This window comes from Nyctereutes procyonoides, unplaced genomic scaffold, assembly GCF_905146905.1.
Source record: "Nyctereutes procyonoides isolate TBG_1078 unplaced genomic scaffold, NYPRO_anot_genome, whole genome shotgun sequence".
NCBI lineage: Eukaryota > Metazoa > Chordata > Mammalia > Carnivora > Canidae > Nyctereutes > Nyctereutes procyonoides.
Genome location: NW_026575035.1, coordinates 18,291,409 through 18,435,587, shown reverse-complemented (window position 1 = coordinate 18,435,587; position 144,179 = coordinate 18,291,409). Strand labels below are relative to the sequence as shown.

Here is a 144,179-nt window from a genome sequence, read left to right as displayed (position 1 = left end):
GATGTCTCTGCCTCTCTCTGTGTGTCTCACATGAGTAAATAAATAAAATCTAAATAATAATAATAATCCATAAGTTGCAAGATAGGGACATATCAAATGTAGACAAGAGCAAGACTGAATTGGAAGAGGCATGGAATTTGCCCTGAAATCATGTGCTCTGATCATGAATAATATCTCCATAAAAACTCTTTTGGATGCAGTTGGCAGAACATGACTTTAGGGTATCCCGTGTAAGAAAGGAGCGTGTACAGTAGAGAAATGATATATACATGATTCAAGCAGATCATCTTAGGTAGGGGATCTTTAAATGTTATGGAAAAAAAAAGGTGTCTATGAATACCAGGGAGAGGATCTTATAGTTTGCCCAGCACAAAGCCACTTACCCAGCTCTGGGGAGGCCCCATCTGCACTAACCCCATTGCCATCAGGAGGCCAGAGCAGCAGGGCTCCTGGAAGCCATCCTGGTACAAGATGGCCATGCCCGCAAACCATACTTGATGGGACCAAGAGTGTGCACACCTGTTCCAACTAAGCCAAGGAAATTGGAAATGCACTCAAAAGATCCCCACTTCGATGTGGGTCCCTCCTGAATTAAGGGGGAAAGCCCAGGACTTGACTATGGCCATGCTTTCCAATGTGAAGAATGAGAAACCGTGGAAACTGATTTACAGGGAGAGCGGTGCTCAAGCCTGAAAGACCAGCAGAGGCCAGCACAGAGAGACATGCGATGGACTTCCAAGCCTTGGATCCAGTTCGAGGCACAGGTTACATCCCTGTTCTTGGATTTCAGGAGACATTCCCCTCCCTTCAAAACAAAGCCCCCCTTTGGGCTGAAGCTAGCTCAAATCAGTTTCTGTAATTTACAACCAGTGGAGTCCTGAGTAATAAAGAGATTCCTCCTAAGATCTGAGACATTCCCTTTTTTTTTGTATAGAAAAGCTTGGTTTCGAGACTTCTCTGTGTACAGGAATGATCTAGTGGACATAAACAGACTACGTGAAGAGATTGAATAAATCATTAATCAGATCATCCCATTCCAACCATCTTTATCCCAGTCTACTTCCATCCTGCAATTATAATTTCCTCACATAGTCGTTCACTGCAAAAGCAGGTCTCTATTTGCCCCCAAACCATCTACTAACAGAAGAGAGGGTGAGGGGGCACCTGGGTGGCTCAGTGGTTGAGCATCTGCCTTCGGCTCAGGTCCTGATCCCAGGGTTCTGGGATCAAGACCAGCATCAGGCTCCCTTCAGGGAGCGTGCTTCTCCTTCTGCCTGTGTCTCTGCCTCTCTGTGTGTCTCTCATGGATAAATAAATAAAATCTTAAAAAAAAAAAAGGGAGAGGGTGGGACTTGAGTGGCCAAGAGTAGACAGCTTCATTTGGAAGGAAATACATTCATGAGTGTAAGGTATGATTCTCCCCTCCCACACACACCCATCCTTAATGTTCAGAGACCAATTCAAACCAGAAAAAATGTGCAGAATTTTCGTGCCCTGTCATGACGTCTGTTTATTGCTCTGAAAATCTGCTTTATCTTCAAGTGATGGGATGAACATTTGCCTGGAATCCATTTGTTTCTTTTTAAAATCATCTCTATTTAGTCATTGTGTATCTAAGAAATTAGTGAAATTTAATTGCTGGAGAGAATTTTTTTCAATCACTCTGATTTGAGTATCATGAATTTGAGGAATTGATGGCGTATGAATTTCGACGTGGGAAGTAATGACCTTCCCTTGGTCCAAAGTAGGAATGAGTTAAACAAATATGAGTCAAAATTAATCTAGGGAATTAAAATGAGATATTTTTAAACGTTGTCTACAAATATTACAATGCGGAAATTTAAATACAAATGTGCACAGACCTTCAAAATTATTTCCATCTATTTCCTTGATAAGTACTGACTCAAGAAATTGCTGTGCTGAATTCAATCAATTATCTTTAGGTCATCTAGTGACAGTTTAATTATCCTTGTGTGGCTTCGGCTTTTAAGTGCAAACATTATAGTCCTTTTTCTATACCCGGTATACTACTACTAGCATATGGTATAGTGCATGATTTACTAGAAAGCTGCTTGCAAAGGAGGTCTGTAGAATGAAAATTTCTTCTGCTCCTGCTGCTGAAACATATTTTGTAGATTTAAAATATATTCATGGAACCGAGTCTTCTGAGTTTTCATCTTCTATGACTGGATTTTGCCATGTGCCAAGGATTTTTTTTATATTGCTCATTTTAGTAAACCTTTTTATGTCTCCTAAGTTCTCAATGGAATGACACCCTGCCCATCTGTTCTTCTGTCTAGCTCCTCTGTAAGTCCCCTGCTACGTTGCCAAGGCAACACTACCTGCTATGACATCAATCATAACAAATGGTTATCCCTTCACTAGACTTCAGATGTTAAATGCAACACTTGACTTTCAAAACCATGGCTTCTTGTCCTTAAGGTTAAGGTTTCTTCTTTAGGAGATATCTGCCTGCCGGGACAGCAGGCATCCCCAAAAGTCATCTTCCCAGTTTCCTTAGCCAGGAGCTTCTTTCCACAGTCGGGAAGCCCATAGCTCTAAGCCAGTATTATTCCATCCTTCACCCTGGCTGGCTCAGTCTCTCACAAAAGCATCTAGAATTGCTGGGGGTAGGAAACCACTGGCAGAAGGACTCATGTCGGTGGTTTTCAAATTTCACCATAACTCAGAATACCCCAGGCTAAATGTGAACAGCACCAGGTCTGGACTCCACCCTTCCTTGATCCTCACTCAATAACTATGGAGTAGAATCTAGGCTTCTTTGCCACAAGCTCCTGGGTAGATGTACAACAGAGTTTGGGAAACAATGGCCTACGTTTTCTCATTTGGGCACCGCAGGATCTGACAGTTAGTGTTTTTGTACACAGAGGATTTTACATCAGCATTGCTGGGATATTTGAAAATTCAGATTCCTGGGCCCCCCTCCCAAAAAAGAATCTGAACATGGGACCCAGACATCTGTATGCCAAGCATGCCAAGGCGATTGTAATGACACTAGAGAGGCCAGCCAGACCTGGATCCAAATCCCAGCTCCACCACCCGAGTAACCATGAAAATGAGGGTCTTAATTATCTACCTCATGGAAAATGCTCCGCATCACTTGCCATCAGGGAAATACAAATCCAAACCACAATGAGATACCACCTCACACCAGTGAGAATGGGGAAAATTAACAAGACAGGAAACCACAAATGTTGGAGAGGATGTGGAGAAAAGGGAACCCTCTTACACTGTTGGTGGGAATGTGAACTGGTGCAGCCACTCTGGAAAACTGTGTGGAGATTCCTCAAAGAGTTAAAAATAGACCTGCCCTACGACCCAGCAATTGCACTGTTAGGGATTTATCCCAAAGACACAGATGCAATGAAACGCCGGGACACCTGCACCCTGATGTTTCTAGCAGCAATGTCCACAATAGCCAAACTGTGGAGGGAGCCTCGGTGTCCATCGAAAGATGAGTGGATAAAGAAGATGTGGTCTATGGATACAATGGAATATTCCTCAGCCATTAGAAATGACAAATACCCACCATTTGCTTCGACGTGGTTGGAACTGGAGGGTATTATGCTGAGTGAAGTAAGTCAATCGGAGAAGGACAAACATTATATGGTCTCATTCATTTGGGGAATATAAAAAATAGTGAAAGAGAATAAAGAGGAAAGGAGAAAAAATGAGTGGGAAATATCAGAAAGGGAGACAGAACATGAGAGACTCCTAACTCTGGGAAACGAACTAGGGGAGGTGGAAGGGGAGGTGGGCAGGGGGTGGGGGTTACTGGTGACGGGCACTGAGGGGGGCACTTGATGGGATGAGCACTGGATGTTATTCTATATGTTGACAAATTGAACACCAATAAAAAATAAATGTATATTAAAAAAATATATCTACCTCATGAAGGGACAACCAGGAGTTTCTTCTTCTAACTAAAAGTCATGCAAAAGTGCAATACACCACCACAGTTCCAGAGGCAGAGACAACACGGAGAGCCACAGAAGTGAAACTTTAATTTCAACTGTTTCAAGAATCTATTGGCCCACAAAGTCTTCCTGTAGTTCATAAAAATCTGAGTGCAAGAGGATGTGTTGCACCTATATAATTCCAGAAGGGAAAAAGAGAACTTCTGCTTTAGAGAATGGTGCTTAAACAGAATTTCTTCCTCTCTTGGTCACCACCAGCAGAGTATTTCTTGGACTTGAGAGGAAGAACACTTCTCTCTACCAGACTCTTGTTTCCTAAGCTTAGTCAAGTTAGAATCTTTTTCCAAGCTGTCCCAGATCTTCCAGGATTCCAAGACACTTTCAAACTGCTATTGTAATGATGCTTCCTTAATCAAGAATGACACTCCCTGGAGATTTTGCATCGGCCCATGTCAAAGATTTGGGGTTCAAGAGTCAAGGCTATGGCCCAGTTTATATGGAGTTAGGATAGAAGCAAAGGATAACATTCTGATCCCTCTGTTTCCAATTTCGGCCTGGCAGTGTCCTGTTCAGTTGCAGGCTGCTGTTCATTTCCAAATGACCCTCTGAAAATAAACAACTCACAGAAAAAAAAAGACTCCTCCAAAGTGGCAGGGGTGGGTGACCTTACACACCCACAACCCTCCACACTGATCAACCTCCTCAACTTGAGGCATATGGAGAACAGAGAGCCTGATGTTGAAAGTAACACTAGGAAGACAATTAAATAATTGGAAAATAAAACCTTTGGGGAAGGGCTAAAGGAAATAAGATATTTAGCCTGGAGAAGAGAAGGCTGAGGAATGACCTAATTATAGGCTTCAAGTACATGAAGAATTAATCTACAGCAGATGGTGACCAGCTGTTTTCAATTCCCACTGAATACAGTACAACAGAAAATTGGCTTAGAGGGTAATATAAAGGATTTAGGAGAGATAAAAGAAGGAATTTACTGGTTTTTGAGGGTCACAGAGGTTAAGAGGAGATAGGCTCTATTACTTAGGGAGATGACAGCCACTCCTTCTCTGAGGTTTCCTGGTTTGGATGGGTTTGTTCAAGTGCACTGAGGGGGAAGGAGAGCTTTCTGCTATGGTGGTGACGGCCAGCCCTGTTCAATGGCTCTTCCTCACACCTGTGCGCTCTATTCATATAGCTTCCTGTGGCTGTATTGACGTTTTCCCTAAGTCATTATGATGCACCAAGTGACACTCATCAAGTGCCAAGTGCTTGCCAGGCATGGTGGAAAAAACTACATGGTTCCACTTTGTCCCCTTCAAACCTTTATTTGCCATTTGACAAGCTCAAATATTTATTACCATCTGGGTGCCAGGCACTGTCTCAGGCATCAGGGAATAGCCAGATGAGTACAATAGGGTTGTGCTCAGTGACAGTGGAGCCTGCTTGTGTGCGTGCGACAGAGTATATGGATGTGTTGGGGAAATAGCAAGGGTGGGGTGTCATAATCAGTTGAGGAACTTAAAACACACACCTAGCCCCTCCCTCCAGAGACTCTGATATGTCTTCAGTGGCAAATCATCCTGCCATAGTCCGCCAAATTATGACCATCACCTGCAAGTTAACAACCCCTATTTGTCTGCCTCAAAATGGAACAAGAAATACATTTTATTTTTATTTAAAATTTTTTTGAATTTTAAATCCAATAGAGTCATCATACACTGTTATATTAGTATCAGATGTACAATATACTGATTCAACAATTCTATACATATCTCAGTGCTCATCATGAGAAGTGTACTCTTAATCCCCTTCACCTATGTCACCCATACCCCCCACCTCCCCTTTGGTAACCACCAGTTTGTTCTCTATAGTTAAGAGTCTGTCTTTTGACTTGTCTCCTTTTTTTTTTTATTCATCCTGGTTCTTAAATTTCACAAATTTAATTTCACATGAAATTATATGATATTTTTCTTTCTCTAACTTATTTTGCTTAGCATTGTGGTCTCTGGATCCATCCATGTTGTTGCAAATGGCAAAATTTTGTTCTTTTCTATGGCTGAGTAAGATTCCTTTGTGTATATGTATATATGCCACATCTTCCTTATCCATCCATCTATTGATGGTCACTTGGGCTGCTTCCTTAGTTTGACTACTGTAGATAATAGACAATAAAAAACAGGGGTGCCTGTGCCCCTTCGAATTAGTGTTTTCATGAGGAAATACATTTGAAACTGTGATCCAGTATACACTTACATGCACACATACACACGCACTCACACACATGTATTCATACACAAGCATATCACTGACAAAGGATTTCATAGAACAATAATTTACGTCTATTCTATTCTATCCTATCCTATTCATTTTTTAATATATTGGTCAACTCCAACAAATTGAACTTATAACTTTCTAACTGATCACGACCCAAAGTTTGAAAAACACTGTAATGGGGAAAGAGGGCAGCCCTGCTCCAGGCCTAAGGGACAAAAACTCTTTTTTTATGCTTCAGTCAGAGGACAAAAAATGGGGTGTAGGTCTAGGCTGAGAGAAATAGGTCAAAAGTCTCTCAAATCTCTCTAAACCTTAAACTGAAAGAGTTCATATGTGCTTCTATCACCAAGATAGAGTGTGGTGATTAGAGTCCCAGGGGGTAGTCAAGCACCCTGGGATAAGGTTTGCTAGGATTGGCCTCTATGCTCCATGTATCCTTTGGGGAGTTTGGCTAATGAAGGTTATGAAGATTCAATGTCCTACAAATAAGGCTATTCGAAGCCAAGAAGATACCTAGCATAGAGGAACCCTAGTGATATAGAGAAGGGGCTATTTGGTTCCAGTCCCAGCTAGATCACTAATCAGTTGATCCAAGCAGGTCACTTAATGTCTTGTGAGGTAAACCAGCAGAGTCAGTGGTAGTGACTGCAGGCACTGCCAGGCCTGAAAACTGGTACTACTCAAGGGACATTCTCCCTCACCATGGAGGGAGGGGCCAGTGCAGGTCCCGTGGTCACCTGACCTGCAGCAATGACACTGTCCTACTACCTGGGGAGCTTTTGCTTTAAAATCATGACCTAAGTCTGAACACAGGGCTTTTGGAGATGTTACTAATTGGTTGCAATGAGTTACAGGTGAAGAATATGAGCTTCAATTTCCTCATCTGTACAATGGAGATGATCCTACCTGCAGTAACAGGAGCAGATCCTGGCTCAGGGTGGGGCCAGGCAGACACACAAGGGTCAGAATGTGTGATGTCAAAAGTCCCAGCTTTGTCTCACTACACTTGCCTGAGTGACACCAGGTGGGCCAACGGTGGGTCTGAAAAGAATATGGCTGTGGAGACTGGGCAGTCCAGTAGGGAAAAGATATAAATATAAAGCACACACATATACATGTGCATACATATTCATGTATTCAAATGGGCACATACATTCGGACGAATCATACTTCCGACCCTTAGAGAGCTCACAGACTAGCAGAGAGAGACCAAGGGTGGAATGACTAGCTGAAACACAGCATCTTACAGGCCATAATGGAAATATGAGCATCTAACTCTTTCTATATTTCCTCCTCACTTCCTCTAATGCTGGTTTTCAGCTAGGGGCCATGCTGCACCTTCCCTCTAAGTAGACATTTAGAAATGTGTTGCATAATTTTGGTTGTCAGATGTCTTAGCCTGTTAGGGCTGCTATAACAGAACACCACAGACTGGGTAATAGAAAATGGTAACAATGGAAATTCTTCTCTCACAGTTCTAGAAATGGGAAGTCCAGGATCAGGGTACCAGCATGGTCAGGACCTCTTCTGGTCGCAGACTTCTCCTGCATCCCCAAATGATGAAAGGGCCTGGGGAGCCCTGTAGCATTATGTTCTGGTGGAGGAGGTAGAAAACAGACCAGTAAACAAATAAGTAAACAATATAACATCAGATGGTGGGAAGTTCCATAAGAAAAATAACAAAAGGAGACGGGAGACTATTTTAGATGGGATAGTCAGAGGAAGTCTCTCTGCAAACATTTGAATAAGGATTTGTATTAAGTAAGAGAGTGAACTACATACAACTCCATGCAAGGACCATTTCAGGAAAAAGGAATAGAAGGTGCAAAGTCTGAGTCCAGATTGGGCTTGGCAACTTGTGGGAACAAGGAGAAGGCATGTGCATCCTTGAACAGGATGTGCAAGGAGAAGAGGGATAGGCAGTGAACACAGAATGTTAGCCAGTAGTTGATGATGTAGGACCTTGTAGGTCACAATAAAGACCTCGAATTTTATATTAAATATGATTGAAAGTCATTAGAAGACTTTGAGCTGAGAATGACATCACCTGACATATATTTTTAAATGATTAGTTCATGGAAAAGAAATTGAGGTGCAAGAGTGGAATGAGAAACCAAATTTGTAATGCCAAAGAGCATCCAGTTCACATCATGTGCCTGCACCGCAGCTTCCAGGGAGGGAGAGAGCTAGAACCTGGCCTCCAAAGTGGCGGGCACAGTCTTGACTCTACCAAGTGTCACAGGATGATGCAGATTCCCCCACAAATGAGATTGGGGGTCAGATGCTGGAATGACAAGTGTCCACAACACAGTAGACTCAAAGGACTTGGGGAGGAGATGGGGTAGAAGTAAGGAAGAGTAGGGGGGACAGCCAGGGTTCTGGCATTGACTGCTAGTTAGATGGTAGCATTATTTATTCATCAATGTAAGAAGCACAGAAGGGAGAAGAGTTTTGAGGAGAAAGGTCTGAAGTTCTATTTCAGTCATGTGAAGTATGTCCAGAAGGGAGTAGATGATCTCTACCTAGAGCTCAGGAGTATGGCCTACTTGAGAGATGCAGACGTGGAATCACTGGTACACAGGTGGTTATTACAGCTGTAACGGTGAAGGAGACCTATTCCAAAAGGGTAGAGAAGGAAGAGAGAAGAACTAGGAACTCAGATGCAAGAAAACTCCAAGGCTTAAGGTGTGGGCAAAGAGAAAGGAGCAGGCAAAAGCAATGAAAAGAAATAGAAAAATAGGAGAAGATCCAGGAGAAAAAAAGAACCAGAGCCTAGTCAATGGTATCAAATGCTACAGAGAGAGAGAGGCCCAGGAAGTTGCTATAGCTCCCTGTACTTCCCATAATGGAACACTTAACATGCATATCCAACAGGGAACTTGAGCTGTCCTCTTCCCATTGAGGCATGGACAAGATTCCCTGCCAACGTACACGTGTGACAGTATGCCCAGCGTGCTGCCAACCAGGGAAGCTCACTCAAGCCATTGCAGTTCAGTTTTATTGGGGCTCCATCACATACTGCCCATGTGGTTGACCTTTGGTCCAGTACCTCTTAGAGGTCAAGCTATTACCATTGCATCCGGTCTCCTCCAGAGACAAAACTGATATGCCACGGCCCAATGCCCCAACAGAAATCCTATTGTTAGACTCTATGGCGGCTTAAGGCCCCAGGAAAACAAAGACACTCCTATTGAGTATTCTTCCAGTAACTGAGGGTAAAGGGCAAACCTCTCTTTGGGTAAAGTTAATTCTTCACAGTTCACAAGATAATATGCTGATAAAGTGTGGAATAAAAATGGCAATAACTTAAAAAGAGTAAAGTTTTGAATAGTTGGCGCTATTCAATAAAAACAGAGTCAAAGGCAAAGATCACCATGTAATAATAGAACAGTGGCCAGCAGAAATTATTTTGCTCCGGCAGGAAGGAGTACTGGGGGGATGGTGTTCAGACGAGGTATTTCTCAGAACACAGCCAACAGGGGGCGCCCGGGTGGCTCAGTTGATTAAGTGTCTGCCTGTGGCACAGGTCATGATCCCCAGGGTTATGGAATCAGTCCCCCCCCTGCTGAGCAGAGAGGCTGCTTCTCCCTCTCCCCTCTGCTTGCACTCTCTCCCCTGCTTGTACTCTCTCTATCAAATGAATAAATAAATAATCTTTAAAAAAAATACAGCCAACAAGTTGTGTATTGCATTTCCATGAACTATGACATAAGTGACATCCCGTGGATACAGAGCAGTGCTATTGCCCCTAGGTGGCTCATATAACAGGAAACCACCTGTTCCACAAGTGCACCTATTTCATAAGAAACATGATTTACAGTTTGCCTACTATAAATGTTGGGTGTAGCCAATTTAGGTGACTCCTCTAAATTGTACTAACAGAGAATGAGTCACATTAACAAAAGTGTCTTGAGACCCTACCAGGAGTAGTACATGGGCTAGACTCTGCTTACAACAATGAAAATTACAGGATACCTACCCTCAAATAGTTCACAGTCCGGCTAGAAAGATGGTACATAATCAAGTTGGGGTTTATAAAGAAAGCACCAGGTCTAACTACAAAAAGAGGAAAAACTCACTGTAAATGAGGCATGTACATGCTAAGTCAGGAAGACATTCCCAACACTATTTTATTCACTACCATATACCCAGTTCTTAGCAATAACTGGCACATACCAGGCGTGAAATACACCATTTGTCAAGTGACTAAATGAACAAGTGAAATCTTATTAAACAATTAACTTAAATGTATATGCCTATCGAAAATACAAGTGACAAAGAGGTCTAATTTCTTAACCAGGAGGGGTTACCCAAGAGTCTGTTCTGATTTGGGGCTAGATCTTCCTTCTTCCCAGCCTGATTTTTCACCTTTAATTTATAACTCATTCCACACAAGTCTATTTCTGCTGTTATCATTGCACAAGTTTGTACCAGGCAACAGATGCTGAACACGACTTCACTTGAATAAGAGCTTCCTGAATAAAGCCCCTCTATCTACAAATCTCGTTTGCAAACATTTTATGTAGCTGATATGAGAGATTCTATAAGATATCCTACTTTTCAAGGAAACGAAGTAAAGGATTTTTTCGGATTGTATAGCCCAAAGCCCGTTCTGAACATGCAGAAATCCTTTCTTCTATGGGTACAGCATATTTTCACATTGAGGTATAGAGGATTTGCAATCAGATTTGGAGCAAGTCTTTTTTTTTTTAAGATTTTGGGGGCGGGGCAAGATGGAAGAGTAGGGTCCCCAAGTCACCTGTCCCCACCAACTTACCTAGATAACTTTCAAATCATCCTGAAAACCTACAAATTTGGCCTGAGATTTAAAGAGAGAACAGCTGGAATGCTACAGAGAGAAGAATTTGCGCTTCTAACAAGATAGAAAGATGGGGAAAAAAAAAAGAATCCAGTGAGGGAGGGGCCCCGTGAGGAGCCGGGCTAAGGGGGGAGGCCAGAGCCCCCAGGACAGGAAAGCCCAGCCCTGGAAAAGCAGGAACTTAATCAATCTTCCCCGAGGGAGAGGCGCTCACGGGGAGCTCGGGCAGGACCCCAGGAGGGGCAGTGGAGCCTTCAGGTCGCCTGGGGCACTAACAGAGGAGGGGCGCCCCGGGGAGAGCGCCCACACCCCGCCGGCGGAGCTCCCTAAAGGGCTGGAGCGCACCCAGCGGCCCTGGTAGCAGCTCTGGCAGTAGCTCCGGGCAGAGGGGGCTGCGCGGCCCAGGAGCCCGATTCCAGCAGCGCAGGCCCTGGAGCCCAGGGCACCGGGGAACACAGCCCAGGATCCTGCGACAGGCTGAGGCGGGGAAGGCACAGGACAGCAAGGATGCTCCTGCCACCGGGTACCCCCAAGCTGTGCAGATCGGCGCCCCCCCCCCCCGACCCCGGAGCATCCAGGCCCCTGCGGACTGGGAGCTGCGGTGGTTACTGCGGGAGCTGACTCCAGGGCTGGAGAGCTGGCTGCCACTGTTGTTTCTCCCGGTGTCACCCTGTGCCTGGGACAGAGCAGGGCCACCAGGGAACACAGGCCTCATGGGGTAAACAGCTCCCACTGAGCCGTGCACCAGGCAGGGGGCTGAGCAGCACCCCCAAGTGCTCACACCTAGGAATCAGCACAGCAGGCCTCTCCCCCAGAAGACCAGCTGGAAGGACAGGGGAAAAGCAAGTTCTGGACCAAGCAGTGCTGGAAAGCTCCAGAGGAAGTCGAGGGATTTACAGTATATAGAACCAGAGGATACCCCTCCTTGTTTTTGTTTTTTGTTCTTGTTTTTTGTTTGTTTGTTTGTTTCTTTGTTTTTTCCTCTTTTTTTTTCTTTCTTTTTTTTTTTTCTTCCTTTTTCCAGTACAACTTGTTTTGGCCACTCTGCACTGAGCAAAATGACTAGAAGGAAGAACTCACCACAAAAGAAAGAATCAGAAACAGTACTCTCTCCCACAGAGTTACAGAATTTGGATTACAATTCGATGTCAGAAAGCCAATTCAGAAGCACAATTATACAGCTACTGGTGGCTCTGGAAAAAAGCATAAAGGATTCAAGAGACTTCATGATTGCAGAATTTAGATCTAATCAAGCCAAAATTAAAAATCAATTAAGTGAGATGCAATCCAAACTGGAGGTCCTGACGATGAGGGTTAATGAGGTAGAAGAAAGAGTGAGTGACATAGAAGACAAGTTGATAGCAAGGAAGGAAGCTGAAGAAAAAGAAGAAAAACAATTAAAAGATCATGAGGAAAGGTTAAGGGAAATACATGACAGCCTCAGAAGGAAAAATCTACATTGAATTGGGGTTCCAGAGGATCCCGAAAGGGACAGAGGACCAGAAAGTGTATTTGAACAAATCATAGCTGAGAACTTCCCTAACTTGGGGAGGAAAATAGGCATTCAGACATAGGAGATAGACAGACCCCCACAAAAAAAAAATCAATAAAGACCGTTCAACACCTTGACATTTAATAGTGAAACTTGCAAAATCCAAAGATAAAGAGAAAATCCTTAAAGCAGCAAGAGACAAGAGATCCCTAACTTATATGGGGAGAAGTATTAGATTAAAAGCGATCTCTGCCAGAGACCTGGCAGGCCAGAAAGGGCTGGCAGAATGTATTCAAGGTCCTAAATGAGAATAACATGCAGCCAAGAATACTCTATCCAGCAAGACTCTCATTCAGAATAGGAGAGATAAAGAGCTTCCAAGATAGGCAGAAACTGAAAGAATATGTGACCACCAAACCAGCTCTGCAAGAAATATTAAGGGGGACTCTGTAAAAGAAAGAGGATGCCCAAAGAAATAGTTCACAAAAACGGACTGAATAGGTATTATGAGGACACTAAATTAATATCTTTCAATAGTAACTCTGAACGTCAATGGGCTTAATGATCCCATCAAAAGACACAGGGTTTCAGACTGGATAAAAAAGCAAGACCCATCTATTCACTGTCTACAAGAGGCTCATTTTAGACCTAAGGACACCTACAGCCTGAAAATAAAAGGTTGGAGAGCCATTTACCATTCAAATGATCCTCAAAAGAAAGCAGAGGTAGCCATCTTCATATCAGATAAATTAAAGTTTATCCCAAAGACTGTAGTAAGAGATGAAGAGGGACACTACATCATACTTAAAGGATCTATCCAACAAGAGGACCTAACAATCATGAATATTTATGCCCCTAATGTGGGAGCTGCCAAGTATATCAATCAATTAATAATCAAAGTAAAGACATACTTAGATACTAATACAGTTATACTGGGAAGACTTCAACATGGCGCTTTCTGTAAATGACAGATCTTCTAAGCACAACATCTCCAAAGAAATGAGAGCTTTAAATGATACTCTGGACCAGACAGACTTCACAGATATTTACAGAACTTTACATCCAAATGCAACTGAATCCACATTCTTCTCAAGTGCACATGGAACGTTCTCCAGAATAGACCACATACTGGGTCACAAATCAGTTCTTAACTGATACCAAAAGACTGGGATTGTCCCCTGCATATTTTCAGACCATATGCTTTGAAACTAGAACTAAATCACAGAAGAAATTTGGAATAAATTCAAACACATGGAGGTTAAAGACCATCCTGCTAAAAGATGAAATGGTCAACCAGAAAATTAGAGAAGAATTAAAAAGATTCATAGAAGCTAATGAGAATGAAGATAAAACCATTCAAAATCTTTGGGATACAGCAAAAGCAGTCCTGAGAGGAAAATACATTGCAATACAAGCATCCCTCAAAAAACTGGAAAGAACTCAAATACAAACACTAACTTCGCATCTAAAGGAACTGGATAAAGAACAGCAAATAAAACCTACACCCAGAAGAAGAGAGTTAATAAAGATCCAAGCAGAACTCAATGAAATAGAGACCAGAAGAACTGTGGAACAGATCAACAAAACCAGGAGTTGGTTCTTTGAAAGAATTAATAAGATAGATAAACCATTAGCCAGCCTTATTAAAAACAAAAGAGAAAAGACTCAAATTAATAAAACTATGAATGAAAAAGGAGAGATCACCACCAATACCAAGGAAATACAAATGATTTTAAAAATATATTGTGAGCAGCTATACACCAATAAATTAGGCAATCTAGAAGAAATGGACACATTTCTGGAAAACCACAAACTACCAAAACTGGAATAGGAAGAAATAGAAAACCTGAACAGGCCAATAACCCGGGAGGAAATTGAAGCAGTCTTCAAAAACCTCCTAAGCCCCAAAGTCCAGGGTCAGTTGGCTTCCCAGGGGAATTCTATCAAACGTTTAAAGAAGAAACAATACCTATTCTACTAAAGCTGTTCCAAAAGATAGGAAGAGATGGAGTACTTCCAAACTCATTCTATGAGGCCATTACCTTAATTCCAAAACCAGACAAAGACCCCACCAAAAAGGAAAATTATAAACCAATATCCCTGATGGACACAGATAAAAAATTCTCAACAAGATACTAGCCAATAGGATCCAGCAATACATTAAGAAGATTATTCATCATGACCAAGTGGGATTTATCCCCGGGATGCAAGGCTGGTTCAACACTCTTAAAGCAATCAATGTGATAGATCATATCAACAAGAGAAAAAACAAGAACCATATGATCCTCTCAATAGATGCAGAGAAAGCATTTGACAAAATACAGCATCCATTCCTGATCAAAACTCTTCAGAGTGTAGGGATAGAGGGAACATTCCTCAACATCTTAAAAGCCATATACGAAAAGCCCACAGCAAATATCATTCTCAATGGGGAAACACTGGAAACCTTTCCCCGAAGAAAAGGAACAAGACAGGGATGTCCACTCTCACCACTACTATTCAACATAGTACTAGAAGTCCTAGCCTGAGCAAGCAGGCAACAAAAAGAAATAAAAGGCATTCAAATTGACAAAGAAGTAGTCAAACTCTCCCTCTTTTCAGATGACATGATACTGTACATAGAAAACCCAAAAGACTGCACCCCAAGATTGCTAGAACTCATACAGCAATTTGGCAGTGTGGCAGGGTACAAAATCAATGCCCAGAAATCAGTGGCATTTCTATACACTAACAATGAGACTGAAAAGAGAAATTATGGAGTCAATCCCATTACAATTGCACCCAAAAGCATAAGATACCTAGGAATAAACCTAACCAAAGAGGTAAAGGATCTATACCCTAAAACTACAGAACACTTCTGAAAGAAATTGAGGAAGACACAAAGAGATGGGAAAATATTCCATGCTCATGGATTGGAAGAATTAATATTGTGAAAATGTCAATGCTACTCAGGGCAATTTACACATTTAATGCAATTCCTATCAAAATACCAGGGACTTTCTTCAGAAAAGTCCAACTTCTTCAGAAAGTTGGAACAAATCGTCTTAAGATTTGTGTGGAATCAGAAAAGACCCCGAATAGCCAGGGGAATATTAAAAAAGAAAACGAGAGCCAGGGGCATCACAATGCCAGATTTCAGGTTGTACTACAAAGCTGTGGTCATCAAGATAGTGTGGTACTGGCACAAAAACAGACACATAGATCAATGGAACAGAAGAGAGAACCCAGAAATGGGCCCTCAACTCTGTGGTCAATTAATATTTGACAAAGCAGGAAAGATTATCCACTGGAAAAAGGAGAGTCTCTTAAATAAATGGTGCTGAGAAAATTGGACAGCCACATGCAGAAGAATGAAACTAGACCATTCTCTTACACCATACACAAAGATAAATTCAAATGGACTCCTAACTCTGGGATATAAACAAGGGGTAGTGGAAGGGGAGGTTGGGGGGTGGATGGGGTGACTGGGTGACGGGCACTGAGGGGGGCACTTGACGGGATGAGCACGGGGTGATATGCTATATGTTGGCAAATTGAATTCCAATAAATAAATAAATAAATAAATAAATAAATAAATAAATAAAACCAGTGGGTTCATACAAAAAGAAAGAAAGAAAGAAAGAAAGAAAGAAAGAAAGAAAGAAAGAAAGAAAGAAAGAAAGAAAAGATTTTATTTATTCATGAGAGATACAGAGAACGAGAGGCAGAGACGTAGGCAGAGGGAGAAGCAGGCTCTATGCAGGAAGCCCAATGTGGGACTCGATCCCATGACCCGGGGATCACTCCCTGAGCCAAAGACAGATGCTCAACCGCTGAGCCACACAGACATCCTGAAATGTGGTGCAAGTCTTAAACCTGCCACTAAAATAAGAATGACTTTGGAGATGTTGTTAGTTGTTTGTTTTTTTTTTTTTTTTTTTTTTAGTGAAATAATAATAAAGTGTTTATCTTAGGCTTGCATTTTCCACCAGTTAGGACTAGAAAAAAAGTGGGGAAAGGCCACCACTCCCACTAAAATAAGGTAGAGGTATTGTTTTAAAAGCAAAACCTGATGTGTTTTTTTTTTTTCACCAAAACTACTGTAGAGCTGTGCATGCAACAAAGTATAAAGTAACTCCTTTCTAGGGCAGGGTGACCATTTCTAGGTGAGCAGACATGGGGCTGCTTTTATCCTTGCGTGTGTTTGTCTGGTCCACACATGGATGAAACTGGGAGGGGCAGTGGAGGAGTGCTGCTGGGATGGGGAGACCCTAGCTAAACTTTGATGATCACAAGCGATGCTGTGATTAGAATCTGAAAGAACTGCCAGCTCAGATAGTCTTCTTTACTTTTCATCAATGTGAAACGACAGCCCCCAGCATGGGAGAAAATATTTGCAAATTATATATCTCATCAGAGACTGTACCAGGTTTGTATAAAGAACACTTACATCTCAATAATAAAGGACAAATAATCTGACTAAAATATGGGCACATGATCTGAACAGACATTTCTCCAGAGAAGATATATAAAGGCTAATAAACATACTAAAAGATGTTCAACATCATCAGTTATTAGGGAAATGTAAATCAAAACCACAATGAGATACTACTTAACTCCCATTAGGATGTCTATTAATCAAAATGACAGATAATTAGGTAATTACAAGTGTTGCAAAGCATGTGGAGAAATTCCTGGTGAGAATTTAAAATGGTGTAGCTAGTTTGGCAGTTCCTCAAAAAGTTAAACATAAAATTAACATATGACCCAGCATTTCCAGTCATAGATATATACCCACGAGAACTGAAAATGTATGTTCACACAAAAAATAATACGACTGTTCATAGCACTATTATTTATTGCAGCTCCAAAGCAGAAACAACCCAAATCTCCATCAACTGATGAGTCAATGAACAAAATGTGGTATATCCATACAATACCAAACAATACCAAACTTTGCAATACCAAAATTTAAAACATCTTATCAAAAGACACCATTAAGAAAATAGTCACGGGGATCCCTGGGTGGCTCAGCGGTTTAGCACCTGCCTTTGGCCCAGGGCGCGTTCCTGGAGTCCTGGGATCGAGTCCCGCGTCGGGCTCTTGGCATGGAGCCTGCTTCTCCTGCCTGTGTCTCTCTCTCTCTCTCTCTCTCTCTCTCTCTCTCTCTCTCTCTCATAAATAAATAAATAAATAAATAAATAAATAAATAAATAAATCTTTAAAAAAGAAAGAAAGAAAAGAAAGTCATGCGATGCCTGGGTGGCTCAGTGGTTAAGCGTCTGCCTTTGGCTCAGGGCGTGATCCCGGAGTTCCGGGATCGAGTCCCACACCCGGCTCCCTGTGAGGATGTGAGGAGCCTGCTTCTCTCTCTGCCTACATCTCTGCCTCTCTCTGTGTCATTCATGAATAAGTAAATAAAATCTTAAAAGAAAAAGAAATGAAGTCATAAGCCACATTGGGAAAAACTATTTTGTATATACACATATATATGGGCCCATATCCAGAAGATATGATGTATAAAAAACTCCCACAAATTCATAAAAAGAAATCAGACAGCCAATAAGATCATGTACAAAAGTCTACTCTAGATCTACTCTAGACATCAAAAGAAGAGACGTAAGTGACCAATGGACATGGAGAACGGTGCTCAACATTAGTCAATACGGAAATGCAAATGAAAGCTCCATGAGAGGGACCCCTGGGTGACTCAGTGGTTGAACATCTGCCTTTGGCTCAGGCGGTGATCCCAGGGTCCTGGGATTGAGTCCCATATCGGGATCCCTGCATGGAGCCTGCTGCTCCTTCTGCCTGTGTCTCTGCCTCTCTCTGTGTGTCTCTCATGAATAAATAAATTAAATCTTAAAAAAAAAAAAAAAGCTCCGTGAGATACTGTTATACACTTACCAGAACGACTAAAATTAAAAAGACTGATAATGCCAAGCTGTCAGCTGAGATGGGGAGGAACGGAAACTCTCACACATTGTTGATGGGAGTGTAAAATAATGTGACCACTTCAGAAAACTGAAAGTTTCTAATAAATGTAAAAAGCATATATCCTATCTCAGAGGCAAAGCTAAATTAAGTGATGATATGAACATTTGGTTCACAGGACATTTTCTTTCCTTTTTTTTTTAAGATTTTATTTATTTATTCATGAGAGACACAGAGAGAGAAAGAGAGAGAGGCAGAGACACAGGCAGAGGGAGAAGCAGGCTCCATGCAGGGAGCCGGACGTGGGACTCGATTCCGGGTCCCCAGGATCAGGCCCTGGGCTGAAGGCGGTGCTAAACCGCTGAGCCACCCAGGCTGCCCTCACAGGACATTTTCAATAAACATTTACAGTGATAGTCATACTATCTTGCACTTGTAATCTCCTCCAATTACAACAGAAACTTAACTGACTGCCTACAGCGTTGCCATTTAACTACTTCTTGACCCCTGGATAAAAGTTATACCCGCCCAGTGGGAAATTTGAGGTATTAAGTCAGGTATTAATTTGAGGTAGATGGTGATGGAAACTGGAATATGTGAATAAATAGAACCCATATTGTGCCTAAAGCCAATGAGTCAATTCAATGTATAAAGAAGAACACATAGTTTTCTGTTAATTTTGAGGGGGTTGTTTGGTAAATATCAAGCATTTAACTTTTAGAGTGTATTTATTTGCCAAGAATTTTGCGTAGCAGATATCTTCTCCCTGGAGGATGCTGCAAGGCTCAGGAGTGGAATGAGAGTGTGAAAGTCAGTGATATTTTGCTTGTTAAAAAAAAAAAAAGTCATATTCACATTTTGATGCATGCAAATGTTCCCCCCATCTCAAAACTTCTGCATTAAAATGTCATATTGTCATTCTGCTCACCTACTCTGTGAGGTGCTGATAAACTCTTATGGATTCTAAAAAGATAAGCAAGCTTAGTCTCTGCCACCAAGAGGCTTGAGTAAGGATGTATAGGCAGATACATAATTAACTATTCTCCCCAAGAATGAACTCAGAGGACCAATTACCACATATGATCCCAGAGAGCCCCATCAATTCAATAAATCTCAGGTTCACCTTGCACACATGCAAGTGTCCTGGGGCCACTATAAACAGGTATATCACTGTCCTGGCTTCTCTCAGGACTTGGTGTCACCAAAAAAGCTAATAGATCAATTTCTAAAGATTCTTTCAAAAATCCCAGATGTTGCAAAGAATCTGTAAGTTCCTGAAACTGTATGGAAAAAATTTTTTATATCTTTATGTACATTTTGGGGGGAAAGAAATCTAGAACTTTCATTAGACTGTCATATGGTTCTGGGACTTAAAAAAAATTTTCCTCTAACTTTGTTCGAATTATAATTTCAGTGTATCTATGACCTCCTGTTACTCACTTAATTGAGAGTTGGCTGTAACATTAAAGGCAAAACATTTGATAAATCACAAAGATGAACAAACTGCGTTAGCCATCTGACACAGTTCCATTGGTTGCAGACAATGGCTTCAGTATTCCTTGAAGTCTCTGAATGCCTCTGCATAGTCTTGATGGATCAGTTTGAAATGGAGCTGGAAATGCAAAGTTTAATTGGCTTTACTCCTAATTAAGCATCGTAAGAGTCATAATTAGATTTTACCTTACTTAGTGAATGGCCTAAACTATTAACTATGTGCTTTGAGCGATTAAACTCTGTGCCTCAATTTCCTCATTTATAAAATAGGAATAGCAATAAAACCCACCACAGAGTTGTTAAGATAATTGAATGAATTAATATTTGTACAACACTTAGACTCGTGCCTGGCACAAAGGAGATGACACAGAAGTCATGAATAAATAGGTAATTGGGCTTTATTTTCAAAGCCTGTGGATTTACTGTAGTCTGCATTGTTAAATATGTTTAATTGAAGTTCTGGACAAACTCTCAGCAGCTCACTCCATATTCATGTAGAAGTGTAAGATTTCGTGTCCCAGGAAGCTTGTCTAAAGAGGAAGCGGTCCACCCATTTCTTAGTCTAAATTATGTCTCTGAGCCAGATTCGGCTTCCACTGAGATTTATACTTTGTCACGCCACCTTGGCATCAATAGAATTGCATTTACTGAATTCCACTTGTCCTATGTTCCTACCTTGCCTCAAGAGACCCTTTAAGAACCAGTTATTCAGATTCTCCCTATGTGTTTATCAGGGATACCAGTGGGCTGTTGTTTGCTCTTGGAGAGGGCATTGGCACCCCACCCAGAGCCCTTCGCCAAGCAGGTGCATCCACCATCCCCAGCGCTGTGCTCATCAAAGCCCTTCTCCAGAAAACTAGCAGGAGCCCTCTCACCTGGAGCTGTCTGGGAGCTGTCTGTCCATTCCAGTGGCAGAGAACAGCCTCAGCTGACCTCCCAACCACAGGGGAGCTCTGGAAACAAAGTGGCCCTGCAGAGCAGTCTCAGAGAGGGGTGAGAGAGCCTGCCTTCACACCCTGCCATCCATCAGTCACTAGATACATACCACACTAGGATGGAGCAAGATCCTGGGCAAGGCAACTCTCCTCAGCTGAGGGGCTCCCCAAAGGGGCTGACAGCAGAGGGCTGGCTGCAGACAGCCCACCCAGCAGCCAGGACACAAATCCCCTTTTCCTGAAAGGAGACCTGGGGGGGGTGGGCAGCACAGGGACACACAAGCAGTAGGGGGCGACAAAGCTTTGTCCCAGGCCCCACAAATTTAATAATGACTTTATAAATGTTAGCACCTAATCAGCAAGAATGAGTAGTTAAAACTGCAAGGTCGACCTGAAGAAAGTTCTATCCTCTTGGCTCTGAGTGTCAAAACTGCTAGCTATGGCTCTGCTTGGGGGCAATTTTTGAGGTTGTGTCCTGTGGGAATTCTGAGTCAGTCATGGATGGCAGGAGTCTGGAATGTGGCTACCAATTTCAAGGTGAGTCAAGAGTATCTGCAACCTAGAGGTATTTAGCTATGATTCCCCACACTGAGGAGTAATAGCTGGCCCTTACGGTTTATGTGTCCAGTCAGGTCTTTTTAGCTGAATGGTCTCTACTTCAACCGATGCAGTGTTTAGACAGGGAATGAGCTTAATCTTTTTTCTGTAACCCACAGATCTTATGACTCCAACAGAAAACAATCAGATGTCCTCACAGTATGGGGGTGAAGGTGGGAGGGATGATACCATAACTCAATGTTGGAACAACCACACCAAGGTAAAAAGAAGAATGTCTTTCCTTCACCTTCTAGACTTGTCATTGCCTATGAATCACAACAGTTAGCAGTGAAGGATTATTAATCACAAGAAAAATTTTTAATAGAAGCATCTGGTAGGAGACAGGACTCAGAAGCAGTGAACTCATATGAGTAGGGAATGAACAACATTATCACTGGAAATATAACATATTTGAAGCGGTGAATGGTCGGAACTGTAGATGGGGAAAATATTCGGCTGATGAGCAGGTAAAGACCCACAGTGAATAACTATTAAGATTTTTGGAGTTTGTGCATTAATCTTTAACTGATGAGGTATTTGGGAATGCATTGATTACACATTAGAGGAGAAAAATTATTCACTGCTGACTTAAAAATCTGTAAACCCGTGGCTTTGCCAATATTCAGAATGCATTATGTTTAGGATGAAGTTTTTGACATAAGAGGTTTTTTGGTTGATTGGCTAGTCTGGCTTTTCTTTCTCTTACCAGAAAAATCCTAGAATCGATATATTTTCAAGGTGTCATAAGTTCTATTCTGATTTTTTTTTTATTCATACAGAGAGAGAGAGAGGCAGAGACACAGGCAGAGGGAGAAGCAGGCTCTCTGTGGGGAGCCCTATGCAGGCCTCCATCCCAGGACCGGGGGATCCCGCCCTGAGCCAAAGGCAGGCACTCAACCAGGCGCCCCATAAGTTCTCTTCTAATTGTACTTGACTATGCATTTAATTCTACTCCATCAATTCAAAGGTTTGAATTCAAGGAATAGGAAATCATTAATATCAATTTTTGAGTATTTGCTATAGAATCAAAGGAGTTTAGGAAAAGTAGGGAAGACTGTAGTTCAGAGGAATTTGGAGTCAGACAGACCTGTATTCATTTCTTAGCTCTGCCACTTATGAGCTGTGTGGCTTTAGGCAAGTTCCTTAATCTATCTGAGTTTACTTAGTCATCTGTAAAGTGGGCATAATGAGAGTACCTATCACACAGGGTTATCACGGATATTAAATGAGGCAACATGGGCCAAATGGCTAGCACAGAGCCTGGCGGAAAACAGTATCTGCCCACCAAACAGTAGCTGCTGCTGCCATTCTGCCGTTATCGTTGTTGTTATGTTGGTATTGTCCTGGAAACATGTCAGCTTAACATGGGGGACTGCTGGAAGAAAGGGAACGTTCTGACCCATGCTTCAAGAAGAATATGTTTTTTAACCTTTCGGAGAAATTGTGCCATCAAGAAAAAGGAATTAAAATGAGATTAGTTAGGAATCCTACTTTTTCTGGGGTGCCTGGGTGGTGCAGTTGGTTAAGTGTCCATCTCTCCGTTTCAGCTCAGGTCTTGATCTCAGGATCTTGAGAACCAGCCCTGCGTGGGGCTCCACGCTCAGCATGCAGTCTGCTTGAGATTGTCCCTCTGTCTCCCTCTGCTCTTATCGCTTGTGTTTGCATTTGATCTCTCTCTTTCTCAAATAAATACATCTCTAAAAAAAAAATAGAATCCTACTTTTTCTTTCATTGGCTTTTTTACAGTGGTTGAGTGAAAGCCAGCTTGAGCACAGGATTCTTCCTGAAAGTCCCAGATAGATTCAGAAAATACAACTGCCACCCAGAGTTTCTGATTAAACATCAGTAATGGGGCAGCCTGGTTATCGTGTAGCATGGGTGGGAGGCAAGGGGATTCCCTTCTCAGTCCTATATCAGTTGCCAAATTGTGTGGTATGGAGGTGCATGGTAGTTTCCCCACTAGCTGGACATCACTCCCTGACTCCGGTTTCCCCAGGGTTTCTCCTTTCATGCTGTCCAGACCCAGGAGGAAGTAGATCTGTGTTACTTTTGCAGCATGAGATACTCTTCGCTTCAATTTTTTTAGGCCTTCAAACCTTTTGACATCAGCACAGTGTAGATTTTTGGTACTAATAATGAGTATTAGTACTGGAATGAGTATTGGTAGCATATAATTCTTTTTTTTAATATTATTTATTTATTTGTTTATTCAGAGAGAGAGAGAGAGAGGCAGAGACACAGGCAGAGGAAGAAGTAGGCTCCATGCAGGGAGCCTGACGTGGGACTCGATCCCAGACCTCCAGGATCACACCCCAGGCTGCAGGCAGCACTAAACCGCTGTGCCACCGGGGCTGCCCAGGCAGCAAATAATTCTTAGGGGAGCTCATGACATTCACAGTATGATCTGCATGCCACCCTGTCATCATTTACTGTTTTTACCATTTCTTTTCCAGCAAATCCCAAAGCTGCCTGTACTGCGAGATGGTTAGGGACTTGTCCAAGGCAAGTTAACTTGTCCAAGTGTTTGAGCCAGTAGACTCATGTAACTAAACTCCAAGAACAGTGTTCTTTTTGTCCCTCCAGCTTTATTGAGGCATAATTGACAAATAAAACTGTAAGATATTTAAAGTGTACATCGTGATGATTTGACGTAGTATCCACTGTGAACAGATTCTGGCCATCTAGTAAATTAAGACATTCATCATCATATATATGAATGTGTATACTATATATTTGTGTGAGAACATTTAAGTTCTTTCTTAGCAAATTTCAATTGTACAATTCAGTGCTATCAACTGTAGCCACCATGTTGTACAGTAGATCCTCAAACTCTATTTAGAGCAATGTTTTTTCTACCATAATTAATGCATTTATTTCTTTAACAGGCACAAACATACATCTATACTATATTCTGGGTTCTAGGCTGAGTACCCAGAATAAAAAGTGAAAAATTAATTCCCAATATAGTAGGAAATTATTTGCCATTTATTTACATGCTGTTTATATAAATAAATCCAATATTTCAAGTGCTATGATCAAAGTAAAACTGGGAAAAATTTATTTTACCTGGGAATATCACAAAGGAAAATTACAAAGGGTTATCACAACTATATTTGAAATGTTGGAAAAGAAACTTGAGGATTACAGAAATGTTCTATATCTTGGTTTTGTGGGACTTAAATGAGTGTACGTTGTTTTCAAACTGATCAAACTAAGCACTTAAAAAAAAGGTAAAGTCTACTGCATATAAATTATACTTCAATAAATCTGACCTAAAAAATCAAAGTTGTAGAAAAATATTTAATGATATGGATTACTAGTCATGTAGTGTTAATTACCAAAGAAAGCAGATTATAAAATAAGCCATATAAACTTTTTTAAGTCAGGCATTTTATGCATAGAGAGACAATACATAATACATTGAGCAGAAGAACATATGAAACCAACATTTCAACCACAGTTGGTTTTGAGGCATTGATTAATGGGTGAATTTTAATTTTATATTTTTGGACATACGTATTTTCTAAATTTTCTTCAGTAAGTACGTGTCTCATGTAATTTCTTTAAAAGTAGATTTTTGTTGCTGGTGATGGGTCAAAGGTTTTTTAAAAACATATCAGGAGGGGGGATCGAGACACAGGTTCTAGCCTATTTTGACAGACTTTGCTATTTAGGGAGGAAGTTATCAGAAAGGAACTCAGTTCGAGGACAGGATTTTTTTGTTTGGTTTTCCTTTTTTCTTTTAAGATGAGTCTTCTCCTATCAGGGAAGAGTGAAAACAAGGCACCTGTTCAATCAAACACGGACATGACACTCCCTGAGAGACACAATAATGGAAACATGTTGGGAGCAAGTCCCAATTATGCTCAAAAGCTTCCATGACTCACCTCTCTCTGAGTGAAGCCACCCTAATTTTTCATCCAACCTTTTTCCACAGTACCCATCTGCACATACTCTGTGCCCTAGCAAAGGGCTTACTCACCATTCCCAACCACAGCCTGAACTTTCCTGATCCGTGCCTCTGCTCTGTTCCTTCTGTCTGGAATGCTTATCCCTTTATTCCCTCCAGTGGAAAGCGATAGTTAATTCCCTGCATGCTACAACAAGCCCGTTCCTCATTGACACTCTCACCTAGATACACTGTCTTGTCAGTTGTCTGGAACTCCTCTCTCCTTCATTGATCTTAACTCTTTAGGCTTTATATCCTCCACAGCACAGAACACGGTGCCTTACAGATGTTTGCTAAGTGTTGAAGATGACATCAGACTGAGGGTGCCAAATGTTGGTATATCCACAAATTGGAATACTTGCATAGTAGGCTGATTACTAAGATCAGTCCCAGGTTCGGACCAGTTATAGGGAAGAAACCACATCGATGACCCATATCCATACATAAGTCCTTACACCTTGGATCTCATAAGTGATACGTCACAGAAATGGTCTTCTAACACAAAACTCAAGTATGAATACAACAAAGTTAACAAAAATTGTTATATAAATAAAACAAAATTAGGATTTCTTGAAACAATGTATGTAGTCCATTTCTTTTTCTCTTTTTAAGTGAACAGATCTTTTAGATCTTTATCTGTTTTTAAGTATGTTTTCAGGGACAACTACCAGCTTTTTTTTTTAATGATTGAATGCCATGTCCACATGGTCTGTGAGAAAGGGTCCAACTGGAATTGTTTTTATAGGAATGTGTGCTGTGGATCATGAATTGATGAGTTGGGTTGTTCATTTCTTAACTATGAAAGTGTAATTATGAAAAAATGCAGTTAATAGAAACATGCAAACCATATCTATACTTCTTATGACTGAGTGACCTGGACGTTACTGAGTGCATATTCATCAGTGAAATATTTTAAAGGTTCTTGTAAATCATTCTTGTTCAAACAGCTAGTTAGTTTTCCCATATCTTTTGGACATTTGGGGAGTCTACTACCTGGGTCATCCTGGAAATGTAGAGGTTGCCATGAATGTGTTACTGTTGGCTAGAAGCAGGAGACTCTCAGGAAAACAAAACAAGGAAGACCCAGCCAGCTTTATGATAAAACTTGTGGCTCTGCCTGTGAGTGGGTAGGAGCCCTACTAAGGGCACAAAGCCCGTTCAGACCAGGATACTATAACAGTTTCTTAGCTATACGAGTCAGAACATTTGAGTAGCCTTCTTCAGAGATTTGGGGGATCATAAGCCTGAAGGTGGTGATGATCATATGAGGGGCTATGATTGTCAAGGTAAATGAGGAGAGAGAGAGAAAGGGCTACAGGATGTTCAAGTGAAAAAAACGAAAAAGGATGTTCAAGTGAGAGTAGGGGAAAGAAGATAGCACTGGAAGAGGCTAGAGAAAACTAGTCAAAGATCAAAGAAAACCCAGGGGACATGCCATATCATTTGTAGTGAACTGTCCCAAATGTAGAAAAGAAGATGAGGCAGATTGAAGATGGCCACAAAGTTATTTATGATGCTGGGGGCACCTGGGTGGCTCAGTGGTTAAGCATCTGCCTTTGGCTCAGGTCATGATCCCAAGGTCCTAGGATCGAGTCTTTCATCAGGCTCCCCTTAGGGAGTCTGCTTCTCCCTCTGTTTAGGTCTCTGCCTCCCTCTCTGTGTGTCTTTCATAAATAAATCAATAAAACCTTTTAAGAAATTATTTATGATGCTCCTTCTACCAAGGAATGATGTTCTATGTCCTCTCTACTCCAGTCTGGGTGGGTTTTGTGACTGTTTTCCCAACAGAATACAGTGTTGGTGGTGCTGTGCCCATTTTCTGCCCTTGATTTTAAGAGACCAACAGTTTCCAATTCCTGTCTCTTACGGTGCTCCATCAGGGGGAAGCCAGATAATGAAGAATAGTTGGAAGAAAGGCGGACAGATAAAAAGGGGACCCACCCTTAGAGGAAACCCACTTAAAAGGATTTTACACTACCCTGGAAGGAGCCCTCCACTCTTTCCCATATGGTAGGTAGATGACAAAAACCTGATTGGGTGACAGGTGCATGGAGGGTTAACAGAATAAAACAGCCCACCAACAAAACTCCAGTGGCTACCCTCTTGGGTCCCCTCCCTCTTTGGGAGCTTTGTACTATTGCTCAGTAAACTTTGCTTTACTGCTCACCACCCTTCTTCTGGTCTATCTCTTCATTCTTCAAAGCAGCAGACCAAGACCAGTGGACATGGAAGGAAAAGAAATCCTGCAATATAACCAGCATGCAGAAGTCTGACTTTCCCGAGATCACCACACTGTGAAAAAGACCAAGTCAGCCAAAGAGAGAAATGCCCAGCCAGCCCAGCCCAGGGACATCTGCCCAGGCCACAGCTGCCTTCTCCCCACACCTGTGTGGGAGACCTCGGGTGAGGACTGATCAGTTGAGCTCAGTCAACCTGCAGAACTGTGAAAGATTGTGATTTTTAAATTATTTTCAATAACAAGGTATTTGGATGGTTAATTATGTGGTATTTCATTTCAACTCCATCTGGGTATACTGCAATTCAGTTCCAACATGATCCATCCAGAGGAGACACAGATCCCACAGGTTGAGGGCAAAGCTCTCCACAAATTGGCCCTCACTTCAGATGCTAGCTGCAGGTCTCAAGAACTCCCCAGGCCACGCTCACTTCTGACTAACTGAATACAAATCCAGAGGTTCTCACGACCCCCTCAGGTTCAATAATTCACTAGAATGACTCATAGCACTCAGGAAAGTGCTTTACTTAACACTTACAGTTTTATTATAATGGATACATGTAGGACAAGGTCTGAGAGGGTCCCAGATGCATAGCTTCTATGCCCTGGGCCCATTGGATGAGGGCAATCGCTCTCCTGGCACATCAATATGTCCACCAACCAATAAACTTATCCAAACCTCTGTGTCCAGAGATTTTATTGGGGTTTCATTACATAGGCACAATTGATTAAATCATTGGCCACATGCCTGAACTCAATCTCCAGTCACCCTCCCTAGGGGCAGGCTGAATGTCCTACATCTCCAGTCCTGTGGTTGCTCTTTCTGGTGGCAAGCACCCATCCAGAAGCTCTCTAGGGCACTCAACCTACCTCATTTCATTAGCAGAACAAAGACACTCCTATCACATGGGAAATTCCAAGGATTTGTGAAGCCCTATGCCTGGAAGCTGAGACAAAACCCACATTTGTTATTACACTACACACAGCCATGGATCACTAGAATTGAAGTCAAGTAAATTAAGAACCGAAACATATCCACTGGATTTTGCAATGTCTACCTATATTAAATAGAATTATAGGCTAAAGGGATGGAGCCAAAAGAGAGTCAAGACCTGTATTTTTGTTACCTGCAGCCAAAATCATCCTAACACAATGCAATGATGAAAAAACTGTATGTATAACCAAATCATACACATGCATGTACATGTAAATCAAGAATACTTTAGAAGCTACATAATGGGAAAACACAGGGATACAACAAAAAGTTGTTAGGAGAGTAAAAATATATTTAATATTTTATCTTGAAGGATCAGTAGGATTTCATCAGATAGAGAAGTCAAGGAAGCATGATGCAGATAATCTGGGAATTGCAAAACTACTGAGTAGTTGCAGAAGATGGGATATTCTAGAATCAGTGAAAAGTTCAGTATTGCTGAAGCATTGTCCAGAAGTGAGGGAGTCTGAGATGGGAGGCTAAGAGTGGGGGAGGACAGTGATCAATAGTAGAAGCTTGTAAATTCAGTTTAAGACCTAATTCTGATAGGTTCCATAGATCCTGTAGATTCTCACACAGGCAATATGTAGCAGGCATAGACTTTCTTTATTGTGATAAAATGTACACATCAGGTTTCCTATTTGAATCGGTGCCAGATTTTAAACATAGGAGTCACATACTCCAATCTGATAAGCTATTAAATGGATCTCACAATAATAATATTATTAAAACAAATAAGAATATAGTGTAATTTTTAAATGAAAATACTAAAGGAAAATTAAAATCAATAGCTCAGAGGTATGTGGTAGACATGGGGAGGTATATGGCCAAGAGCCCTTCACGGAAGGATGTGCTGCCCAGCTGTGGGTTGTACAGTCATCAGACGGCCTCTAGCTGTCAGCCACTTTGGGGCTGGTCTCAGCTACAGAGAGCCACCCTGCCCAAGGATAGGCACTCCCTGCGTATATTCTTCTCCAGAGAAGCACAACCAATAGGAGATACACACACACACACACACACACGCACACACACACGCACATATGTATATGTATAAAGAGGGAGATATATATATATATATCCCTCTTTTTTTATTCTGATGGGATGATGCCTACTCACACTGAGCAGAACAGTCCACTTCACTCACTCTACCAATTCAAATACTAATCTCAGGCAGAAATGTTCCCACAGATACATCCAGAAATACTGTTTAGCCAAATACCTGGGCACCCCATGTCTCAGTCAAGCTGACATGAATAATCCATCATACCAGGGCTGCCTGCTTCCTGTGCCTGAGTGACACAGAGGAGTAAGGCTCAACTCTCTGACTGAAGGGGACCCTTCATGGACATTTGTTCTAGGGCTTCTGTGGGATCCCTGAAGCCTGCATTCCAGCACAGCCTCTCCATCTGCCTAATACTGCTTCTCACTTTCCTTTCATGAGTGTTGAACCCTAGTAAATACCTTGTACCCCAAAGATATTGGAGTACTGGGTCTCTGTGTCTTCCCCTGAAGACATATCTTCTCCACGTCTGCCTGACCTGTGACAGTGGGACACTAGTGAAAGGATGTGAATTTTGATGACTGATCCACCTGATTCAAAGTACAGCTCTTCTACTTATTAGCTGTGTGATCTTGGAAAACCTCAGTGCACTTATCTGGAAAATGTGAATGAAACTTACCCATTTTGCAGGATTGTCATAAAATTAGAAATAATATACGTGACATCCATGGTACATGGAAAGAACTCAGTAAAGGGAACTCATGTTGCTTAGCAGAAGACGTCACTGGGTATCTGTCCAAGACATATAGACATTTCTCTGGAAGCCATTCCTCCATTCATAAGGAAAGCCTGGCAGGATCTGATGTCTAGGAACAAGGCTGGTGCCCACAAACAATGAGATGTTAGCATGGATGGTGCATCCGAATCCAAGGATCGCATGTTATGTTCTCCAAATAGTTTTTTAAATCCCTGTAACTAGACTTGAGGTGAGAGAGAAGCACCCCTCCATCCCCTCAGCCATGACAGGAGCACAAGAAGACCTGCAACTCTCTCCTGAATAGTGTGGAAGTGGTGTATAATCAGCTAGCAATGGTCAGGTCATCTTTGGACCAAACCAATCTCATTTGTAAGTCCTGCATGGCGACACCTATGGTTAAATTCCCAGTCACTTGAGCTTTGTCAAAACCTTTCAAGTGGGACAGCCTGTGTGGCTTAGTGGTTTAGTGACACTTTCAGCCCAGGGAGTGATCATGGAGACCCGGGATCGAGTCCCATGTCAGGCTCCCTGCATGGAGCCTGCTTCTCCCTCTGCCTGTGTCTCTGCCTCATTCTCTCTCTCTCTGTCTCTCTCTTTCATAAATAAATAAAATCTTTAAAAAAAAAAGATTTTATAAAAAAACTTTTCAAGTGTAAAAAATTAAATTAAAAGAGATTTGTGATACTTAAAGTTTATTTAAGGGTCTGCTTCACAACAGTTAGCAAAAAACAAAAAGATCACTGTTTTCCTGGGTCTTAGAGTTTGTTGAGAAAGAAAAGAATAACATGTATAAATATCTAATTATAAACAATATTGAGTCCTATGAAGGAAAGGTTCACTGGATGGGATTGACTTGGGTGGCCCCCAAGGAATCATGCCTCCTGGTATTTTTCCTGTGTGCAACATTCCCTTCCATTTTGACATTTGTTTGGCCATGTGACTAACTTTGACTAATGTGATATTACAAACATGGTGCAGAGGTTTGATGTGCACATGCACAATGGGACTAGACCTCTTGGAATGCACTTTCTTAGAAGCCAGTTGCCATTCAGTTGCCGTTTTGTGAAGAAGCTCACTAGCTAGCTGCATGGTCCACATGGGGGATACCCAAAGGCCCTGAACTCCCAGTTGGTGGCCAGCATGATATGCCAGCCTTGTTCAGCTATCTCAGCATCTCAGTCAAGACCATGTGAAGCAGAAGAACTACTTGATCCAAAGAATCATGGGAAATAATGCCGTTAAAGTTGAAACCATTGAATTTCGGGGTGGTTAGTAACCCAGCAATCAATAATAAAAATACAAGGCTAGGAAAACAAAAACAAAAGGTCCTATCTAGTCTGCAAAATTGGGAAGGCTTCCAGAAAATTCAATGATTTACATGGACTCTGAAAGAGAAGTGTTATCTTCCAGACAGAGAGAACAGAATGCACAAAGGCCTGTGTTTGAAAGGCAAGAAGATACACTAGAATGAAGGGCATTATGTATCTTTACCTAATTGTGAAACATATAGAAAGGCAAACATATGTGTACATACATATTTTATTTATTTTATATGGCAATAGTATATTTAAGAAGAAATAAAAGCCCAAAGCTAAAACTGATATGTCTATTCCTGCTTATTAATACAGATTTGCTACTGCGAACCATCTGGGGCATGAACACATTGTGCAGGGACCATCTGTAATGTTCCTGATCTAATGGTTTCAACGATGGCTCGTGCTCTCATTAGCAGATATTAGCGCCTCAAAAAACATTTGTTGGAACCAGCAAAGTGCTGATCGTTTCAGATACTATCAAGTGGCTATGTTGTAAACTAATGCATGAAAGCACAGGAAGAAAGGAAACATGCATTGAGTCCCTTCTGTGGCCCAGGATATTTAAGACTCTTTGCACCCATTCTCTCATTAACCCACTCGGTAATCTATGAGGTAGCTGTTACTCTAGTTTTTCTTATTAAAGATATAAGGCTTTTAAAGATTGATTAACTTGCCCAAGATCACACAGCTGCAAAGAGGTAGTCAGGATTTGAACACTAGGCCCCCTGCTTCTGAGATCTGTGGTACTTACAGTAGCTGTTGTTAGTTGCCTCCCTTGCACCTGCTTAGCCCCTTTCCAAATTCTTGTTCAGATACTCATATCCTTCTTCGGTGTTTTCAACCCCACCAAGCAGTTCTGCAATTCTCAGCAGATACCAACAGGGTGTCCTACAAATCTAACTCAATTCTGACGCTATCGAGTTGGAGATACCATCATATCTCACAGTTTGAGGGCTCAGACCCGCCAGACCGCCCCCACTTTAGACACCAATTGCAAGACCCAGGGGCCACCTGAATTGCTGACAATTTGCTAGAATGTCTCACAAAGCTAGGGGAAACATTCATTTGCATTTACTTCTTTACTGAGAAAGACCCAGGTGAGAGAGATTCATTCTCAGGATGCACCAAGCTCCCAGCACCTCCACATGTTCACCAACCCAGCAGCCCATCAGATTTCTCCTTGTTCAAGATTTTCATAGGGCTTACTCTGCAGCACCTCCTCCCTTCCTGGAGGTTGGTAGGTGGACCTTGATATCCCCAGCCCCCAGTCACTTGGTTTTTCTGGTGACCAGCCCCATCCTGAGGCCATGTAGGGAACCCACCTTAAGTGACCTCATTAGTGATGTGGAGAACAAAGGCAAAAGAAATAGAGAAAAAATTACATTTCCTTACAGCTTACAGCCCAGTGACAAGTCCCTGGGACAGGCAGGGTGACCTTCCTCCAGGAACTCAACTGCCTCCATGTTTTAATACTTTGCTAGAGGCAAAAGGCAGCCTTAGCTTGATATTAGCCTGAACTTCAGGATCTCGTAAGTCTTCCTTAACATATAAAAATCACTGTGGAGACTTCCTTTACCTCTACCCTATCCCCACTCACCCCCAAGATATATGTTAGCAATCTTCCTCCAAACTTACAGCCCACTGATATACATCTGAAAAGTCACCTAAGGTTTTACTAGACAGTAGCAAATGACCCTTAGAAACCTTGCTTCCAAATTCCTCAGAGACTTACACTATCCTAACCCTCTCTCAACTTGAAAGTATATAATCAGTCGCTCTTCACAACCCCAGTGGAGCTCTTTCTGCCCACATGCCCCATGCTTTAATAAAACCATCTTTTTTCACGCCAAAGACATCTCAAGAACTCTTTCTTTGTCATTAGCTCTTGGATCCCAACATTTTGCATCAATTAGCATTATCGAGTGTGATATAAGGTGCTCCTTATTAAAAAACAAACAAACAAAATGAAAAACAAGACGCTCCTATTGCTCAGGAAATTCTTAAGGTTTTAGGAGCTCCATGCCAGAATGAAGGGACAAAGATCAAATATATGTTTTATCTTACTGCACTTCCTTATGAAGCTAGTGAAATTCAAGGGTGGGCTCCTTTGTCTACAGCCCTAGCCACAACTGGCATTTAAGCCAGCCAGTTCTTTACTCTGCAGGACTGTGCCACACATCTTAGCATGTTTTACATCTTGGCTTCCACTGGGAATCCTTCTAACAACTGCAAGTATCCAACACACACCTGTGTGTCAGCGCTCTGCTTGACAATGGCTGTGTCACAGGGAGTACCTTCTGCTGTGACAGAAGTGCCTTCTGCTGGTGATGATTCAGGAACTTACCCAGTGGTGGGTAAGCCAAGCCCAGAACGGAATTTCTCTGCCACAGGCCATGGTCCAAAAACGGTAATGCATTTTAGGCCAGTGGGATGTAGGGAGAGCTTTGCTAGCGAGTTCTCAGAAAAGAGCCCACCTGGAGGAAACAGCTTGCTTGCCCCAGAACCTTTCCTGTATGGTGGTGCACCCTGCAACTCTTCGGCCATGGGGCTGCCAGCCTGAAGATGAAGCCGAATCCTGCAGGCAAGCAGAGCTGCAAAGCTCTTAGAGAGGCAGCTATGCTAAAACTGACTTTCTCAATTGAGTGAGCCAAGAAATCACCTTTATTCCTTAAACTGATGAAACTAAATAATAAATCCCAAATGCTGGGCTTTCTGTTGTTTCCAGAGGTCAACAATATGCCACCTGATATATAAATTTTAGGCTTTTAGGTCTTACTGCCTCTACCAAAAGTAGAGAAGATGCATTGGCATCCACCCTCAGGGGAAGCAGTGTGCCAGTTTCCATCCAGGGTGGGTTCCTTTGCTTACCCTCTTGTCCTCATGCCTCCTGCCTCCTCAGACGTCTCTCTCTCTCATGTATTTTCCCCTCTCTCTTGACTGTCCGACTTTCCGACTTCTCCCTTTCTCCAGCTCTTTGTGCCAGGCACACACTATATGTCCAGACCTCTTTCCTAGTAACCTAGCCCTCCCTGAGACTAATGCACTTTTTATCTATGGCATTTCCTCTTAAGTCCTTCACAGCCAAGTGCCTTAAAAGTGATGTCTCCATTTATCTCTCCCCTGCCTCATATTTGCACTCCCCTCCCTGACTCATCCTTAAACTACTGTTACCTGGTTTATGCCCCAGGCTGCTCTAATGAAGCTACACTGTTGGCTGATGATCCTGACTACATGATAAACCCAATAAGCATTTTCATCTTTATAATTTCTACTCTTCCCACTAAGTGCATTAATCAGGTTCTCCTTAAAACATTCTTTCTTCTTTTAGTGTCTGTATTTCCACCCTTTTGATACATCATTTCTTAACATGGGGTCTGTGAACCACATGGAAATGGATAAATTGCATCTTTATTTTTATTAATTCTAGCTGACATTTAACCTTCTTCAATTATGATTGTGATCAAGAAACCATAGTGGTATTAGTAGCACTTAACGGCTTTTTCACCAATAGAAACATAGATATTTTCATTATACAATATAATTGGTACAACTATCTTGTCATATTATTTACATTCATCCCAACTGCTAAATTATGGTCATTGTTAGACCTCTGGTTAGATTTTTTAATTAATATATTAATAAAGAAGCTCATATATTACTCTAACACAAATTTGGGGGAATATTTGGGTAATAACTCCAATATAATTTAATTTTTTGTAATCCCTGTATTGTATTTTGTACCTTTATTTTTTCTAAAGATTTACTTATTTTTGAGGGGAGGGAAAAAGAGAGAGAGCATGACCACAAGGAAGGGCAGAGAGGGGGAGATAAAGAGAAAAGCAGACTCCCCACTGAACGCAGAACCCAACACAGAGCCCAATCTCACAACCCTGAGATCATGACCTGAGCTGAAATCAAGAGTTGGATGCTCAACCTACTGAGCCACCCAGGCATTCCTATTTTGTACATTTAAAATCATTATTTTGAGAAGGCATCCATGAACTATACCAAACTGCTAAAATCCCACAATTACAAAAAAAAAAAAAGAAAGAAAGAAAGAAGAAGGAAAGAAAGAAAGAGAGATGAGAAGAATAAAAGAGAAAAAAATCACATAACGTTTCCTGCCTAATTTTTAAAAATTTCTCTAACTACTTCTCTATTCAATTTTGTGGCTCATATTACAAAGCCACTGTCCCATTTTTTTTAGCCTCAAAACCATCTATGACTGCCATCATAGTCACTGGATTTTACAGCAGAGGTTCACCTAAGAACCTGAAAATACATTTGTATCTTGAGAGTTACTGTAGAAATTCAGCATATAATGATGATAATATCAGAAGCTATACTGAAAGCTTCCCACATCCTGGGCACTGCACAGTGACCCTCTGACTTCCCCACTTTGCAGATTAAGAAACTGAAATGTAGATGGAATCAAATACTTGGCTATGTCACATGGTCAGTAATTAATGAGGCTGAGGGCTTACTATACTGCAAAATAAAATTATGGGAGTGCCCTAAAGATCCATATTGGTCCCAGGGCCATAGCTTGAAGGTAATTTGATTGAATTTGTTGAAGTGTCTGAAGTGACTATATACCAGAAGGACGTTGGTCAGCCTTCAAGGCTTGAAAAAGGAAGATCTTTAGATATAAAAACTGGCATTCTCTATTGAAATACTACTTGGGGGAGTTTTTCATTCATCAAAGTGTTTGGTACTTGGTTAAGACCATTGGGCCAGGGTTATAAATGCCATCAGAGGCCAAACGGATACGTCATGCAGGTCAGAGAGAGACCATCAGATTATGAAGTGAGAGAGTGGATGAACTGATAAGCCAGATGTTTTTCCCTGAAAAGATTATCTCAAAAGTGAGATGGATGTCTCACGACCGCTTAGCTTAAAGTCATTAAATATTTCCATACACTTTATTTGTTGTCCAGGATAAGAAAAAACTAGTTGCGTGGATTTCATATATTCCTGTTTCTGGAACAGTGATTTCTTATCGCAATTTGACTTTCTGCATTTAAAAACCAGACTCATAAACTAGGTTAATAGGAGTCCATTCCTGAAAGATGGATTCACTCTTGACGTGCAGAGAAATCAGGCTTCTAATCCTGATTTACTATATATACCATCCTGTGAGTTCTCTGGGGAGACCCAATATATCCCTTTTTCATGAGCAGAAAGCGTCCATCACATTCCTGTGGAGGACAAATACGTTTTTCTTAGGTGTTACGTGCTGATGACTTCTAAATTTGTGTGTGGAGGTCAGAACTCTCATTAGACCCATATATCCAGCTTCTCGCACTGCCACTTACTAGCTGTCATGACATGAGAAATTATTTAATCTCTTTAAGCCTCCATCTCTTTCTCTATGAAATAAAGATCTAAAAAACTGTATCAAATTTGTTGTGCAGATGAGGTGATTTGGTTTGACTTGTCATATTTTCAATGGTATCAAGCTGATAGGAATTTTTAACAATAATTGTCAGAGAATTAATAGATAAATAAGTAGTAGATGGGCAGCCCGGTAGCTCAGTGGTTTAGGGCCACCTCCGGCCCGGGGTTTGATACTGGAGGCCCCGGGATCGAGTCCCATGTCGGGCTCCCTGCATGGAGCCTGCTTCTCCCTCTGCCTGTGTCTCTGCCTCTCTCTCTCCCTGTGTCTCTCATGAATAAATAAATAAAATCTTTAAAAAAAATAAGTAGTAGATGATATAAATATATAATCTGCAATGGAAGACCGGGATCCCTGGGTGGCACAGCGGTTTGGCGCCTGCCTTTGGCCCAGGGTGCGATCCAGGAGACCCGGGATCGAATCCCACGTCGGGCTCCTGGTGCATGGAGCCTGCTTCTGCCTCTGCCTATGTCTCTGCCTCTCTCTCTCTCTCTCTCTCTCTCTCTCTCTCTGTGTGTGTGTGTGTGACTATCATAAATTTAAAAAAAAAGAAGACCTCTAAATGTCTATCAAGTACTTGACAAAAACATTTGCCCCTGACAATAGTACCAGCTATTTGGTATTTCTGTCTCTGGCTCAGGCCACTCCCCAGAAGCTCCAGACTCAAATGTCCAGTTGCTCATTGGACATCTCCACTTGGATATCTCTTGACATTTCAATTCTATATGCCCAAAACAGAAGTCTGACTCTCCCTTCTGACTCTCCCTTCTTGCCCACATGCCTGGCCTTCTACCTCAATTAATTGCATTACCTTGTTCATCAGGCAAGCTACCTAGAAACTGGGCTTAATTTTTCTCCTTCCCATATATACTTCCATATATACTGTGTTCGTGAGCAGGGGTTGACTAGACTTGAACTCTTGAGTGGTGCCTGGACCTACCTGAAAGCCAGACAGGAGTGACCTGGTTAAGTTCCTCAGGGGGCCCATCCCCTTCTGGAAGTTCACCTCTCAAAGCTACCCCAACTGCGAAGATAGGGGGAAAAGAGCAAATGGTTAGGGACACTGATCTTTCTAGACACCCACCTGGGTGACTTGGGGTGACCAACTGGAAGCAGCTCCTCATTCCCTGGCTTCCATGGGCCAGAATGCAGCTTTCCTCCTAACCCAAACACTCTTTCCTGCTCTTTGTCACTCTCCTTGGCTTCGGGAACCACCTCCTTACACATCCTCTCCTCATAGTATCTGTTTCTCTGCCGGTTACCAAACTTTCCTATGGGGTAAAAAAAAAACCTTCACAATCTCTGTGCTTCAGTATTTGCTTTTTCGTTTTGGTTTGTTTTTTAAAAAATATTTATTTATTTATGAGACAGAGAGTATGCACATCCCCTTGCATGAGCAGGGGGAGGGGCAGTGGGAGAGGGAGGAGCAGACTCCCAGCTGAGCAGGGAGCCAGGGTCCTGGGCTCAACCCCAGGACCCTGGGATCATGACCTGGGCCCAAGGCAAACGTGGAACAGACTGAGCCACTCAGACACCCCTGTGCTTCAGTGTTTGTAATGTGCAAGGTACTCTCAAGCAGAGGGATCAGGGCAGGGTCTCTTTCCTCTGAGTCCAAGACAGGAACTGAGCCTACTTATTACCTCTTTTCAAAATTTACTTCTTCCTTGTAATGAACAACTTGTGTGTTCTGTATAACCCTTTGTTACGATTCAATTCTCCATGACAGGATACTTTTTATTAATTTTATTACTTTTATTGCAGTCTGTTAATTTTTTATGAATGCTTTGTTTTTTTAATAAGTAAAAGCCTCTAGGTTTCTAATAAATAAATTAGGAGTCTGTAATTTTATATTAGTTTTAATCAAAACATCGCAGTTAAAATGGTATATTAGAGTTATGTCAATTTTTGGCATAAGTTTTCACTTTATTTATGCTGGAATTTTTCTTCCAAGTCTTTGAAGATATATATTCTGAGTTGAAAACCTTTGGGGCACCTGGACTCTTTTTTTTTTTTATATAAGCCAGAACATTCTCTTTCTTTTTAAAGATTTTATTTATTTATTCAAGACACACACACACACACACACACACAGAGGCAGAGACACAGGCAGAGGGAGAAGCAGGTTCCATGCAGGGAGCCTGACGTGGGACTCGATCCCGGGACTCCAGGATCACACCCTAGGCTGAAGGCGGCACTAAAACGCTGAGCCACCAGGGCTGCCCGCACCTGGCCTCTTAATCTCGGCTCAGGTCTTGATCTCTGGGGTGTGAATTCAAGCCCTGCATTTGGCTCCATGCTGGGTGTGGAGCCAACGTTAAATAATAAATTAATTAACTTTTAAAACAGCTTTATAAGAGGTACACCTTCTACTAACCCTCCTATGTCCAGTGCTGGGCATAGTAAGTATGATAAGCAGAAATCGAAGATGGCCCTCAAGCCTCACTCTCTCCTATACACATTCTTCCAGTTGTTCAATCAAATACTAACTTAAGTGCTACAGTGAAGGGATTTTGCAGATGTAACTAATGTCCCAAGTCAGTTGACTTCAAGGTAGTACAATTATGCTGGTGGGCCAGACCTAATCAGTTGAGTATTTTAAAGGAACAGGCTCTTCCGACAAAAATAGATGCAAAACATGAGGGATTAAAAATGAAAGGCATGGACGCCTGGGTGGTTCAGTTGGTTAAGTATCTGCCTTCAGCTCGGGTCATGATGCCAGGAGCAGGGAGCCCCACTGCTCAGCAGGGAGTCTGCTTCTCCCTCTCCCTCTGCTCCTCCCCTCTGCTCGAGTTCTCTCTCTCTCTAATAAATAAATAACCTTTAAAAAGAAAAAAATGAAAAGCAGATTCTCTATTGGTGGCTTTGAAGATGGAGTCAGCCCTGTGGCAAGGGATGCAGGCAGCGCTAGCTGTTAAGAGCAGTGCCTAGATAAGAGCCAGCAAGGAAATAGGGATGTCAGTCCTACAACAGCAAAAACTTAATTCTGCCATAATACGTAAGCTTGGAAAAGAACCCCAAATGAGAATGCAACTAAGCTAACATCTTGATTTTAGCCTCATGAGACCTTGAGCTCGAGAATGCCTCTGCACCATGGCCAGATCCTTGCCCTGTGGAATTGTAACATAGTTAATCCGTATTAATTTTTGCCACTAAGATTTATTTGTTTTCTTATTACTCAGTAATATAAAAATGATCTATAGTTTATATTGAGCTACAACCTCTACACTACATAATGTGATGTGAATCAGCACAATAGGGACTGCAGTATTTCTGGAAGCCATTTCTACAATGGACAACCTGCAATAATTCGACTATACACACATGTGATTATATAAGTGTGTCCTCTGAGGCCAAATGTGTCCCAATTCAACTTTCCCTTAATCAGTACCAAAATAATAATAATAATAATAATAATTGTAGATAATCTAGTACCTCCCAACACAAAGGCAAATGTGACAAATAGAAAGTCTGAGTGAAGAGTGATAACCGAATTTACTGATTGTTTAAATACCTTACTTTTGCTAATTTTAACCCCCTCCCAAAAGAAACTTACCCATGTGAACATATTCGCCTTGGAAGGGTTTCACACAAGTGAAGGACACTGAACTTAAGCTTTATTAGCTTCATGGTAAATCTCTCTTTCTGTATCCTTAGTACGTGGTATACAAATGGCAAGTCTCAATGAATTATTTTTCATGCAGCTATATTAATCATTAAATAGTTGTTTACTTCAGTGGCTTCAAAATTTTAAGTGAATAAATGTTAATTGAGGAATGCCTGTCTACTGAGTGTACTTTCTATTTCCTGTATCCTGGGTCACTCATAATAAAACATATCTATTTACTTCCTCATCTCTGCTTGTTTTCAAGAAAGAAAAGGTAAGTAATTCATTTTGGGAGTTTTAATTAGTAGTTAGTAATCAGTCTGTCCTATAAATAAGCAAAATGGCTTATGTCTGGGTTCAGATGAGACAATATCATATTTCGTGTTTGGATTTAATGTCTTTTGGAGTGATTTGGAAGGATAACTTTCCAGAAATGCATTCAGTTGATTCAAAGAGAGGAACCCTCTATTCCCAAAGAGGGTTCTGCCTATAATCAATTTTTCAAAAGGAAAAATTTACAAAAAATATATCAATGCCAAATAATCTGTTCTTGCTAACAGTTTTGTGTAATCTATATCAAATGTGGTTTCAAGAAAATGTAAATACCTATTTATTAAGAGTAAAAAATGTTCTCGATTAAGTCTAGTAATGGAAACTTCAAACACCATTCCAAAATTAATATGAGTCTGCAGTTCTTCTTTTTTTTAACCATCATCAATATTTATGGAGCACTTACAGTGTACTAGGCACAATAGAACATACAGAAAACATTGCCCCTGCTCTTGAGGAGCTTACATTCTAAAAGAAAAAAAAATACACCTCTTTTAAAATGGTATTTTTGTTTGGTATTTTCTGCAAGGTACTGAGGAAATAGTCTGTAGGGTGAGCTTTGGGTATAACTTAGTCCCATCATTATTTAAAGAGAGAAAGAGGAAGGATTTTATTTTATTTTTTTAAACACTATTGTTTTTTTTTTTTTTTAATTTTTTTAAATTTATTTACGATAGTCATACAGAGAGAGAGAGAGGCAGAGACATAGGCAGAGGGAGAAGCAGGCTCCATGCACCGGGAGCCCGATGTGGGATTCGATCCCAGGTCTCCAGGATCGCGCCCTGGGCCAAAGGCAGGCGCCAAACCGCTGCGCCACCCAGGGATCCCGAGGAAGGATTTTAAAGGCAGACAATGACAGACCATTCAGGATGGGTAGGGTTTACAAGGAGATAAACACAATCTCATCAACTAAGGAGAGATTTGCTTCAGTAAATAGGATGAGGGAAATAGTTTGTGGGATGCAAGCAAAGGAAGCAAGGTATCCTTAGACATTGAGTGGAGCCAGAAAGATCATGTGGCCTTTTTTCCAAGTACATGGCCACCAAGTAGGAATGGTTGGTGACAAGACAGAAGGCTATAAAGGTAATCTTGTGCACCTGACAAATAGAAAGAATAAAGGATCAAAATTGAAGGCAGGCTATAACAATATCAAGAAATTCTTAAAAACAAAAGTGATTTGGAAGCACAAAACTTAGTTAATGCTACCCAATGTCATGATGGGCCAAGAACATTGTGTCTTCCTAAGTTAGAAAATACCATGTGCCAAAATTTTAAATGGAACACATTACTTTTTTCCAATCAATCCCCTGTCTCTGAAAAAAAAGCTTTTTTTTTTTTTTTTTTTTTTTTTTTAGAGTAGGGGAGGAATACGGGACATGGTTGGGAACAGTAGTAGTTATATTAGTAGTATTTTGTTATGATAAACTTTGTATTTAAACTTGGTAAAAGCCCATTAGCTGCCAAGAGGGAATAAGGAATAAATTTCCCAAAATGTACAATTTCCTTTAGAAAGATTTCAGAACCAAGAATCTAATTTACATGAAAACCTGTGGAGAAAGTAGTTGAAAAGTCCATTCATAAAACTTTTATTCCACTTACAACTACTCAATACATGTGTTCTTAACAATTATGCTTAGATTGTTCATGAAAATTTCATAAGAGGGATACCTGGGTGGCGCAGTGGTTTCGCTCCTGCCTTTGGCCCAGGGCACGATCCTGGGGACCCGGGATTGAGTCCCACGTCCGGCTCCTGGTGCATGGAGCCTGCTTCTCCCTCTGCCTGTGTCTCTGCCTCTCTCTCTCTCTCTCTCTGTGTGTGTGTGTGTGAGACTATCATAAATAAACAAAAAAATAAATAAATAAAAATTAAAAAAAAGAAAATTTCATAAGACATTAAACAAAGCTAGCCATCATCTCAAGTTATTTCCCTGTTAACTATTTTTACAGAACATGCATGTTAGGCAAGTATCAAAAAAAAATCACAAAAGCAAAGAATCAAAACAAAACAGAAAAAAAAAACCTAAAAAAAAAAGGTTAAATACATGGGATTTTGTTTTGCTGCTATACTTGATATACATAAAGTAATGGATATCAAGCAATTCATTTTTACTGCATCTTTACTTGTACATTTGTTCTTAGGTTGCCTGAAACATTTAAATACAAATAAAAGGAGTGTAGCAAAAATAATGAAAGCAAACAGCAGGTAACTTTCCAAATAATGGGATGTGAACCATTTCTGCCCTTAACCAGAGTAAATTGGGTCACAACTAAAGGAACACTTCTGCAACTGGAGTCAAAGGTGTGCACATCGAGAATGAGTATTCCACAGATACTTGTGGTTCACATGTAATATCTACAGGATACCCTTTCTACTACAGCCTTGTAAGTGCTCCAAACCTTAAAGTACCCACAATAACTACACCTGTATCTGGAACCAATTATCCCTTTTATTCCCCACTAGGACAAACCAAGATGTGGGCAGTTTTCTTTGCTTAGACGTGGAAGCAGTTTTAACACTGGCCCTTGTGAAGCCACAATGTACCAAAAGTACTATGCCAAACACTTATAACTAGTATATAAAAATTCCACATCCCCATATTGGCCACCTCAAGATGAAAACAGATAACTCCCTAAATATTAACTGGCTCTACTCCCTTAATATTCAACATAAAAACCACATGGGAAATATAGAAATTAAAACAGAAGTAACATAAACCTGTCATAAATCGTAAATGAAAAACTATTTGTGGGACAGCATGAATGACAAATGGTCTACTGTGTAGACTTTAGAATGAGGCAGACAAAAGCAGGAAGGCCGGTTAATCCCCCCCCCCCCCCATCTCCTGCTTCAGCTTGGTCTCCTTGGGTGTCCAATGTCCACGATGTCAAGTTGTCTCTCAGTAATTGCATTATTAGCGTGCTGTCTTTGTGTGACTCTTCACTTAATGTATCACGTTCAGCAATGGCTTCATCAAAAGCTGTCTTTGCAAGAGAGCAGGCTTTCTCCGGGGAGTTCAGAATTTCATAATAGAACACAGAGAAGTTAAGGGCCAGACCCAATCTGATAGGATGTGTTGGTTGCATTTCCTTTTCGCTGATTTCAAAAGCTTCTTGGTATGCTTGTTGTGACTGATCCACAGTCCCTTTCTTGTCATCACCAGCAGCAACTTCGGCCAAGTAAGGGTAGTCGCCTCCTTTCATTTTCAAATAGAAGACTTTGCTCTCTGCTTGTGGAGCACTGGGGATCAAACACTTTTCCAGAAGAGACAGTACATCATTGCAGATATCTCTTAGCTCGGTCTCAATTTTCTCTCTGTATTCTCGAGCCATCTGCTGTTTATTCTCAGCACCTTCCGTCTTTTGCTCAATACTTGAGACGACCCTCCAAGATGACCTACGGGATCCTACAACATTTTTATAAGCAACTGAGAGAAGAGTCCTCTCCTCGTTGGATAATTCAGCTCCTTGCTCAGTTAAGGACTTCGTGCAGGCTGCCAAGTCATCATATGGCTCAGCCTGCTCGGCCAGTTTGGCCTTCTGCACCAGCTCATTTTTATCCATGACTGGATGTCCTGTGTCCGCAGCGGGGGGGGGCCGGCAGACGGACCGGGGCTCAGCAGTCTCTGGGCCACAGTGGTGAGGCTGAGACCGAGCCTGAAGTTCTTCTAATGAAGATTACTAACCTAACATACCAGAAAAGACTACCCATAGGGAATAAGATGACGAGTCGAACTTCTACATGTTTGTATTTTATTTATTTATTCACGAGACACAGAGAGAGAGAGAGGCAGAGACCTAGGCAGAGGGGGAAGCAGGCTCTCCACAAGGAGCCTGATGCAGGACTCGATCCCAGGACCCCGGGATCATGACCTGAACCAGAGGCAGACTCTCAACCACTGAGCCACTCAGGCATCCCTACATGTTTGTATTTTAAAACTGCTTAACTAAAGGCTTCCCCTACCTCTGCTTAATCTATATTTTTTTTAACTTGAAATTTAAAATGAATAATCAACCACTGTAATATTTGGATACGAGAATTTTCATAGGTAGAAAAATATTGAGTTCCCATAAAATTATTCAAAGAAGCCAATGAGAAGTTGGAAATATCTTGTTTATTCTGTTGAAACACATGAATTCTTAAGGACTTGGAAAGGAAGCAAACAGCAACTTAAAAAAAAAATCCTATTTGGGAGCTACTTTATCATTATGTTCTGTCCTCAAAATGATTGCCTTGAAATACAACTTTTTGGGGCACGTAGGTGGCTCAGTGAGTCAAGGATCTGACTTCAGTTCAGGTCATGATCCCAGGAGCTGCGTCAGGCTCCCTGCTCAGTGGGGAGTCTGCTTGTCCCTCTGCTCTTCCCTCTGTTGGTGCTCTCTCTCTCTCAAATATATAAAATCTTTAAAAAATCTGAAAAAATGTTTTCTCCACCTTTTCTGACTGTAAAATTACTTATCAGACTTTTTATCTAAATTATTTTTAGAAGTGTCAAAACCACAATAAACTTTATTGATGCATCCATTCATAGTAAGCTTTTAGTAGACAGGTTAAATGGACCTGATTTGACCCCAAATGTATCTGATTTCAGATGGTGAGATATTTATTAGATCCTTGTTTTCACTCCTTGATCTCTTCAGGTTATGCTGCTTCGAGGGTGGCTTCTAAGGTAACTGTAAGTGATCCTGGCCTCTGGAGTTAATGTCCTGTGTAGTCTCTTCCTACATTTTTATCATAGTGTGTCCACGGGACCAAAAGGATACAGAAGTGATGGTGTTGTGATTTCTGAAGCTAAATGATAAGAGAGATTGAGGTTCTGGCTTTGTGATCAGCTGCCTGTCATGAGGATACTCAAGCAGTCCTATGGAGAGGTCCATGTCATAAAGAAATAAGGCCTCTGCCAACAGCCAAAAGGGAGGGAGCCAGTTGGAAGTAGATCCTCAAGCCCTGGTCAATCATTCATGGGACTACACACCTGGCTGAAGGATTAACTGCAACCCCATGAGAGAGCCCAAGCCAGAACCCCCCAGCTAAGCTGCTCCTAGACTTCTAATGCACAAAAACAGTATGAGAATTAATGTTTATTGCAATTTTAAGGTTGTATTGTACTTTTTCATAATGTTTACTTGAAGAGGTTCTTTTTTAAAAAAATATTTTATTTATTTATTTTGACAGAGAGAGTGTGTGTGTGAGCACAAACACACCAACAGGGCGAGTGACAAAGGTAGAGGGAGAGATAGAATCTCAAGCAGACTCCATGCTGAGCATGAAGCCTGTTGCAGGACTTGATCCCTCAATCCTGAGATGGTGACCTGAGCTAAAATCAAGAGTCAGACACTTAACCACCTGAGCCACCCAGGTGTCCCACCTGCAGAGGCTCTTGAGGATTGATTGCTACATTCCTCACACTGAGAATTTTTTTAAATTTTTTATTCTATGTTTTTTTTAAGACTTCTTTTATTTATTTGACAGAGAGAGACAGAAAACACAAGCAGGGGTAGAGGGAGAAGCAGACTCCCTGCTAAGCAGGGAAGTTGATGTGGGGCTTGATCCCAGGGTTCTGGGATCATACCCAAGCAGAAGGCAGACGCTTAACCAACTAAGCCACCCAGATGCGCCTCAAATTGAGAATTTAAATGAGCCTAAGTGCGGCAGTGAATCTTGGCACAAGCCTAAATTAGCTTTGCAGATTTTTAAATGTGAGAGCCTTTACATATAGTCTCACTTTTGAAAAACATATTTATTCTTTTAATAATTTTTATTGTCAAAAATCAGAAAATTTGGGAAAATATACTTTTGTTTTCTCCAGATTACAAGTCAAACATGATTCTGTGGTGGCCATTTTCCTCTCTTTCACTCCATATATTAAAAATTCTGATAGTGAGATCATTAGAAGCAGAGATAAAGAGTACATAGGAGGGAGGGGATAGCAGAGGGTTGAAATGTGATCTCACAATTCCCTGTACCAGTTATTTTCTAAGATCCCTTCTCACTCAAAGGAAATCCGTGACAGAAGGTTTTCTATGTTTACATCTCCCCCTGGGAGCCAGTTTATCATTTCCTCAAAAACGGAGAGAAAACTGATTTCTCTTTATCAAAATTTGAAGACGTTCAGTAATAAAGATTAAAAGAAACTGAAGCACTCACGGGACAGGAAGTGGTTCTGTCTTCAGCCAATGCGAGATACACGCCTCATGCATCCCCATTCTCATTCCAACCCCAACTTTTCCAAAACAAAGAACACCTACCAGCTAACTCAAGACCTACAACACCTTAGAGACAAGTGGAGAGTAGTAGGGTCTGAAGAAATCGCATACTCTAGTTTCTGCTGACAAAAAGACTAACGTTGCAGATAATAAAATACTGCTGATGTTTTACTGTTCTGTAGGAGTTGGTCTTTTATTACATACATTTGCAAAAAATCATTCACCAACAATTTGGTATATATGCTTGCTCCTGGTATTGACATGCTTTTCAGAGTGTTCTCATATCTACTTCTCAGCAGTTTTATTACGTAACCAGCTAGAATTATCTCTATTGAACAGGTGACAAAAAGTTTGAAGAGGATTTTCTTGAAATCAGCTAGTTAGTAGCAGAGAAGAATATAATTCAGGCCTCCAGGAATTCAACACTGGGCCTTTCTCTAGACCACTTTCTCTGCTGAAAGCACTAGACAAATGTAAAGGACTTAGAAAAATAATTAATTAAGAATACTACCCTGGGTTTTAACTCACTTCAAAGTTCTTTTAAATTAATTCAAAATATTTTATGTAGTTAGACTTTTTACTGTTTTATAACATGAGCTTATTATTCTAATATTAACTGTTTCTTACATCTGTGCACTTCTGTAGGTCTCTTCTATTTATTACAAATAATCAGCATTGGTAAAATGAATAGCCTACATATAAGAGAAGGTTTCTTCAAACACTTACACTCAAACATTGACTAAGGTATGAATTTGTGATCATTAAACTTATACTATCCAAGTCAGCTTTTGAAGGATAAGCAGAATTAAGTAGAAGAGAGATAACAGCCATTTCTGGCTTGGACAAGTGGTCAGAAATAGGCCACAAATAGCAAATAAAACAGGGAACGTTAAGTGTGTTACCCAACCATAATATAAATGGCAGATGAGGTGGGTAAGGTGACCAGAGTACAAAAGGGAGGGGGGAGGGGCTGTTGGAGTGTCTGAAAAGAATCAATTAAAGCAGTAACTATAAAAGATGATGCCCTTTAAGGCCCAACTTAAATGGCTCTCCCTCTGCAAAAAAATCGACTCCCATTTCCCAGAACAAAATTCTGTCCTCTGAATGACACATTGTCTCCCTGTAGACCTCATCAGGCCAAAGCTACCCATGACTTAGCACAAGGAAACTCTTATCTACTTTAAGTCAGGGTCTTTCTTTGGGCTCATTAAACTCCTAACTATTCTTAGTGACAGGTTGGAGGTGGAGAATAAGGAAAGGATGAAAGGAAGGGGAAAATAATTTTAATATTTATTTAATGTCTACTATGAGCTTGAGACTGTGCTAGATACTCTATGTCATCTCATGAGACAACTAAGGCTTAGAGTGTTTAGTAATTAACCCATCAGTTTATCAACTGATAAGCGGTAAAGTCAAGAATTGAACCTAGTTCTTTCTTTCTTCAACACTGGTACTGAGCTGATTAAGTATTTGCTGGAAAAGTAGTTCCATCATGTCATTTACAAATGGCTGAAAGAAAACCTTTCACAGCCCTTTTTTTTTTTTTAAGATTTTATTTATTTATCCATGAGAGACACAGAGAGACAGGCAGAGACATAGACAGAGGGAGAAGCGGGATGCAGGACTGGATCCCAGGACCCCAGGATCATGACCTGAGCCAAAAGCAGACACTCAACCACTGAGCCACCCAGGTGCCCCTCACAGTGGTTCTTAATGATTTCTGGGTCATGGGCCTATGGAAGAATCTCTCCCATAAAATTACATGAATGCAAACACATAGAACATTTTGCATACTAGTTCTGGAGGATCACAGAGACCCCAGGGTGCACTCAAGGACTGGCCAAGGAACCATGGAAACTAAAGAACCTGTGGAGGGCAGCCTGGGTGGCTCAGTAGTTGAGCACCTGCCTTCAGCGGCCCAGGGTGTGATCCAGGAGTTCTGGGATCGAGTCTCGCATCAGGCTCCCTGCATGGAGCCTGCTTCTCCCTCTGTCTATGTCTCTGCTTTTCTGTGTCTCTCATGAATAAATAAAATCTTAAAAAAAAAAAAGACTGTGGATTATAGTATTTCACACCACTCCTCTCCCATCCCATCCACCCCACTGCTCCTTCTTTCCACAGTCTGAGAGCAATCAAAAACCAGAGAAAATTTAAACACATGAAAAGTTTGATTGGGAAAAGTGAACGCAAAATTTCAATATGATACTGTATTTTAAAATGTCATGGAGCACTTCAGTGAGGGGATCTTAGAGAATGTAGTCTCACAATCTTTAAACTTCAGTTTTGACCTTCAGATCATGTATGATGTAAGACTGAGAGATGAGGTTATCAGAATTCATCCCCAAGAGAGAGAAATAACTGAAAATCAAACTGAATGGAAAATCCCAGGAAGTGTACTACCACTTAGGGGAAAAGAGGTATATTTCTGTCATTTTGCCTGAGAAATTTCTCTTGAAAAATATTTTTGGATTTTGGGGGCTAAGTCAAATGTTTCAAAAGAGGTTTGTATGGCTTTTATTTATGTCCTGTATTGTTTCAAAGAGGATTTAAGACAGCATATAGGCATAGAGAAAATAGAACAAAATATTATGAATTAAATGTAGAAAGAAAATAAAGGTAGTGACATAAAATAAAGCCAGGAACGGAGCTGATTTTAAGACATGAACTCATGGGGTGCCTGAGTAGCTCAGCCAGTTGAGCATCTGTCTTTGGCTCAGGTCACGATCCTGGGGTTCTGGGATTGAGCCCCATGTCTGGCTCCCTGCTCAGCAGGGAATCTGCTTCTCCCTCTGCCCCTCCCGCACTGTGCTCACTCACGTGCTCTTTCTCTCTCTATAAATATATCAAATAAGTAAACAAAATCTTAAAAAAATATATGACTCATATGGTGACTACACCTTTTCTCCTTCAAGGTAATTTTAAATAATTATTCAGTACTAAGAGTTATGTATTAAGTATATGTTTTTCATAATTTATAAAATATCTTCACGCACAATATCTTATTTGATCCTAAATTGACTGTGAGGCAGTTATTATCTACATTTTCCAAATAAGGCAAATGAGGCTCAAAGGACTTGAAAATCGAGTCTTTGCTCATTTCATTAGATTACACTGCCAGGCAGCAAGCGATCATTACAGCTCCTGTGCATCTCAGGGATGGAGTGATGCCACTCAGTTCTGTGCAAGAATAGTATACATTTGACTCATGGGGCCCTGCCCTTGTCAGGAGAGGATTACTGATACTTTACAGGTAGCTTCAGATCTGGAGGTTGGAGAGACATAAAATTAGACTTCAGACTTAGCTAAAATTAGCTTCAGACTAGTCCTTTAAGGTAACAACATTTAACTCCTTCGCTTTACAGATGAGTACACTGAAGCTCTGAGAGGCCACATGATCTGTCACAATCATCCAGTTAATGGTAGGGCCACACCCAGAAGCCAGGCCTCCTAAGTGTTTGGGTTTTGTTTTACTCTATAGCTCTACATTCATTTCTACGATTTTTTTTTTTTTACATGCCCAAGGCTGATCTTCTCTTGTTTCCCCTGGGTCCACCTGGTAAAGTACTATATGCATATGACATGGCTACAAGACCTTGCATAACCTGGCACTAGTGACTTTTCCAGCGATTCACCTCCTCTAACAGTATGGGAACGCTCCTGACTCATAAGGATGCTCAGCTTTTGTGTGTCATCTTGATAGAGCTGTCCTGCTGAGGCTCTGAGTAAAGGCCATGTCTCTGAGAGTAGAAAACAACTGAGGGAACATTCTAGATATCTATCACTCATGAAAGACCTGAGGGAAGGCACTCAGGAAGGACAAAATGGCCACTAGGAGGTCTTGGGCAGGGACCTCCCCTCCCCCAAAGTAAAGATGAGTGAACCAGTTTATGCAATTCCAGGTGACTTTCTAATTCTTGCATGCTATCCCTGAAACCTTAGTAAAATCCCCTCCAAATAACTCCAGAAACCACCAATGAGTTCATACTTGGCAAGGCCACTCAAAGCACGTACTAACCCACGTTAGCCAGCTCAGCATGGAGGTGTCAGTAGAATTATATAGTGAGAGATCCCAAAGGGGAGAGAACGTTAGGCAAGAGGAACCAGGGTCACTAAATCCCAGTGACTCCCCCCCCCCCCCAAAGATGGTCCTTCCATTGCCAACATTTGATGACATGGTTCGGTAAATGAGCTTCCTCTTGCAACTCTAAATTCCTTCAATGGGGATCCCTGGGTGGCGCAGCGGTTTGGCGCCTGCCTTTGGCCCGGGGCGCGATCCTGGAGACCCGGGATCGAATCCCACGTCGGGCTCCCGGTGCATGGAGCCTGCTTCTCCCTCTGCCTATGTCTCTGCCCTTCTCTCTCTCTCTCTCTCTGTGACTATCATAAATAAATAAATAAAAATTTAAAAATAAATAAATAAATAAATTCCTTCAATGGAGCCGCGAACTTTGCAGACTCTGCTTCTCCTGCCTAAACTTCATTTCCCATTCTCCAACTTTTGTCCCTTCCACAAACTCTTCCCCATCATTCACATTCTTGATGCAAAACAAACATCATCTTCTCCCGGTAACACATCCTCACACTTACACGAACTCTACTGCCTCCTCTTCCCAAACTGTGTTCCTTCACAACAGCGTCCGCCCTCCGTGGCAACGCGGCGCGATGCAGAAACATTAGCACGCGCTTAATAAATGTTGGTTGAATGGAACAAAAAAGACACTTTGTTTTTTTCCTTTCAACCTATTTTTTTTTCAATCGATAATTCAGGAACCGTGCAAAAAAGTTCAAACCGCACACAAAAGATTCAGGGAAACGTAGATGTGTCCTCGGTTCCCAGCCGCCGTCCCCTTGATGCCAGCTGTGTTTCCTTTCAGGATGACTGCAAACATACGGCTATTTCCGTTCACCCTTGACATGTTTTCTTTTTTACAAAATGGTAAAGATACATATATATAATGTATACGACAATAACATGTAATTCGTAAGCATATGAGCATATTTAGCATGTAATTGTTATATATCTCATATACGTAAGTAATGCCAATAACATGAATATATACGTCTAGGGATCCCTGGGTGGCGCAGTGGTTTGGCGCCCGCCTTCGGCCCAGGGCGCGATCCTGGAGACCCGGGATCGAGTCCCACGTCGGGCTCCCGGTGCATGGGGCCTGCTTCTCCCTCTGCCTGTGTCTCTGCCTCTCATGAATAAATAAATAAAATCTTTAAAAAAAAAAAAATATATATATATATATATGTACACGTCTACACCGGTTTCTGTGCCTTGTTTCTGCACGTGAGGCTTCTTTGTAGGAGCCTCGTAGTATTCGACCACAGGACACACCATAATCCACCTCAGGCCCCCTGATGCACGCTTAGCGATTTGCCCGGTCAAGCCCGGGTCTGCGAACACGGGAACACCACCGCCCTCCGGCCCACCCCGCGGCGCTCCCGCCTCTCCAAGCACCTTCCAGGAGCCCAAGGCCAGGCCCGCGCCGAACGCGGCCGAACGCGGCCTCCGTCTCCCCGCACGTGCCCGCGCGCCCACAGCAGGGCGGAAGGACGCGGCGCCCATGCGCGTGGCGGCGCGGGGACCGGGCCCTCCGGTTCCTTCCCCTCCCCCGGCGTCTCCCGGCCGCCGGGGTCGCCCCCTCAGGAGCGCCGGAACGACTGGCTCCCGGAGGCGCCCGGCTCTCGGCGGCCGGGGCGCGGCCGGGGCGCGGCCGGCTCTGCGCTGGGCGGGGCTCCGGGGGGGCGGGGCTCCGGGGGGCGGGGCTCCGGCGTGCGGGGCTCCGGGGGCGGGGCGGGGCTCCGGCGTGCGGGGCGCGGCCGGCGTGCGGGGCTCCTCCCCTTTCCTCCGGCGGCGCCGGCGGCCGCAGCACTTCCGGGTCGACGCGGAGGCGGGGCGGAGGCGCCGCGGCGGCTGTTATTGTTCGACTGAGCTCGGTCGGGAGCTGTCTCCGCCGGCTGTGCGGGTGTCAGTTTGTCCTGCTTGCTCTCGGCCCTTGAGTGTCGGCGGCTGACGGCGACGGCTGCGGCGGGCGGGGCCTGGCGTTTCGAGGCCGAGTGGCGCCGGGGTGAGGGGCGCGGAGGAGGAGGAGGAGGAGGAGGAGGAGCAGTAGCAGGAGGAGGAGCCGTGTGCCCTGGCACCGAGCGGCCGCGGCCATGGCGTACGCCTATCTCTTCAAGTACATCATCATCGGCGACACAGGTGAGGGCCCGGGGTGCGGCCAGGCCGACGTCGGCGGCCTCCGGGCCGGGGCCGAGGGGCAAACGGCGTCTGCAGCGGCGCGGGCGCCAACGGCGCCTCCCTCCCTCCCTCCCTCGGTGCCGGCCGCGCCGCTCCATTTCCGCAGTGCTGGAGCTGGTGACGTGGGCACTGCGAGCCGAGCGGCCGCGGCCTGGCCGGGCCCTGTCCGCTGCCGCCGCCCCCGCCCCGGCAGCCCTGCAGCTGGGGGCCGCGGCAGCCGCTTGCCACTTGGGACCTAGGAACTGTGTGACGGGAGGGGCGGCCCGGCCGGGGGTCACCGGGGCCCGACTTGGAGGACTGCACGCGCCCGCCGGGGCCCCTCACCTTGGGCCTCCTCGCCGCCCTCGATGAGAGCAGAAGGTGATGGGAGGCGGCTCCGGGCTCCCCGGTCAGTCCCACCTTTCCCAGCCTACACGCATCTGTCAGGGGCTGGGCAGCGTGCGCCTCGTGTGGGACAGGCGGCTGAGAAGGCTTCAGCGAAGGGAGCCTTAAAGGGGGAAAATTGTTTGTTTGGTTCTTTTAACACCCTCAAATCCCAAGTCAGAGTTAGTCATGTTCCATCGCTTGGCGGCTGGGGAATTCCTTTCGAGGTCATTAAAGCGTGAAAGTTGTGTCGAGTTTGCCACGTGTAAACTGGGGTTATTCGGGAGGGATGCAAGGCCGGCCCGTGCCCTGCGTGTGCCCGTGTGTGTGTTGGGGGCACTGCGATTTCTTGGATGTATCAGATTCAGGGTGGCAGCTGTCAGTTTTCAGGTGACACTGTAGACCATCTGAAGCAGAAAGGAATTCAGCGGTTCTCACTTGAGATAACATCAGAGTATATTTCGCAGATAAGTAAACAAACTCGTGATACATTTTTTAATACCTGTGATTTTGGCATTCCTTTGAATCTAATAATAAAACTAAAGCTTGTTCAAGTGTTGTAACTATTTATATACCAGAGTCTGGTTTCAGTGAGGACTCTTGCACAACTTTGGACCATTTGCACAACTTTGGAAATGTAAGCAGCCGCTTGTGGTTGCACTAGTGATGTAGCGAATTCAGTAAGTAACACAAGAATCACGTTGATTGTTCATTGCCGGCTCCTAGAAAAACTTGCGGCTGTAAATGCAGCTTTTTAGCAGGGTTTGTTTTTTTTTTTTCCCCCAGGCGTGCCTGTACAGAGCCTGGATGGTTTTCTATGTAAAGTCTTGGGTAGAGCAGTGTTTTTGCAGATGTTTAGTAGCCAGCTTATGTACTTAAAAAAAAAAGCTGTGGCATGTTTTAAAGGAGAAGGAATTGGGTCTAAAGCCCACTGGAAAATTTTTATTTAGGCAGTAAACCCAAGTTGGAGACGGAATTTATGTTAACTATGATATGAATATGTTTGAGAAGTACAGAGAAGGGTGGGAATAGACTTAGCAGTGGTGAAGATGCAGATTTTCCACTTACTTACTGAGCATCTACTGTGGGTAGGGTATTGTGCTGGGAATACTGGAGCTACTAATCACGCAAACCTGCGCTCTGTGCTCCTGGAATTTGCCCTCATTGGAAAACAACCCCAGGCAGTTTAAAGGGAAGACACTCCTTTCTTGCCATTGCTATTGTTATCACCTAGGTTCAGGCACTTGATAGCAGACTGTATACAGCAGTACTTTCTCTCCACTCCAGCCCATGTAGTTTCCTGTCAGATTAATCTTGGTGATACCTGGCTGTTAGGAGGCTGGTCGTCTGCTCACGTTCTTTAGTTTGACCTTCCAGGAACTCCATTATTTTAGCCTCTGTTTTCTTTGCTGGCCTTCTTTCCCACTATTCCCTACCTTCTGCCAGTGAGGCTCAGTGGCTGATTTCTGTGCTTTTTCTTGGTTCCTTCTGCTCCCTCTGCTTAGAGTGTCTTCTCGGTGGAAATTCTATCAGTCCTTCAAAGTTTAACCCAGGTCTTCCATAATGCTTTCAAAGTCAACATATATTAAGCTCTTTTGATGTGTTAGGCTTTTTTCTGGTATCCTGGCTGGCAGTGAGTACTACTCCTTTATCTGGATGTATCATACTTTGTATTGTTCTTATATTAATGCCAGACTGCTTTATAGATTCTTGTGTAGACGTCCGTATTCGATTATATACCTCTGGAGGGCAGGAGAGATGTTTAGTATAGCTTTGCATTTCAAGAAGTGCCTAGTAGAAGGCCATGTGCATTTAATTAAATTAATGAAAGCATAGCCAAACAGTCCACTATGTTCATGTTTATATACATTAAAAACTTAAATATACAATTCTGCCGCTGACTTTGGCCAAAATCCTTTACCGTGTTTCCTTAATTCAAAATATATGCATAGTTATAAGGTACACCTAATGTGGTCTCCCCACCAAAAGATGGTATTAAATTAGTAGTGTGATACCCATCCTGATTTCTTCAAAAGTCATAGTATGAAAAATATGTGTCTTAGGGTGAAGGAAATTGCTACTTTTCCTTTTTTTCACTTTCACTAGTTTATAATAAACAATCATTTTTAATCTTTCCTATTTCTCTAAGTAATGAGATAAAATGAGGACAAATGTGAAAGTACCATGCACACTTTGTCTTTCAGACTTCCTGCTTCATAGAGGAGACTTTTTTTTTTTTTAAGATTTTATTTATTTATTCATGATAGGCACAGAGGAGAGTGAGAGGCAGAGACACAGGCAGAGGGAAAAGCAGGCTCCATGCAGGGAGCCTAACGTGGGGCTCCATCCCAGGTCTCCAGGATCACACCCTGGGCCAAAGGCGGTGCTAAACCACTGGGCCACCCGGGGCTGCTCTAGAAGAGACTTTTAAAGACTTTTTACGCCATCATGGTGATACTGTTGAAATCTTTGTTTTTTTTAACTCTAGGGCCAAATGCAGTTAAAATGCAGTTCTAAAATTTTTCATTGGTACTGCGATCATGTTCCTGAGAAACTATTTAGGTGATGTGTCATTTAAATCTAGATATAAAGTGGAAATTGGTTTTTAACAAGCATGGCCTAATAGCATAACCAGACAGTTACCAAATACAGAAAGAGAAAAATTGTAATAAACCTGTTATTGTTGCTCCTAAAATTTTGGCAACTGCTTCCCATTCTAACTTGATCACTAGCCCTCCTTCCCTTTCTCTGCCACTCAGCTAGGCACACAAAAGCTCAAAACCAGTTGTGTTCTATCTGAAATGAGCCTCTTGCCTTGCCCCCCACCCAAAAACGATGAAAGATTAAGTCAAAACTTTTCCACTTGACCAAGTCCTGTTCTTTTAAGATTGTTAACAAACCGCATTACTCCCTGCTGCATCATACTCATCCCCTCCACTCTTCCTTCCTTCATTGGTCCCTTTTCTCCCCACTCCCACACAGTTTTTTTTCTTCTTTTTCTTAAAATCTTTTGAGGATATGGAACGCCTGGGTGGCTCAGCGGTTGAGCATCTGCCTTCAGCTCAGGGCATGATCCCAGTCCCAGGATCCAGTCGCGCATCAGGCTCCCAGCAAGGAGCCTGCTTTGCCCTCGGCCTATGTCTCTGCCTCTCTCCATGTGTCTCATGAATGAATGAATGAATGAATGAATGAATGAATGAATGAATGAATAAATCGATCGATCTAAAAAAAATCTTTTGAGGATAAGAGCTATATACAAAAATAAATTTTTAGTAGTTAAGTAATGGGGCCCTTGGAGGAGGTGCTTCACGCTTTACCTGGAAGATGATACTTGAGCTGAAATTGGAATGATGTGTAGGGATTTGCCAGGTGGGCATGTGGGAAATGTCTGGCAGGTAGTTGGAAGTACATGTTTGCCGTTCGATCAGACAATCTCACATATACTAGTTCTTGGTGTTTTTTTTTTTTATTTTTTAAAGTTAACTACAGAGCCTTAGAGGAAGCCGTTTTACCAAAGACGGTGAAAGAGAGGGAAGGAGGGAGACGTGTGGAGTTGACACCAAGATCAGGTTTGCAGGAATGTGAAGGGGTGTTGAGTGTGTGTGTATGTGGGCTACGATAGGGGAGAAGATGAAAGATCAAAAACCTACAACATAGAGGCAGAATCCCAGAGCACTTGGGGAAGGGTGGCATTAGATTCTCCAGAGCTTTAGAGCTGTGACAGAGGGACGCCTGTCTTGTGGGAGACCCAAACTTGAGTTTCTTTAGGTTCTTGAGACTCACTTATGGTGGTTTCTTCTTCTTCTTCTTCTTCTTTTTTTTTTTTTTTTAATTTTTTTATTTATTTATGATAGTCACAGAGAGAGAAAGAGAGAGAGGCAGAGACATAGGCAGAAGGAGAAGCAGGCTCCATGCACTGGGAGCCCGACGTGGGATTCGATCCCAGGTCTCCAGGATCGTGCCCTGGGCCAAAGGCAGGCGCCAAACCGCTGCGCCACCCAGGGATCCCTTCTTCTTTTTTTTTTTAAATAAAGATTCAGTGGCCCAACCCCCAGAGATTCTTACTAGGTCTGAGATGGAGCTCCTTGTTGCAAAACCTGAGGCCAGAAACATCAACCATTTTATTTAATCGTATGAGCAAGTTTGTTAGATTATCTTCAGAAAACAAACTGGAAAAACAGAGAAATTCGAAGGTAGAAAAATTCCACTTATTTTATGATGAAATGTAGCCTGCATATGTATGTACATGCTATGTATACTTGAGTAGTTTTAAGGAACAGTAATGAATTACAACACATCCATGCTAAAGAAACACAGATCCTCATCACTTACTTCCTTTCCCAGGCTTCCACCAGCTTGAATTCTCTATTCTTCTCTTGCTTTTCTTCATAGTTCCGGAACTTTTGCATCTCTATATTGTTTCGTTTTGTCTGTTTTTAGGTGTATTAGTTCTGTTTAGTGAGAGAGCTAAAATATGTCTGAAACATACCTTTTAACATCATCTAGAATTTTGACAGTATAGTCTTTTTAAATGATTTTATATATTTATTTGAGAGAGAGAAAGAGACAGCATGAGCAGGAGGAGCAGAAAGAGAATCTCAAGCAGACTCCACACTGAGTGTGGAGCTGGTTGCTGGGCTTGATCCCAGGACCCTGAGATCATGACCTGAGCTGAAATCAAGAGTCAGGTGTTTAAACTGACTGCACCATACAGGTGCAGGTGCCCCTAGAAATATATTCTGGTCTACCTAAGTTGTTGCTTTATGCATGTTATTTGTAGTTGATTTTAGGATTTGTGACTAGCCCTTTTCCTTTTCTCTTTCTCTCCTAACTAGTTTGTTTGCTACTTGCTTCCCCTAACATTATAATTCTTGCTACTAAGACTTTTTATTGAATCATAGAGGCATGGTCGGTGGTCTCATCCTTTTTCCCTTCATCTCTCCTGATAAGCCTGCGTCCTCCTCATCTCAAATAATGCCCCCCTCTCTTCTTTCTCACTGCTCATCCCTTTTGTTCTCTTTGACCGCTCCTGCTCCAACACAAAATGAGTTTTCTCCTCTCTCTGCCCCTCTGATCCCTCTTCCCCCATTTTATCTCGCCAGCTCTCCATTTCTTGCAGTAGCCAGTAATTTTGCTGGGTTTTTGAGGGATCCAAATTTTGCCAGCTCAGCTGTTTTCCCCCTCACTCTGGCCCAGCTGTGCTTGCTCCATTTTGTTATTCTTTCCTCATCCTGATCTGTGAGGCTGTGTCCTTTGCTACAAAAGATGCAGCCATGTACTGACCTCCCTTGTCCCCCTAACTTTACTTTTTCCATGAAACTTTCTCATTTGGTTCATCAGCCTTGTTTATTTGTAAGTTTTAGAATATATGCTGTTCTTTACTTGAAAAGACATCTGGCAAAAAGATGCTAGATTCCCTCTGTTGTCATTCACCTGTAGTCACCCCCCTTTTAATTCGTACAGTATATTTCAATGCAAACAACTTGGGTCTTATCCTTTTTGAGATGCTGTTTTAGAAGACCTGCAGTGGGTCCTGGACATCTGTATTTTTTAAAAGCACTGTTTTTTAGTGGTAGTATGATGACACTCATCTGCAGGTCCGTCATGGGCCTTTGTGTATATTTTTCTAGAATGTATTTTTTATTCCTATTGTCAGATTTTCTGCTTTCTGGATTTTTAAGTTAATCTGTAAGTTATAGCCAGGCCGAATTTATATGGAATTCTTCATCACATTAGTTTTGGGTACTATCTGTGCAGTAGGTTTTTATGAGCCATTTTTCAGACTTCTTATAGTTTGTACATGGTATCAAAACTTTTTTATTGCTTCAAAAGATATTTGAGGTTACCGTTTTATAGATGAAGAAACTGAGCAGTGTTGTTTAGGGCAATTATTTATGTATTTCTTCCCTTTTAAGTTTTTACTCTTCACAGCTATGATGTAGCTCTTTAGGTTTTCTCTCAGTTTGTTTGCTCTTCAGAATGTTCCAATTTTCAGGTGTGCCTGACAGTGTGTTTCTGGTCATATCTGAGAGAGAAGGGAAGAAAATGAGTATCGATAGAAGCATACTGCAGTGAAGCTCTTGGAGCAAGATAGTGCCTGGCACAGAGATGGTGCTTCAGAAAATCATGAGTTTTGTGCTAGGTAGCCTCTACTGGGTAGGCTACATGCATTGGCTAATTGATGTCTTTTTGTTTCAAGAAAGATTTAATGACATTTATATAAAAATTTGTGATAGTTTTATTCCTTCAAATGGGAGAAAGAAGGTACATTTGTTTTGTGTTGCTACCATAACAAACCACCATGCGCTAGAGCAGCTCAGGGAACACAGATTTATTATCTTACAGTTCTGGAGTTCTATGTAAGTTCATGTACATGTCAGCATGTGTCAGAAGTCTGATGTGTTTCTCAGCAGGCCAACATCAAGGTTTCAGCAGGGCTGGGTTCCCTTCTAGAGGGATTCCAATTGCTCTTTCAGGTTATTGGTGGAATATACTTTGTTGCCACCATGGGGCTAAGATCTCCCTTTTCTTGCTGTCTGTCTGTCATCTGGGTGATGCTCTCAGCTTCCAGAGCCCACCGCACCCACCTTCCTTGGTCCCTGGCCCCCATCCTCCATCCTCTGTCTTCAGGCCCAGCAACAGCAGGCCAGGTGTTTCCAGTGTCGCGTCTTTCTGACTCTTCTTGGGTCATCTCAGCTCTCTGACCAAAGCTGGGAAAGGTTCTCTGCATGTAGACTTGTTTGATTAGATTGGATTTATCTGGATAATCCAAGATAATCCCATCTCAAAGTCTCATTTTAATCACATCTGCAAAGAGCCTTTTGCCATGTATAGGTTCTGGGGATGAGAGTGTACAGTTCTTTGTATGGGGGGAGTAGCATTATTCTGCCTACCACAGGGGGCTAAGGAGAAACAGTAAATTGAAGGTTTGAAGCAACATTAATTCTTGACTCTATGTACACCTTTATGAAGTAGGCACTGTATTAAGCTATACAAAGAGAGAACCCTGCTTGTTTACCTTAATTATAGTACGCATTATTTTTTTTGAAGCATGTATGCATATACTTAATCATTCCTGATGGTCTTGAAAAGCATTTTTCCTCTGATTCCTCTTTATTTTTTTTTTAATTTTTTTTTAAATTTTTTTTTTAATTTTTATTTATTTATGATAGTCACAGAGAGAGAGAGAGGGAGAGAGGCAGAGGGAGAAGCAGGCTCCATGCACCGGGAGCCTGACGTGGGACTCGATCCTGGATCTCCAGGATCACGCCCTGGGCCAAAGGCAGGCGCTAAACCACTGCGCCACCCAGGGATCCCCTGATTCCTCTTTAAAAGACTACAGTGTAGTGTAGTGAAGAATGTAAATATACAACTAGGATATTTATACAAAAGGGGTTTTTCTAATAGTGTGGCTCATTGAATCTGAGCAGTATTAATTCACGATGAAGGCTTGATTTTACAGGTGAGGAAAGGAAGACTGTCACATCACAGAGCTAGTAACTGACTAACATTTGGAATTTAATCCCAAGTCTTTCTGACTCCAAAGTCCATGCTCTCCCATATCATATGTAGTTCTTGATTCCTACAAATTCCATATCAGATTTTTTTCTTTTTTTAAGATTTATTTTTTTATTCCAGAGACAGAATGAGTGGGAGGGGCAGAGGGAGAGAGAATCTCAAGTAGACTCCTGCTGAGTGACAAGTGGAGACATGAGGCTCAATCTCACAACCCTGAGATCATGACCTGAGCCAAAATCAAGAGGCGGACACTTAACCAACTGAGCTGCCCAGGCACCCTGTATAGAAGTCTTTTGTTGGTTTACCAACAACCGCTTGTTTTGTTGAGTTGCAATGGAAGTACATAGTCCTTCAGTCCCCTTTACTAAAACAGACATCACGTCCACTCATGCAAAATGGGTATAAAGGATAAGAAAACAGTAAAGTCCTGTATAAAACAAGAATAAAGTCTTTTCTCTGCCCCTTATCAGCTGTATGAACTTGGGCAACATCTTTAATCTGCCTTGGTGCCCTCATCTATAAAATGGAATGAATACATGAGATAATATATGTCATAGTGACTTGAATAAGAAATGGTTACTAGGGCAGCCTGGGGTGGCTCAGCGGTTTAGCACTGACTTCAGCCCAGGGCATGATCCTGGAGACCGGGGATTGAGTCCCATGTCGGGCTCCCTGCATGGAGCCTGCATCTCCCTCTGCCTGTGTCTCTGCCTCTCTCTCTGTATCTCTCATGAAAAAATAAATAAAATCTTAAAAAAAAAAAAAAAAGTCACATGCTCTACTGATTGAGCCAGCCAGGCACTCATGTGTGTTTTGTTTTAAACATGGTTTTTTTTTTTCTTTTTAACAGTGTTTTTATTATCTATTTCTGACTTTTTTTTTTTTGCATAGGTAAGAGTATGTAGACTGTGTGTATTGATTCTTTAGTTTTTGAAGCTAATTTTGTAGCCAGCTACTTGGTCAGTATGTGTACACCCATATTCTGTGTGTGCTTGAAAAGTGTATTGTGTATGCGGCTGGTTCAGGGTTCCATACGTGTTCACCAGATCAGACTTGATATCTGTATATTCTTAATAGTGTCTTGACTTTTAGGGTAAAATATTAATATCTATTATGACAATGCTTTTATTTTTGTTTTGTTTTTAGTTTTGTCAGAGTGATTATACCCCCAGTAAATTCTAGGGATAATTGGTAAAGTGTGTATGGGCTCAGGTCTTTTTTATTTTTTTTTTTAAGATTGTATTTATTCATGAGAGACCCAGAGAGAGAGGCAGAGACAAGGCAGTGGGAGAAGCAGGCTCTCCACAGGGAGCCTGATGCAGGACTTGATCCTAGGACCTAGGGGTCACGAATTGAGCTGAAGGCAGCCACTCTACCACTTTGCCACACCTAGGTGCCCCCTGGGCTCAGGTCTTTGCATCTCACTGAAGAATTATTCTTTTTTTTTTTTTAAGAGTTATTCTTTGTCATTAAGTTATCCTCTACTTTTACATACTGTGAGGTTTTGTCTTGTTTTGTTTCTTATGTATTGTTTATTTGGTAGTGTAGCTTGAGGTTCTCAAGTGTTTTAATCTTTTTTTTTTAATTTTGGTTCATATTTGCTTAGTGTGTGTACTTTTTCATCATTCCTCCTTTTTTTCTTTGGACCCAGGGGTTTATTTTTGTGCTTTGTTTAGGAAACAAATATTACAGATACAGTTGAAGCACTTTGTTATAACCTTCACCACTCTCCTAAATTTGGTGTTTATTATTTGTATGAGAGGTTTTAGATGATTACTACATATGTATGTGTGTATTAGTAAACAGTGCACAATTGTTTATATATTTTTTCAACTTTATATTGGAATTTTACTCAGACTTTTTAGTTCAGCATTATTTTGGGAGATTTATTGGTATTCATACATTTTGTTCTGTCTTATTGATATTAATTGCTAGATTGGTTTAATTTTAATTAAATTCTGTTGGTTTAATTTTACTTATATCCTGTTGTTTGACTATACCACAATTTTCCCATTCTTTTTGCCTAAGGAAATTTTAGGCCAAGTTGCCTGAGTGGCTCAGTCAGTTAAGCATCTGCCTTTGGCTCCTAGAAGTCTGCTTCTCCCTCTCCCTCTGCCTTCTGCTCCCCCAGCTTGTGCTCTCTCTGTTAAATAAATAAATAAAATCTTAAGGGGAAAAAAAAGAAATTTTAGGCTGGATTGTCTGTGGTGTTTTAAAAGACAGTATACTATGTGGATTATTTTTGTGCCTGCCTCCTTGAACATGTTTGCTAAAGTTCTGGAGATAAACCTTTGAGTGGAATTGTGGGTACGAGGTGTGCACATCTGCTTTAGCTGTGAATTTAAATCATTCTTCAGAGTAGTCATTCTTCAGAGTAGTTATCAATTAACTCTCATTCTTGTTTTTTCACTGTTTTTTTTTTTTTTAAGGCCTGTGTTTTTTATAAAGCCCATTGCTATTTTATTAAAAGATTCGGTCTGAGATGCTTTTATTAGGATAATTGAATCATTGATGGATGAATTAATTTAATTTTTAAGTGGAGCCCATTGCAGGGCTTGAACTCAGGACCCTGAGATCAATACCTGAGCTAAGGTCAAGAGTCAGACGCTTAACCTCTTAAGCCACCCAGGTGCCCCAGTCATTGACCAAATTGAATTAATTTATACTGTCAGGTCCCCACCCTTGCTCAGTCACATGGACAGGGATCAAGGCATAGGTCGCAAGCATGCCCATTTGCCGTGGGCTTTTGGAGAAGGCAAGTACTATGTCCTGTTTTGGCTTACTGTGCCCCACATAGGAAGCAATATGGTAGTCAGATTTCCCAAGCATGTGTAATGTGACCTATTCCTTGTAGGACAATGTGGAAAGAGTCTAATGGAAAGAAGATACTTATTACTAATTCTTATTGTGCACATGAACAATTAACTAAAATTCCTGAGTTTCCTATTTGTAAAATTAATATATTACCTGCCAAGTGCCCCCTATAGGCTTGTTCACCAATGCTATACGTTTTTGGTTTTTGTTCTTTTCAAACTTTATAGCTGTCTTTGAAATTCAAGTGTCAGTAATTTGTTTCCCTCCATTTATTTACAGTTGATATGTCGGCGTAAGTGGTGTATTCATGCTTGTTCTGCTTCCCCCAGTGTTGTTAATATCGATGAATGACTCCTCCTTTAGCACTTGTCCAACTTTAGTAATAATTCCTATGCATCTAGGAGGCAAATACACTTGATCCTGAATGACATGGAGATTAGAGGCACCAACCCCCACAAAGTCAAATCCACTTATAACCTTGACTCCTCAAGAAGTTTACTAATAGTGTACTGTTGACTGGAAACTTTGCCAATAACATAAACAGCCGATTAACAAATATTTTCTATGTTACATGTATTATTTACCATATTCTTACAAAGAAAGTAAGCTAAAGATAAAAATGTTAAGAAAACCATAAGAAAGAGAAAATACATTGATAGTACTCTACTGTATTTATTGAAAAAAAATCCATGTATAAGTGCACTTGCACAGTTCAAACCCATGTTGTTCAAAGGTCGACTGTAATATGTTAATCTAATTCCTCTCTGGTTATTTTAGTTTAGACAACACTCTTGAAAATTTTCCAAGAGCCTAGTATTTGTAATTACAATATCTTGATTAGTGCAAGGACTCCTCTGCTTGCTTGTTCCCTTGGTGAAGTTCAGACCTCTTCAACTTCTATTTTCTCATCTGGAAAAGACAGCAGGAATGCCTGGCTTATATCTATCTCACAGGATTTTTGTATTTGAAGTAAAAAAATATGTGCAGGTGCCTTACTGTAAGCTGCAAAGTGCTTTATTAATAGTAATATCTTAGAGATAATTTTTCTGATTTGTTGAGCATCTTTAAGTTAGTGAGGGAGGTCTTGTCGATAGAAAAAGCTATTCATTTTGCTGACTGCAAACTAATTACTTGGGTTGAAGGAAATAAGATCACATGTTAATCAGCAAAATGGCAATTCTTTGAATCCATAAAGGAAAGTTATTTCCTATCTCGGATAATCCTCACAGGCCACTTGAGATTGAGAATAATATCAAGTAGGAGGTGCCCTTTTTCACTAGTCTTCGGAAGGATGTAGTAAGATCAATAATTGTTTCCTCGATTTCTTCTGTACCCACTTTTGGTACCTTGAGATACCTCTCTTGATTTTGAACCCCCTTGGAAAGAGGCAGGCTTTTTTAGGTCTACAGCAGTCTTCAGTATAAATGAATCTGTTGATCAAAGGTTATCTTTTTATCTCTTTGGAGAAAGTATTGTTAGTTCAGTTTAGTCTTACTGTTTCAAAGGTCAAAGTAAAAGTACACGTTTCCAAAATCATTGATGGTCAAGGTTTTACTTCACTTGGCATAAAAATTAATAAATAAGAGAAATGAATTAATTATAAATTAAAGCAATAATTGTGATTTATAATATAATACTTGGTGAATTGATTCACCTGCCTTTTAAGTAAAGGTTGTATAAGTACTTGTTATATTTTTTCAATATAACCTTTGGTATAAGATGAAGAAATTCTCCTGGTTTACCAGCTAGACAGATTTTTAAGTGGTTGAATAATTGTATCATAAAGGGCTGCCCTTGTAGGCAAGCTGGAGGGAGCAAGCTGCTGCTTAGTCCTGTTTTTTTTTTTACATTTCACGTTAGTAACAATTTGGATAAAATCCAATTTGATTGAGAGAGCTAATTTGTGGATTATACCAGATAGAATCCAAAATGACCTTGACAGGCAGAACAATTGGCTAATTTTAGCAAAATGTAAATTAATGAAATTGAAGCCTTATATTTACTTTAAAAACGACCATTACAGGGACACCTGTGTGGCTCAGCCAGTTGAGCATCCAACTCTTGATTTTGGCTCAGGTCATGTTGATTTCTTGGTCATGGGATGGAGTCCTGCATTGGGCTCCACCCTCAGTGTGGAGTCCGCTTGGGATGCTCTTTCTCCGTCTCCCTCTGCTGCTCCCCCTGCCCATGCACACGTGTGCTCTCTCTCTTTCTCTCTGAAATAAAATCCTTTCTAAAAAGTAAAACAACCATACAAATACAAGATGGAGGTCAACTGGTAAGTAATATATATCCAGCTCTTAAAGTTTTACATGACTTGGTTCAGTATGAGTCAGATAAGTAAATAAGCCAACAAAGGAATAAATGTGGGCAGTCCGGGTGGCTCAGTGGTTTGGCACTGCCTTTGGCCCAGGGTGTGATCCTGGGGACCCAGGATTGAGTCCCGTGTTGGGCTCCCTGCGTGGAGCCTGCTTCTCCCTCTGCCTGTGTCTCTGCTTCTCTCTCTCTCTCTGTCTCTCTCATGAATGAATAAATAAAATCTTAAAAAAAAATAAAAACAAAGGAGTAAATGTGATGATGGTTAGTAAAGGTATGTGTACATATGAGGAAGGTAATAATTCTACTCTACAATTCAATTATGGAAACTTGTTTCAGAGGGATATCTACACATTGGAGTCTATGCTCCAGACCAATAGTATGAGGGCTATATCAACCATGACACTGTAGGAACAACTCAAACTTTTTTTTAAATTTTCCCTCCCCGTACCCTGATATAATGGAAACATTTTAACCTAAAAAAAAAAAAAAAAAGAAGATTTAAAGGAGCATGTAATAATGACTTTTAAATAGTTAGGTGACTGTCAAATACAAGAGACTTAAATCTACCCTTTTTGAGGGGATCCCTGGGTGGCCTTCAGTCCAGGGCATGGTCCTGGAAGCCCGGGATCGAGTCGCACATGGGGCTCCCTGTGTGGAGCCTGCTTCTCCCTCTGCCTATGTCTCTGCCTCTCTCTCTCTCTCTCTCTCTCTCTCTGTGTGTGTGTGTGTGTGTGTGTCTATCATGAATAAATGAATAAAATCTTAGGAAAAAAACAAAACTACCCTTTTTGGCTTTTCATAGGCAGAACCAAAAACATGAGTAAAAGAGATTTGAACTTCGTATGAAATGGAAGGAGGGGACACCTGGCTGGCTCAGCTGGAAGAGCATGCAGTTCTTGATTTCGGGGTCATGAGTTCAAGCCCCACATTGGGTGTAGAGATTACTTAAAAACAAAAACTTTTTATTTTTTATTTTTATTTTTTTTTAATTTATTTATGATAGTCACACAGAGAGAGAGAGAGAGAGGCAGAGACACAGGCAGAGGGAGAAGCAGGCTCCATGCACCTGGAGCCCGACGTGGGATTGGATCCCGGGTCTCCAGGATCGCGCCCTAGGCCAAAGGCAGGCGCCAAACCGCTGCGCCACCCAGGGATCCCAAAACAAAAACTTTTTGAAAAAAAAAGAGCTTGTTAAATTGTGAGTTGGTTTGTTACTGGAGCTGTTCAGACAGGTTTGATTGACATATAATAGGGTTTGGAGGATGGAATTTATACAAAGATTAGAGGATTGGATTTGGTTTTGATTTTGATTTTTTTTAAAGAAAGAGAGAAGAGAGTGTGGGTGCATGCAGGAGTGATAGGGGACGGGAGAGGAGCACAGAGAGAGTATCCCAAGCGGGGCCCTGTACCCAGCACAGAGCATGATGATGCTGGGTTATATCCCACAACCCTAAGATCATGATAAGCTGAAATCAAGAGTCAGGCGTTCAGCCAACTGAGCTGCCTGGGCACCCCTCATTTTGTTTTTATTTTTATTTTTTTATTTTTTAAGAGATTTATTTATTTATGAGGGAGAGAGAAACCCAGGCAAACTCCATGTTGAGTACAGAGCCCCATGCAGGGCTGGATCCCATGACCTGAGATCATGACTTGAACTGAAATCCAAGAGTCATATGCCTAACCGGTTGTGCCACCCAGGTACCCTCCTTGTTTTTGTTTTTAAATAAATTTAAGATACTATGTGGGCAGTCCTGGAGTTAGAAAAATGAACAAGACTATCCTGTCCTATTGGGAAGACCAATTTGCCACAGGGATTAAAAGATAATAGAAGAGCAACAGGTACAAAGTACTGAAGAAGCATCAAGAGGATTCATTCTAACTGCAATGAATGGCTCATAACGTACTCAGATTTTCAGCAAACATTATTGAGGGTTGTGCTTTGGCTTTCATATATGTTCTCATAGTAATCCTAGGTACCTCTTTACTCCATTTTACAAATTATATATCAGGTATGATACTATCAGATGTGATCTCATTTGTTTGAATAATTTCCCCATGTAACAATCCTGTAGAATCAGTTTGTGCTTTTGTTCCTGCCTTTATGTTATGTGGAGAACAGAGAATTGAGCTGAGCTCCCCATAGATTATATACAGAGTGTGGCAGGATGATAGGGTTCTTGTCAGGATTTTGTGGGGGCTTAAGACTAAAGGAACTCTGGGGACTATACTGTGAAGAGCATTGTGTGGCATAAAGAGTTGATTTGTTTATCCTCTGGGTAGCTCAGAAAAACCTTATTCCCCATCTCTGAATGGTATAAATTTCTACCCTTAACTCAGATTTCTGGCAGGAGCTAGTGATCCCCTTTATACCTTTAAATCTTTTCTTTCTTTTGGGGCCTTTTCTCCCTCATTCCTTCTGGCTTCTAGTTTCCTTTCTTGGAGAATTTACCTGAGAAATGGAAAAACCATGTTGGATTTGAGCATGAATATGTGAATTTTCAGCCTTAACTGAATGAGTAAATCTTGTTAAAGTACGACTTATTAGTATTCTTTACTGGCTTTTAGGAGTTAAAAAAAAAAAAAGATCAAAATCTTTTTCATAGCACATTATTTTACCCACAGACTGTCATAATTTTCTTCACAGACCAACATTTAATGTAACTATTTTTGGCCACACAAGGTTTTACTAGTTATTTAAAAGCCACATCAATATGGACGTTGTTAGATGAGGCCCATGAAAGTATTGCTTATATGGTGTTTGATGCTAAAATAGATCCTTTGAGGAGCACCTGGTGGCTCAGTTGGTTAGGTGTCTGCGATCAGCTCAGGTCATAATCCTGGAGTCTTGGGATTGAGCCCTGCTTCAGGCTCCCCGCTTATTGGGGAACCTGCTTCTCCCTCTGCCCCTCCCCTGGCTCGTGCTTCCCCCACTCCCCAAATAAAATTAAAATAGATCCTTTGAAAATTTTATATATATACACACATATATATTTTTAATAGTGTAAGTGATAAATACTCGTGATAAAAAATGAAAATACCACCTTATGTAAGTAAACAATGGTTTTGTATATCCTTCCAGAAATTTTGTCTGTAAGCTTGCATGTATGTGTGTTTCCCAATTTTACCAATAGGATTATATACTTAGTACTCTTTTGAGGGTATGTCTTAGTATTAACATATATATAAATCTGTCTCATTCTTTCTAAACACCTGTGTAGATGACCCATAATTTATTCAGTTACTGATTCTGTTAGTCTGTGGTAGCAAACAGCAGAAACCCTACTATGTGGTTAATTTAAGCAGATTTTATTACGAAGATTGAATAGTCATAGATTGATAGAAAAGCAATATAATCCAGCTTGAAAATGGCAAAACCAAGGAAGGCAAGGCTGTCAGTACAGCCTGCTGAAGAAGATGCTGGAGACATGTAACTGGTCTCATCATCACTGTAGCCACCGTGGATTCTTTCCTTATGGTCCCTGATAATGGAGCAGTCCCTCAAGATTCCAGATTCTGGACAAGAGCATCTGATAGGTTGAGTCTAGGTCACATGTTTATACCCTAGCTGCTGGGGAATTCAAAGAAAGATGCTTTGATGCTAGGTTGCCAGAAATAACAAATGTTCACCTATGACTCCTTGATGAATATTGTTACACAGTATAACATGATTCTTGTGGTTTTGTGTAAGAAGGAAAATCTCTGGCCAACTAGGATTTATATTTGTATTTTGATAGATACTGCAAAGCACCTTTCATTAAAAATATGGACTTAGAAAGAATATCTAATTTTGAGTATGGTATATATTTTGTGTATTTCATTCAACAGGCTAATCTCAACATTGTGTTGATTGATGCCTAGTCTATGTTTAGGAATTTAGCAGTTTGGTTTAGTTACTATTATCATGAGCTCTTGCCAGTTTCATCTAGCAACTGCATGAAATAGTTATTTTGCTTGCAGCCTTTAACTTTGATATCATTTATATCATAGCTTACTACTTAGAGATCATGTACCACAGATTTATTGTATAATAATTATAGTGTACATTTATATCCCCAAACACCTTCTTCCTTCCATAGCATCATGGAAAAGTATCCTCTGCAAGCTGCTTCATTGAAATGTGATTTTGAGATGGCTGCAGTTCTTATTTGGAATCCTTGCTTTTGAAAAGATTAGGAAAATGGTCAGATTAAAGTATAATATATCTGATATATTAACTGAAATGTTGGAGTAAAGTCAGCGTCAAGGAAATCATATTTATTTATTTTTTTAACCTTCTTCCTTTATTACATTCTGCCATATCAGAGTCATTTAGTTACAAAGTATTCCCTCCTTTCTCTTGGCACTGCTACTGATAATACCTGGAAAGTAGATAACATTATTTTTAGTTAGGAAGGGTATTGGTTGCAGTGTATCTGAGAACAAATTGAGGTTGGATGGTATAGTGGAAAAATGATTTAAGGGGTGCCTGGGTGCATCAGTCCATTGGACACCAGACCCTTGATTTCAGCTCAGGTTGTGATCTCAGGGGCAGGAGATTGAGCCCTGCACTGGGCTCCATGCTCAGGGCAGTGTCTGCTTATTAGTTTCTCTATCCCTCTGCCCCTCTCCCCACTCATTTTCTCTTACTCTCTCCAAAATAAATAATAGTAATAATAAAACCTGATTTGGAGTTTCAATTCTGCCTCTTACTTGAGGCATATCACTTAAACCTCAGTTTCTTTATCTTTAAAATTAGGTTATCATTCCTATTTACCGACCTCATAGACTTACTTTTATGATCAAATAACATTGTGTGCAAGGAAGGAGCCTATTTTCACCTTCTAACTATCAAAAGCCATGCAGATATTTTAAATAAGATAAAAGTACATTAGCATAACTTGATTACAGGACTCCTTAGATGCAATAAAAAAGGTTATCTGTATCAAAGTGGATCCTTGGGTATTTGGCAGGTGGCATGTAGCCCAGCTGTTCTAAGCCAGATAATTGTCAAAAGATACTAAGTGGAAACCAGGATAACTTAACCTATACTGTGGGGAAACATCTCCAGTATTTTCAGTTATTTGTGTTATACCAACCATGTAGGGGCTTAAATTAGTTATAGCTGAAAAACTAAACTGAAGAATGAAGAAGATTGGACAATGACACCAGCATTTTTGTTGGTTATATCTAAGCCAAGAGTTCTCAAACGTCAGTGCACAATAGCATCACCTGGACAGCTTGGCAAAACCCAGATTGCAAGGCTCCAGCCCAAAGTTTCTGATGCAGTAAGTCGCTGATGGGGCTGATCATTTGCATTACAAGTTTACAGGTAATGGTGAAGCTTCTGGTATGAGGACCGTATTTTGACAATCAGTGCTTTAGGGAAACTATAATTTATTATCCAAGTTGATCCATAATTTATTGGGAAAACAGGAGTTACTGAGCCTTCCCTGGCAAACTAGTGTATCTAGGGTCATCCTAATTTCACCTAATGGAAAAATCTTTTTTACAAAGAGGTTTCTGTAATAGAATGATCACCTGGTGGGTGACGCATGATACTATGTTGTATATATTTGAATAGGTAGGTACATTAAATTGCCAACAGACAATTCAATCAGATTTTTCCCTTGATCTCTATCCTTTTAAATGTTAGTTGCAGTTTTTTGTTTTTTGGGTTTTTTTAGATTTTATTTATTCATGAGAGAGAGAGAGGCAGAGACACAGGCAGAGGGAGAAGCAGGCTCCATGCAGGGAGCCCGACGCAGGACTCGATCCTGGGTCTCCAGGATCAGGCCACGGGCCCAAGGAGGCGCTAAACCACTGAGCCACCCGGGCTGTCCTTTTTAAACGTTAGTTAAAAGAGAATATAAGTATACTGGATTCTTCAGTTGATTTATTTTTCCATGCATGCTAGCAAAAGTGTCACAGATGAATTCTTTCATTGGAGGTGGTTGGATTAGACACTAGAGAGTAATTTCCAAGTTTGTTTTTGCAAGTCACAGTAATAAGGACATATTTGATTACAGCCCAGCATTCAGATGTTTATGTCCATATATCTCTTTAAAATACAAGTTTCCAAACAGTACCTACCCTTGTATAGTACCCGCAATCTAATATTTGCTATTCTCTAGGTCTTTTTTTATACTGGTTATGATCTACTAAATTGATTTCATGACCTAGATGATTACAGTCTACTGTTTAAAAATCTCTGTTTCCAGCAAATTGTGACTCTTAAGATTCTGAGAGGTAGTTATACATCAGTTTTCTTCATTCTGATTCTTCTCAAACCCTCCAGCCGTTTTCCACCATTAAAACAAGTGAGGGAAAGTCCCATCATTTTGGAGGAAGAAAAGAAAGGTATGTTATTTTTACCACGTTGTGCTATCTTACTTGCTATTAGAGTTAATATTTTATCATTTATTCTCTATGGAAATTAGCAAATGCTCCATTGTACTTTATAGTTTTTAAAAATTTAGGTTATATCTGGCTTTGTATTTTTTTAAATATTGCACTAAAGAAAAAGTAGGCCTTCCCTAAGAAAATCTAAACTTGGCTTATATTCAAAAACCGTCCACTTCACCAAATTAAATATGGTTTATCTTAATGAAGGACCTATTAACCATACTGATTGGATCAGTCAGAGTCCAGCAAGGAGACTGAAACCACACAGAAATTTGAACAAGGAAAGTCTAATATAAAGAATCATTAACTATCCCATGGATTTAGGGTAACAGAGAATTGGCTCAGAGATAAAGAGAACTCTAAAGAGTACAGTAACAGCACATAGAGAGCATGGCTACTACCCCAAGACCCAGGCAGAGCATGGAAGGAAGGAGCCAATCTGGCATCCAGACCTCTTTGGAGGAGCATGGCTGAGGCCTGCTGAGTGGCAGAGAATTTCACTGAGGGGCTGTGATGGATTGGAAAGCTGCCGTCTGTGTGCTGTGGGAAGCCTTCCATGAGGAGGATCTGTGTTGGGACCTTCATGGGAAGCAGCCTGAAGGAGTGCTGAGGGAAGTTGGCTGTGGAGAGGTGCGGAGTGCTGCCTTCTGCTGCTGACACTTACCGTCATGCCAGCTGGCAAGGGAGAAATGTTCTAGTCTCTCCAGCAGGGCAATGAAGGTTTGGAGAGAGGAGGCACTTGATTGATAACTCATGTACACACTAAAAAGCCAAATTTTTCAAGGGAAAATTAAACTTAAGTTAGGGGTGAATGATAATCAGGGGTGAATGATAAGCAGAGATAGAATTCTAACTCAGCACAGTAAGGTTTTCATCCTCTAGCATCATTTTCATCTATGAAAAATTCACTGTTGAATAAAAAAATTTATCATTAGTAAGTTATTTTTTTGAGAAATTGATTTTTTTTTAATGTAGACTGGAGTTCATCATTACGTAGAAAAGGCTCGTCTCACTTTATGACCTTTTTCAGTGAGTGTGTGTGGTACATTAATCCACTATTGACCGAGCATCTGCCTTCTAACCTGGGCCACCGTGCAGAGTGGTTTTCAGAATAAAAAAGGTGAATGTTACTGTTCCTGAGGGGGGAGAGTAGATAATAAACAGTAAACTGATAATAAAAGAATAATGTGATAAGTGCTTAATAAAGTATGTATAGAGTACTATGGCCTTAGCATGGGATAAAGTATCAGACTGCCTTCAGGCCCTGGGGAAGAAAAAAGAAGCACAGACATGTGGTCTACGTGCTGTCTCTTGTATTCCTGAAAATAGCCTTATGAATAAGGTAGGTTGTATGATTACCATTATACAAAGAAACAGACACAGTCTTGGAGACCTAAAATAGCTTTTCCTTCAAGTATCACACATAGGATCCAAATCTCGTCCAGTGGATTTGTTATCTCCTAAATTAGTGGCATACTTTGAAATGCAGAAGGCTTTACCATAAAAGTTTCCAAGCATTAAAAAAAAAAGTTTCCAAGCATAAAGCACAGGCCTAGGTACTATTGTGAAGGATTTAAAAAGTGAATTAGGTATGCCCCTGCCTTTAAGGGGTGTATAGTCTAGCAGTGCTGATAGGATGTGATCAGGACTGATGGAAGTACTAGAGAAAGCCTGGAATTCCATAAAAAATTCCAGAATCCAGAATACCTGTCCTCCTTCTTGGAAACTTTAGGGTAAGATGACATTTGAAAGAAAAAAATTTGAGCATTGAAAGAAAAGAAATTTAAAAAAAGATGGCATTTGAGCTGGTCCTTGAAAAATGGGTAGAGTTTAGAAAAAATGGGTAGAAATCATAAACAAAATGTAAAAATGGGAAAATTAGTTGTCATTTATCATACATCTGTTAAGTGCCACATCTTGTACCTTCCTCAGTGTAAATCATCAAGTTTAACTGTAGTATATATAGTCTCATAGCAGACAGTTACTAAAAATAAGACTGGGAAGATAAATTCATTAAATGTATTGGACCTATGCTGTGATAGAGGCCGGTTGAATTTGAAATTTATTCTGTAGGCAGTAGAAAAGGTAGAAGTTTTTAAGAGAAAAGAGTACAAGACCAGAGTTATGATTACATTAGAAGCTAAATACACACACTTGTGTATATATTCATATTATAATACAGTGGCAGAGACATTCTGGATGTTAAATGCAGTCCTTTCCTTCTGCCTTCTTTTCTCATCTATCCCTGGTGCAGTCATATGTAGGACAGATTAGGAAGGTGGAGTATAGTTAGATGGTTATTCTAGTGGTCCACGTAGGAGATAATAAAGGCCTTATCTAAGGTGGTGATAGTGAAAATGAAGAGGTGGTTACTGGTGAGAGTTGGAATAAACAAGGCTTAGGGAAGGATGTTGTAGAGAGTGAAAAAATTAAAGATGAAGGTAATTTTCAGGCACTTTCCCATTTCAGAAGAGTACTTCAAATACAGGCAATTTTTCATTTATTTTTAAGTATAAAAGTAATAAATATACATGATAATGTTAAAGCACTGTGTAAAGGCAGAAGATTGGCTAGGGGCAGTGGGACATGGTGGTGAAAGATGACAAACAAAGAGAAACAGGTCAGTGATTAAAACTTTGGTAAGATCCACTCCCCAAAGGAGTGGGCTATGGGTAGTAACCTCTTTCTGAAGAATGTAGTATGGAAAGAGAAGGAAACATGGTTACTATATAATGGAGAAACCTGTCAAACTACCTCAGGCAGGTGGTCAAGGTTAAGATCAACAGTAGTCAGCCATATCCATGGTATTATGTACCCTTGTTATGATAGTAGGTACCTTTGTACAGGCGAGAAAATCTACTCATCTCTGTGGTCTTCCTCCCAAACATCAGTAACTTCAGTCAGTCATGGGCGGGGGGAAGTCCGACAGACTCCATTTGAGGGACATTCTACGATGCCTTGACCAGTACTCCTTAAAACTGTCATGGTCATCAAAACAAGGAAAGTCTGAGAAACTGTCATAGCCAAGAGGAGCATAAGGAGACATCATCACCAAATGTAGTATGGTGTCCTCCATGGGATCCTGGGACAGAAAAAAGACATTAGGTGAAAAACAAGGGGAAAAAAATCTTTAGGAGAGGTAAAAGCAAAGAGGTTTCATAAAGAATGCAGGGTAAGGAATAAGCTATGAAGTTAAGGCTTCTTCATTCACTATGATATGTCCATCATAGGTCCTCAGCATATAGTGGCTGAACAAGTAATAGGGTTGGAGCTGTTCCTAAACCTGTTTTTAAAAGTGAATTTTGCTTCTCATTGAAACCTGACTTCATCTGTTGGTCTTGAGCTCAGGTCTAGATTTGGTTTCCTAGTGTTTGTGCCATACCCACGGCAAGTGAGATCATCAAAGAAGGCCATTAGTGCTTCTCGGCATCTAGTATTTACAGCAGAAGATACTGTTTTTTCCCCTGAAACCAGACAGTTATATTATTTTATACACACAGCTGGAAAGTCTATATTTTAAAATCAGAAGAATACCTAGCTCACTTTGTGAAGATAAGTATGTATCACAGAAGCTTCCTAGGGGTTATGACACTTGAGTTAAGTTGTAAAGATAAGTAGCTAATAGCTAAAAAAGTCACTGAGTATTGTGGAAAGAACACTTAAAGTATGCTAAATAAATATGTGCAAACAGCCAGATGTGTAATAAATACTTGCATTATCTGCTTCAGTCATTTTCATGGTTTTGGTCTCATCCCAGAAGTGTTTAAATTACTTAGTGTACTTTAATATTGTAAACTAAAGATACAGAAGTGATAGTAGATGATTTGCTTCAAGGGAAGGAGGGCTGTATTCCCACAACTTCCTATTTCCTTTTCACTTTATTGATTCTTTTCCTTTTTTAAAGATTTATTTGTTTGAGAGATTGCCCTTGCTCACGCTCCTGTGCACACAGGGGGAGGGGCCACATAGGAGGAGGGGCAGAGGCAGAGGGAGAGAAGCAGATTCCCCACTGCATGTGGATCTTTATGCTGGGCTTTATCCCACGACCCTGAGATCATGACCTGAGCCCAAATCAAGAGTCTGACATTCAACCGGCTGACCCTACCAGGTACACCTTACTTTATTGATTCTTTAAAGCAACTCCTTCAGCCTTGTCAGCATACTTGTTTCCATACTTCCATTTTCAGGGAAAAGATGTCTTTTGTTTTGAAAGCTACATGCTCTTGGAAACTTTATTTTCCTTACTTTTATTACTAATTTATTTTTACTAGTGCTTGGAATATAGTTAAGTACTTCATAAGTACTTTTTGAGTAACTATCTCTAACCTTTCCTCCTAGCCTTCACTGACATTTCTCAGATAAATGCTCTATATTCCCTGCTTCCACTTCCCTCACTGCTCTTAATATTTCTGGCATTTGAGGCACTTTATTAATTACAGTAGGAATTATTACAGATGAAGTCAACAAGCTTGGAAGACTAACAACATACTAGTCCCAGGAGGAGGAGGAATGAAAGATGACTCTTCATTAGTGTATTGGTTTCCTAGGGCTGCTGTAACAAATGATCACAAACTTGTTTTAGGGCTTAAGACAACAAAAACTTCTCTTATATATAGTTCTGGGGGCCAGAAGTCCAGAATCCAGGTATCTGCAGGGTGGCTGTCCCTCTGAAGGCTCCAAGGAGAATCCTTCCTTGCCTCTGGTAGCTTCTGGTGGCTCTGGGTGTTCCTTGGCTCATGATAGCATAACTCTGGTCTCTGCCTCTGTCTTCATGTACTCTTGTCACCTGTGTTATCTGTCTTTGTCTCCCCCTGCCTTTCCCTTATGACTACATTTGTCATTGGATTTAGGCCCCAGCCAAAATCCAGACTGAAATTATCTCAGAATCCTTAGTTACATCTGCAAAGATCCTTTTTCTACATAAGGTCACATTCACAAGTTCTAAGGGGTTAGTCCTTGGACATACCTCCTTGGGGGCCATTCTTTAACCTTCTATATAGTAAGGAACCAGATCAGTATCTAATTGAAATATTTGAAAGGATTGTTGTCTTAGATGTAAGGAAGGACAATGTATGGAGAACCAGTAGCGTAAAAACAACTGAGTCATTTTATTTATAAGAAAAATTTAAGTTTGTAAATATTTTCTTCAGTTAATTTTAGAAAAGATGTGTTTAAAATTTTGAACTCAAGATCAGATGGGTTTGGTTGGAGATTTGCACCTTAGCTGTATTCATCTTGAAGAATCCTCAACATTTTTATTAAAACTTTTGAATTTGTAAAATTTGAAATTTTTGCATTTGAGCTTTATGATATTCCTTTGAAGTAGGAATACTGTATTTTATTTTCTTTTTCCCAATTTAGAAATGTGGAAATGGAGCAGTTTCTGTATCTAGTTTGTCCACGTTCACAGGTCATGAAATGATACAGATGGAATTGAACACCTGTGTTTCAACTGTAGAACACACCTTGTGTTCTTTCTAATATACTATGCTGATTTTATTAATTTTCTGTTTAAAAAGAGCAGACTTTGTTTTTTCATTACGTTTCTCAATTTGGAATATTAGTGCAAAGAAGAATAAAATTTTCTATATTTGCAAGATAAGCTAATATTTTAGCCAGCTCACCACATCTCAATGATCTGTGTTGGAGGTCTTTCAGTTTTTTGGTATGACTTTAAAACATACAGTTCTTATGAAAAAAACAATAGGAAAGATTGGTGAACCAAGCCAGTTCTTTGAAAAGATCAGCAAAATTGATAAACCTTTAGCCAGATTCCTCAAAAGAGATCGCTCAAACAAACAAAATGAGAAAGATAAAATCTAGGTTCCTCAATGGGTTACTTTTAGTCATGAGTTAGGTCACTCATTCATGGAACTTTTGTTGTATTTTGTGTTTGAGAGTCAAGTGTGGTAGATGAAGATCTGCAGCCACAATTTCATGATTATTGGACAAAACTTTTCTTTGGTGGTTAAGAATTGACTCTGGTACTTTTCATACCTTTGCTTTTTTTTATTTTAAATTAAATCTGTGTGTTTTATGATTTTAAAAATTACCTTGTAATGGTAGAAGTCAATTTGGGACTAAGAAAATAAACCTTAAGTAGAATACCTGGCACTTAAGCCATTGTTACTTGTGAAGGACACATTGCCTTAAAAAAAAAAAATCACTGGGGGGCTTATTAATTCGATTTTTGGGTCCAAGCAAAAAGTTCCTGAATCAGAATCTCTGGGGTGAGGCTTTAGGAATGCAGTTTAATGAGTATTACTTGTAATTGTTCGGCATTCGTGTGGTATTTAGTTACTCAGGTCTCACCACAGTATTGTCTGAGCAGATGGTGATGTGGATCCAAAGTAAAAGAAAAAGCTAAAAAAAAAATAAAAATTAAAAAAAAAATAGAAAAAGCTGAGGTGACTTCATGGTAGGAACTCTAACAGTAGCGTTATTGAGTATACTAATTTGTATTAATCAAGAGTGAATAGCCAAAGCAATCTTGAGAAAGAACAGAGCTGGATACTTCACTATACCTTCTGGTTTCAAACTGTGTTACTACAAAGCCGTAGTAATCAAAACGGTATAGTATTGGCATAAAAACAGACACAAAGATCAGTAGAACAGAATAGAGAGCCCAGATAAACCACACATATGGCAAACTCACTTTTGACAGAGGAGCCACTTATGACAATGGGGGAAGGGGCAGTGTCTTTAATAAATGGTGTTAAGAAAACTGTACAGCCACATACAAAAAAGCATGAAAGTGGACTACTATCTTACATCATACACAAAAATTCACTCAAAGTGGATTAAAGACCTGAATGTAAGACTTGAAACCATAAAACTTACAGAAAAAAACATAGGCAATAAGCTCCTGGGCATTGGTCTTGGTGATGAGTTTTGGATCCGACAGCAAAAGCAAAGCAGTGAAAGAAAGAAACAAGTGGGACTATGTCAAACCAAAAAGCTTCTACATAGTAAAAAGCCCACAGAGGTCAGTGGTTCATCAAAGGCTACCCAGATGGTACTTTTAAGCACTGCATAATGCTGACAATTCAGTCAGAACCTCTGGGGTTGAGACCTAATAGGGATTTGGGGATTTTTTGGTAAAGATCAAAAACTTCTAATGGGTAGAAAGTGATTGGGAGCTACTTCACATAGAATGGTCAGGGAAGGAAGGCATCTGTGATGATGAGAAACCAGCCATAGGAGTCTGTCTGCATGGAGAGATAGAAGAGGATGTTTGAAGGCCTTGGAAATTCCAGGTATAAAATGAAAACCAGTGGTAGAAGAATTGAGAGAGGTCACTTTTATGTTTGCTGTGTTTCTGCTTAATTCTGCTATTATATAAAACAAATATGTCTTTTTTCCCCTCTCTTTCGTGGCTTTAAATAGCATCTTATGATGACAGTTCTAATTTATATCTCCAACCTCTGCATCTTTCCTGAAGTCTAAATTCATATATTTTGTTGCCTACCCAGCCTTACCACTGGGATGTCTAATAAATATCTAAAATCAAAATAACTAAAGTGAAATTTTAGTTAAAATTTTCCCCATCCTCATTGATCTGTTTGATCAGGCAAAAATATTGGAGCCATTCTTAATGCAATTCTCTTTCTTTCAAAACCCACATCCACACTATCAACAAATTCTCTTGGCTCTGCTTCAGATTGCATATAGAATTCAATCATTTCAAACCCCTCCATTGCTACCGCTCTGGTCCAAGGGCCATTTCTTGCCTCATTGAGAAAGCCTTCTTAACCAATCTCTGCTTCTCTCATCTGCTTATACTCTCATTGTAGCAGCCAGAATGATTATTTTAGAACTTAAGTCAAATTACATTACTCTTTTGCCCAAAACCTCCAATGAATCGCCTACTTTATCACAAGTAAAATTTAAAATCCCTGTGGGGTCTATGTGATAAGGCCTTGTGATGTCTGCAACCTTACCTCTTTAGGGGCAAGGGCTCTCCCCTGCCTTCTGAGCTATGGCTGGATTTGGCCTCATGGCAGTTTCTCCAAACATCCCCTCACAGCTTTTCCTCTAGCTGTTTCCTTAGCCTAAAGTGCTCTTCTCTCAGTAGTCCACTTGCCTCTTTCCTCACCTATTCAAGTCTTTACTTAAATCTCCCCTTCCCAGTGAGAGACCACCTCATTTAAACACTCTTTTTCCTTCCCCTCCTCCCAATATTCCAGGTCCCATATATTTGCTCAGCTTTTTCTCTGTACCTTAACACATTACACTCTACACTACTATGTCCTCTTCATCCATCTCTCCATCCATCTGCACCCTCCACCTCCCCCAGTATATATACATATATACAAACTATATATATATATATATATATATATTAAAGCTTTTTCATAGTCCCTTCTCACTCCAAAAGGGCAAGGGCCTTTATCTTATTGTTTACTGATATCCCAGTTTCTTAGCCTTAGAAAAAACATGGTACATATTCAAATATTTCTAGAAAGTTTGAATTTTGGTATGCAATGAAAGTGCATGTGGTTAAACTGAAAATGAATAAAATGTACTTCTTTTAGGGAGTTTGAAGTATACATAGACATGGTAATAAGTGAAAGTAATTTTAATTGTAATAACAAACATTTCTTTAATTCTTTATTGAATTTTACTATGTACCAGATATTGCTGTAAGCACTTAATGTATTAAGTCATTTAATAATCCCAATAAACATCTGAAATAGGTATTATTATCCTATTTTTTATAGATTAGAAAAGTGAGGCACTGAGAAGATAACTAAGTTGAGGTTCTGTTGATGGTGATTGACAAGGCTGGGGTTGGAACCCAAGGAGTGTGGTATGTCTTTGGAGTCAGAAATCATAACCACTATGCTAATGCCATTCTTAAGCGTTAAATGAGCTGACATGTGTAAATTGCTTAGAACAATACCTGGCACAAGAGTACCTTTATGTAAGTTTATCTGTTGTTGGGAATCATAAATTTTAAAGATTTCAGAGTTTTTGATCATTTAATAACATGAAAATACTCATTGGCCACTTAAACTATTCCTCATTCAATTATTTTTTTCTAAGTGTCTCCCCTCAGGAAAATCAACATATTTGACTATCATTCTCTATGAAAATGAAGGATGAATCAGTTACAAGTCCTGCAAAATATATAGGATTTCATCAAGTATGTATAAATACTGGAGCACTGCTTGAATTCCATATAGTGCCATTGATGAGTGGGGATCTGATATTTAGGCTAATAAACAGCTGAAGAAGAGGAAAGATATGGAAGATGCTTTTAAAGAACTTATCTGATACAAAGGATTAAGAGAGACTCTTAGGAAAATTGGTGAAAGAAACCTTGGAAATTTTTGCCGATTTTATATTGTAGAAAGGACAAATATTAAATAAAGGATGTCCTACAAAGTGTGCAAATTAAATTACCAAAACCCTCTAACTTGAAAGATATTTTGTTTACCTTTAGAAAGAAATGGAATCTTTAAGTGAAGAACCAAACAGCTAGCCTTTCTATATTTAACTAGCACTTGCTCAGAATAAGTGTTATTAGTATCACTAAAGCAATACATTGTTTTGTGAGATAAAGATTTTTAGGCTCTCGTATCACTTAAATGATTTACCAGTCTGTTAGATGATTCTTGAGGTCTCTCAGTAATAAATACCTGATTTCTAATTAATTATGATTTTTTTTCTATACCATATGGGAAAATTTTGGATGTTACAAATAGAAATGAAGAGAGGTGCCTAGATGGCTCAGTCGGTTAAGCATCTGCCTTGGGCTTCAGTCATGATCATGATTGTAATCATGATCATGATCAGGCCCTGAAGCTGGCTCCCTGCTCAGTGGGAAGTGTGTTTCTCCCTCTCCCTCCACTCCTCTCCCCACTCGTGCTCTCCCTCTCTCTCTTGTTTGTTCATTCTCTCAAATAAATAAAAATCTTTAGAAAAAAAGACAAATGAAAGACACAGGAATCTTAAGTGCATGTTACTAAGTGAAGAAGCCAATCTGAAAAGGCTACATACTGTTAATTTCAGCTATTTGATGTTCTGGAAAAGGCAAAACTATGGAGACAGTAAAAAGATTAGTAGTTTGCCAGGGATTGGGGGCAAGAGAGGGACTAGTAAGAAGAGCATAGGGGATTTTAGGTCAGTGAAACTATTCTATATGATACCACCGTGGTAAATACATTATACATTTATCAAAACCCATAGAATAAATAAGAAGCATGAACCCTAATATAAACTATGGACTTTGATAATTATGAGTCAGTGTAGGTTCGTGGATTATAGCAAGTATTGTGGCTCTGGTGAAAATAGTGATGATGGAAGAGGCTGTGCTCCTGTGGGGCAGGGAGTATATGGGAACTTGTTGTACTTTCTGCTCAGTTTTGCTGTGAACCTAAAACTGCTCTTAAAGTCTGTTTTAAAAAGCTGGGGTGGGGGGGCAGCTCAGCGTTTTAGCACCACCTTTGGCCTGCAGTGTGATCCTGGAGACCCGGGATCAAGTCCCACATCGGGTTCCCTGCATGGAGCCTGCTTCTCCCTCTGCCTGTGTCTCTGCCTCTCTGGGTCTCGGTCTCTCATGAATAAATAAATAAAATATTTAAAAAAAATAAAAAGGTGGGGGGTGGAAGAGGGGTGCCTGGGTGTCTTGGTCAGTTAAGTGTACATTTCTTGATTTGGGCTCAGGTCCTGATCTCAGGATTTTGGAGCCTGTTTAAGATTCTCTCTCCCACGTCTTCTGCCCCTCCCCCTTTCCCTCTCTAGGGGGTAAAAAAACACAAAACCCTTGGGGCACCTGGCTGACTATTGGTAGAGCCTATGGCTCTTGATCTTGGGGTCATGAGTTTGAGCCCCACATTGAGGGGTTGATTGTACTTAAAAATTTTTTTAAGCTTAAAAAAGAACCCTGAAAATTCATACTCAAATGTTCACTTATTTTGTACTCTTACACTTATAAAATAATTTTCCATTCTATCCTAGATCTGAGAGTCTATTCAGAGGAGCTAGAAATAAGATAAAATGAGTTTGGCTTTACACATTTTGTAATGTAAAAAAGAAATCATGGATAAAAGAAAAAAGAAGAAAACTAAGGTCAAATGTTTTGAAATTCCAGTTTATTTTTAGTGAAAACATTCAGAAAACTTTGAACAAATAAAGTATTTTCCAAAACATAACCACATGCACACACATTTCTTCAAATTGTGTAATGGGCATTTTGATAGTTTTTGTAACATTTGACACTAGGGCCCATCATTCAGCGAAATCCTTAACTGCCTTATCTCTGCCTTAAGACAGCAAGATATTCATCATACTTCTCTCATTTAGTTTATAATCTGGAAGACCTTGAACAGCTTAGTTTAAGTTTCACTTCTTCAGAAAAACCTTCTCCAGCCCTTCAGTCTAAATCAGTCTTGTTACTCTTCCTCATAGTACTCTCTTCTTTCAACTGGCAGTTACTATAATTATTTCAAGTTGCAGTTCATATAGATTATTTGGCATTCATTCTGTTTAATTTCTCTGCCTGTACTCTACTATAAGGAAGGAAGCGTTCCACATGATTGTATCTTCAAGTCCCAAGTGCAGAGCACAGTTAGCATGCAGTAAAGCCTTTTGAGTGAAAGAATGAATGAAATGCAGGATGCGGTCAAGGAAGCCGACTTGGTCTAATGTGAAGATGAGGGCCTGAAAATGAGTAGGAAGATGCTGTGGTGTTCAGTAACCAGTTCTCAGAGGATGCGTAAGATAAATACAGAAAATCTGTAATTTAAATCTAAATCCTTAATTTAGGACTGTGGAAGTTATTGATGATATTAATGAAGTGAAATTAGGTGGCATAGGGAAGGGATGCAGTTCAGATCAGAGTTGATGCTGGGGAGCCTGGGTGGCTCAGTCAGTTAAGGCTCCTGGCATGGAGCCCCACACCTGGCTCCCTGCTCAGCAGGAAGTCTGCTTCTCCCTCTGCCCCTCACTTTGCCCCTCCTCCTGCTCAAGCACAAATAAATAAATAATTTCTCCCCACCCCCTCAATAAATAAAATCTTAAAAAAAAAAAAAAGGAGTAGAGTTGATCCTGAAATGAATTAGCCAGAAGATAGAGCAAAGTAGATCCCACACATTTAACTGCCAGTTTGTTTGTTTGTAGGAAAGTAAGGTAAATTACAAAAAGAGATTACTTTAAGTATTCTCACTACTACACAAAAAACAAAAGCGCTTGAGCTCTTAACTGCTGGAGTACTGTGGTAGGGGCTACTGGGAGGACCTGTTTGGTTGTCTCGCAGGAGTTCTTGCCAGTTTTACCTTTCAGATTAAAATGTCAAATGAATAACAAAGGATGAAAAGGTGTTTTAGATTGTCAAACACCTTCCACCTAAATCATCAATCTTGTGATTTCTCAAGAAATTCGAGCACCGAGAAATTCTGGTAGACTGTTCACAGAGCACCAGAAACGCTAGCTGCCTCTTTCCTAGGTACTTTGTAAAGTGTTTCTTAATTATTGTGAGTTATGTCTCATAATTTTTTTTTCTAACTTTCAGGTGTTGGTAAATCATGCTTATTGCTACAGTTTACAGACAAGAGGTTTCAGCCAGTGCATGACCTGACTATTGGTAAGTTTTATACAAGAGATGAGAAACCTTCAGAAGTTTTGTGTAGTAGAAATGGAATGTGCTAACCGGGGTCCATTCTGTTCCAGATGGGTCGGAAAGAATCAGTGAAACTAAATTTGTTACTGAGTTTAGTGTCCCCACTTTTTAAAAATAAAAATATATGAGTATGGTAAAAATATTATTCAACTTTGTAAAAGTGGTCAGAAAACGGGAAAGAAGTCATAAATATTTAGGATTTTGATTGTACTTAATTATTAGATAAATGATTGCCAAACAATATAGCATAGGGACAAGAGCAGAGACTTGGGACCACCTTGCCAGAGTTCAAATCAAGGCTGTGCCACTAACTAGCTGGGTAAGCCGCTTTACCACTCCATGCCTCAGTTTATCTGTAAAATGAAAATAATAGTGGTACCAATCTCACAAAGTTATTGTGAGCAGTAAAACTCATTTAACTCATAATAACTGTGAAACATTGGAACAGTGCCTGGCCACATGGTAGATGCTTTAGGTTTATGTATAATTACCAATTGAGGAAAAACTGCCAGCAGCCATTTTTAGTGTCCTGTGTTGCAGAGAATAAATGAGACAGTTACTAGTCACTGTTAGACTGAAATCTACTTGGATTTCACCACTGATAGCTTGGTGTATCAGGTCTCAACCAGTGACTGCTTATTTTCTACAGATGTCTTTATTTTTTTTTTAAGTTTAAATTCAGTTAGCCCACTATAGATACCTTTCAATCATCATGAATAGCAAGTTGATTCTCATGTCCTGTGTATTTTTAAAATACCAAATCAGAGTTTGTTAATCAAATGATTAAATGAATTAATAGTTTTTGGCCAAGCAACATATACTTTGTGGATATATTGAAATCTTTTCCCAAGTGGCTACTGTCATTGAGAATATTCAGATTCTAATTTTTATAGTTTTAAGTGATACAGTAATGAAGGATAAAGCAGGTACTACTGTTTCATGCTGGTCCTCATTCATAGTTTAACTTTGGTGAGTTCAATTTTGTGTAGGATCTGCTCTTTGCCCAGATGGTCTAAACCTTGGGGCTGTCTCTTTGGCCTGCCTCAGTCCTGAAACAACTAGCCACATGGTTGGTTTTAGGATAGGGAACTAAACAAAAGTGTCTCCCTTTTCATGAAGCTTCGTATACATTTCTAAGGTGTTATGGCACAGGTGATGGATGGGCCTAAGCATGCTGTCAGAAATTAGCAAGGCTTATCCTTGTAGAGAGAGGGAAGGAGATGGACCAAAGGAAGTTGTTTGAAACTATAACTCAGCTGTACCAGCTGCCTTCCCTCTGGGTTTGCTGGTGGGTGGCTCTGGGAGGTAGGAGGCTGAAAGCAAAAGAATGCCAAGTGTTGTCTTTTCTCTGTCTGCCTGGATTAACTGTACATCTTCCAAGACTCTAGCCCCAACTCTGGTGGTGACAGGCCAACCAATGGTCTGACTCCTAAGCTCTCCTAACTCTAGTTTCTCTCTTTGTCGCCCCAGCTTCGGGATGGTAGCACTTGCTTGCTACTGCTAATATCTCAGCTTCATTACCATCCCATCTTTGAACTTCTTGGCTCACTCTTTCCTGTAGCTAACTCCCTACATTAAATTCTCTCTGTTTTAAATATTTAAATATAGTTTCTGGTTTTTCTGGTTGGACCCTGACTTCTGTACTTTACGATACCCATCGCAACTATTTATTTTTCAGGTTATTAGCACATATTTGTTTTAAAGGAACATTGGAATGTTTGGTGAAATAGGTGTAAGACAGTACCTTGATTCTGCTGCATACTTTCTTTGCTTGATGAATAGAGCATGGTGAAAAGGCTGAGGTAGGGCCATGATTAGGAAGTATTAAACGGTGGAACAGAGGAAGTAAAAGATGAGGATGAGTCTATGAAATACTCCGTACCCTTTGACTGCTATCTCAGTGAGAATTGTTAACAATAGGAATCAAAGAAGCAGTTTACAAATGACTTCTGGGTCCAGTTACACTGAAGGTCTAGACTAGAACCTTGCTACTCAGAGGGTGTGTTCAAGCACTGTCCCACTGACCAGCAGCATCAGTATTCTGTGGGAGCTTATTAAGGAGTCTACTGAGTCAGATTTTGCATTAGAGCAATGGCTTGTAAATATTGATTACCTACCTAGGAATATGTTTTGTATTGTTGATTTATGCGTGCATGTGAGCACACCTCCCACACACATCCTAGCCTTTCCATTGCTTTACTTCCTCTCCTCCTGTGATCTTGCTTCCCCTCAACTCAGCTCCCCACTCCCATAGTCAAACCTGGTCATTACCAGTGTCTGGAGGTACTCCAGTGTCTTAGTTTCATACATCTAGCCATTTGACTGTTCTGTCATCCTTCTAGCTCACACCCTTGAGTTGCTAACAATAATGATTTATCTGCTCCATCAGTCCTATAATCCACTGATCCTGCTGTCCTGCTCTTACCTCTCAGAAGAAATATCCCTCCTTACCCAGTTTTAACTCTAACCACTGTAATTATGTCATTATAATCACCCTTGCATGCACCCTCAGTCCTCCTCTCCTCCTTTGCTTCATCACGGTCTCAGGACTAACCCACAGGTTAAATCCAACTACCTACTCTGTCCTGCTTGGAAAAAAAAAAACCACAAAACCATGCTAACTAATCTCATAATTTCTTAGACACAGGGCACCTGAGTGGCTCAGTGATTGAGTGTTTGCCTTTGGCTCAGGTTGGGATCCTGGGATCGAGTCCCACATCAGGCTCCCCATGGGGAGCTTGCTTCTCCCTCTGCCTATGTCTCTGCCTCTCTCTCTGGGTCACTCATGAATAAATAAATAAAATCTTTAAAAAAAAAATTTCTTAGATACTGAATTCTAACTGCTTGACAATTGCACTTTATTTCCAGTTCATTCATTCTCTACTTTCCTGCCCAACTGTTATGCCTTCTTGCACTTTAAGCATGCACCACCTCTCCTGTCTTCACTCTGTGATAATCTCGATGTGTATTTCAAAATAGAGGCAAGCAGAAGAGCATTTTCACAGGTTTCCATCAGCACACAGGCCCACCTACTTGCATTGCGCCCATAAACTCTGCCTTCTCCCTGCTACCGTAGATGAACTGAGAGTTGCTTGCCATGGCCTACTCAAGAACACTGCTTCAGCACTTCTTTTTTTCTCCCACACATTACTCATTTTTCCTGGGGTTGTCATTTTTCACGATTTATCTGTTCCAGCTTTCAATCTTTTTATTTCCTTTAAGCAAACGTCTTCAGAAAGAATTGTTCATATTTTCTATCTCTGGTTTTTCCCCTCCCCTCATTCTTTTTTGAATTTACTCCAGTTAGGCTCTCTCCTCCCCATGTGTACATATCCAGCTGCTTCTGCAATATCTCCTTTCTCTTAGATGCCTGTTAGGCATCTCTAACTTAACTTGATCCAAATAGCTCCTGATTTTTTTTTTCTTCCTAGATCTTCACAAGTGTATGCACGTGCACACCTTCATACCCATCCCCTTGCTTGGATTTTTTTTTTCTCGATTTTTTATTCTGGTGATTATAAGTGAATATTGTCTCCCACCAGTATGAAGGTAAAGTGTTTTGTTCAGTGCTGTATCTCCAGTGCCTAGCACATATAAAGACTCTATAAATATTTTCTAAATTAATATTACTATCCATGTGGGGAGAAAGCTTCATAAAGTAACATTAAACATTACAGTGCTTGATGTACACATTTGTTTAATGCTATTTAATTACACTATGTAGAGATAATTCTAGTTACAGCCCACTAATTCCCACTACATTTATTTGACTACCTACTAATGGACAATTCAACAAACACCATTTATATGTCGATACCACCTTCCTACCTATTTCCCCCATGTCCTTACACTAGTCATCCTGTAAGAAATGACTGTGAAGAGTCATTGGAGGGAAAAGGTGGTAGAATTGAAGCATCATTTCTTGTATCTGCATTCCCACGAATAAGTTAAAAACACACCTCATTTATTTGGGATTCAGTTTTCTGAGATAACTCGAGTTAGTTAGAATAACATGGCCAAGAACTAGGAAGTTAGCTTAAGAGACCTGTGAACATCTGATTTAGATCTCACAAAGTCAATATTACCTGAATAATAAAATGTAAATGATGGGGTGTGGTTATTATGAAAACATTGTTAAAAATCCAGAGAAAGTTATATTCTCTGTATGACTTGCCTTTGGCCCTCCTACATCCACAGGTGTGTATGTCGCCTTCTAGAACTTTGAAATGTATTCATAAACACACAAAGCTGTTCTGATCTGCACTCCCTCCACCTGCGTACTAAACCAAGTACCCGTTTCTGCTCATCCTTGCCCTTCATTGCTGATTCTAGGATTTTACTCTTTGTGAAAGGGAGAGAAAAGTGGTTATCTTACTTTGCAATTTCTGAATTTGTAGTGAGACTGAGCATTTTTAACATGTTTAAGAACTACTGTTGTGTGTCTTTTCTCTTTGGATTACCTGTTTTTATCTTTTTGCCTCTTCTAGTACCAGTTTGTTTTTTGTTCTTTTGGTCAGATACATTGATGTTTTTCTTCATGGCTTTCAGACCTTACTAAGGAAGGCTCCCCAAAACAAAAATTATATAATGTTCTTTTAAATATTCTTTGAATACTATAAATTTGTACCTATCTGGTATATGGCCATGTATATAATTTTCTTTGTGTATAATGTGTGGCCCCATGCCATTCATTAATTAAATAAGCCATCTTCCTTTCCTGTTTGAACTATTACCTTTGCATATGCTACATCTGCATATGTAAGCAAGTCTGGGTACTCTCAATCTATTCCATTTATGTTTTGGGGTTTTTATTCCTCTATTTCATGAGAAAATATCACATGCTATTTTTTTTAATCACACTGCTATTTTTAGTAATTGTGTAGTATACTTAATATATGATTGACATTTTTCCTTTTCTAGGTTTTCTTGATCAGTATCGTGAATTTTTTCTTCCAAATGACATTTAATCTCAGTTTGCCAAATCACAAAATTTTTAGTAAGGCTTTTAAAGTTTGAGAACTTTATGAAATTTATGGGTTAATTTGAAGACAATTTATATTTTTAGTATACTAAGGTCATCTATTTATATACATATGTATTTTCATTTTTTACAACTTTTTAAATGCTTTTTGGTAAAGTTTTACAATTTTCTTCATACAGGTCTTCTTTTTTAAAGTTTATTTTGATATTTAATAGATTTTGTTACTATTATGGATAGTTTTTTTCAACATTATTTTTAATTATTTTGCATGCTGTGAGTAGACTGATCTTATCTGTTAGTCATAATTTTTTCCTTAGCTGATATTTGTACCTTTTAGTTTTGTTTTTGTAATTTATGATCAAAATCTCTAGAGTAGTTTACAAGTCAAGGACATTATAATCATTTTCTCTATAATTTGAATTCTTTTAGTATTTTTAAGTATGGCATGTACTACTCATTTTTCATAGAAAATTGGGGAAATTACTCTTTAATATCTAGTTTTCCCCCTTATTTCTAGAATTAGGGGAATAAAGCCTTCTTCCCTCAAGTCTCTGTTGTGAGCCTCCATGACATCTAGGTGCCCAAACAGGTCCGAATGTTCTCCTCTGGTCTACCTCTGCTCTCTGCTTTGGCAACCCCACAGTCACCTGGCTCTGATAAGTGGCCCTTTCTCAAACAGGCTGTCATCTTTAGTTATGTGAGTGGTGGTTTAGAAATTTTGGTGTACAGTATGGAATGATAAAATAGTTCACACATACTGAGTACTTCCTGTACGCCAAGCACTCTTGTATTTTGTATGTAATAACCCTTTTAATCTTGAAAAAAAATCTTAAGAGAATGGATGTCATTGATACCATTTTACAGATAAGAAAACCATGACACAGAAGAGATTTAACAATTTGCCCATGATCCCACAGTTAGTAGGTATTGATCATTAAATGCTCAACAAATGGTTGCTTTGCAAGGTTTCAGGTTCTTACTGTATAAGGATGATAATGATCTAGAGAGAGTTAAAAAGTGTATGTATTTGCATTCAGAGTATTTTGTTTTGGAAGGTTGCAAGTGAATAACATATCTGAAAAAAATCAGCTTTGCTCCCTAACAATGTCAGGTAAATGAGGCCTTCTTATATTTGGCTCCACAGACAATTTCTCTGGCAGCCAAATTGGCTGTTAATTGAAAATATATCTGGGAAGAGAGCCTCAAGGGCATAGGAGATGATGGTTTATCCCTTGAAAAAAAGATAGGGAAGTCGTTCTAAATGGGATTCTCAAGCATACATACATACTTAAGTTGCAAAAGATTAAAATTTTTTAATAATGCGGGAGAAAAAGGTTTTCAGGTTTTTGTGTGTTACCCAGTCTTACAGGACATTTAGGTTTCAGTGTTTTCTTTTGCCAGTCTACAAAGGTAAAACCTGCATTGAGCCCAGTTACAAGTAACTAAATTAGAAAGAGTTATGGTTTTAGAGCTGAAATTAGATTCTGTTTTTGTTTCATTTCAAACAACCTTTATTACTTTGAATAAAGAGATAAATGTACCAAATGCAAATGTGGCTAGGCTAACCAAAGGGAAGATATATACTTGGAGTTTTATATGGAACCTGCAGAAGAGGGAAGCCTTGGACTTGGGAGTAGGCAGGAATGAAGCATTCTGAGGCTCCAGGAAGCAGGAGCTGTCCTGAAACAGCAGAGCTGTTCTGAGCCTTTCATCTGCTGGGACAGAATAGAATGCATGCAGGTCCCTCTTCGTATCTGTGTCCCTCTCTGCACAAGATGACAGTTCCTTAGAAGGGGCATCTGCTTGCCCTTGCTTGCCTTGCCTGTCCAGCCTTGGTATCAGTCCAAGGGTCTTTTTCTAGTTTTTAGTTGTTTTTTGTCAAATTTGACATTATGCATCCAGTTGAAGAAATCTTTAATCCCAGTGAACAGTGCAGCATTTTTGGATTGTGGTTAAAAGCCCACCCATGACAATGAAAGAAAAAACAGGATTTCTGTCTCTGATTTGTGGCTAGAAGCAACAGAGTCATGAAAGGCCCCCCCTTAGTGAAATATTTAGCTATCTAGAATTTTGTACATTAGTACATCCCTTTTAAATACTGACACTTCAATAAATAAATAAATAAATAAATAAATACTGACACTTCAAAGAACATTTGTATAATATTTAATTACTGGTTCCATGTCATTAATGGTAAGCTGGTGGGTGGTTGTTTTGTGTTTTTCCCACCTGGTGGCACAGAATACATGTGAATATATATGTATGTATATATTTATATGTATTTGTAATGAACACATAAATAGATGTGAAAATGATTTTATATGGCATAATTTTGCATTTTTCATTCTAGTACATCATGACTGCTGGGTCTCCAGCTTTTCTTTATTTCTGAATCTGAGAAACATACCATTAGTTTTTTGGTATTGACTATGTCCCTAGGATGGAATCAGTATTTAAAATGTAGAGTAAAACCTTGAGGTTACATATCATGAAAGGACAAATTACCTGTGTTTCTGATCCTCCAGATCCTGGTTGGGGAATTATAGGAGATGCTGAAATGGAATTCTGACACTGGGCAGTATGCCCTTCCCTGGGCAACTAGAAGCTGTTTTGCTGCCAGGGTGACATCTGGTTTCTGAGGACCATGTGTGTCTTCCCTTCACCCTGACTCTGATCTAAATACTGATAGAGCACACTCCAAGCAGTAATGACTTGGTGTAATATAAGTGATAGACTTCTTTCAGAGTCTCCTTCACAGCTGTGTGCTGTTCTGAAATTATCCCCTTTTTTTCTCCTCCTGTTTTGATGATTTCCTGAGTGCTTTCAAAAAAAGATGATAAATGAAGGGAAAAAGCCCAAGTAGTTAACTTATAAGTGTAAAGTGTACTCTCTTTGACCTGCAATTCCTTTTCCTGTAATTTGCCTAAAATCATAATCGTTAGCTGAAAATGTATGCAGAAAGTTCATTTCAGTTTTAATTAACAGTGAAAAGTTGGGAATGACCTGAATTTGTAGAAATAGAGTACCAACTAAGTAAAGTTGGCTAATTATGCAGCCATAAAAAATAATGGCATAGTTTTATATATTTATTGGTTTGTAATGAGATTTGTGATGTAGAATAATGTTTATGTTACTGACTGAAAAGCAAATTGCAAAACAACATTTATATGCTCCCATTTATGTAAATTGTGTACTTTTGTGTATCTACACAGAATATGCTACCTATGGAGTAATGTCTGGAAGTATGTTTGAACAATGGTTATCTCTAGTGGGTAGATTTGGAGATTTCTTTTCTAATTGATAATCCACGCTGGGAACCAAAACTATGATTTCAAAGTACATTTGCCCCTTTCAGTGATTTTTTAAATATCATATTAATAGTTTTTAAGAAATTTTATTATTTCTAGTTGTTTTTATATTATTAAGCCTGTGAAACAGGAAAACCACAGTTTGTTTTTTAACTATACTAGACTTGAATATCTTAATATTTTGTGTCTTCAGCTTATGCCTTTTAGTACCTCTGCCTTAGATTATATATATGTTGTCTAGTGGTAAGAGCTATATTTGTTAAAGTTCATCTGTGTATCATCTGGAAATAGATCCTTAAATGTGAAATACAGTTCCTCTTGTTTGTGTAACAAATCATTTTTTTGTCTGTTTAGGTGTAGAGTTTGGTGCTCGAATGATAACTATTGATGGGAAACAGATAAAACTTCAGATATGGGATACGGTGAGTATAATGAATACACTGTATGCCCTCAATAAAGTTGTTTTATGAAAGTGCAGTATATGTTTTGTTTTGTTTTAATGTCATTTTATGCCTATTACGGTTTGTTGGATACAAATACCCCTACAGCCACGAGATGAAATGTGGTGCCAGAAAAGATTAGGTTTTCTTTCGCAGTGTTTTCACCAGGTAGACCGTAGGTGTTGGTTGTTAGTGAAACATACCTGAACAAATGCTCAGGCTATTCGTCTAAATGGAAATGTGCTAAACTGTGTTTTTAAGAAAATAAAATAGCATATCTAAAGTACACATACAAGATAAAATATGAAAGTAAACACCATTGAGTCACTTGATCTGAAAGTTTATTAATTTTAAAAGTTTGATTTAAAAATAAAAGCTTGAGGAGCCCCTGGTTGCTCATTTGGGTAAGTGTCTGCCTTTGGCCTATGATCACAGGATCCCAGGATCAAGCCCCACATAGGGCTCTCTGCTCCATGGGAAGCCTGCTTCTCCCTCTCCCTTCACCTGCTGCTCTCCCTACTTGTGTTCTATATCTCTTTCTCTGCCAAATAAATAAATAAATCTTTAAAAAAAATTTTTTTTAAAGTTTGATGTAGTCCCAACCACTTGAAGCCACTTTCCTTCTCACTTAGATTCATTGAATACCTATTCCATGCCATGCTGTATAGTGTTTAATAACAATTTGTCATTTTAACCACCGCACCGGATTTGAGTGACTGCTTTCTCTGTTCTCCCAACTTAAATACATAAAAGAGGAGTTACTTTATTACATATGGTAGATGCTTTGAAGAGGGTTCTCAAATTTTTTGGTCTCAGAATCCCTTTCTTTATACTTTTAAAAATTAGTGAGGACCCCAAAGAGCTTTTGTTTATGTGGCTTATAGCTATCAATATATACCATATTAGAAATCAAAACTGAGAAACTTTTTTTTTTTTAAAGAGATGAGAGAGACAGGAGGAGGAGCAGAGGAAGAGGGAGAGAGAATCTAAAGCAGGCTCCCTGTCCACTGCAGAGTCCACCATGGGGCTCCATCTCATGATCCTGAGATCATGACCTGAACCTAATCCAAGAGTGGGATACTTAACCAATTGAACCATCCAGGTGCCTCCAAACTGAGAAACTTATTAAATATCCAATTACTAATTCATTTAAAAATAAGCGTAATAAGGGCATCTGGGTGGCTCAGTTAAGTGTCTGCCTATGGCCAGGATCCTGGGATCATGGGGCTCCCTGCACAGTGGGGTGTTTGTTTCCCCCCTTCTCCTTCTGCCCCTCTCCCCTACTCATGCACATGTTCTCTTTCAAATTCATAAAATCTTTTAAAAAATATAATAAATTCATTATATGTTAGGCTAAACAAAGCAGTTTTTATGGAAATTGACTATGTTTTCCCAAAACAAAACTTTATTTTTCTAGTGAGAAGAGTGTCGATTTGTTACATTTTGAAAAGTCTCTTCACTATCTGCTTAATAGAAAACAGCTTGGATTCCCATATCTGCTTCTTCACTGAGTCTTATGTGTGTTATTTAGTTGGAGTGTATGAAGAAAATACAACCTCACAGAAATAGGTAGTTGGGAAATGGAGGACTTCATGGACCCTGGAAGAGTCGGAGATCACATTTTGAGAACTACTGCCGTAGGTCAATTAGGACTTAATTCTTCACAGAATCCCAATTGAGAAAGATCAAAAGGTCAGCTGTTATGACAAAAAGCATATTTTCTAAACTAGTAAATGAAATATAAAATTTGGGGAATTTTATCATTATATACCCCTGTTTTTTTCTTTTTTCTCTTGTCGCTCAGTCTTGATTTCTTACCTGTCACCTATACTAGTTATTGAAGGAAGGAACCTTGGAGAATATTCAGTCTCACAGACTGGATTCCCAAGACCAAGCAAGTTGCTGCAGGCTGTCATGAGCACTACAATCCTGACTGCTCCTATGTTATCACGTAATTGTCCCTGAAATGGAAAACCCTAAATCTCTATCTTGCTCTGTCCCAGAGTTATACATTGGACTCTAGGTTCTCGTGGTATCTTACCTCTTCTTTTTAAGGGAAGATTTATGCTTTTAGTGTTTCTTAGGGTTCCCCCACCCTGAGCCTGTAGTGTCTCATAACTTTTTTGATTTATATTCTCCCAGGCAACATGATTTCAAAACTGCATGGAAAAGAGAAAAACGAAATATGCAAAGTCCCTTTCTAGAGATTTAAAATTAATGCTCTCCAGCCAAAATGAAGTATTTTTTACTTCTATATTTGAAGAGTCTCCTTTTTCAGAACTGTTTTGCATAAATTCTGCTAATAACTTAGCTAATAAACTCATGCAGCACAGTGTAGTGTGAACGAGACTACTTGCTATTCTCTGATAAACACATTTTTCATACCTTGTACTGCATTAATACTTGCTTTGCTTAAAATACTTTACCCCCTTTTCCCATTTAAGACCAGCCCAGATGTCAGCTGTTGTGGAACCTTTCTGATACCCATGGGATAGCTCATTCTCCCCATAGTATTTTACGCATATTTCTGTTATAGCTCTGATCCTGTTACTTTACTTGTTTGTTTACCTTCCTCAGAAAATCATGAGGGAAACGACCATTGTATTGTGCTTATTAATATTGTGTCTTATATTCATAGATTGCTGACTGGTTAAGTGTTTGGTAAATTTCATTGAACGAATAAGTAAAGCATCTCATTCTAAGCAGCTTGTAGGATCATTGGATATGTCCAAGAGACCCCATTAACTAAAGTATGTAGTTCCAAAGGGAAGACTGATATTGTACTGAAAATATTGTGACATCAGAGGCACAAACCACTTCATTGTAGTCTGTTATAGTTTATCACTTGTTCTTCTATCCTTAAGGTGTTCTCTTAATCCCCTCCAGTTTTTGAAACTTGAACAAGTCATTAATTCCCCAATTGTTTCTTTTGTAGGTTAATTAGTCCTGCCTTTTTTTTTTCTTAACTTATGAGTTGATTATTTTACACTGCAGTGATGTTTCAGAAGAAATTTGTAGTAATTACTTATTTTGGACCAGTATGAAAGGGAAATAGGAAAAAACCCACAAAACCTTGTTCATCCTTCCTCTACTAAGGCAGAGGAGGAGTCTTCTTTCTTCTGTCTCTAAAAGAGAGAGACTGGGATCCCTGGGTGGCGCAGCGGTTTGGCGCCTGCCTTTGGCCCAGGGCGCGATCCTGGAGACCCGGGATCGAATCCCACATCGGGCTCCCGGTGCATGGAACCTGCTTCTCCCTCTGCCTGTGTCTCTGCCTGCCTCTCTCTCTCTCTCTCTCTCTCTCTCTCTCTCTCTCTCACTATCATAAATAAATAAATAAATAAATAAATAAATAAATAAATAAATAAATAAATAAATAAATAAATAAATAAAGAGACTGGTATCTTCAAAGACATCATGACTCCCAAGAATTCCAGGGCTTCCACATGGAGGGTGCTGGTACCAATAAATAGCCCATTTCAGATTGTAAAGAATGTTCAAAAAACTGTTAATTTATTACTTTTGAAATCTGCTTTTTGAGTCTCTGCCTTAGAGGTTCTCCTCTAATTGTCATAGGTTTTCTTATTTCACCTAACTTCCAAAACTCTTTAATAGACATTATCTGACACACATACAGTTTGGTTCCACACTTGGTTTCCCATATCATTAATTTTTTTTTTTGTCTGTTTGTTTGTTTTAAGATTTTATTTATTTATTCATGAGAGACAGAGAGAGAGACAGAGAGACACAGGCAGAGGGAGAAGCGGTTTCCATGCAGGAAGCCTGACATGGGACTTGATCCTGGGTCTCCAGGATCATGCCCTGGGCTGAAGGCGGCAATAAACCTCTGAGCCACCTGGGCTACCCTCATTAATGTTTTTCAACGTATTGATACATTTAGTTAGGAAACTACATTTTTAGTAGCAAGGATCATGTCTCTCCTGGCCCAGGCCATTTACAAAACCATCCTAGAGTCCTTCAGAAAAAAATTTGCCAAATATTATTATTATTTGTTTCATCAGCCTTAAAGAAATTATTTTTTCCCCCAAGACCCAGTGTCTTAGGATGTTTGTCATTCATTGTATATCCATTTCCATTCACAAAAGAATAAAAATAAGGAAATTTCCTTTCAAAATTTCCATATCCACCATCCAGCATCTTTGCTTGTTTTGAAAATAGTAAGTATAGTTGCCAACAGATACTCCCTAGAGGCCTTGCTGCAAGCAGTGATGACAGTGTGTCACCACCTCCCTGAAAGCACTTTCCTTTGGCCCTGTGTAACTTTTTTTCTTTTGTCAGAAGTCAAATATGTGGTATTTTTAGTCTCTGTCAGGATGAGTCAAGAAAATAGTTTGCTGCCACTTCTTATTCCTTGACTGATGGAAAGGGAAGTGTAAGAAGTCCATTCTCAGTCTTAGACCCTCATCCAGCCTTTACCTTCCTTTTTTTTATTCTTACTCCTCTTTTTGCTTTTTGCCTTCCCAGTTGATCCAAATAAATTTTATTCTCTTCCCCCCAAATTTATAGTATGGATGTTTTAAGTCCATGTTTCTGCTCAACTTCCCTGGAGATATTTTAAATTCACAAATATTTTTCCCTCAAGGAAGATATTGGAACTACGTAAAAAACACTCACATGCAGCCTACATGCTGAAAGTACCTTTTCAGCAAATCATAGGCATTTTTTTGGTTCTTTGTAAAATGTGTCCATTCTTATAACCAACTTCTTACCCAAACGAGTGTTTTTATTTATCAGTGGCGTGGTATAATGATGGATGACCCTCCAATTCAGTGGGAGCAAAGAAAGGGGCTGAAACCAAGCACCAGGAAACAGTTCTGCCTCCACTCCTCTCTGCTCCCATCCCCACAACCCCAGGAGTAGAGAGGCTTTTGCCTTCTATGGCAGCTGTTCATTAACTTTCTCGTGAATAACTACAAGGCCAGGAAGCTATGTTAGACATTTCATTCTACTCTAATATTTACCTCCCACCTGTGGTCTCCAGTTTCTCTTATATGGCAGCTTTAAAAGAATCTGAAATCCTCTCTTTTTCAAAGTAAATAGTCTTAATTTCTTAAGGAATTTAACATCACTCTTCTTTCTAGATATTTACAACCCTGTATCTCTTCTCAAGATGATCTACTTTCATTTCTCTAGGAGACTCCCTTAAAAAACCTAGACTTAAATAGTCCATATTGACTTTTTCAGTGTCCTTGCTGTGGACACTGAGACAGCCTTAAAAATCACTCTGATTTTTATTGATGTTACTGTCATCCAAAACAGAAGTCTTGTTCATGCATGTAGATTTCAGAATCTTTTTTTTTCTTGATGGTAGTTCCTTGATTACAGGTCGAGATTTTTAAGTTGAATCTTTAGTAAGTACCTGAGATTTCATTTTTGGACACTGGACAACTTTTTTGGCTACTTAAGTAATCCTTTTCTTCTTTTTGGTTCTTTACTGAGTTTTATATAGCGGGAATTGTTAGATAAATGACTAACAATGAAAGTAGAGGTATTACTGTAATAGTGATTCTCACAGATCTGAATTTTCTAACTTTATTGGTCTTTTGAGATTAGTCAAGATAACATAATGTGAGTGCATACTTGTATATACTTCAGTATTCCGAGTTAGGCTATCCCTCAAAGAGAACTAAGGTGGAAAGAAGATCAGCATTTGAGCAGAGTATGTACCTTTTATATAATCAATAATACTAGAACCATATGATCACATGGAAGTGCTCTTGGGTGTGTGAGGAGAAATGGATAACTATGGGCTATGGTAGACAAGCTTCCTAGCTTTGTGAGAGAATACGTTTGGACAGGTCCTCAAAGGGAAGGGAAATTGGGTAGCTGGAGGAAAATAGTTCTTCAGGCAAAGTTACGGAGGCACAAAAGCAAGAATATTCTGAATATGGTCAGGATATCAGCAGGAAAAAAAAAACTGACTATAAGAACAAGACTTTTATTGAATAAGAAGATAAAATTCTAGAGAAACAAATAGAGATCAGATTCTCAAAAGCTTTAAGACTTAAAACCAGGGTATTTAGAAATGTTTGAGCAGTAGCTTACTGTTTGTAAAGTTGTATGTTATGGAGGTAACAGGAGAGAAAGAGGAATTAAATTCCCAGCGTGGTTACCACAAAAATTATTGGCAACAGAAAGACTTAGGCACGTAGGGAAGTCAAGTCAGGGTATCTTCATCTGGCGATTAGAAGTCACTTTTAAAGGTATGGGCTAGGGGTGACTGATTGCCTCAGTCAGTAGAGCATGCAGCTCTTGATCTTGGGGTCATGAGTTCGATTCCCATGTTAGGGGTTTATTGTACTTAATTTAAAAATAAGCAAATAAGCAAAAGATGGGCTAAAGAACCAAATTTATTTGATTTAGCAGTGCCCACATGGAAAACAGAGGTCTATAAAGCTTCTTTTCTCACAGAGGTTTTATGACTGATTGTTCAAATACATAGCATCACTGAGAACAAACATGTTCCATTATCTGGCAAGGCTGACTTGCTGTCTTTTACATTTTGCACTCTGGGTATCTTGCTGATTTTTTGCAGAACTCAAACAGTTATATTATGAACTGATAAGCTTATGGTCCACTCTGGTCTCTCCTAACCAGGTTTCTCTGGTGCTGTTCACTTAGCTAGTCATTTTCCTTTCATTAAATGTGTTTTGCTTTAATACCCTCAGCCACTATTAGAAATCTCTTACCGCAGGTAATTCTCTATACTGTTCAGTTGCAAGCTTCTAAAACTCCTTAAGCCAACATTTTGTATTGAAGATGATCAAAAATAACATCTATACTTCCTAAGTTGACATTCTTTTTCATGTAAAACATTACAGGTTAACCATCATTTGGCCATGTTTATATTAATGTGTTTTTTTTTTAAAGTAGATTGCTTTAATGTGATCAAGATAATTAACATTGGACTAGCTTTATGCAGTTATTGTCGGACAGTTGTGTATAAATAAGTCATAGTAAAAAACTTAATTGGGCAAAATTTATTTTAAGGCTATGAATTCCATTAACAGAGACTAGGCCAATGAGTGAGATGTCTTTACCAGTGACATCTCAAGAATTTGGAAACTATTCTAAATACTGAATACTGATCTTTAAAGTAATCATAGGTTTTAAGATGCATGGTTATGTTCATAGACCTCACTTGGAATGTTTGGGTTTTTATTTGCTTGAGTCTTTAATTTGTAATGGTAGGCAAAACTCGATTGAATAGATTCAGTATAAAGCGATGCATTAAAAACAGTATTTCCATATTATAACATGTTGTTCTTGGTAAAACAATACAAAGGGAGTGAGAATGGTGTACAGGCATGTGTTTTTTTTTTCCTTTGTAAAAATTTGTTTTCCCTTTTACTGTTTATCCGAGCTATTAACCCCGAAGTTTTAAATCATATAGTGGTGGTCCTTTTAATGGTATATTCATTTTAACTCCTACCTCAGAATGTCCCTGCAAGATTGTTTTAAAGAACTTTTGCCTTTTCTCAATATTTAGAGCTCTAAACCTGATTTTTAACTAATATATATATATATATATATATATATATCTTTTTTATATTATTACCAAGACTCCTTCCTTGTTATATATAATTCACAGTGAAAGTGAAAGAAATCTCTCAAAAATAATAGTCCTGGGGACGCCTGGGTGGCCTAGCGGCTGAGCATCTGCCTTTGCCTCCGGAGTTGCTGGATTGAATCCCACTTCAGGCTCCTGTATGGAGGCCTGCTTCTCCTCCCTCTGCCTATGTCTCTGCCTTTCTCTGTGTCTCTCATGAATAAATAAATAAAATCTTTAAATATGTATAGTCCTTAGTTTTCCTGTGCTAAGCAGTTTTAAAAATTCCCATTATGCTTATATTTTGGTTTATTAAAAGAACTTTTTTGGAAAGATACATCTCAATAAATTATATAAAAGTAATTTTAATGAATTTCATGTTTCCAACTAGTATTATCTAATGTTTTAACCTTGAACTATATGAAATGAGTCAGCTATTTGTACAGTTCTTTTGTGTGATGGCTTTCTCAGGATTCAGTTTGGCCAAAGACATTCAAAGTGCTAGAATTGCTTGCAAGATACCGAGAGAAGGCCTAATCTTTAGTTTCCACATAAAAGTTATTTTCACTGAATCTTTTAGCATGTTAGGGTTTACTGATGTCTACTTATTTCAGTGGGATGGAGTAATGACCGTTTTGTGCACTCGATTAAGACATAGGATTCATTCTTTCATTCTAAAGGCTTTCTCTGCATGTTTGCTGTGTGCCAGACCCAGTGCTAGGCACTCAGAGTGGAGAGCATGGGAGGGAGGGAGTATATTGCGAGGGCCAAGAAGTACAAGGAATTGTAGTGTGGAGTGTTAGAACAAGGCAAAACTTAAGCTGTCTGTGTGAATTCTGAGGTTTAGTATAGTTACACTGAAAGATCAAAACTCAGCATACAAACAAGAATATTGTTCAAGTTAGTAGATTTTGAATACAGAAATTGTGAAAACTGGCTTGGTGTTTATTTAATTTAGATAGTTTTTTTTTCTCAAAAGTTATAGAAGTGATCAAAAATGCACAAGTATTTCTGATAATACTTTTCATTTTTCTCATTTTTAAAACTCAGAGGCCGTATGTATATCCCTCACCAGCCTTCTTAAAAACCAGAATATTAGTGCACCAGTAAGAGAGAAAAATGAACTAATTTTGCATAATCTCTGAAGTCTGTTTTCACAAGTGGATATAAAGATGACTTCTACATCCTGTTGCTGTTTGACAAGCATTATATATCACGTACAGAGGAAATTGATTAAGTGTGGAGAAAAAAATTATATAAATTAAATTCAGAACCATTTTCTGTTTTTCATAATAAAATGATTGCTCAAAGAATTCCATCTGATGACTGTTGAAAGCTCACTGCAGTTTATGATATAACTGATAAAATCTGCATCCTTGGCCTTCCAACAACCTTTACACCAGCAGATGGTGGGCGTAAAGATGTCATTCATCATTTATTTACAATGGACTTTATTTATTCTAGTGTCAACAGCTGCCCCAGGGAGTGGGTTATTGAATTCAAATGTGAGGCTCTGGGTTATTTGCTTCCTTTCAAATTTGTCTTCAGAGCTTAGTTGCTAGGAGTCCATTCTGTGTTCTAATAATGATTCATGTATTGTGAAGCCATTCAGTAAATTGGGTTGTCAGGGATTGCCAAAAAAGGTTTAGAGGTCTGGGGTGTGTGGGGCGGGGGGTGGGGGGGTGTACATGTGTGTCTGGTTGACTTGAGCAATAGTGGTATTTTGTGACTTTTTCCTAAGACTGGTGAAGTTTTCTTTTCCTTTACATGCTCATTCCCTACCTCCCCACATTCTATATGAATAAAAAGAAAATGTGTAGAGAACAGTTTATTAAAGAAAATTCTCAACCTTTTCTTTCCTCACAGGCAGGGCAAGAGTCCTTTCGTTCCATCACGAGGTCGTATTACAGAGGTGCAGCAGGGGCTTTACTAGTGTATGATATTACAAGGTGAGAACTTGGAATTGTATCCGTTCATTTGGTCAATGCAGAGACTTTCTCTAAATAAACATTGATTGCCAGTTATAAAAGTATGGTTTTGCCTTTATGCCCTGGCTGTTTGACTTTAAAACTTGTGTGTCTCTAATTAAATTTAAATTTACTGCAGAAATCTGCAACTAAATTATTTTCTTCTATAAATAAGCACCTCCAGGTTAATCAATTTGGTAATATTATTTATACACTGGAATTTTCCAAAGTGAGGTTACACTTTATTTCCAGATACTGTACTTGAGAGCTGTTTCTCATTACATAAGTGGATATGGCTGAAAATAGTTACCTTTAATGGAATGTATACTGTTCGTTGTACACTGCTAGGGGAACACACTGGAAACAGTGATCAAATTTTCTTTTCTATTTAGGAGAGATACATTCAACCACTTGACAACCTGGTTAGAAGATGCCCGCCAGCATTCCAATTCCAACATGGTCATTATGCTTATTGGAAATAAAAGGTAAAAAGACTAATTTAAAGCTTTTTTGCATTAATGATGAAGGAGGCTGTGGATAGCTGTTTATGTGATAATTGTTAAAGTGCTCATCTTACATGTTTGTCTAAATGTAAGTTATTGGTTTCTTAAATTACAAAATTTTGAAAATCCTAAGACTATTTCTTTTGTTTTTTAAAATACAGATATTAAGCTTTGTTGGAAATTGTTATAATCATCATTACTATTATGAGAAATCGTTTAGTAATTATTTATTACTAATTATTGACTAATCAGTAATCTGATTTATTTGGAGGGTGAATCACTGTCAAATATTATCCAAATTTATTTTTTAATCCAAATTATTTTAAATACTTTACAGTAGAAATAAATATGTGTACAGAACTCAGAAAAATATTTTTTCTCTTTTTCATGACAAAATGTTCATTACAAGTTCATGCAATACATCTATTAATCAAGTGTATTTCCACTAAAAGTCCTGAAACATTTTTAGTATTGTTTACTAGATATCACATTAATACTTTTAAGCTTTTTTTTTTTTTTAAGATTTTATTTATTTATTCATGAGAGAGGCAGACACATAGGCAGAGGGAAAAGCAGACTCCCTCTGGGGAGCCTGATGTGAGACTTGATCCCAGGACTCTGGGATCACAACCTAAGCCAAAGGCACATGCTCAATCACTGAGCCACCCAGGTGTTCCTCAGCTTATTTCTAAGGCTTTATATTAGTGTCATCCTAATGTTGATTTTTTTTTTTAATCTCTCTAGGGACCATTATTTGCAGTGACTGTCCCTTGTGCTTTACATTTAAAATAATAGAACATGGGAAAACAGTTTCTTGGACATACCTTCTCTGAACATTAAATTTAGAATGTAGGAAAGTTTTCACTAATTTTAGTCGAAAATTACAGTAGAGGGATGCCTGGGTGGCCCAGCGATTAAGCACCTGCCTTTGGCTCAGGGCATGATCCCGCGGTCAGGATCGAGTCTCACTGGGCTCCCTGCATGGAGCCTGCTTCTCCAAATACCTATGTCTCTGCCTCTCTCTTTCTGTGTCTCTCATGAATAAATAAATAAAATCCCGATGTGACACCCAATCCTGAACTCCAGGATCACTCCTGAGCCAAAGGCAGCCGCTCAAGCCACTGAGCCACCAGATGTCCTAAATAAAATCTTTAAATAAAAAAATAAGAAAGAAAATTACACTAGAAACAACTAAAATGAGCACTTTCAAGTGTTCATACTTTTACCAGTGTTTTCCTTGTGACTGAAACATGGTGGGTGGCATCTTACTGTGGCTTAAAACTGGTTGTTGCACTTGAGGACCTTATAGTCACAATATGAAAAAGAAAAGCATATGTACAAAGGTGTTTCTCACTACAAAATGAAATGATAATTACATGATATGATGGAGGTGTTAGCTAAGATCAGTGGTGGTAATCATATTGTGTTATATAAATGTATCAACACATTGTACACCTTAAACTTACACAATGTTATATCTCAATAAAAAATAAATAATCCCTAAACAATTTTTAAGAAAGTATTTTCTTCATAGCTATTTGATCCCCAACTCTAAGCTCTAGTTAACATGGCTGTCCTGAATTTCCTTTGTGAAATGACTACTTTCTTAAATGTAGAGTCTTCAGTCAAAACAAACAAATGAAAACCAAAATAAAACCCTAAGTAAATGGAGAGATATACTGAATTCATTGATTGAAAACTAAGTATTTTTTAGATGGTGGGTCTTCCCAAATTGACCTCAAGATTCATTTTAATCCCAATCAGAATTCTTTAGGCTTTTTTTAAGGAGGTAGAAATTAATAAGCTGTTTTCATAATTTGTATGAAAATGCAAAGATCAGGGCACCTGGGATGCTTAGTCAGTTGAGTATCCAACTCTTGGTTTCGATTCAGGTCATGATCTCAGGGTTGTGAGATCTGCACTTGGTATGGAGTCTGCCTAAGTTTCTCCCTCTCCCTCTGATCCACCCACTCATGGGCATGCGTGCACTCTCTCTCTCTCTTTTTAAAATAAATAAAAATTTTTTTTAATGCAAAGGTCATAGAATAGCCAAAGTTGGGGGATTTACTGGCTCCACTCTACTGATTTCAAAGTTTATTGTAAAGGTATTATAATAAGTTCAGTCTGGTATTGGCGTAGGTAGACATAGATAGGGAATAGAGTAAGAAGTCCAGAAATAGACTCATATATATATATATATGTATATATATATATATATATATATATATATATATATAGTCAATTTTTTGACAAAGGACAGTTAATTAGGGGAAAGGATAATCCTTTCATCAAATGATGCTAGAACAATTGAATAGCCATGTATCAAAAAAATGAACCTTGACCCTTACCTCACACCATATACAAAGTTAACTAGAAGTGAATCATAGACCTAAGTGTAAGAGAAAAAAATATTTTAAAATTCTAGAAGAAAACAAAATTTTAGTGACTTTGGTTTTGTCAGACACTGTTTATCTTTTTTTTTTCCTTTCAAGATTTTATTTAAATTCAAGTTAGTTAACATGTAGTGTAGTATTAGTGTCAGGGGTAGAATTTGATAAGTCATCGCTTGAATATAGTGCTCATTACATCCTTAATGCCTATCATCCATTTACCTCATCCCCCCACCCACCTTCCCTTCCAACAACCCTCAGTTTGTTCCCTGTAGTTAAAGAGTCTCTTATGGTTTGACTCCCTCTCTTTTTATCTTATTTTATTTTTCCTTCCCTTCCCCTGTGTTCATCTGTTTTGTTTCTTAAATTCCACATATGAGAGAAATCATAGGGCATTTGTCTTTGACTAAGTTATTTCACTTAGCATAATAATCTCTAGTTCCATCCTCATCATTGCAAAGACAAGATTCATCCTTTTTTATGGCTGAGTAATATTTTAGTGTGTGTGTATATCATATCTTCTTTATCCATTCATCTGTCAATGGACATATGGGCTCTTTCCATATTTCACCTATTGTGGACATTGTTGCTATAAATACTGGAGTGCATATGTCCCTTTGGATCACTATATTTTTATCCTTTGGATAAATACCGAGTAGCACAATTGCTGGGTCATAGAGTAGTTCTATTTTTAACTTTTTGAGGAACCCCCATACTGTTTTCCAGAGTTGCTGCACCAGTTTGCAGAGAGGATGCACCACATCCTCGCCAACATCTGTTTTTTCCTGCGTAATTAATTTTAGGCATTTTGACCAGTGTGTATGGTGGTATCTCCTCGTGATTTTGATTTATATTTCCCTGATGATAAGTGATACTGAGCATTTTTCATATTATCTGTTAGTCATTTGTATGTCTTCTTTTAAGAAATGCCTGTTCATGTCTTCTGCCCATATTACAATTGGATTTTTTATTTTTGCAGTGTGGAGTTTGGTAAGTTCTTTATAGATTTTGAATACTAGCCCTTTATCTGATAGGTCATTTGCAAGTATCTTTTCCCATTCCATTGGTTCCCTTTAGGTTTGTTGATTTGTCAAACTTTTTTTTACATGGGACAGAGAAAAGGCATAAAGGGGGAAAAAATAACTATATACTTGACTTTTAAACAACACACAAAAACTCATGTTACTTTGATTCCCCAAAGCCTTAACTGCTAATAGCTTACTGTTGACTGATAGCAAATAGTCAGTTAACATGTATTTTGTATGTTGTATGTCTTATAATACTGTATTCTTACAATAGAGAAAAGAAAGTCTTATTAAGAAAATGGTAAGGAAGAAAAAAAATACATCTGCTGTATTGTACTATAATTTGAGGGGATTAGGGTAGAGGGAGAGGAAGGGAGAGAATCTTAGGCAGGCTTCATGTTCAATCCAAGCAGGCTCCGTTTCACAACCCTGAGATCATGACCTGAGCTGAAATCAAGGGTCAGACACTTAACTGACTGAGCCACTCAGGCACACCCCAGTACTGTACTGTATTTATTGAAAAAAAATTCACATGTAAATGGACCTTCACAGTTCAAACCCATGTTGTTCAAGGTCAACAGAATTGAAAAGTTTTGCTCTTCAAAAGACAGTTTCAGAGAAGTCTAGGTGGCTCAGCAGTTAAGTGTATGCCTTAGGCTTAGGGTGTGATCCTGGAGTCCTGGATTCCACTCAAACCCGATGTGGGACTCGATCAAGGAGGAACCTGCTTCTCCCTTTTGCCTATGTCTCTGCCTCTCTCTCTTTCTGTGTGTCTCTCATGAGTAAATAAATAAAATCTTAGAAAAAACAACAAAAGACTAGGAGAAAATATTATAACACATGAAACCTATATCCAACAAAATGTTTATATCTAGAATAATGAAGAATGTTACAATTCATTAATAAAAAGCGCAGTGTTTTTAAATGAACAAAAGGTCTGAATCGCACTTTACTAAAGAAGATATATATAGTTGGCAAGTAAGCACATAAAAAATATTTTAACACCACTAGTCATGAGGGAAATGCAGATTAAAACCTCAATGATATACCATTACACACTCATTAAAATGGCTAACATTAAAAAGATTAACATACTAAGTATTGGCAAGGATATAGAAGAACTGAAACCTTTGTATGGCTTTGGGGCATGTGTAAAATGATACAATCACATTTGAAAACAATTTGGTGGTTTCTTTAGAAAATAAATTATACACCTGCCGTACTACGTAGGCATTCCATTCCTGGGTATTTATCCAACATAAGCATGTTTTCATAGGGCCACACAAAGAATTACACACAAATATTCTAGCAGCTTTATTTGTAATAACCCAAAAGTGGGAACAACCCACATTTCAAATAAGTGAATGCGTAAATTGTGATATAGTCATACAGTGGAATATATTCCACTCAGTAAAGAAGAATGAGCTATTGATACTATGCATCAGAATGGATAAATCTCAAAACAATTATGCTGAGTGAAAAGACCTAGACAAAAATGAAGATACACCATGTGATCCCATTTATATAAAATCCTGGAAAATTTAGAAAGCGGATCATTAGTTGCCTAGCAGTAAAGTGGGAGGAAAGGATGGATTACAGTGGAGTGTGAGGAAATCCATAGGAGGTGAATGGCTTCACTAGTACACATGTCAAACTCATCATTTTATATTAAATCTGTGGTTTATTTTAGATTAATTATGTTGTAGTAAAGCTGTAAAAATAGTAAGATAGCAAGTAGCATACTGTATAGATTTAATTTTAGAGTTTTTTTTTTTAAGATTTTATTTATTCATTCATAGAGACACAGAGAGAGAGAGAAAGAAGTAGAGACAAGGCAGAGGGAGAAGCAGGCTCCATGCAGGGAGCCCAAATGGGACTGGATCCCCAGTCTCCAGGATCACACCCCGGGCTGCATGTGGCGCTTAACTGCTGCACCACCAGGGCTGCCCTAGAAAGAGTTATTTTAATAGAAATCAAAGTTTGCTGTTAAGAGAAAATATTTACTTGTAATATTTCGATTATAAAAGGCCAATTATTGATTACTTCCTTGTAACTAGAAATATCTGTCATCTTGGCCTTTGCTTAAGACCTTTCATTGTTACTCTTTCCTCATTTAAATTATCTCAAGACTTTTAAGATTAAAGCTATTGTAGGGAAACTTTAGTCTCTGTGATACAAAAGTATTCATACTACCATTCAGTGGTGATGTGTGAAAAAATAAGAGGAGACTATTGGAGAATAAAGAGAATTTCATACTTTTAATCTTACTAATGTTTTCCTTGTGTCTCAAACGTGGTGGGTGGCAACTTACTGTTGGCTTAAATTTTGTTCCTGCCCATGAGGAGCTTATAGTCTAAATGTGAAAAGGAAAAGCACATTATATACAAGAGGTGTTTCTAATGATTATAGATGGGTGGCGCTTATAATTAAGAGCATAGTAGCAATGGAAAGACATTTTAAGGAAGAAACTAGGAGAAGGGAACAAAGAATGTATGACGTGCAAAGAGTGAATAGGGATGAACAGAGATAAATGAGGTGATTATTATTAGATGAGGTGAATTGGGGTAGACATGGAAACAGGGAATAGGCAATTTTTGAATTAGATGTATTAAGCAGTAGGGAGCCAGTGAAGGGATTTGAGAAGGGCACTGACCTAGTCAGAGTGACAGATGACACAAATTTTTCTTATTATGGCATTTTAAATTGGTTATACAAGAAATAGGAAGCAGACTCTACAAAGATGAAAAATTCTTAATAGTCCAGGATTATAATACAAGCCCTAAACAAAAAGAGGGTGTGAATTAAGAGAATGATTTAGGAAAGAAGGATAATTAAGTAATGAAAACAAATTAAAGAGGATTAATAGAGTGAAAAGTCAAAGACAGCAGTATGATTTTTATGCCTGGAAAACTGAGGAAACAAGCAAAATAAAGAAGGGTATATAACAAGAAAAATCATGCATTCCTAAATGCCATTTCCTTTTTTTTTTTTTTAAGATTTTATTTATTCATAAGAGACACACAGAGAGAGAGAGAGAGAGAGAGAGAGGCAGAGACACAGGCAGAGGAAGAAGCAGTCTCCATGCAGGGAGCCTGACATGGGACTCGATCCCGGGACTACAGGATCACACCCTGGGCTGAAGGCAGGCACTACCGCTGAGCCACCCGGGCTGCCCACCCCCTTTTTTTTTTGAACAATCCCTCAAAGGTACATATCTTTAACCCTCTTTCCTAAAATAACATTTGCAAATGCAAATATAATCAGAGATAGTGCTAGTAGAAAACAGTAATTTTATCCCCAAATAAGATACTGTTTAAATTAAATAAGATGTGGCATATGCTTAAAATGGGATAAGGGATACTTAAGGGTAAAGGTGTTTTCTTGAAGAATTTGAGTAATTAAAAGCTGATTTTCCCTTAAGAAAGACTGTCAGATAAGGGGGCTGAATTCCAGGAGCATGTAACCACATCAATATTGCTAGTGTTTTCTCCCCATTTTTTATTTCTACTAGAATGTAAGCTCCACGAGGTCAGGAAAGTTGGGATTTTTTGTCTGTTTTACAAGTGGCCTCTCCCCAGATGTAGGAAAGGGCTTGGCAGACAGGAGGCCCTCATATTATAATTAGATATGTTATCCCTGCCTATGCTCCAATATATGTAAACTTGGGAGATCCCTGGGTGGCTCACTGGTTTAGCGCCTGCCTTTGGCCCGGGGCATGATTTCTGGAGTCTCAGGATCGAGTCCCGTATTGGGCTCCCTGCATGGAGCCTGCTTCTCCCTCTGCCTGTGTCTCTGCCCCCCTCTGTGTGTGTGTGTCTCTCATAAATGAATTAATAAAATCTTAAAAAAAATAGTAATAATATATGTAAACTTAATTTGCCTTTTTTGTTCTCATTTTACCACTGATATTTCATAGCATGGGCCTTTAAACAGCATGACACGTCCTTGTGGTTCTGTTTCTAATTTTTTTTTATTTTATTTTTTTAAGATTTTATTTATTTACTCATGAGAGACACAGAGAGGCAGAGACATAGGCAGAAGGAAAAGCAGGCTCCTTGCAGAGAGAGCCCAGTGCGGGACTGGATCCCAGGACTCCGGGATCACACCCTGAGCTGAAGGCAAGAAGCTCAACCACTAAGCCGCCCAGGCACCCCACGTTTGTAATATTTTATATCAAACTAGGTTTCAGATTTTTAGGAGTGTTTTTTGAGCACCACTAAATGCTTGGATGACATGTTATAAATTATTTTTAAAGCATAACAACGGTAAAAGTTACAAAATGACTCAGAAGTTTCAATTTCATAAACAGCAGTTACTGATAATGAGCTAAGTTACAACTTTGTAAACATAATCGACAGCTTATCTGGTCAGCCAGCTTTAATGGTATCTAATTCCTGCTGAATTTGTAAAGCTGAAACAGTGATAATAGGTAGAGGAGACTTTACATTAGGTGGATAACATCTTTGGTTTTATCCCTAATTCATGTGATGTGGATTTTACATAAAGTACCACCATTCTTTACTGTACACTCAATAAAAATAATATTGTAAAAGACTGCAAAATGGGAAAATGGTCCACAATATACAGTTGAGTGAAGAAGGCAAAATACAGAAGTGGGTATGAGCATCTTCCAGTAAGAAGAAATAGACAATAATAAAGGAGTAACATAGAGTTGTATTCAAGACATTACTAACCTGTGGAAAGTGAAATTATGGGTAGTTTTTCTTTGCATTTTTCCATATTTGACAAAAACCTCTTCAGTTATTATCAGAAAAAGCCATCCTCATCAGCCTGGGTGGCTCAGCGGTTTAGCGCTGCCTTTGGCCCGGGTGTGATCCTGGAGACCCGGGATCAAGTCCCACGTTGGACTCCCTGCATGGAGCCTGCTTCTCCCTCTGCCTGTGTCTCTGTCTCTCTCTGTATCTCTCCTGAATAAATAAGTAAAATCTAAAAAAGAAAAAAAAAAAGAAAAAGCCATCCCTATATAGCACAGTGATCTGGGGTGGTGATCCCAACTCCATCAGGTGTTCCTAGACTGTGAACTTGGTTGTTTTCCTTACCCTCTTTGTTCCTCCATTTCCTCAAGTCAAATGCATTCAGTGAGATAAAACACTTCACACAGTATTAGGTTTATTCTGTTACTCATCATCCAAGGAACTAGTTAAGTGAATTGTGATGGGATATTATTAGTCACTGAAAGTTGTATTTGTGGAAAGGTTGTAATGATACAGATTCTAATATTAAGTGAAGAAAATTCAGACACAGAGTTGCAGATATAGCATGGGTTGTGCATATATCTGAGAAAGGTGACTTTGGGTAGAAAAACAGGACTAAGAAGAAATTACAAGTTAGTCAAATTTAGGATGACTGTGCCACTTAATAGAGTAACCTTCCTTCTCTCCCTGGCAATCTTGATTCTGCTTACTCTGCTTTTCCACATTTACCACTTTCTAATATACTATATTCTTTACTCATTATTATTGTCTGTCCTCTATTGGAATGTACACTTTTTTTGTCTGACTTGTTCATTAATATATCCCAAGTGCTTACTAAAATTCCTGGCTAATGAAAGGCATTCAGTAAATATTTGTTGAATGAAGGAATGACTTCCTTTTCTTGGATTTTTTTCTGTATTTCTAATGTAATAATGATGATAATAGGCATTTATGAAACTAATATTAAGCTAAAGGAAAATTAACATAAATGTACAATACCATTCACATTCATCAGAGTGGCATATATTAACAAGTGTGATCTTATCACATGTTGGTGAGGATGTGACGTGATGGGAACTTTCAAACATTGGTGCTAGGAGTATAAATTATACAGCTGTTTTGGAAAGCACCTTTGTACTAAGTATATATTCAGGTGCAATGGCTTTTGAGCTTTCTGATTTGACTTAAATACATTTTTATATCATGTCCTAGTACACATATGTATACCTACCTAAAAAAACAAAGTCTATGAAACAGTTAAGTGATACACTCTGATATTTTCTATTCTATTCCTTTCTAATTCACTGAGTCATGGCACAGTTGGAAAACTACTGCCTTGGAAAATTTTTGGCACATGTACACCAAAAGCCATATAAATTTTTATTGTAACATTGTTTTTATAATAATGAAAAGTTACAACTATGTGAAATGGAAAGTTGAAAGTAGTGTTGCATTCATTCAGTAGACTAATATAGCAATAAAATGTTTAAAAACTTGATATCTATATATTATGTTGGTACATCCAAAAAATACCATGTTGACCAAAATTAACAAGTTGCAGAATAACTACATCTGAATTTTTTTTAATATGCAAAAACTACTGTATGGCTAAAAACATGAATTTACATATAAAAAACATGCATGAGAGTGAAAACACCAAATACAGAGAAGTTACCTTTGAGGTGAAAGAGGAAAGAATGAGATTAGGAATAGATGGGTACACAGGAGGTGAATCACCTATAACTTGATTTTATTTCTCAGTGAAAAAGTCTGATATAAATGTGTCAAAATAATGTCAGGGGTAGGTGGAAGTACATGGGTATTCTATTCTCCATTCTCCTATTCTGTGTGCTTAAAATATTTTATAGTAATAAAATCATAATAAGGTATTAAAATTTTTACAATAAAACACACTTGAAAGAGACCGCTACTTTCTCTCCACCTTACTAATACAGTTCCTGTACAATAAAAATGAATACCATGCTTCCCTCCCAAACCTTCTTAGACTTGTTTTTCAAAAATAATAAAATAAAATAAAAAAGACTTGTTTTTCTCCCTCTCTTTATTCACAGTTTTACTAGGAATCAAACCAAGTGAGATTAATAATCTAATTAATGTTTCTTTAGTTTGTTGGATTTTGTTAAGCAGTTTCCTAGAGCTTCTGAAAATTATGTGATTTATTTTTTAATCATATTCATAGAAACTCAGTCTGAAAGATTAGACTAGTGTAGCTCTACTCTCTTGAATTATTATTTTGAGTTAAACAGTTCCCTTCTTTGGAACCCAGTATCCTCAAAAGCAGGGTGTGGGGTAAATGTTACATTTTGGTTTCTCTTCTAGTGTTCTAGGACTCTTAACTCAGAGTCTTCTCCTGTTGGATTATTTGTTCTTTGAAACAAAGCACTGTGCACTAACCATTTGACCTTCATAATACCCAGAATAATGCAGTTGATTGTTATGTGTTAAAAATTAATTGAAAAAATAGCACAACTTTGAATCTTTTTGTACACTCTGCACAGATGCCTGTATTTATACTGTGTTGGTTAATAATACGGCCTTTTATTTCCCATATTTAGTGATTTAGAATCTAGAAGAGAAGTAAAAAAAGAAGAAGGTGAAGCTTTTGCACGAGAACATGGACTTATCTTCATGGAAACTTCTGCTAAGACTGCTTCCAATGTAGAAGAGGTAAATAAGAGGCCCTTTTAAATGTTCATCATCTTTTTACTTAATTGAAATGTATTATATACTTTAATATTCATTAACTGGTTTATCTTCCATAAGCTCTTTAGTCTTTGATTATCATAGAGTAGGAAAATTTCTTCTGTTTGAAATACCTTGCCTTATAACATTCATCTTAAATCAGACTCTTAAATTGTATTCTGAGCCTTAACTTGAAGCCAAATGCTTTAACACATCTTTGTATATATTTATCCTAAGAGAGAAAAAATGAACACTAATGAAATTTGGAAATGTATCAAGATACAAAACATTTGTAGCTATTTGTACCTACTTTTACTTAAATAGGGAAGGTATTCTTTCTGTGTATCATTACACAAAGCATGGGAGTTCTACCATCTTTAATAAAATTTAAAATAACTCAATTACTTCCATTGCTCAGCCTGAACTGCTACAAGTTTTCTGAACATATCATGTTCTTCTTATGCTTTCTGTATTTGGGTATGGTATTTATGTACTATACATAGATGAGTTAGATGATTAATTCTCTCTAAAAGTATTGCTACACTCTATTTTATAAAAGTCAGGAAAGGGATCCCTGGGTGGCGCAGCGGTTTGGCGCCTGCCTTTGGCCCAGGGCGCGATCCTGGAGACCCAGGATCGAATCCCACGTCGGGCTCCCGGTGCATGGAGACTGCTTCTCCCTCTGCCTGTGTCTCTGCCTCTCTCCCTCTCTCTCTCTCTCTCTCTCTCTGACTATCATAACTAACTAACTAACTAAATAAATAAAATAAAATAAAATAAAATAAAATAAAATAAAATAAAATAAAATAAAATAAAATAAAATAAAAATAAATAAAAGGCAGGAAAGAGGCTAAGAAAATGAGTAGTTTGCCTACGGTAATGCTGTAGTTCCCACCTTCTGGGTGAGAATCTTAGCAGCAGCTACAAAAAGTTATTCTAGAAAATAAATGATTTAAAAACGTCTTTTTTTCTAAGGATAGCCAAGAATAAGATGCTAGGCAGCAGGTAACACTATGACTTTGACATAGTAAACAGTGAGTAAATATTATTAAGAATGTGCTTGGAGCTCTTTTAATTAACTTTTGAAGCCAGAAATTGACTACAGTAATTCAGCAACATTAATATTTTCACTGGAAAATTCTTTCTTAGGTAAGATATTATACGTACCTATACTTGATGAGGTGTTCTGTGACTGCCCTTAATGCATTTCCTACAGCCACCAATTAATGCTTTTTACTTCTCGTTGCCAATAATTACAACATACAAGAGTAATACTGCACTTTGCACAGTGAACCCAGAGAGAAATTTGTTCTGCCTCTTTGTTCAACCTAAAATAGACAGATAAGGCTATTTCAGGAGGCGCTCCTTTATTAGAGGTGTTGTATTTGGAAACTATAAGAGCCAATGTGTTGTGAAGATTTCACGATCTCAAACGTATCCTTACTGATTATTGATTTTCTCATTGATTTTGAAAACCCTATAGCCAAAATTGTGTACATTTTAGTTAAAAAACCCATACTATGGGGTGCCTGGCTGGCTTAGTCAGAAAGGCCTACAATTCTTAATCTCTGGATTATTGGTTCGAGCCCCGTGTTGGGTATAGAGACTATGTAAAAAAATAAAATAAAATTTACCAGGGGGGAAAAAAAAACATACTATGAAGTCAGATCACAAGGAATCAAATACTGGAAAGTAATCCTAGATTTCTAGTTTGGGGTGGGGGAGGAGGGTTGTTTGTTTTAAGATTTATTTATTTATATGCATGAGAGTGCACAAACATGAGGTGGTGGGGAGCAGAGGGAGAGGAAGACAAGCAGACTCTCTGCTAAGAAGGGAGCTTGACACGGGACCCCAGGATCATGACCTGAGCTGAAGGCAGATGCTTAGCTGACTGAGCCACCCAGGCGCCCCTTTAGTTTTCTTTCTGATTCATTTGTGTTCATTTTCCTTATTCTTAAATAATGAAACAGTAGTATTTGTAAGCAGCAAATTACTATTGTCATTTGCTGAACACGTCTATTAATGTTCTATTAGCAGCACTTATTACAGAAAATCTGTGTTAATAATAAAAATAAATTGTTTAAATTTGATCTGGACAGGAATTTCCTATATTCATGAGAGAACTTTACTTAATTATGTAAATTAATTTGCTTCTAGAAACCAAGGATATTAAGAAATAATCTTTTTAAATTCCATTCTTAAAAGATTCATAGACAGGCATTACATAACAATCATCCATAAGATTTTATCTACAAGCTAAAAATATTTCATGATCAAGTATTTTGAGAAGGCAGAGGGACCATTCTCTGATCCACAAAGGGCAAAGTCAAATCTGAATCTCTGCATGACTTAGGAACTGATTGAACATGAAAGCAATAACCAAAGGGCGTCAATATCTAGAAAAATGTTGTAGACTTCCTTTCACCTCTTCCACCTACCAAGTACAGTTAAACTCTGAATACTATGTGTAAAACAATTAAAAGAGGGCTGAAAGGTAGGGAAAAGAAGGCCAACCAGCTTAAGAGACCTTGGGATCTGAGGAAAATGACATAGCAGTGATTTCCTTTGGTTTTCCTCAGATTGCGTTCTAGCAAAACTGGCAATCCAGAAAGGCCAGCGGGTGCAGGGGGGATAAAAAGCCTACTTTCTAGCCAAAGGACCAAGAAAGCCTAGCAAGACAGAAAGTTTTTAGAAAATAACCATTCTACTACAGCCAAACATAGCAGAAAAAATTACGGTGCTACTTCTACCGTCATTTTGCTTTAACAAGTTTTCCCACATTCATTGTTTTCCTGTGGTATTGATACCAGAGGAAGCCAGCAAAAGTAGAGGTTTAAATAAGATCCAGAATCTCATAACACAGTACTCAAAATTTCCAGATTTCACTAGAAAATCATTCTTCATACCCTGAACCAGGAAGATCTCAAACCGAATGCAAAAAAAAAAAAAAAAAAAAAAAAAGAAGAAGAAGAAAGAAAAAAGAAAAAGAAAAAGAAAAGATACTTAGAGCAGGATGACAGAGATGTTAGAACTAACAAAGATTATTAGATTATTTAGGCAACCATCATAAAAATGCCTCAAAAACAATTAGCATGCTTGAAACAAGTGAAGAATAGTCTCAACAGAAGAAATATAAGTAAAAAGAACAAGATAGAAATTTTAGAACTGAAAAAATTTAATAATTAACATAAAAAAGGCTCAGTGGATAGGGTTAACAGCAGAATGAAAGGGACAAAGGAAAATAGTGCACTGGATGATAGAAAAGATATATCATGCAAACAATCAGAAGAAAGCAAGAGTGGCTCTATTTATATCAAATAAAGTAAAATTAAGAGCAAAGAAAATTGCCAGAGACAGAGTGGGACATTGTATAGTAATAAAAAAAGAGTTTGCCAGGAAGACCTAGCAATCCTAAATGTGTATATATCAAGCAATAGAGCTGCAAGATACGTGAAGCAAAAACCAACAGAAAACTGGAAATAAACTAGACAATGGAATTAAACTAGAAATCAGTAATAGTCTTCAATTATGATTATGGATTTGTCTCTTTTCAGTTCTATTAGTTCTGGTTTTCAGTAAGCGATAACAGGGGAAGAAAAATCTCCAGAGACTTGGAACCTAAAACAACACACTTTTAAATAATGTTTCAAGGGGACATCTTAAAAGGAACTTAAAAATACATTGAACTGAATGAAAATGAAACTATAACTTCCCTGAATTTGTAGGTAAGAAGTAGCGCAGTACAGAGAGGGCAATGTATAGCATTAAATGCATACATTAGAAGAAAAGTCTCAAGTCAAGAATCTTAGCTCCTACCTCAGGAACCAGAAGCAAGTAGAAGAAAGGAAATAATAAAGGTAAGAGCAGAAATCAGTGAAATTGAAAACAGGAAAATGACATTTGAGAAAAATAAAAAACTGTTTTTTCAAGATCAATAAAACTGACAAACCTCTATCAAGATTGACAAAGAAGTGGTCAGCCATGGTGGCACAGCGGTTTAATGCTGCCTACAGCCCCGGGTGTGATCCTGGAGACCCGGGATCGAGTCTCACATCGGGCTCCCTGCATGGAACCTGCTTCTCTTCTGCCTGTGTCTCTGCTCCCCCCCCTCGAATAAATTAAAAAAAAAAAAAAAAGATTGACAAAGAAGCAAATAGAAAATTCAGAGGTTACAAATATCAGGAACAAAAGAGAACATAAAACTACAGATCTGTAGACCTCAAAGGAACAATACATAAATATAATAAATTACATAAAATGGATAAAAAAAATACAACATAAACTACTACAGCTCACCTTGTGTGAGATAGATTACTTTGAATAGACTGTATAGTTATTAAGGAAATTCAATTCATAATTTTGAAATTTCCTTAAAGGGATTCGTTCTGTTCAGGTGGTTTCACCAGAGAATTCTACCAAACATACATTGATTTATTCATTTCTTTTTTTTCTACCAAACATTTAAAGAAAGAATAGACACAGGGCAGCCCAGGTAGCTCAATGGTTTAGCACCGCCTTCAGCCCAGGGTATGATCCTGGAAACTCGGGATCGAGTTCCAGGAGCCTGCTTCTCCCTCTGCCTGTGTCTGTGCCTCTCTCTCTCTGTGTGTCTCTCATGAATAAATAAATAAATAAAATCTAAAAAAAAAAAAAAAGAAGAAGAAGAAATGAAACATTTCCCTATTTATTTTATGAAGGTAACATGAAGGTAACACTGATCACCAAAACCAAAGAAAGTACCAAAAAAGAAGAGTACAGCCTGATGCCTCTTAATATATAGGCAGAATTTCTCAATGACATATTAGCAAATAGAATTTCAACAGTATATGAAATCCTACACATGTACCTACGTAAAATACATTATTATATCATGGCCAAATGGAATTTATTCCAGGGATGCAAGGCTGGTTTAATATTTGAAAGCCAGTCAATATAATCTACCATTTTAATTAGGTGAAGAAATAAAACCACAATATAGCAGTGCAGAGAAAGCATTTGACATAATTCAACACCTGTACATGTTTTTTTTTTAAAAAAAAAAAAGGGGGGGGGGACGACTACTTTCTCAGCTTGTTAAAAACCCACTGCTAACATTATGCTTACGACAAAAGGTTAAATGCTTTAGCCCTTGGATCTGGGAATAAGGCAAGGATGTCTGCTCTCACCATTATTTAAGATACTGGTGGAAGTTCTAATTAGTGCAATAAAGCAAGAAAGGCAAATATAGGCAGACAATTCAGAAAGGAAAAAATAAGCTTTTTATTTGTGGCTGGGATGATTATCTCTGTAAGAAATCCCAAGGGATTTACACACAAACTAGTTAATAAGTGAGTTCAACAAAATTACAGGATACAAGACAAATACATAAAAATCTATTGTATTTATGGCACTCCTGGCTGGCTCAGTCAGTAGAGCATGTGACTCCTGATCTCAGGGTCATGAGTTTGAGCCCCATGTTGGTCACAGAATTTACTTTTTAAATTTTTTTTTAATTTTTAATTTTTATTTATTTTTGATAGTCGCACAGAGAGAGAGAGAGAGAGAGAGAGAGGTAGAGACACAGGCAGAGGGAGAAGCAGGCTCCATGCACCGGGAGCCCGACGTGGGATTCGATCCTGGGTCTCCAGGATCGTGCCCTGGGCCAAAGGCAGGCGCCAAACCGCTGCGCCACCCAGGGATCCCCAGAATTTACTTTTTAAAAAACTATTATATTTCTGTATATAGCAATGAACACCAAAATTTAAAATACAATACCATCTATATCACACAAAAAGACAATGAAATACCTAGGTATAAATCTAAAAATAACATGTACAGGATAGGACATATATGCTAAAAACTGAAAAATGCTGACAAAAGTTTAAAAAGATCTGAATAAATGAAGAGATATACTATGTTCATTGTTTGGAGTACTCAACCTAATAGAGATGTCACTTCACAGATTGATAGAGGTTTAACTCAATTCCTATCAAAGTTCCAGTAAGATTTTTTTTGTAGATATTTGACAATATTAGGAAATACAAAGGGGCAAAGGACTTGAAATAGCTAAAACAATTTTGAAAAAGAATAAATTAGGTGAATCATTCTTTGATTTCAAGCTTTAATATAGACTGTGTGATATTGATAAAGAAATGGATACATAACAGCAGTGGGACAGAACAGAATCCATAAATAGACCCACGCAGATACGCCCAAATGATTTAACAAAAGTACAAAAGCAGCTTCTAGAAAAAGATAGCCATTTCAATACATGGTGCTCTAGCAATTGGACTTTCATGGACAAAATAAAGGAACCTGAGTCAGGGTGCCTGGGTAGCTCAGCCAGTTAAGCATCTGCCTTCAGCTTGGGTCAGGATCCCAGAGTCCTGGGATCAAGCTCCATATCATGCTCCCTGCTTAGTGGGGAGCCTACTTGTCCCTTTCCTGCTGCAACTCCCCCTGCTTGTGCTAGTTCATTTTTTCTCTCTCTCTCTTTCTCTCTCTTTTTCAATAAATAAATAAAATCTTTAAAAAAAAAAATGAACCTGAGTCTTAAAATCTTAAAAAAAAAAAAATGAACCTGAGTCTTATACCTTATACAAAAATTAACTCAAAACAGATCATGGAGTTAAATGTAAAACATTCAGCTATTTATCTTTTAGGGACGCCTGGCCGGCTCAGTCGGCAGAGCATGCAACCTCCTGATCTCAGGGTTGTGAGTTGGAGCCCCACATTGAGGCTAGAGTTTATGAAATAAATAAGTAAGTAAGTAAGTAAAATTTTAAAAAGAAACTAGACATTCAGTTACCACACTACCTAGCAGTTGTTCCCCTGAGCATTTATCCCAGAGAAACGAAGATTTCTGTTTACCCAGAAACCAATACACAGATGTTCATAGCATCTTTATTTGCAATATAGCCAAACATTGGTTAACAACCTAGATGTCCTTCAACAGATGAATAGTTACACAAAGTAATATAGTACCTCCGCACCATGAAAATGCTATTCAGCATAAAAAGGGATGAACTATTGATACATGCAACAACCTAGATGAGTCTCCAGAAAACTAAGCTTAGTAAATAAAGTCCATCCCAAAAGGTTGCATACTGTATGGTTCCATTTATACCACTTTCTTGAAATGACAAGACTGGGTGCCCCAGTCAGTTAAGCATCTGCTTTTGGCTCAGGTCATAATCCCGGGGTCCTGTGTCGGGCTCCCTCTTCAGCACGGAGTCTGCTTCTTCCTCTCCTTCAAAATTACACTGTTAATCATAAAAGAGACAGCCGAGCTATATGGAATAAGAAAGACCTGGTTAGGTAAGGATGAGTTTTACATGTAGCAGAGTAACTAAGGGGAGAATTCTAAAATTGAGCTAAACATTAGATTTTTTTGCACTTCCATATAAACTAGTTTTTTTTTTTTAACAACTGAGTTCATTTATGACCTTTGTGCGTGTCAGACTTTAAAACCCAATTAAGTACATCATTAAGCAAAGAGCATTTTTATGACTGTATATGTTTATCCATTAGTTTATTTTTCTACATTATCTGTATTAAAGCTATTTTGGTCAGCTCACAATAAAATTGATGGTGCAACTATTTAAATCAGTTTAAACAGTTGTCACCACTTAAAAAAGGTAAACCCATATATCCGTCATCTGGCTTCAGAAGTTATCACCATTTTGACATTTTGATGATCTCTTTTTATTATGTCCTCTGTTTTTTAAGTAAATTCCAGAAATATTTTACCTATAAATATGTCAGTGGCAATAATTTAAAAACATGCAGCCATGATACCATTATTATACATAACAAACTTAGTAGTAATTCCTTAATTATATGTGATACCAAGTATGAGTAGCATCCCCTTTTTTATTTCATTCAGCAATTAATGTTGGAAAATAAGTACTTAGTTTCTTTGAGGTCAGAAATGACTAACAGGGGTTGTTTCTGCGTTGAGAAGAGGAAAGGAGGAGAGCTCAGCATTTTAGGCATCTGCCTTGTAATGGGCACTCAGCACCAGTGCCCAGTGCTGGGTAGGAGAGCCAGTACCTCAATGGGAAAGTATACAGCTCATAAAATTGGAATCTATGATCTCCAGGAATTAAGCAAGAATTAGCCTGCTAGAATTAAATCCAAAGAAGAATAAGGTAAATATGCTAGTTTTATAGGTTTTCAGGGGCTTAGACTTGGCATTGGAGCAGATAGGAATTAATTTCAGGGAGATATGTTCTAAGTACTATGTCTTGTCATGCCATCCTCCATGGGAGAGGCAGGTTAGCACAATGGGTAGCATCTCAGACTCTGAGCTCAGACAGAATTTATTTCGGCTTACTGCTTTTTTTTTTAATTTTTTTATTTATTTATGATAGTCACAGAGAGAGAGAGGCAGAGACACAGGCAGAGGGAGAAGCAGGCTCCATGCACCGGGAGCCCGACGTGGGATTCGATCCCAGGTCTCCAGGATCGCGCCCTGGGCCAAAGGCAGGCGCTAAACCGCTGTGCCACCCAGGGATCCCATTTCGGCTTACTGCTTAACCTTAGAGGATCCATTTCTGGGAGAGTGGATCATGTCAGGCTTAAGAGTAAGACAGCTATCCTAATGACATATCCTACTCACCCAGTGAGAATGGTTGTTGATGTTTGGGCAGCTCACAGGTCGTTATCCTCTCCCCCCGCCCCCCCCCCACACACACCTTTTTTTAAAATTTGAGAGTCTGTGCCCTCACATCCTCAAGCGGGAGGGAGAGGGAATGTCAAGCAGACTCAACATAGAGCACAGAGCATAGAGCACACAGGCCTTGATCCCACAACCCTGAGCTCACCACCTGAGCTGAAATCAAGAGTCAGATGCCCAATGGACTGAGCCCCCAAGCATTCCCGCTAAACCCTTTATGTATAATCTATTGAGAAGTACTCAATTCCTAGCCAGTCTTAGACTATAGTGTATAGAGAGGAAGTTGGAGAGCCCCTGCATTAAAAGACAACTCTCTTAAAAGCCTTTTTTTATATATATATAAAATAGAGAATTACAGTAGTGTCTCCCCTTCTTAATTGTGGATGCCTCAAACTGCAAAGTAGCACTAAACCCTATATAACACTGTTTTTTTCTATATATACATACCAGTGAACGTTGATTTATAAATTAGGTGCAGTAAGAGATTAATAACAATAACTTAATAAAATAGAACAATTATAACAGTATAACATACAGAAAGTTATGTGAATATGGTCTCTCTCAAAACATCATCCTGTACTCACCCTTGTGATGATGTGAGATGATGTAACTCCTGTGTTATGAGATGAAGTGGGGTGCATGACTTAGGCATTGTGACATAGTGTTAGGCTGCTATTGACCTGACTATACATCAAAAGGAGGATCATCTGTTTCTGGAACATGGTTGACTGAGGGTAACAGAAACCATGGAAAACCAAACCACAGATAAAGGGAGACTACAGTATGTTAAAAGATAGAATGGGGATGCTTGAGTGGCTCAGTGGTTCAGCATCTACCTTTGGCTCAGGTCGTGATCCCAGGGTCGTGGGACGTGGGGATCCCACATCGGGCTCCCTAAAGGGAGCCTGCTTCTCCCTCTGCCTATGTCTCTGCCTTTCTTTCTCTGTGTCTCTCATGGATAAATAAATAAAATCTTTTTTAAAAAATGATTTATACAATACCACTGTCTTGATCATGGACTATTTGACTAAAGGTTCTCTTTAGGGGCAGCCCCAGTGGCACAGCGGTTTAGCGCTGCCTGCAGCTCGGGGTGTGATCCTGGAGGCCCCGGGATCAAGTCCCACGTCAGGCTCCATGCAGAGAGCCTGCTTCTCCTTCTGCCTGTGTCTCTGCCTCTCTTTCTCTGTGTGTGTGTGTATCTCTATGAATAAATAAGATCTTTAAAAAAAATAAGAAGGACCTTTAAAAAAAAATAAAGGTTCTTTTTAGAAATTTAAAACTACATGATTATTCATTAAGGTTAAACCTGATAGAGTGATGCTTCCTTAATATTTATTACTAGACCTATTGGCTTTTGCTATTATGCTGTAATCTGTTTTTATATTTTAATCAAGTTCTAGTTACTATAATGCAAATAGAGACCATGAAATTTTTAACTTTTGAACTTCCCTGGAACAGATTGGTTAATTTGCAGCATCAGATGACCCCATTTTTCCAGCATTACTGAGCTGTTGCTGGAAGTAAGTTTACTATTTATCTGTGGATCTGTTGATTTACTACTCGGCTTAATGATTTCATCTATGAAGGATCTTTTGAGGGGAAGAACAGCCAAACTGGTGTTAGAGAAAAGTGCACAGAATAGCTTCCCACAACAAAAAAATTATCTGATGCAAATATCAGTAGTACTGAGATTGAAAAACACCGAACCAGAGTAACAGGATACAATTAAAATCAGTGAAGTGAAGCACCAGCAACTCCACATAGTACATGCCTCCTCTCTATTCATTTAGAAGTAGGTGGGATGTGTATGATGATCTTAAAAATGCTTTATTTCAGGGGCGTCTGACTCGTGATTTCAGCTTAGGTCATGATCTCAGGGTCATGAGATTGAGGCCTACCCCCTCCATCAGTCTCCAAGTGCAGGGAGGAATCTACCTGAGATTCTCTCAACTTGCTCACTCTAAAATAAATAAATAAAATCTTCTTTAGAAAGTGCTTTATTTCAATGACAATCTAGGGCAGAGGGGGAAGACTGGAAAATGCTATTAGGACACCACTTCTACTTGTTTGATGGGGTCTTTCTAAGCTGTGAATTCTTCAGTGAGTATCCTCAGCTGTTTTCAACATCTTCCTGGTGATTTTGACACCTAGATCCAAGTTCATCCATCCCTAAACCCTAATGACCTTACACCTAGATCCAAGTTCATCCATCCCTAAACCCTAATGACCTTCTCCTTCCATGTCACCATCATTCAGCACTGCTCTACTTACAGTATCTTGAACTTTGTATTTTCCTTAACTCTAGCCTCTCCTGTACCCTCTATTTTGCTCTTACCTGAATTTATTCTACTGATCTTCAGCTGGGATCTTAAATTTAAAACAAAACCAAGACTATACTTTCAAATATTATTTTTGGGGGGCACCTGGGTGGCTCAGTTAAGCATCTGACTCTTGATTTTGACTCCAGTCATGATCTCAGGGTCATGAGATTGAGTCCCACATCGGACTCCATACTGAGCATGGAGCCTGCTTGGGATTCTTTCTCTCCCTCTCCTTCTGCCCTTCCCCTCCCTCCCCCCCCCAAAAAAAAATTTCAAATTATTTTCTAGAGAGCATAAAGATAAAATTATGTTAGTCTGCCTCAACTGGATATTACTCCACAAAGATGAGAATTCCTCATAACATTAATACCACACACATATAAACATTTGTTATTTACACACATAGAAAGCTTTCTCCATGTAAAACATTTCTGTATTAGCAAACTACCATAGTATTACATTTTAAGTATGTCGGTTTCCAAACTGCAAGTTATAATTTCTGAGTTACAAGTTATAATAAAGGACTTCATCCTTCCTATGAAATGGATTTTAATCACTTTTATACAACTTGGGATGGCTCTAAACGTGCTATTATCATTTATCCTTTTTGTTATTCACTGAGGAAATACACCCATAAATGTGATAGTAGAAATACACCCCATAATTCATCTCCTTAAATGTCAATGAAATCAAATAGACAATTTCAACTGAAATAGTTTTGTCTGTATGGTATTCCCACAGTAATAGGAGACCAGAACTTAATGACTGACAAAAAAGAAAAAATACTTTGACTTCCATTTTACTAAAGATTTTACTGATAGGAAAATAAGAATCAGGGTAGCCCCGGTGGCGCAGTGGTTTAGCGCCGCCTGCAGCCTGGGGCGTGATCCTGGAGACCCGGGATCGAGTCCCACGTCAGGCTCTCTGTGTGGTGCGTGCTTCTTCCTCTGCCTGTGTCTCTGCCTCTCTTTCTCTCTCTGTCTCTATGAATAAATAAAAAATAAAAAATCTTTAAAAAAAAAAAACAGAAAATAAGAATCAGCCATGTGACCAGCAGTAAATATTTTTGAACATTAGTTTTAACTTCTGTTTTCAACAAGTGACCTGAAGGTCACTGAGGACACCAAGATATCATGTGTACCTGGTAACTGTGCTGGCTCCTCACAGAAACACCTCTCCAGCTGCTGCCCTCTGGCAGTTCATTCTAGAACCACAGATTTGTTTAGTGTCCTACTCTGCAGTGTCCCAGGAAAATCTGGCCTCTGACAAACTAAGGAGTTGATAATGAAGATTACAAGAACCTCCTTCTGTCACTGGAATCCAGGGATGTTGATTGCACACATGTGATGTCAGCATTTAGAAGAGAGTCTCATAAGTAGAAAATGTATTTCATAAGAATTTGCAAGCAATTAAAACATGCCAAGTACCTGAAATAATGCTGCTGTATATTTGTATGGCATGTTGTCAAAGTTCCTTCTCATATGTTACCCCCTTTCTACTGTGCCACACAGTAGAGAATAGCAGTATTGAAGATTATTCTGTCTTTTGAGGAGCATTAATTAAAATGATCACCTCTGCATAGGATTCCATGGTCAAACATGTTTAGGAGGATCTGCATGTATCCCCCTTGTAGATAACCAGAATTCACAATAGTTTATTAGTTTCTGAGAACCCCACCCTTAAAAAAAAAAAGATTTTATTTATATATTCTTGAGAGACAGAGAGGCAAAGACATAGGCAGAGGGAGAAGCAGGCTCCTCGCAGGGAGCCCGATATGGGACTCAATCCCCAGACCATGATCTTGCTCAGCCACTCAGGTGTCCCTGAGAACCCCCTTTTAAGAAACTTGGGCACTTTTAACCCCAAGGTGTCCCAGTATGATTTAATCATTCTCCCCAAAAATGGAATTGGGGTAGGGAAAATGTGGTATCTGAAAGATTAAGGTCTTTTTTATTTTGCCTATTCTCTTCGTGGTAATATATAGGTTGCAGTTGAGGGTGTGGAGACTGCTTTTTCCTTAGCTCAGAATATCTTGGTTGGTTTTTGTTTGTTTGTTTAAGATTTTATTCATGAAGGATACAGAGAGAGGCAGAGACACAGGCAGAGGGAGAAGCAGGCTTCCTGTGGGGACCCCAATGTGGGACTTGATGCCAGGGCCTCAGGATCACGACCTGAGCCAAAAGCAGACACTCAACCACTGAGCCATCCAGGTGCCCTAGCTCACAATATCTTGTAGAAACATTTTTTTCCAGAGAAACCTGGCTGGATGATTCAGTGGAGAATATGACTCTTGATCTTAGGGTCATGAGTTCAAGCCCCACGTTGGATGTAGAGCTTACTTTAAAAAAAAAAAAAAAAAGTTTTTTGTTTTTTTCTTTTTTTTAGAACTGTGCTTCTCAAACATTAATGTGCACTCAGATCACCTAGGAATCCTGTTAAAATGCAGATTCTGATTCTGTAGGTCCACGGTGTGCCTGAAAACCTGCCTTTGGAACTAACTGTCTAGTGTTGTTGATGCTGCTGCTCCTGGGCAGGCTCTGAGGAGTATAGAGACTGTGAAGTTCCTTCAGCTCTGTTACCTAACAGAACAACCTGGGAGACTGCTATCTTTTTCTGTTCCTCAGAAACAATCCTTCAAACGATCTCATCCTCTCCTCTAGTGATTCTTAGCTCTCAGCATATAATTACATAATCGAGTTTCAACCATTTTTTTTTTAAAGATTTTATTTATTCATGACAGACACAGAGAGAAAGAGAGAGGCAGAGATACAGGCAGAGGGAGAAGCAGGCTCCATGCAGGGAGCCCGTCGTGGGACTCGATCCCGGGTCTCCAGGATCATACCCCGGTCTGAAGGCGGTGACAAACTGCTGGGCCACCGGGCTGTCCAGTTTCAACCATTTTAAAAACAAAAACCTGTCATTCCCAGTTCTGAATTTGTTCTCTTTTATCTTCTAGTAAGATCCATCTCACCCCCATTTCCTCTTTTTTTTTTTCCACACCTCAGTTTACAGATTGACTTCCTCTACCATGGCCAAGGTTACCCTGGACCTCCTAATTGCTATGCTAATAAATGCTTTTGTGTTCTTACCTTAATAGGCCATAGGGATATTTGACTCTTCAGTGGCCTATGTCCTAGAGTGATTCTTTTTCCCTACCCTTCGCATTCAGTAAATACATATTGCTCTCACTTGTCTTGTTATTTTTACCTGCTAAATACCTCCCCAAGTTGTTCTCTTTTGTCATTGCTATTGGATTCTCTGCCTTCATTTTTCTATCCTCTCTGTTGCCTCTGAGATCTTCTTAAAAATGAAAATTGAGGGGATCCCTGGGTGGCTCAGTGGTTTAGCGCCTGCCTTTGGCCCAGGGCGCGATCCTGGAGTCCCGGGATCAAATCCCACATCGGGCTCCCGACATGGAGCCTGCTTCTCCCTCCTCCTGTGTCTCTGCCTCTCTCCTTCTCTCTATGTCTATCATAAATAAGTAAGTAAGTAAGTAAATAAATAAATAATCTTTTTTAAAAAATGAAAATTGAATGTCACTCCCCAATTTTATTAAAACCCTGTGTAGTGGGTTCCCCGCAGCTTCAGAATCAAACTCATCAGCTTGGAAGACAAGTTCCCTTATTAGCCAACTCCATACAGTGTGCTCTCTATATTAAACTAAGAGCTCATCATCTGGGTAGTACTGTTTAAACTGGCTTCCACAGAAAGTGTTCTCTGCTCTTGAGATGCCCTTTCTTCCTACCTGATCCTTCAAGGATATAAGGAAGTCTCATACCTCCTCTTGGAATGCCGTGACACACAACACACCCTCTGTGCCCCGTCTACCACCCACCACGCGCCACATGCACACATAGAAGTTATATGCTCTCTTCTCTGTGTTCATTCCTATATCTTCCTGAGCAGGAAATTTATCTTAGCACTCTTATGCTTGACACTTGTTTTTCATGTTGGTTCAACATAAGGGCAGCATTCCTTGAAAACACAGACTATCTTTTCATCTCTGCATCCCCAGCACCTAGCACAGTTTCTCCCCTGCATAGTAAATAACAAAATATTTGGATGGTTACATATTTATTTAATTACTTCAATCTTGTACTTTTTCCCTCAGTCTTTAATCAAATTATGCTTTGGTCCCACTTGTTAAATGTAGGTGAAATTCTGTCTTAAACCGTCTTTGCCCTAATAAGCGTTCTAAAACCCGTGAGTTTTTTGAAAACCGAAAAGAACAGATTGGCTCTTCCTTTGATCAGGAGTTTCCTTCAGTAGCCACCTAGTGTCTTAGTAGTTTGAAAAGATTTTTTTTTAGACTTGGGAATGAATGTCACAAAGATTACAGCAGGCTAGGAAAAAGACCCCATCCCAAAAGCTTCATGCTAACTTTATGAAGATTTCAAAATGCCACAGAAGTGATACGTGATTGTATTATAATTATACATGTAACTGTGTGTGTATATAGTTATATATATAATAACTATATAAATTATATATATCCTTCCCTGTCTTTTCTCTGTATTTTTTTCTATAAAATAAAATTCCATTTTCTCAGAGTTGTACATTATCAAAACTGATAGTATTATATTCCCTCTAGGAACTAAAGATGATTGTGCTGTGAATTGTGGTTAAACTTGCCATTTGCTTAACAGTTGTCTCTTTATCAAATATTCTCACTCTCTTAGCCATTTGACAGGTTATTTTTCCCTGTGTTCATAAATTTTACTTAAAATCAAAAATTTATGGAAAACCAGAAAAATACATAAACATTAAAAAATTTTGAAGTGGGCAGCCCGGGTGACTCAGCAGTTTAGTGCTGCCTTCAGCCCACGGCATGATCCTAGAGACCCAGGATCGAGTCCCACGTCTGGCTCCCTGCATGGAGCCTGCTTCTCCCTGCTGGTGTGTCTCTCCTTGTGTGTGCTGTGTGTGTCTCTTCACATGTCTCATGAATAAATAAAATCTTTTTAAAAAAATTTTTTTTTGAGGCAAAAGTCTTAGTAATTTAAAATCTCTTTTTTTTAAATCTTAAACTGGGTGCCTGGGTGGCTCAGAGGTTGAGCATCTGCCTTCGGCTCAGGTCGTGATCCCGGGGTCCTGGGGTCGCGTCCTGCATCAGGTTTCCCACAGGAGCCTGCTTCTCCCTCTGCCTGTCTCTGCCCCCTCTATGTGTGTCTTTAATGAATTTTTAAAAAAATCTTAAACTTTTGGGGTGCCTGGCTGGCTCAGTCAGTGGAACACACTACCCTTGATCTCTGGGTTTTAAATTTTAGCCCCACAGTGGGTATATAGATTATTTAAAATCTTTAGGGGCGGGATCCCTGGGTGGCACAGTGGTTTGGCGCCTGCCTTTGGCCCAGGGTGCGATCCTGGAGACCCGGGATCGAATCCCACGTCAGGCTCCCGGTGCATGGAGCCTGCTTCTCCCTCTGCCTATGTCTCTGCCTCTCTCACTCTCTCTCTGTGACTATCATAAATAAATTAAAAAAAAAATTTTTTTTAATAAAAAATAAAAATAAATAAAAAAAATAAAAAAATCTTTAGGGGCACCTGGCTAACTCAATTGGAAGAGCACGTGACTTCATCTTGGAGTCATGTGTTCAAGCCCCATGTTGGGGTGTAGAGATGACTTAAATAAACAAAATATTTAAACATCTTTATTGAAAAATCAAGGCTGATAATTCCTGGTTTAGCTGCTAAAGTACTAAAAGATATACTGAATATAATAGCTGGAAACAGTCAACTAGCCCTAAGACAGATTGCAATAGCTTGCCAAGCCATCTAACCTGACAGGATAGGTGGATGTCTGTGTCTTAGGGAAAACATGTGACTTGTGTAACTAAGAAGACCAATTTCACGGCCCCTTGCTAATGTTTGTGTCCTGTCCCAGTACTTGAAAACCTCCAGATTTAATTTGTGTTGAGAGGACATCTTAACTTGCGTTGGGCTATATTCTACGTGGTGGAACAGGTATTCCTGTAGAGCTGGAATGTGATACAAACTGAAGACTTTCTTGTCCGCTCAACCTTGTTCTCAGTGTTAAGGATACCACCAACTTTTTCATTGGAAATTTGACCTGACCTTAATCAGGTTTCCAGCATCCTTGAAGGAGTGTCTAATAAATACTTATTACTCCCTTTCTCTAATTGGAAGATTTTGCTGACTAGGATCAATTTTTCCACCCTTTATTTGGCCATCACCCAATGGAACTTGGGTCATCCAAGCCTAACTAACTTTGAAAGTTACATCCACTTTCTCTACTAAACCAGAGTAGCTAAACGTTACTGGAGAAAGTCATGCTGATATGTGCACATCACATACTTACTCTATAGTTCATACTCGTATAGAGGCACCCAGTTATCTAGATCAACTACCAAGGCTTTTCCACTTGTATTTGACATAAACATTAGAATTCATGTGTTTAAAATAAACTCTTTATTCTCTCTTTGAAACTTGATTTTTCCTGTTGTTTTTTTTTTTTTTTAAGTTTATTAATTTTAGAGAGAGAGGCAGACTCCCCACTGAATGCAGAGCCTGACTCGGGCTTGATCTCAACCCTGAGATCATGACCTGAGCCGAAATCAAAGAATTGGGTGCTTAACTGACTGAGCCACCCAGGTGCCCCCCCCTTTTTTTTATTTATATCAATTCACAGTATACCTTTCCATATCAATCACTTCAGCCAAAATGGAGTCACCCTTAAACACCTTACCATTCTTTCCCTATTATTTACCACGTCCTTTTAATTTTTTCAAAGTAGATATTAAATTTGATCTTTGTTTTCCATTCTTGTTGCCACTGTTAATTTCTCAGGTCTTCATTTCTTACCTGCATTATTGTTTTAGCCTCTCTACAGGTCTCCTTGTTGCCAACCTTGCCTCCTTATAAAATTCATCATAAAATAAATTGAAAACAAAAAAAATGAAAATTCCTGTGAGTTGTGTTAGAAGTAAGTGATCCTGATAAAGGAAAGGTTAATGTGGTAGGCAGAACGTTAATCCTGCTCATTGCTTCTGCTGCAGTTTGCGTGGTCTTGGACAAGTAATTTCTCCTTTTGCAGTTCAGCCCAATCTATAAAATGAGTAGATTTAGCAGCGGCTCTCTTTCTTCTAACGAAACACAGGAAACTAAAAGAAAGAAAAGTAGAATGGGATGCCATGGAAAATGAGGGGGAAAGAAGACATTCATTCTCCTTTCACTGGGCTCTTCCTATTACCTACCACATCCCAAGAGGTGGTCCTGACAATTTGTCCGTGAAATACAATTTGAAAGCCATTGTATTGAATGATATATGTAGGAATTCTCTTACTGAAACTAAACCAAATAGGTGAAGAACATTTTAAAGCCATAGAATTTGAAGGAGTTTGTGTTTAAACGGCCTAATCTTGAATTCTAGTCTGATGGTCTTTTCACAAGACTTTTCTTTCTTTGCATCATATTAAGCCTATCTCAATGTATTTTATTCTTCAGGGCTTACTGTAACACGCTTTATGTTGTTAATTTACTTTTTCTAATGGTTAGTTTCTACTTAATCAAGATATTTTAATTCACTTACCAGTCAGTGTTGATCACCATTTTCCTCCTTTACTCTGTCTGCAGTGTTCCAGGGCACATTCTCATTTCACATGTGTACCCTCTTCTGTTCCCCACACGTCATTGCACTTCCACATTTGTGATGAGGAAGGCTAACAAGTGTGAGCGCTTACTACTTGCCAAGCGCTGCTCTCAGTGCTCCACATTCATCCTACCAACGATTTTGTGAAGTAGGCACCATTGTTATCCTTGTGCTACAGAGAGATTAAGTAGGAGTCCAAAGCACCACATCTAGTAAGAGGTAGAACTAGTTTGAACCTAGACCGTCTGTTTCTAGAACTCTACCTTTGGCCATTCTGCTAATCTTACAGGCATAACTTCATCCCACAGATTTTCTTGGAAGCAAATGAAAAAATTTCCTTATTATACATATTTTGAATTTCTTTCAGAAATAATGAATACCTCTGCAAATTAAGCATATAGACTGGCCCATTAGTGAGTACTTAGTAAATATTGCTTATTAATAGCTTTGTCATCTGGACACATGTGATGTTCATAGCATTGACTAGGAAATTAGAAGACAGTTAAACAGCATTTAAATTGCCTCATGTTTCTTAGTTCTAAGAGCAAAACTAAAGAGTCACTGATTGTGAAATCAGGGTACTTGACTGTGTAGCATCTCTCTGTTCAAGATGTTTATTTATTTTAAGATTTATTTTTATGCAATCTCTACACCCAACATGATGCTTGAACTCCCATCCCTCTGAGCAGAAGTCGCCTGCTCTACCAACTGAGCCAGCCAGGTGCCCCTCTGTTCAAGATGTTTAGATGAAACTAAGGTACTTGGATGTATTTTGAATTCTTACCTATTAGATGTTACACTTTTTCTCTTGCCACCAGGTGGCAGCATGTGACATAAAGAAATAATTTAAATCTTTACTCTGTTGTAGACCATTTTCAGTATTTTGTTTTAAAAACTGATAAACTATAATAAAAATGAAACACTGTTCTGAGGGCGCCTGGGTGGCTCAGTCAGTTAAGCATCTGCCTTTGGCCCAGGTCATGATCCCGGGGTCCTGGGATAGAGTCTCACATCAGGGCTCCCTGCTAAGCATAGAGCCTGCTTCTCCCTCTCTCTCTTTCTCTCCATCAAATAAATAAATGAAATATTTAAAAAAAAAAGAGAGAGAGAAACATTGTTCTGGGTTTCCCCTTGCCTCTCTTCTCCCTCATGGGCTGCAAAGGCAGGCCCCTCTTAGCACATTGTCCTTGGCCTCCATCCAGACCTGCTTCAGTCCTGCCCTGCATGCAGTCTCCCTCTGCCAGTGCAGAAAGTTTCTTTTTCCTGCATCTTCAACAGAGAAATCCTGTGCTTAGATTCTCCCACCAAGTTGTTTTAGTTCAGCAGCAGTAAGAACTATATCTACCTCTTCCCTGTGTCTTCCATAGAACCTAAGGGAATGCTGAGTCTAAGGTAACAATTTAAGAGGTGCCCTTGGGTGAATGACAAATGACAGGTTATGCATCAGCGTGTGTGTAATGAGTATATAGTTCTTAGCCGGTTATATTTATTTTCATTTTTGCTAGGGAAGTTGTTGAAGACTGACTTAAATTCAGGTATTAGGACCATTCAGATAACTACTGCCAAGGGCTAAAAGATTAGTGTCTGAGGTGGAAGGCAGTTAATGGCTAATGAAGGTAAAGAACCGATCATGGCAATTAATCAAAGGAGGGCAAAGGGGGAGAGCTAATGGTAAAATGAAGAGGGACTCAGGAAGTCCAGCCTCTGATACTGGAGTGGATTCCTGCATGGGAAAGTAAGCAGCTCACCAAATTAAGTTGGCTACATGGAAATCTGTTTATACTTCATAATTGTGGATCTGCCTAGATGTTGTAAGTTTCACAGTACTAATAATGAAATCTTTGATATTGGTTTTCCGGCAAATGTTTTTTCCTATTCTATAACCTATTTATTAATGTTCAGATTTGACTGTATTTGTAGAATACAGAAGTATATAACGTACTTGCTTATAGCTCTAACTTATGTGTCACAAACAATAATCTTTAGGTTGTCAGTATTGCTTTGACAGTATTGCACGAATGCTAACAATTTCCTGTAGGTGTACCATAAACTTGCTTCATTTTTCTGATAATAAAGAAATAAGTATTCTAGATAGATTAATTTCCCAGGTTACAGCCTCTCTCCTGAATGATACGGACCATTGTCACTAGTGCTTGTACTCTACGTCAGGAGCTGTGAGATGCCCCCGAGTTGGCTATCCCCACAGCTGCCACCATATGCAGGCTCCCCCATTGCCACTGCCCTAACACTACACATGCTCATCCCCACCTACCACTCAAAACAGATTTGCCCTCACATGTGCTCCCTTTTTCTTTCCTTTCCTTTCCCTTTTTTTTTTTTTTTTAAGATTTTTACTTATTCATGAGAGACACAGAGAGAGGCAGAGACATAGACAGAGGGAGAAGTAAGCTCCTCAAAGGAAGCCCAACGTGGAACTTGATCCCAGGACCCTGGGATCATGTCCTGAGCCGAAGGCAGATGCTCAACCAGTGAACCACCCAGGCGTTCCTCTTTTCTTTTTTTAAGATTTTATTTATTTTATTAGAGAAGGAGAGCATGGGGATTGGAGGGCAGAGGGAAAGGAATAGGGAAAGGGAGGAGGAGACTCCCTGCTGGGCAGGGAGCCTGATGCGTGGCTCAATCCCAGGACTCTGAGATCATGACCTGAGCCAAAGGCAGACGCCTAACTGACTGAGCCACACAAGCGCTCCTCCCCTTTACTTTCTCCTGCCCCCTTCTCAGAATTTGTTTCTGTAGCCTGGGAAATAGAAAAAATGAAACTGGTTAAAATTATGTTTAGAATTGGAAGGAGGGCAGCCCTGGTGGCACAGTGGTTTAGCGCTGCTTGCAGTCCGGGGTGTGATCCTGGAGACCCGGGATCAAGTCCCACATCGGGCTCCCTGCATGGAGCCTGCTTCTCCCTCTGCCTGTGTCTCTGCCTCTCTCTCTCTCTCTCTCTCTCTCTCTCTGTCTCTATGAATAAATAAATAAAATCTTTAAAAAAATAGAATTGGAAGGAACTTCAAGCTGTCCTATGAAAACGTGATAGCTTTAATGTAAAGGCCTTGTATCTAGCTAAATTGTTGCTCATTTCTTCATTGTTGTCTGTGTTCTAGAGGTATTTCACATTGTTAGGGCTCTACATTAAAAATATTTTTGAGGATTTTAGTGACTAGAGTGAAATGAGCAATTAATATTCCAGTTATTGTGAGATATCTCTAGTCTTTCCAAGTTCTTGAAATGCTTGCAGCTTTAGGGAAAAGATATTGTCTGTAACACCCAAGGTTCTTATTTTAGAAGTTTCATTTTATCTCTAATAAGCCTTAACAGTATTTGGTTAATGTTCATTATTTTTGGGAATTCAATAGTTTCAGTTGATAGCAATGGGCTTTTAAAACATGTGAACTGGGGATCCCTGGGTGGCGCAGCGGTTTGGCGCCTGCCTTTGGCCCAGGGCGCGATCCTGGAGACCCGGGATGGAATCCCACGTCGGGCTTCCGGTGCATGGAGCCTGCTTCTCCCTCTGCCTGTGTCTCTGCCTCTCTTTCTCTCTCTGTGACTATCATAAATAAAATAAAATAAAAAAAAACATGTGAACTAATGTCTGCATTTGTCACATTGGGTTTTAAACTGAGGAGTCATTAAAATTGATCGTTAGTTATTTGATAATATTAAATATAATTAATTTTGCCATCAGATACATAAAATAACCCACTTATATAATATTCTCTTTATAATATGCCCAGAGAATGGAAGATATTTTTATTTCTGTGTTTTCAACATATAATCCTCAGTTGGATGGCAAGTAAATATAGCATTGTCCAAAGACTATTTCATGGAGATGATAAGAATTATGAAAGAAAATCATTTCATCAAAAAAATCATTTTATGTACTTCAGTTGTAATGGAATTAATTACATGTTTTTTCAGACACAAAATACATCTTAAGTCCATTGGGTACAACTGTTCTTAAAGGCACTTAATAAAGTATTAAGTACTATCAAGTCATAAAATTAGTAGTGACTTAAAAAATTTCAAGCAGCATAGCTTTCTTTTTTTTTCTTTTTAAGATTTTATTTATTTATTCGTGAGAAACAGAGACACAGGCAGAGGGAGAAGCGGGCTCCCTGCCGAGAGCCCAGTGCTGCTGGACTTGATCATAGGGCCCCAGGAACACAACCTGAGCCAAAGGCAGATGCTCAACCACTGAGCTACCCCAGTGCCCCCAGCATAGCTTTCTTGAGCCACTTTTTAAAATGATGCATCAACAGATTAACAAAAAAGTCTGTTTACATAAATCGGCACATTTAATGGCTTTTATAATACAAGTGCTTGTATATATGAAGTTATAACTCATTTATGGGATCTTGTAGTTCCGTCTGATGTTATAGGGAGAGGTACACATGCAGGTGCCCCTTTAAGGATTTCAAGCCCTGTGAATTTATGAATCTGTTGACTTCAATATTTAGTTAGCCTGGTTTCTAAGGCCATCACTGTAATTGACATGTTATTGGAAATAAAGTTAAGTTTTTCCTTATTTATAAGGGTAATAACTTCAATTTTGAGGAATGTGAATCAATTCAGAGCTGGCTGGAAGCCAATTTCTCCTTCACTGTAACTCCCGCGCACACGAAAAGCGCACTCACCTCCTAAGTGTCTTGTGAATCTGCAGTGATTAATTCTTCTCATTATTTTGCTGCAAATTCTCATGACCCTCTCTGATGATTCGATCAGCCACTTAGAGTTTATGCATATTCATATCTCTGCGCTACTGCCGCAGTCGCGCGTCTCCTTCGCTGACCGGTGTGTTCCTGGTGCAGTAATTGAGCTGCAGTAGATTGATTACTCTGGGGAGCTGTAAGGCCCTTAAAGGTGGAAACATATCAGTCCTGTTAATTAGGAAACAAAAGCTCTGGTGGCAAGTTCAGCAGTCAAATGTTTCCAGTGTGGAAAAGACGCAAGGTATGATTGGTTCCTCTCCATGAACCTGTTTACTTTTTAAATTTGGAATTAAAACTATCAGTGCTAGTGGAGAATAGCCTTATTTTGTGAATTTTCAGTGCTCACTGAAAAGGACCTGATTTGTAATATTAATGCTATTACCTGTGATCTCTCAGATGGGATCATCAGAACATGAGTTTATAAACACCTTCTATAACATTGGCAATATTTGTATAAAACATCTTAATATTTATTCTTATTTATTTGTGTTTTTGGTAATCTCTACCCTCATCATGGGACTAGTACTCACGAACCCGAGATCAAGAGTCACATGCTGTACTGACTAGGCCAGGCACCCCCTAGTAGCTTATATTTTACATAGAGAATGCGTGTGGATTCATTTGCTATTTAGAGGCTTAATTTGGTTAGGTCTTGTTTTTTTTAATTTTTTTTAAATTTATGATAGTCACACAGAGAGAGAGAGAGAGGCAGAGACATAGGGAGAGGGAGAAGCAGGCTCCATGCACCGGGAGCCCGACGTGGGATTCGATCCCGGGTCTCCAGGATCGCGCCCTGGGCCAAAGGCAGGAGCTAAACCACTGCGCCACCCAGGGATCCCTGGTTAGGTTTTAATACTGATTTTGTTTTGTTTTGCCAATCTAGTAGTATGCCAATCTAGTAGTATGCTATATGGAAAAAGGATAAGCCTTTATTCAACATGGCAAGAAGTTTGGCTGCTTTTTATTTCTTTATCATAAGCATCCTTTGAGTCTTTCCCCCTTAAACTGTGTATTAAGTAATACATTTTCCTGGCAAAAGGATCCTGTGTGGAACAGTAGCCTCTAAAAGTAAGCTAGTTTCAACACAGAAGTTTATTGACCTGATGTCTTTTTCTCATGTGTGCTGTTCTCACATTATGGTATCCCTGCCCCCTTCCCTCTCCCCCCACCCCCTCCAGTGATGAATTTTTCTTCTGGGATATGGTTCACATACCATAAAATTTACGCTTTAGAGAGTACTGTTTGGTGGGTTTTAGTGTATTCACAGCATTATGCAATTACCACCACTATCTGATTCCAGAACATTTTTTATCACCCCAAAAGAAACCCCATAACATTAGTCGTCACTCTTCATTCCCTAACCCTTGGCAACAAATAATCTACTTTTTCTCTCTATGAATTGACCTCTTCAGGATATTTCAATAAATAGAATCATACTATGTGTGGTCTTTTACATCTAGCTTCTTTGACTTAGCATAATATTTTCAAGGTTCATCCACATTTTAATATGAATTAATACTTCATTTTTTTATGACTAACATTGCATTATAAAGTTAAACCACATTTTGGTTTTCATTCATTAGTAGATAAGCATTTTGTGTTGTTTCCACTTCTTGGCTATTGATGCTAATAATGAACATTTGTATACGTCCTTGCCTTGTTCTTGATCTTTAGGAAAGCTTTCAGTCTTCACCACTTGGTATGATATTAGCTGTGAGTTTTTCATAAATGCTGTTGAGGAAGTCCCCTTCTAGTCCTATTTTGTGGGGTGTTTTTATCATAAGGTTGTTGGATTTTGCTAAATGCTGCTTCTGCCTCTATTGAAGTGATCATACAGTTTTGTCCTTATTAATTAATATTCTGTATATTTGTTGAGTTCTTACACGGAACCTTATGATATTCTAGTTTTTATATAATGTTCTTTTACTGTTGCAATTTTAAATAATTCTAATCAATTTCTCTACTTTATATTTCAGGCATTTATTAATACAGCAAAAGAAATTTATGAGAAAATCCAAGAAGGAGTCTTTGACATTAATAATGAGGTATATATATATAGATAGATAGATAAGCAGATGTTGGCTAATATTAATTTAGAGTTGAATTTTAATTACTACATGGATTCATGATTTTACATTTTTTTAATTCTTAAAATGAGTCTATGAGGTCAGTTAATATATGATTAATTGATAATCCTCTAACTGAAAATTTGTTGTATGTTCTATAATAGATAAATGTTTATGTTCTAGTAGAGCAGCACTTTGTGAAAATAAGTGACCATTTATTGCAAGCAATGCAAAAAGAAAAAAACCCTCCAAAGAGAGAAGAAAATCCACTTTCAGCCACATGTCCATATGGTGTCATCTGCTTTGGGGAATAATTTTCTAGTGTGTAAATGCACGAACTATGTTACTGATGCAAGATGCTCTCTCTGTTGTCTAGTATGAAAGAGAGAAAATACCCAATTTGGAAATTACTCTCAGTATACCATGTTTTCAGGAGACTAATATATATAATTAGCAATTGGCATTGTTTTTGTTTCTTTTTTGTAAAATTATTTGATGAATATGATTAGGATAAAACAGCTTTGAAGCATGTAATTCAGAGTGTTTACCAAAGGTTATTATTTCTGACCTAAATCCCTGCTGTGCACTTACTTATTTCAGAATGTTTATGTGGATGTATGGTATATTATTTACTTTTACATAAATTTTTTTGCCATTCCATATTAAGACTTTGTGCTTCTGAGGGAAAAACCCCTATTCCTCCCACAGTTGCAATTAGGAAAGCGTTGTTAGGAATCCTTTATTGCACATGTACCTCTCGGCCTATCCATAAACGAGGCTCTTCTATATCTCCCTCGATATTCTCTGCTAAGACAACCGTTTGCCTAAGGTTTCCAAAAAGTACTTGATATTCTCATTTCTCTTTCATTTAGAGTAATATATTTTCTAAATCCTATCCTCTAGGCTTATGGCGGTAGATTTTGAGTTAAAGACAACGCCCTTCAGAGACTAATGCCATATAAATTGAACAGTAATTGGGCCTCTGTTTAAAAGGGCACGTTCATCGTTTCTGTCTGGTTTCATATAGTAGCTGACTGCTTTACTGGGCTGGGTGCAGCTTTGATTGTAATGTGCTGTCAGGAGCCAACAGGCCGTGCGATTTATTTGGCCCGATGCCAAGTCTGACTCCTTGATTCCTCAAGAAGTTGCTACCAGCCCAGAGGGGGCAAAACCAATGAGCCATAGGGCATGCTTTTTATTAAAGAGGAGTCAAAAGAGCGAAAAGAAACCACATCAGCTGCTGTCAATACTGAGCTAGTGCCAGAAACCCCAAGGCTACTACTGTTGCAGAACAACTGCCAAGCACTATAAATCTGAGATTTACTGTGACGTAAAGTTTCCTTAAGAGCTTAATTTCTGAAGCTACTGTATTACTTTTCTCAAAGTGTTGTATTTTTAGGTAAAATCCACTTGAGGGAGTGAGGGTTAAGACAGAAGTGTGAGTTTGATGAATGAAAGAACTACTCTGTGTGTGGGTTTTTGGCAAGCTGCCATGTCTTTGGGGATCATAGAAATTATTGATGACACAGAACACTCATATGCCTTTAGCCTGTACAGCTGATTCAACATGGAACAGAAATGCTGTCTAGAGAAAAGATTTTACGTTGTATTAGAGCAGTACCGGGTTGTGCATGTTTTTATCTTTTAAAGATTACTTGCAGTAATCGTTCTAAACAATTTCTCCATAGTGAGAATGCCCTGGAAAGCAGCATTGCCTGGGTCTCGTTGCCTCCTAAGTACCTGGTGTGATAAAGAATTATTTTCAGAAATATTTCCACGGGATTAGTTTTTAAAAAGGAAGGAATAGTCCCCTAAGAGACACTGCTTTAATTGTTGTATACATCTGTTTCATGTATGTTTTTCCGAAGTTGTTCGGTAAAATTTTGTCATTAAGAATTCAGTGGAATTCTTTAAATTTAGTTAAACCACACTGGTCGGGTTCCTTTAACATTTTTTTTTTTATTCCTTTCCCCTTCCTCCTTTCAGGCAAACGGCATTAAAATTGGCCCTCAGCACGCTGCTACTAATGCCACGCACGCGGGCAATCAGGGAGGACAGCAGGCCGGGGGAGGCTGCTGTTGAGTCCATTTTTACCGTCTCGCTGCCCAAATGTGGCTCCTCACTTCCTCTTTCACTCTCTCCTGCTCAGCTGAGACATGAAACTATTTGAAATGGCTTTATGTCACAGGAGACTCTAATCCTTCGAAATTCTTGTATAACTTTGAATAAATGGTTAATGTTCACTTAAAAAAGACAGATTTTGGAGATTGTATTCATATCTATTTGCATTTGATTTCTAGGTCAATTGATGTGATTATTTTTGTTAAATGTTGTCTTGTGCCCTTACCTACGAACTGAACTGTATTAAACACTACAAAGTCATCTTGAGTATTTTAAATCAGTTTGTGTGGTTAGGTTTCCCGACACCTGTGGACCTAATGTTTAATATTCTAGAACTGTCCTCAAAAAGTTTGTCAATTTTCAAGGCTATAAGGAAAACCAGAAGGACTCTTTTAATTCTGTATTTATCATTTACTTTCTGTATATACAGTTTAACCTGCTTGGGTGTAATTTGCCAAGCTTGAATTCTTTAATGCATTTGCATAAATTCTATACTGTTTAGAGCTTAAAGCTACAGAAGCATTGTTAGGAATTGCTTGGACACTGAATTTTAAACTTTTTGACATTGTTAACAAGCATGTTCATCTTTTCTTGTCACTAGTCCAAGAAAATATGCTTAATGTACATTACTAAAGGCTATGTATGTGTTAACCTGTTTTAATGCCAAAAGTTTGCTATATGTCCACAGTTTCTTTAAGACCTCCTCAGAAAAGGATTTGTTTGCCTTAATGAATACTGTTGGGTAGAAACACAGTATAATGAGTGAAATGGGCAGAAGCAAGAACTCCCTACACCTAAGCGACTCCAAGAAGAATGAATGTCCACATTTAGATGGCACATTATGAGGACTTTAATCTTTCCTTAAACACAATAATGTTTTCTTTTGCTTTTATTCACATGATTTCTAAGTATATTTTTCATGCAGGACAGTTTTTCAACCTTGATGTACAGTGACTGTGTAAAATTTTTCTTTCAGTGGCAACCTATAATCTTTAAAATATGGTAAGCATCTTGTCTGTTTTGAAGGGGATATGACAATAAATCTACCAGATGGAAAATCCTGTCAAAAGTAGAAAAGCTTTAGTAATTTACTCAGTGTGATGGTTTTATCCTTTTTTTTTCTCTCTCCCCCCCCCCTTGGTCTATAATGAAATTGTTACAGCAGTGCAAAATAAAATCCTATGTATAAAAGTGTTCTTTTTTTATTATGACCACATCATTTCTTTAAATGTACCTTTTTAGTCCATCCACAGCTTTCACATATATTTATTTGAGCATATTTTTTTAAAGGTCAGCATGTTTAACACCCTTTTTAAAAATGTTCCTTAAATGTGATCGCGTTCTTCACAATACTCAAATTTTTTTTGTTACTGTTGATGTAAGCAAGTATTTCCTACTTCTCAAAGAGCACAAGAGCACATTGCATTTAGACTATAAGGAAGGTGTATAGGGACACCTGGGTGGCTCAGCAGTTGAGCATCTGCCTTCGGCTCAGGGCATGGTCCCAGGATCGAGTCCCAGAGTCCCACATCAGGCTCTCTGCATGGAGCCTGCCTCTTCCTCTGCCTGTTTCTGCCC

General features: G+C 39.3%; 2 protein-coding genes across 3 annotated transcripts; one reads left to right on the top strand and one right to left on the bottom strand.

Annotated features, from left to right (window-relative positions):
- Nucleotides 1–43,812: 43,812 nt before the first annotated feature.
- On the bottom strand, nucleotides 43,813–44,601 carry LOC129505245 (14-3-3 protein zeta/delta-like). The gene has a single exon (XM_055318199.1). The coding sequence runs from the start codon at nucleotides 44,599–44,601 to the stop codon at nucleotides 43,813–43,815; it is 789 nt and encodes a 262-aa protein (XP_055174174.1).
- Nucleotides 44,602–53,123: 8,522 nt separating this feature from the next.
- On the top strand, nucleotides 53,124–143,807 carry RAB2A (RAB2A, member RAS oncogene family). Of its 2 annotated transcripts, none has more exons than XM_055318304.1 (8): nucleotides 53,124–53,452; nucleotides 85,401–85,472; nucleotides 94,152–94,219; nucleotides 103,671–103,753; nucleotides 104,164–104,256; nucleotides 114,981–115,092; nucleotides 140,391–140,459; nucleotides 142,467–143,807. In XM_055318304.1, exons 1-8 carry the CDS (start codon nucleotides 53,407–53,409, stop codon nucleotides 142,560–142,562), a joined length of 639 nt encoding a protein of 212 aa, XP_055174279.1. In that variant the 5' UTR covers nucleotides 53,124–53,406; the 3' UTR covers nucleotides 142,563–143,807. The 2 variants fall into 2 exon arrangements, with proteins under 2 accessions (XP_055174279.1, XP_055174282.1); XM_055318307.1 differs by lacking the exon at nucleotides 53,124–53,452 and adding an exon at nucleotides 53,629–53,879.
- Nucleotides 143,808–144,179: the final 372 nt, after the last annotated feature.

Coding starts and splice junctions, on each gene's coding strand:
- LOC129505245 (XM_055318199.1), bottom strand. CDS start 44,601: ATGGATAAAAATGAGCTGGTGCAGAAGGCCAAACTGGCCGAGCAGGCT.
- RAB2A (XM_055318304.1), top strand. CDS start 53,407: ATGGCGTACGCCTATCTCTTCAAGTACATCATCATCGGCGACACAG. Junction 94,220..103,670: donor AACTTCAGATATGGGATACG/GTGAGTATAATG, acceptor CTTTCCTCACAG/GCAGGGCAAGAGTCCTTTCG. Junction 103,754..104,163: donor CTAGTGTATGATATTACAAG/GTGAGAACTTGG, acceptor TTTTCTATTTAG/GAGAGATACATTCAACCACT.